Source organism: Coregonus lavaretus, assembly GCF_964263955.1.
Source record: "Coregonus lavaretus genome assembly, chromosome: 30".
NCBI lineage: Eukaryota > Metazoa > Chordata > Actinopteri > Salmoniformes > Salmonidae > Coregonus > Coregonus lavaretus.
The window spans coordinates 17,716,535-17,860,713 of record NC_140017.1 but is presented as its reverse complement, the minus strand read 5'-3'; the positions used below and the strand labels follow the sequence as shown (position 1 = coordinate 17,860,713).

The window sequence follows — 144,179 nt, the reverse complement described above, 5'->3', positions numbered from 1 at the left end:
CGTTATTGGAGGAGGAGGAATGCTGCCTATGACCCCAAGAACACCATCCCCACCGTCAAACACGGAGGTGGAAACATTATGCTTTGGGGGTGTTTTTCTGCTAAGGGGACAGGACAACTTCACCACATCAAAGGGACGATGGACGGGGCCATGTACCGTCAAATCTTGGGTGAGAACCTCCTTCCCTCAGCCAGGGCATTGAAAATGGGTCGTGGATGGGTATTCCAGCATGACAATGACCCAAAACACATGGCCAAGGCAACAAAGGAGTGGCTCAAGAAGAAGCACATTAAGGTCCTGGAGTGGCCTAGCCAGTCTCCAGACCTTAATCCTATAGAAAATCTGTGGAGGGAGCTGAAGGTTCGAGTTGCCAAACGTCAGCCTCGAAACCTTAATGACTTGGAGAAGATCTGCAAAGAGGAGTGGGACAAAATCCCTCCTGAGATTTGTTCAAACTTGGTGGCCAACTACAAGAAATGTCTGACCTCTGTGATTGCCAATAAGGGTTTTGCCACCAAGTACTAAGTCATGTTTTGCAGAGGGGTCAAATACTTATTTCCCTCATTAAAATGCAAATCAATTTATAACATTTTTGACATGCGTTTTTCTGGATTTTTTTGTTGTTATTCTGTCTCTCACTGTTCAAATAAACCTACCATAAAAATGATAGACTGGTCATTTCTTTGTCAGTGGGCAAACGTACAAAATCAGCAGAGGATCAAATACTTTTTTCCCTCACTGTATATGGGCAGAAAGCTTAACATCTTGTTAATCTAACTGCACTGTCCAATTTACAGTAGCTATTACAGTGAAAATATAACATGCTATTGTTTGAGGAGATGCACAACAACAACAAAACTTATCACGGCAACTGGTTTGATACATTCACCTCTGAAGGTAAATAATGTACTTACATTCAGTAATCTTGCTCTGATTTGTCATCCTAAGGGTCCCAGAGATAAAATGTAGCATAATTTTGTTTGATAAAATCCATTTTTATATTCAGGAACTGGGTTCTACTGTTTGAACCCCTGCTGTCTCTGGCTCCACACCCACCCCGCCTGGGAGTGTGAAAATGTACATTTTGTATTACCATATCATTTTTGTATGTTCTCTATAGTTAAGTACTTTAAAATGTATCAATTGATTTATTCGGCACATTTGGGCAGACTTGATACAAAATAGTCCCGTATTGCAATGCTTCACTGGATCAATCTGAAACTTTGCACACACAATGATGCCATCTAGTGGCCAAAATCTAAATTGCGCCTAAACTGCAATATTATATTGTTGCCTTTCTCTTGCATTTCAAAGATGCATGTTATTTTGTTTGTATTATCTTTTACCAGATCTAATGTGTTATATTCTCCTACATTAATTTCACATTTCCACAAACTTCAAAGTGTTTCCTTTCAAATGGTATCAAGAATAGGCATATCCTTGCTTCAGGTCCTGAGCTAAAGGCAGTTAGATTTGGATATGTCATTTTAGGCGAAAATGGAAAAAAAGGGTCTGATCCTTAAGAGGTTAAATAAAGGAGATGTGGGGTGAAGACAAACAGATACAGTAGTGATGTAACATGTTACCCTGTCTCAACATATAACTGGGTGGAATTTGTGTTTTGGCAGATATACATATTGAGGTATAAAATAAGATTCTGGGTAACACTTTATCGGTATTATGCTTTATTACTAGTTATAAGCATTTATTGCCCTTTATAATGTGTTACTGGATGTGTTATGTCTCTTTGCTTAGAAATGAAAGTATGCTGAATACTTAGGCTATCTTTAGTTGAAGAAAAAAAATCCTCCAGAGAAAGCAACATCTGAAGTCTGATAAGCTATGATGTAATTTAGGAAATACCAAAGGGCAAGCACTTTACATGTCATCTTGACATCATTCACAAAAAGGGGGGACACTTGCACAATTGCCATACTCTCCATAATTCATATTGTTTTGAGTTATGCACAACACAAGTTATGAGTTTTGAGTTATGCACAATACAACTATGTTGGTGACTTTCTGCCAAGTGGAGATTGACACCATCTTGCATGATAAGGATTATCAGGTTTCATAGAATTTATGAGGTACATCTGTTGAGACAGAAATGTCAGTCTGCTAATTAGTGGTGAATTATTATTATTGGATCATGGAATATCCATAACAATGATGCATCGCTCTATATCCACAATGTATTTCCATACAGCTGTTTGATTAATAAAAACACCAGGCCTCTGTTCACCTTTTATTGTTAACATTTTCCTAGATTGTATCCTTTCTATGATTACCCTATTCATATTGAATTACTTGTTACACATAGCTCATAAGGTGTTGTAAAGGTAATTCTGATGCATTATGAAGATGGTATTCATACTGTATGTGTTACCGTAAAATCAAACATAAAATGTGTTGAGGTTTGATTGTTTATTGCTAATCTGGCAGATAGAATCCAACTATCTTTTTCCATCATCTCCATCTAAATCTCTATAAGAAGGTGTTGGACATTGCGGTCTACTTAGAAAAATAAAAGTGCTGTTTTTTTTGTTTTTTTTATAATGGGGCTGATATAAGCTAGTTTTGAAAAACAAGTTCCACACTGCTTTTAGAGAACATAAACTTTAATTGCATTCATTACAAGAACAGTAAATCTTCTTGTAAATACTTTCTTAAACCCCTTGAAAATGTCTCCAATACATCAGTGAGCAGAATGCGTGTGGTTAAAGTGAACGAAAACATCCATCTTGAACATAAATTAAAACCCAGAGAGGAATTTGCCAATTGCATAAAATTCCAAACAAACTCTAGGGGCTCTTGGGACTTGCTGGGCATTCAGTCAGTTTGCTACAGCAGGAAAATAATCCTGCAGCAACAGTAAAGGTGAATTATTATGTGAATTATAATTAACATACATTTTTGTAGGGGTTGTTAGATTTTTCGTAAGGGAAAATCAAGTCTGAAATTTTTACGCGGAAATTAAACTTAAGAAGCCTTTTTAAACCTCAAATACACTACACATTTTACATTTCCTGCATTGCAGGAAAGTTATCCTGGAACAGGGTGATCAAATTAAGATCCTACATCTGTAACATGACTCAAGATAGGCTTTCACCAATTTAACAACAGTTTCATTATATTTTTTTCTGGGGATGGATTATCCCTTTAACTCAAACAAATAAATAATCATTCAAACAGTATTATGTTACAAGATGCTACTAAATTAATTGTGGTGCAACACAATAATTCATAATATTGCAACACAATATTTTGCTGAGCAGGAATTGTATAGGCCTAATAGAGACTGCAGCTATGGCAGGAAACAGTACAAGAGTGTTGCTTCCACCGTCAGTTCTGGTATTGTATCTGCATTGTGCACATACTTGGCAGAGGTACTGTACATTTCAATGGTCTGCCAAGATGAAAAGAGCACCCAATGATTCCTGTAAGTCATATGCAGCTGAAGGCGTACTGTTGCAGAGACAAATTGGCCATATATGCTTGCTGACATGAAGACTACTGGAAAGTGTCACAGGTGTCTAAGGGTTTTTTACTGTCACTGGTGTCAGGTTAAGTTTTCCATTACTTCCCAAAAATGCAATGGAAAGAGTCTGCCGTGAAATAATGGAAAATAGGTCCAGACTTCTGGAAGTTTGAAGTTCCAATAATTTCTTATGTCGGCCTGCTTTATCACATAGCTGTGATACTAATTTCACAAATCGAGTGATCCAGAATATTAAAAAAAGTCTGTGTTTTCTTTACTGGGTGAGTAACACACATTCTGAAATTGGTATTGGCAAAAAATAATGATGCTGGGTATGACTAAACCAAGCCACTGAGTGCCCAATTCTGACTTGGCCATTTACGGACACACTTAAGTGAATCTCACTACGCCAGAGTTTGACTTCTTCATTTCCTGAATTTACTTGAGCAGGTCATAATAAACCATCACTGTTGGTTTCTGATCAAAAGTATTACCAGCTCCTGCACTGTGTAAAAACTAAGGAATGGGTAAACATTTCTTGAAAGTTGCAGATTTAAAGAATGTCAGACCGCTTTACCAGAGCACAAAATGAGATCGAGAATGAGAGACTACCTTCAATATTCTTACCTCATATCTACTCCCTTGACATTGTCTAGCTGCTTCATGTCTGTGTTAACTTGACAACACTTAACCCAGCAGATACATATCCATGGTATCCATTTAAACACCATAACCACAGAAGACCACTTACACACTCCAGAAAGTATTTGTAAGTGGAGACTATGTCAAATCATTTGAGGGAGAAGTTAGTAACTGGTAATCATTTTGTAACAAAGTCATGCAGATTAATAGCAAAGACCTCTCGGTGAACCATAATGAAAATAGAATCCTCTTCACCTTTGAAGATTAGGTTCTAATATGACATGATCCCACTGGCTGACGTCAAAATCAAACTCCAGTCAAATTGTGTGGATAGTGTCCTTAGCAACGGTGATCAACAACGGAATCACAATATGAGTAAGGCTAGTACAGTCAAAGATGGAGCAAAGAACTTCATCCCAATAGTGTTACAAAAATAACACATTCTAGGAAATACTTGGGAATGGTTGAGAGGTGAGTCATGCTTTTATCGAATGTCACTTTTCAATGGAAATGTCCTCTGGACTGGCAAACAAATGCTAACTCCTTCCCTCCTCTATTACTACCACATGTACTTTATCAATATGAGGATTCATTAAAGCATGGAAACTGGCTAACTGGAAGTGGCCTATGTGCTATCACATGATTTAATTGACCATGTTTGATCAGGGTTCAATTGAATTGAACAACACAACAATAACAGGGAAAACTTTACATTTGATATTTAAACTATACATAATTATTCACTGGAATTAGCTTTTCGGTGACCAACCAGTTTAGTCAGGTAGAACCAGTGGTGGAAAAATTACCCAATTGTCATACTTGAGTAAAGGTAAAGATGCCTTAAAAGAAAATAATTCAAGTAAAAGTGAAAGTCACCCAGTAATTACTATTTGAGTAAAAGTCTAAAAGTAATTGGTTTTAAATGTACTTAAGTATCAAAAGTAAAAGTATAAATAATTTAAAATCCCTTAAATTAAGCAAACCAGACGGCAAGATTTTCTTGTTTTTTTTAATTTACGGATAGCCAGGGGCACACTTCAACACTCAGAGATCATTTACAAACGAAGCATTTGCATTTAGTGAGTCTGCCAGATCAGAGCCATTAGGGATGACCAGGGATGTTCTCTTCATAAGTGCGTGAATTAGACAATTTTCCTGTCCTGCTAAACATTCAAAATGTAACTAGTACTTTTGGGTGTCAGGGAAAATGTAAGGAGTAAAAAGTACATTATATTCTTTAGGAATGTAATGGAGTAAAAGTAAAAGTTGTCAATTTTTTTTATAGTAAAGTAAAGTACAGATACCCAAAAAAACTACTTAAGTAATACTTTAAAGTATTTTTACTAAAGTACTTTACACCACTGGTTAGAACGCATGAGTGACAACCGTGTCAGTGACTTTGAAAGTGCTCATTTGTTAAAAGTTACCATGACGCTGTGATGGCAGAGATGAAATGGGAAGATGATATTCCAGCAGTGAAAGGTTAAAAAGGCCCAATACATTCGTAAAGTATTCAGACCCCTTTACTTTTTCCACATTTTGTTACGTTACAGCCTTATTCTAAAATTGATTAAATCCTCTCGAGCTCTGTCAGGTTGGATGGGGAGTGTTGCTGCACAGCTATTTTCAGGTCTCTCCAGAGATGTTCAATCGGGTTCAAGTCCGGGCTTTGGCTGGGCCAATCAAGGACATTCAGAGACTTGTACTGAAGCCACTCCTGCGTTGTCTTGGCTGTGTGCTTAGGGTCGTTGTCCTGTTGGAAGGTGAACCTTCGCCCCAGTCTGAGGTCCTGAGCGCTCTGGAGCAGGTTTTCATCAAGTATCCCTCTGTACTTTGCTCCGTTCATCTTTCCCTCGATCCTTACTAGTCTCCCAGTCCCTGCCACTGAAAAACATCCCCACAGCATGATGCTGCTACCACCATGCTTCAACATAGGGATGGTGCCAGGTTTCCACCAGACGTGACGCTTGGCATTCAGGCCACAGAGTTCAATCTTGGTTTCATCAGACCAGAGAATCTTGTTTTAGGTGCCTTTTGGCAAACTCCATGCGGGCTGTAATGTGCCTTTTACTGAGGAGTGGCTTCTGTCTGGCCACTCTACCATAAAAGCCTGATTGGTGGAGTGCTGCAGAGATGGTTGTCCTTCTGGAAGGTTCTCCCATCTCCACAGAGGAACTCCGGAGCTCTGTCAGAGTGACCATCCGGTTCTTGGTCACCTTCCTGACCAAGGCCCTTCTCCCCCGATTGCTCAGTTTGGCCGGGCGGCCAGCTCTAGGAAGAGTCTTGGTGGTTCCAAACGTCTTCCATTTAAGAATGATGGAGGCCACCGTGTTCTTGGGGACCTTCAATGCTGCAGACATTTTTTGGACACTTCCCCAGATCTGTGCCTCGACACAATCCTGTCTCGGAGCTCTACGGACAATTCCTTCGACCCCATGGCTTGGTTTTTACTCTGGCATGCACTGTCAACTGTGGGACTTTATATAGACAGATGTGTGCCTTTCCAGATCATGTCCATCAATTGAATTTTCCACAGGTGAACTCCAATCAAGTTGTAGAAACATCTCAAGGATGATCAATGGAAAAAGGATGCACCTGAGCTCAATTTCGAGTCTCATAGCAAAGGGTCTGAATACGTATGTAAAGAAGGTATTTCTGTTTTTTTCTAAAAACCTGTTTTCGCTTTGTCATTATGGGGTATTGTGTGTAGATTGATGAGGGAAAAATATAATTTAATCAATTTTAGAATAAGGCTGTAACGTAACAAAATGTGGGAAGAATCAAGGGTCTGAATACTTGCATTACTAAATGCACTGTATCATGATATAACTCTCCATGTACACTACCAGTCAAAAGTTCAAACCTACTCATTAAAGGTTTTTTCTTTATTTTTACTATTTTTTACATTGTAGAATAATAGTGAAGACATCAATCAAATTTTATATTTGAGATTCTTCAAATAGCCACCCTTTCCCTTGATGACAGCTTTGCACACTCTTGGCATTATCTCAACCAGCTTCATGAGGTAGTCACCTGGAATGCATTTCAATTAACAGGTGTGCCTTCATAAAAGTTCATTTTTGGAATTTCTTTCCTTCTTAATGCATTTGAGCCAATCAGTTGTGTTGTGACAATGTAGGGGGGGTATACAGAAGATAGCCCTATTTGGTAAAAGACCAAGTCCATATTATGGCAAGAACAGCTCAAATAAGCAAAGAGAAAGGACAGTCCATCATTGCTTTAAGACATGAAGGTCAGAACATTTCAAGAACTTTGAAAGATTCTTCAAGTGCAGTCGCAAAAACCATCAAGCGGTATAATAAACGGGCTCTCATGAGGACCACCATAGGAATGGAAGACCTAGAGTTACCTCTGCTGCAGAGGATAAGTTCAATAGAGTTACCAGCCTCAGAAATTGCAGCCCAAATAAATGCTTTGCAGTTCAAGTAACAGACACATCTCAACATCAACTGTTCAGAGGGGACTGTGTGAATCAGGCCTTCATGGTCGAATTGCTGCAAAGAAACCACTACTAAAGGACACCAATAAGAAGAAGAGACCTGCTTGGGCCAATAAACACGAGCAATGGACATTAGACCGGTGGAAATTTGTCCTTTGGTCTGGAGCAGGTGGCGTCTCTGGCCTGTATGTTTGTTTTGTGGGCATTCGTATTCCTTGAGGGGCAGGAACTTTCCTGATGCGACTGGCGTGCCAGCGTGATCCATTGCTCATCATGAAGGTGGCGGCCCCCAGTTGTCGACTGACCTGCAAGGGGTCCGACCAGAATGAGGCCATTTTGTTGCACCGCTGAGGCCGTCGGGCTTGGACCCAGTCTGACACTTGGATGATTGACTACTTCACCCTGTGTGCCTTGTCGAAACGCTGATTCATTGCTCTTTAGTACCTGGTCACTGCCTGCTTTTCTTGGGTGCGCCTAGTCGCTGGTTCTGCTACTCTCTGTGTTCTGAGTCTGTCCAGTGGCAGTTCCATCTCACGACCTAACATGAGAGATGCCGGGGGGAGACCTGTGTTGTTGTGTGTTTGCTTGCTCTGTAGTGCATTAGAGTTTGATTCAAAGCAGTTTGGAACCCCTGGACCAGGTGCGCTCTGATGCCGTTCTTCAGCGTTTGGTTGAAGCATTCCACCCCTCCGTTAGCTTGTGGGTTGTAGTAGGCCGTGCGGATGTGTTTGATTCCCTTGTTGCTGAGATATGAGGAGAACTCGGCAGAGGTTAGCTGGGGCCCATTGTCCGTGGTGAGGGTGAGGGGTAGGCCCCACCTTGTGAACAGGCTGTCTAGGATGTCCACGATAGCCTGTGCTGTGACAGTTCCGACAGGAACCACTTCTGGCCACTTAGAGTGGAGGTCATACCAGGAAGCGCTGATGGTGAGGGACTGCATGTCCATGGATTTCGCCACAGATGTCCAGCTGGATGTGCTCCCAGGGGCGGGACGGCCATGAGATAGGCTGCAGGGGGGTGGGGCGGACTGTCCTGTTTTCCCACTGAGGAGGCATGCAGCACAATCCCTGACCAGGGCTTCAATGTCGTGCTCGATACCTGGCCACCACACAAGGTCTCGACATCGCTGTTTGACCTTCACTATGCCCAAGTGACCTTTGTGCGCCATGGATAGAACACGCACATGCAGGCCACTCGGGACCACAGTGCAAAACCCTCGAGAGACACAGACTTCTTTCCAGCAAGAAAGTTTGTGCTTCACCCTGGCGAAAGTCGCCAGCTCTTCCGGCACCTGTGCTGGCAATCCAGTGCGTATGTAGGTGCGTAGGGTAGACAGTGTGGGATCCTGTTCCGATGCTTGCTTCATCTCCTCCAGTGAGACGACTGACTGAAGGGGAGCGTAGATTTGTACGAGCTCTGTTTCGTTGTCGTCTGGCAAGACGGTCAGAGTAGGAGCGTCAAAGGAGTGTGAGAGGAGGTCTGCCACCACGTTATCCCTCCCCGGAGTGAACTTCAGCTGATAGTCATACTGTCTGAGGCGGTCGGCCCATCTGTGCAGCCGAAGTGGCTTGTGGCCGAAGTGGCTTGTGGCCGAAGTGGCTTGTGGCCTTGTGATGCCGACAGTAGCGTTGTGATGGACTGGTGGTCGGTTCGGAGCGTGAACAGCCGGCCATATAGGTAGAGGTGCCACCTTTCGCACACCCAGACACAGGCCAGTGCTTCTCGTTCGCCCACATAGTACCGTTGTTCAGTGGGGCTCAGGGCCCTTGAGGAGAAAGCGACGGGCCTCTCAACGCCATTCTGCAGCTGTGAGAGGACAGCTCCTAGTGCTCCAGCTGAGGCGTCACATGTGACAATGGTGGGGCAGACGGGGTCAAAGTGACCCAAGACTGGGGCTGTGGTGAGCTGGCTGTTCAGTGAGGGGACCGCATCGGAGCAGGCTGCCGTCCAGGCCCATGGCTTGTTCTTCTTGAGGAGCTGGCGAAGGGGCGCTGTGGTCTGAGAGTAGTGGGGCAGAAACCGGAGGTAGTAGGCTGTCATGCCCAAGAATGAGGCCACCTGAGAGGCTGAGGTCAGTTACGGGATCCGGTGGACGGCTTCAATGTTTGACATGAGTGGGGCAATGCCTTTGGTCGACAGGCGGAACCCCACAAACTCGGTGGCTGGAGCTGCAAAGGTGACTTCCCACCGTTCAGGGTCAGGTTGTTCCGCAGTAGTGCACTGAATACTCTGTGGAGTCGATAATCATGGATGTGGAGGTCAGGGCCGTGGACCACGATGTCGTCCAGATAGACCGCCACACCAGGTATTCCAGCGAGGATGGTGCTCATCACCTTCTGGAAGCAGCTGGGGGCAGAGCTAAGTCCAAAAGGCATGCATGTATATCTGAACACGCCAGCATGTGTGACAAAGGCCGTGAGGTCTCTGCTAGCTGCATGGAGGGGTACCTGAAGATAACGCTGACGCAGGTCAAGCTTCGTGAAGATCGTGGAGCCATGAAATTGTGCGGTCAGCTCCTCAGCTGTAGGCAAGGGGTACTTATCCGGGACAACGGCCTCGTTCACAGCACTGAGATCCACACAGGTCCGGATTCCACCTGACTTTTTGGTTGCAATGTCCAAGTTTGAAATCCAGGGGGCAGCGTTGACTGGCTCAATGATGCCTGCCTCCAACTGTGACTGGAGATCTTTTGTGATGTCATCACACAGTGCAAAGGGAATGCGCCGCAGGGGCTGCATGACTGGGGTCACGTCCGGGTTCACTAGGGGCCTGTGAGTAAAGGCTGTGAGGCAGCCCAGACCATCAAACAGAGTTGGCCAGTTCTGTTGCCATGTGCAAGTAACTTGGTGGATAGCTGACCCACTGTCATCGCTCAGTGTGAATCCCAAGCCTGTGAAGAGGTCGACACCCAGGAGGTTGGCACCCCGCTTTGCAACGTGAAATGTGAATGATGGCAGATGCTTGGTGCCGTAGTACAATGTCTATCTTGGATCACAGGGCAATGGAGGGCTGTTGGAGTGGTAGGTGACTGAAAAACTTGTAGTAAGTGGCAAGGTTGAGCAACGACACCACAGCGCCTGTATCCAGTAGCAAAGGCAAAATCACCTCGCCCAGCTGCACAGTGCATGTCTTGAATAACACATGGTTGGTGGAGACGGTTCGGATTTCAGTGTGTTCATGTTGAGAGTGAGATGAAAATAAGGGCCTGTTCTGGGTGGAGCTAGTAGCTGGGGCAGAACGACACACTTTCGCAAAGTGATTATATTTTGAACAGTTCTTGCATATTTTCCCACGGACTGGGCAGTTTGAAGCCCTTGAATTGTGAGAGCTAGCCCCACAGTTGCCACAGCTACTTCTGTTTGTTTGTCTGTGCCTGCTGCACGGGCATGCAGGTGTCTGTGTCCATGCAGCTATCGACGTGGGATGGCGTGCGCAGCGCGTGATCGTTGTAGAGCGCCTGCTCGGGCTGAAGCTGCTGTGTGAGAATGGCTGGGGGCCGAGTGTATGCTGCAGAGCTGTCTGTTAGCATAGTAGAGCATTCCAAAGCCGCTTCAACCTGGAGTGCTATTTTAAATGCTCCATCAAGTTGTAAATTATCAGATTCCAAAAGCAGTTTCTCTCTTGTCTTTTCACATAACGTCCCCTCTATCAACTGATCCCTGATGATCTCGTCCTGAAGTGTCCCGTAGTTACAAGAGCTGGCCAAATCCCTCAGATTGGCCACGTAGCTTTGAATGGACTCACCTGGCCGTTGGTGTCTTTTCCGTAGCCGGTAGCGTCGGAGGAGCACTCGCTCTTTCCCGGCAAAGTGGTTCCGTAGGAGGCTGACTGCAGCGGTGAATTAGGAGCCGATCCAAGCGCTCTGAAAATCCACTGTCCCTCTGTACTGAGGCAGTGACGGAGCAGTGCTGTCCTCCGCTTGTCGGAGATTGTAGAAAGGTCCATAGCTTTGAGATAAGTGTTAAAACTTTCAAGCCAGTTATTCCACGGGACTGGAGGTTCACCAGGCACGGCGAGGAATGGTGCTGGTGGTGGTAAGCTGAATTCAGCCATCTTCGTCACCAATGTTATATCTAGCCTAGCTGTAGAAGAACGCACATCTGCACAGTTTCACGTTGTACATCACTCGTGTGCCACTCATTCATGTGCCACTCATTCTGACAACCCATTCATCCGTAAAGCAGCACAATGTCGTAAACCATAACAACGTACAGCACGTCGTACCATACATAACAGTATGTACAGTATAATGGTTACTTTTCCATCATAACTTGTATTCTGCTTCATCTAAACAGTACTGCAATAAAATGGCTGTCAATGGCATTCAAATGATATCCATATGTCAAATGTCTCACTTGGCCAAGCGAGACAGCAGCAGGTTTTGGAACTCTCTGGGAGTCCTTGAGGTATGAGGAATCACTTCCATAAAGTGGATGAGTATTCTAGAAGTTGACACTACAGATTCATAACGGCTACGGTAAGAGCACTGCCTTTTATGATCTTCCTTATAAACTAGATGTTGTTTACAAAGATAATGACAACACCCACTGGAGGGGAGCGTGACTTGTTTCAGGCAGCACACTCCATTTTGAGAAAGAGATAGAATACAAACTGCTCTGTAGAATAACTACTGCTTAACTGAATAACCTGCTTAAAATGCTAGATTCACTGGCAGATTTCTATGAAGCTTGCCACACAAGTGATATTAGATCATACTGTAAACTGGTCTCAACTTCTGTCACAGGTATTATATCATCAGTCTCCCCATGACAGTATAACTCAATAAGATGACAGGTGGTGAAACATGGTCAGACCCTATTTTTGAGTTATTGCCGAATTCAATCAAAATGCTTCAAACATTTTCTGTGATCTACAAAATCTTGTGTATGTTTTCATTTTAAGTTAGCGTTAATATGCAGTTAAGTTTCTTTTTTTAACTAATTGGCATTCTTAGAGCCCAAAGGGAGTTACAATATGTTGTCTTTACATAAACCGTCAAATCTGATTAGCGGTTTGATTGAATAGGGCCCTTGGTATTTTCTGTGTAGGTTTCTCGGTCCGTCTCTGACAGGTTGTTAATCTTAGAAACCAGGACCTGCTTCTCAGAAAGAGTTTAGCTGGACAGGAAACAGACAATTGGCTGTGTTGAGGTTCACAGTGCCACGATTGAGAGTGCTAAGCCTATATTTCAGACACTGCTCCTATTTACACTAGTCCTACATGTGCCTTATAAACCCATTCATTTCCCATAAAGCACATGCACTACAATTTCTACTCAATCATTAACATGATGTCCATATAAACATCCAGGAAACTCTGTTCAGGAACCTGTGTTGAGACACTGACTCAATTAAAGTCTAAAAAAGCTATAATGTTCTACAGCATTTTCTTGAATTTATATTAAATTTGGCACACTCTTATCCAGAGCGACTTAAGTTTGTATTGTATTTACAAAATCACAGCTTTTATGAGCCACAATATTTGTATTTGTTTGAAGAAAACTCCCTTGAGTCGTAGAGACTGTCTGGTTTGGATGAAAAGCATTTGTTTGATCACTATGATGCAGAAACACATGAAACACAACATCCTGATGTATCTCCTGCAGCCTTACATACCCTGACTCCCATCAGAAGCCGAGGGGATTGCACATTGGTCTGATACAATGCATTAGCACTAATGGGATAGCTGGGCTAGGGAGTGTGGCTTTAAAACAGCTGTTTATAAATGTCAGCTTTGTTCTTTAATGTGAAGTATCATTCAGGGGTTGGGGGGCTCCCATTACTGCCACTGAATAACAGGACTCCTGCTGGTTTAATGGGGCTAGCCTTTCATTAGAGTAGCATTCAAGATACTGTTCACATGGAATCCGAGCAAACAGGCATCTATTTGATGACCTCAATAGAAATACACTGACACTTTACTAACCGGTTTCATGACTAGTGTTTTTGGTATATAATCCATAATGAGTCCATCTTTACAACCAATCAGAGAGCTGAAGTTGTTTTGTTGTTTTTACACACGGTATATTCAGAGGACCTATATTCAGACTCATAGGTGGCAAATAGGGCTCAGTGGTAGACCACATTTTGTTACATTACAGCCATATTCTAAAATTGATTACATTTTATTTTCCTCATCAATCTACAAACAATACCCCATAATGACAAAGCAAAAAAAGAACTTAAATATCACATTTACATAAGTATTCCTTTACTCAATACTTTGTTGAAGCACCTTTGGCAGCGATTACAGCCTCGAGTCTTCTTGGGTATTATGCTACAAGCTTGGCACACCTGTATTTGGGGAGTTTCTCCCATTATTTTCTGCATATCCTCTCAATCTCTGTCAGGTTGGATGGGGAGCATCGCTGCCCATCCAGAGATGTTAGATCGGGTTCAAGTCCGGCCTCTGGCTGGGCCACTCAAGGACATTCAGAGACTTGTCCCGAAGCCACTCCTGCGTTGTCTTGGCTGTGTGCTTAGAGTCGTTGTCCTGTTGGAAGGTGAACCTTCGCCCCAGTCTGAGGTCCTGAGCGCTCTGCAGCAGGTGTTCATCAAGCATTTCTCTTTACTTTGCTCTGTTCATCTTTCCCTCAATCCTGACTAGTCTCCCAGTGCCTGCCGTGAAAAAGATCCCCACAGCATCATGCTGCCACCACCAAACTTCTCCGTAGGGATTGTGCCAGGTTTCCTCCAGACGTGACGCTCGGCATTCAGGCCAAAGACTTCAATCTTGGTTTCATCAGACCAGAGAATCTTGTTTCTCATGGTCTGAGAATCCTTTAGATGCCTTTTGGCAAACTCCAAGCGGGCTGTCATGTGCCTTTTACTGAGGAGTGGCTTCCGTCTGGTCACACTACCATAAAGGCCTGATTGGTGGAGTGCTGCATAGGTGGTTGTCGTTCTGGAAAGTTCTCCCATCTCCACAGAGGAACTCTGGAGCTCTGTCAGAGTGATCATTTGGTTCTTGGTCTCTTCCCTGACCAAGGCCCTTCCCCCCGATTGCTCAGTTTGGCCGGGCGGCCAGCTCTAGGAAGAGTCTTGGTGGTTCCAAACATTTAAGAATGATGGAGGCCACTGTGTTCTTGGGGACCTTCAATGCTGCAGACATTTTTTGGTACACTTCCCCAGATCCGTGCCTCGACACAACCATGTCTTGGAGCTCTATGAAGACAATTCCTTCGACTTCATGGCTTGGTTTTGCTCTGACATGCACTGTCAACTGTGGGAACTTATATAGACAGGTGTGTGCCTTTCCAAATCATGTCCAATCAATTGAATTTACCACTTGGGGACTCCAATTAAGTTGTAGAAACATCTCAAGGATGATCAATGGAAACAAGATGCACCTGAGCTCAATTTCGAGTCTCATAGCAAAGGGTCTGAATACTTATGTAAATAAGGTATTTCTGTTTTTTTATTTTTAATATATTTGCAAAAATATCTAAAAACCTGTTTCCGCTTTGTCATTATGGGGTATTTTGTGTAGATTGATGATAATTATTTATTTTTTAATCCATTTTAGAATAAGGCTGTAATTTAACAAAATGTGGAAAAAGGGAAGGGGTCTGAATACTTTCCGGAATGCGCTGTGCTTTATTATCATCCTTTACCATTCTTTCCGATGTACTGTACAAGACCCCTGGTAGAAAATACTACACAGTTGGTGTTGATATTTCAATTTCAATGTATTATCTAGAGGCTGAGATGACATTGTCATCAAGTCTATTACTGTTGGGTTTGTTATTCATGATATCAGTATTATATTCAAACTTTTACAATTAAATCAGAGTATTCTATTAATTTTTCAAGCTTTTTGAATGCTAATGTTGGTATATTGCACTGATAAAAGGCTTACCTCCCTTTCGCTTTTCTGCTTGCCTTTTGAGTACTTACTTTCCACTTTTTGTCTGGTAAACCAGTCCACTGTATATTTTTAGGAGCTATCTTCCATATCAATGAGATTTCAAGATGGGCACATCTAGCTGGTTCAAATTAAATACTTATCCATCCAGGCTATTGCCACTTTTTTCACGCTTTCATTCTGCAGATTTTATATGTACTTTTCAACCAGACCATCCTAGACAGCTTCTCAGACTTGATGCTATTTCCACATTGTAAGCTTTGCTAATAAATTACGTTTTATGAGTTTCAAGATCAGGATCAAGTTTATAGGCATCAATATGAAGTTTGGTATCCTCTGAAGCGTGAGTCATCACTCCTGAGAACGCGTTTCCACTGCTCCAGAGTCCAATGGCGGCGAGCTTTACACCACTCTAGCTGATGCTTGGCATTGCACATGGTGATCTTAGGCTTGTATGCGTCTGCTCCGCCACAGAAACCCACTTCATGAAGCTCCAGACGAACAGTTATTGTGCTGACATTGCTTCCAGAGGCAGTTTGGAACTCGGTAGTGAGTGTTGCAATCGAGGACAGGCTATTTTTACGTGTTTCAGCACTCAGCGGTCCCGTTCTGTGAGCTTGTGTGGCCTACCACTTCACGGCTGAGCTGTTGTTTCTCCTAGACGTTTCCACTTCACAATAACAGCACTTACGGTTGACCGGGGCAGCTTTAACAGGGCAGAAATTTGACGAACTGACTTGTTGGAAAGGTGCCCTATGACGGTGCCACATTGAAAGTCACTGAGCGCTTCAGTAAGGCGCTACTGCCATTGTTTGTCTATGGAGATTGCATGGCTGTGTGCTCGTAACGGGTGTGGCTGAAATAGCCGAATCCACTAATTTGAAGGGTTGTCCACATTCTATATAAACAAAAGTGTATTTCAAATACTTTTGCCTTTCTGATACACACGTTTTGTTAACTGTAAATAGCATAGAATATGTCTGTGTTTCCTATACAGTGGCTTGCAAAAGTATTCACCCCCCTTGGCATTTTTCCTATTTTGTTGCCTTACAACCTGGAATTAAAATTGATTTTTGGGGGTTTACTATCATTTGATTTACACAACATGCCTACCACTTTGAAGATGCAAAATATGTTTTATTATGAAACAAACAAGAAATAAGATAAAAAAACAGAAAACTTGAGCGTGCATAACTATTCACCCCCCCAAACTCAATACTTTGTAGAGCCACCTTTTGCAGCAATTTCAGCTGCAAGTCTCTTGGGGTATGTCTCTATAAGCTTGGCACATCTACCCACTGGGATTTTTGCCCATTCTTCAAGGCAAAACTGCTCCGGCTCCTTCAAGTTGGATGGTTTCCGCTGGTGTACAACAATTGGATTGAGGTCTGGCCTTTGACTAGGCCATTCCAAGACATTTAAATGTTTCCCCTTAAACCACTCAAGTGTTGCTTTAGCAGTATGCTTAGGATCATTGTCCTGCTGGAAGGTGAACCTCCATCCCAGTCTCAAATCTCTGGAAGACTGAAACAGGTTTCCCTCAAGAATTTCCCTGTATTTAGCGCCATCCATCATTCCTTCAATTCTGACCAGTTTCCCAGTCCCTGCCAATGAAAAACATCCCCACAGCATGATGCTGCCATCCCCATGCTTCACTGTTCTCAGGGTGATGAGAGGTGTTGGGTTTGTGCCAGACATTGCGTTTTCCTTGATGGCCAAAAAGCTCAATTTTAGTCTCATCTGACCAGAGTACCTTCTTCCATATGTATGAGTCTCCCACATGGCTTTTGGCGAACACCAAACGTGTTTGCTTAGTTTTTTATTTAAGCAATGGCTTTTTTCTGGCCACTCTTCCGTAAAGCCCAGCTCTGTGGAGTGTACGGCTTAAAGTGGTCCTATGGACAGATACTCCAATCTCCGATGTGGAGCTTTGCCGATCCTTCAGGGTTATCTTTGGTCTCTTTGTTGCCTCTGATTAATGCCCGCCTTGCCTGGTCCGTGAGTTTTGGTGGGCGGCCCTCTCTTGGCAGGTTTGTTGTGGTGCCATATTCTTTCCATTTTTCAATAATGGATTTAACGGTGCTCCGTGGGATGTTCAAAGTTTCGGATATTTTTTATAACCCAACCCTGATCTGTACTTCTCCACAACTTTGTCCCTGACCTGTTTGGAGAGCTCCTTGGTCTTCATGGTGCTGCTTGCTTGGTGGTGCCCCTTGCTTAGTGGTGTTGCAGACTCTGGGGCCTTTCAGAACAGGTGTTATATACTGAGATAATGTGACAGATCATGTGACACTTAGATTGCACACAGGTGGACTTTATTTAACTAATTATGTGACTTCTGAAGGTAATTGGTTGCACCATATCTTATTTAGGGGCTTCATAGCAAAGGGGGTGAATACATATGCACGCACCACTTTTATGTTATATATTTTTTTGAATTCTTTGAAACAAGTTATTTTTTTCATTTCACTTCACCAATTTGGACTATTTTGTGTATGTCCATTATATGGAATCCAAATAAAAATCAATTTAAATTACAGGTTGTAATGCAACAAAATAGGAATAACGCCAAGGGGGATGAATACTTTTGCAAGGCACTGTATGTGCTCATTTCCAACACCTCCAGCATGGCAGTCTCCCATTCCTAGTGATTGTTTTTTTGTGCAATGCAATCTGAGACTGTGATGTGCAAGACATGTCATGTGCAAGCTTTGCCTTCTGTTGTGAACCATGAGACTGTTTTCCTTCCCAAAACCACGTCTGAAACATAATTATTTTACCACAGTCAGCATAACCCTAACCATACAATAACCTTAGTGAATGGATCTTATTTTACTAGCTGTTGCATATCACTCCCAGTTCAGTCATAAGCACTGGATCTGTTTCTGTGATTCTACAGTAGAACACAGTCTGTTGAAGTAAAAAATAGTTTGGTTAATCAAAGCCAACAAACACAAGCCAGACATGGACACTTGACCTAGGTCCAGTTATATAACAATACAAGTCTAACATTTTGTACAGACAGAGTCACTCTCCCTATAGTCACAATAACAATATATAGTCCCATAACTAATGTACATTACAAGGCTCAATTGCAAAGCCCTTTTGGACTCATAATCCCAGCCTTAAATGAACAAGTGGTTCATCAGACAATGTGACTATAAAAACCCTGGAGTGCAGCGATAGGAAACCATATAAGGCAGTGATCTGGAAGAATCCATATGGAGACTCCTGCCAGCTGGGGAGAGAGAAGAGGCTACTTGGAGAGAGCAAAGCTCTTTTACAGTCATACTCATATCAACAGTTTTGCCCATATGTTCTGTTGACATATACAGTACCTAGAAAGTAGCAATAGACTACACTCTTAGAAAAAAAGGTTCCAAAAGGGTTCTCTTATTGGGACAGCCGAAGAACCCTTTTGGAACCATTTTTTCTAAGAGTGTAGTAATACCTTATTATTCTCATTCAAAGATTGTTGCATTGAAATGTACTGTATGTATCTGACCCCGTGTTGAACTTGGGGTTGTCTGTGTAACTCCAGACTGTGCTAGCCCGACAATAACATGTTGATTTGTAGGGTCGATATTAGTCTTCAAACCCTTTGAAAAACTAAACGATCCATACCCCATCAGGAACGTAAATCTTCAGGGTTATAAAGGTGTGTTTAAGAATTGTATTGGCCAGCCTCATAAAACATGTCAAATGAAGGAACATCACTCCATTCCCAATATGTCTGAAAGGTAGAATATGGGTGCACATCAACCCAAACATATGGCTTAGCAGCTGGAGAACAAAAAAGGGAGAGCACCCAGGTTTACAAAATGATTATTGAAGTCCAAAACGATCAAATGGCTGCCAATTCCTGTCATGCATTACCCATATTCCCCAGGTAGGTGCCACACAGGTGTAGTGAATTAATTCCCAACATAAAGGTATGCTATGTAAGTTTAGTTGTGTATTCAATGCACATTGAATATAAAGATCATGTTTTCTAAACACAGGTTAATCATACAATATGAGCAGGGAAATCCTCTGAAGAATGATACCCCACCAATACATGCTACACAACTGAAAATAATCATTTATAGTAAGGTACCTCAGCTAAGGTACCTCAGCTTCGGCGTGAGTGATGTTGGCCATTACGACAAAGCATAACAGTTTACAAATGATTGTTCAAAGACAATAAATCTCTATCACAATGTAAAATAAAAATGGTCTGGCATGCCTGGCAGGGAGCCAATGACTTACACACCAGGCATGATGGTGAGTTCAGACAGACGCTTCAGTTCCACCACGGTGTTGACTGCTTTGAAGGTCCAGCGGTGAGCCACTGTAAAATAACTAATCGCTCTTCTCATTGAATACACATGTAACCCCTGGAGCCAAGTTATGGCTTGATGAAAGGTATAACATTAAAGAGACCTATTGCCCTGATTGGGTAGGTCACGGCAGGTGTTGATGACATTATATGGTTTGCACAATAAGTAGATTTATCAGTAATATTTAAAAAAGGCTGAACACTGAGCTTACTGAGGTAACATCTCATTTTGAATCTGTCTATGGAAACGATGTACCAAGCTGGAAGATGTCGTCAATTGTTAATTATTATCCAACTAATAGACATTCCACTCACATGTTTACCCCCGCTTCCTCTTCCTATCTCTGGGGATCACATGTTTACCCCTGCTTCCTCCTCCTATCTCTGGGGGTCACATGTTTACCCCTGCTTCCTCCTCCTATCTCTGGGGGTCAAATGTTTACCCCTGCTTCCTCCTCCTATCTCTGAGGGTGACATGTGTGCTCTATTTTCCATGTCTGGCTGAAGGGAAGGTTTTCCAAAAGGGGAGAGGATTAAATTCGGAGCCATAATGGAAAGAATTAAATAGCAAATTAAATTATGAGGGCGTCCAAAAATTGCTGGAAACAGGCTTAAGTGCATGTATCCACTTAATACCCAATGTTAAGTACTGTCAGATTAAATGACTCAGGCCATGCTTTTGACATGAAACACATTGTTTTGAAATGATCTCGTTTGTTATTTCAGTTGCAGTCTAACTTCCAGTTATTATCAAGGTATTTACATTTTTGGTTGGACAAACTGCTAGACAGACTAGACTAGATAGACTAGAAAATAAGGTTATAGGCATATTAACTATGATATATGAGGTCAGAGTTGAGACTTAGAACCAGAGATAGTTGCATTGCTGAGTAGCTTAAATGGTATTAACCATATGTTTCATTAAACAAGAGAAAGGCCCACAAAATAGTTGTATTTTATTGTAAGAAAACCCCAATGAGACAAGGGTTGATTTAGTTATTTAAATTGAGAGAAGGTTGAAGTCGAGCCAAATAATTTTCTCACAACACATCATTCTGGGGTCACCCAGATAGAGGTCAGCAGGATTATCAAAAGGACTGAGGGAACGTTTTGTTGAGGGAAGCTTACAGAGATGATTAGCAGCAACATGCCACCAACAGGGTGGGTGACTAAGGCAGACCACATCAGGAATCACGCCTTGGTCCCACTATATACGATCCAAGCACATTTGATAAAGCTGGCATTGTGGTCACCAAATCATTGAACCAGAGGGTGACAATGCAACCGTGAAATGAGTCTTTTGTATTTCAAATGACAACTTTCATGAATAAGCCATTACAAATACTTATAAATGTTTGTTCATGAAGGTTATTATAAAGTGTTAACAATATCTGAACATCCTTATATGCAGCATTGAAATCCCTTTAGAGATTCTGAGGCTCTTTAAGTTCGCATCAGATACAATTATCCAAGTTATAGTCAAATTGATGGATTAGACATTGGGGATTTGATTGGAGATGCATGCCAGCTATGTTCAACACTGTATGTTGTTTTCGTGGCAATGCAGTTTGGCGCTATCCCATCGAAGCCCCTCAGGGATTGCATGTCTACAGATAAATCACGCATGTAAACAAGTCATAAATGCATCTGCAAACACATTCCTGGCTCTCTAGTAAAACTTTACAAGTAACAAAGTGACAGCCCAGTCTTATGTAACATTTTAATGAGGCCCACAGCAGGGGAAAATACTATGGGTTTCACGAAGTAATTCACCTTTGCCCACACTTCTGTGGGCTTTTTATTCACAACATGGTATGTGGATTAACCCAAAGGCCATCTTTTTCAGAACGTTTTAATCCAGATCAAAATGATCTGTTTATTCTGAGTTCATTACGTTTACATCTTATCCAGAGCAACTTACAGTTAGTGCATTCATCTTAAGATAGCTAGGTGGGACAACCACATATCACAGGCATAGTAAGTGCATTTTTCTTCAATAAAGTATCTATCAGCAAAGTCAGAGCTAGTAAAGGGGGAAAATAGTCAAGTGCGAGTGTTAGTTCACGAAAGGCAGTAAAAAATAAAATAAAAATACACTTCAGACACTTCCATGTATAGCCACCTTGCAAGACAACCCGATAGAAAGGGTATCAATTACAAGTACCTTGGTTTCTTAATAAATGATTGTCTCACCTTTAAACCCCACATTGAAGGTCTTGTGAAAAAGCCTAGGCTCAAATTGGGGTTTTATTTTCGAAAAATAAGTAATATTTTTCACGAAAGGCTTATTTTTAGTTTAATTTTTTTTACAGGAGAAATGTGTTTCTAATAAGAACATTATTTGTGATAAATGTTATATTGGATCTCCGATCCAGAGTTATCCTTTCCTTTAGTTTAAAAGGCCTAATCCGAGTTTGTAAGGTAATCCATCCACGGTAATGACTTTGATAACTAAAAGCTTCACTGATGCTGGCCTAATTCCGCTATAAAATAAGACCAATTCGGAATCACAAACAAAGAGACACTGAATTATACGCAGGTGGTTGGGATCATCTCACATATATCATAAATCCCCTTTAATAGTCCAGACCTCACTCTATGGGCTTTCACTATTTAAAGTAAACACACTTTCACAGAAGGATATCTTTTGTATCTTTGTTTTCCACATTTTAATCAAAACTGTCTGTAATCTGGGACATGCATCAGTAAGTAATTACAGAGATTTGGACAGAACTGTGGGGAGAAGTCTGGATCTGAGGGGTGTGTAGTTATTTTACAACACATGCAAGACCCTATTAAAGTAATGCATGTTTTTTTCACTTTCATTTACCAACCACATAATGCATCTTAGAGTTGTCTTAGACTGTTTTTTTTCTTTATTTAACTAGGCAAGTCAGTTAAAAACAAATTCTTATTTACAATGACGGCCTACACCGGCCAACGCTTGGCCAATTGTGCACCGCCCTATGTGACTCAGCCTGGAATCGAACCAGGGGGTCTGTTATGATGCCTCAAGCACTGAGATGCAGTGCCTTAGACCACTGCGCCACTCGGGAGCCCATATAATAGATCAATGCCATGAAAAATTAAATATTTACATGCCAATTAATAATGAAATCAGAATAATCAAGTACAATAATATTTGATGAACTTAATCTGTTGCCTACAGTGATTTTCATAGCAATAGGCAGTAGTCAACAGGATTATGAGTAGGAAAAACAAATATCATTAGGCAAGTGTGAAAGCATAATGATTCGGAACTATGTTTTTGAGCTTGGTGGGTTTTACTGTTTTGGCATATAGCTAAGAAAAATAATTTATAGACATGTGCTCCAGCCAGAAGATTGTGTAGGTGATATATACCAGATACGTTGTCCTTTCATGTTAACAAAAATAAATAACTTGGCCAAGGGAGTCGATGCAAGTTTTTATTGATATTTTAGTTGTTTTTTGTACTGTACAAAACACCCCACTTCACAATATAATTGCAAACTAGGAAAAAACACAGATCAGAATTGGGAACATCCATTAACTGTATAGCAGTACAAAGTGGTTTCAACAGTTTAGAACAGTTCATCTTGGAAATGATCTGGAAAAGTTAAACATTCAACACTGTCTAAGTAAATACTTGGTTATGAAACCACAAACATTTTTGCTCTTGCACCATGTGCGAATTGCATTATGGGGATGTTTAAAACCATTAAATGAAACTACAGATTAAATATCAGTCACAAAATACATATTTTTCAATCATCCAAACTAAGTTGGAAATTAATCTACAGTATAAAGAATATACAATATATTTATGTTTGTGTGTTTGCAGACAATCACAAAGTGAACACTAAAAGGCCCACACTCCTTAACCATTTTGTTGTATTCACATTTAACAAGAATATCCAAAAGATGGCATACTCATAAAACAGCAATCGTAATACAAAAAGTCACAAAAATATATAATGTATAACTAAGAGCTACCGTTTTTTCATATTTTCAGCAATCAATATGAACCAGGAAATGTATATATCATGTATACATTGAAATGGCATATATAATCAATAAATGTTTTAAACGTTGCACATAAAAGAAGCTACATGCTAATATCTGTAAAAAACTTTAGTTGGAGAAAAATGAAGAACAAAAAGCTGATATGTGCTGAGGTCTAACACCCCTCACCTCAACAAGGCCTTATTGAACAGGAAACAGAAGAAAGCACATGCTCTCAGATTCACAGGACTTTCAAATTAACGTTCATTTCACAATCCTAGGAGAAATTTAAAAATAATAACAAAATAAAATAAAATATCAAAATGTAAGCTTTGTTCATGATTTCACAGATTGAGTGGATTCTCACTTATTTTTCTTTAGTTAATTTGTCACATTTTAAGTACACAACAATACGAAAACAGTACATTCTTTTCTTTCATTATTCAGACATAAAATATAAACTTAGAACCCAACAGCTTGTCCATTTATTGCACACAATAGGTTCACCAAAAATATTTGGGCACTTTAAGTTTCAACAAACAGCAGCATTTCTTTATGAAAAAGGTATATGAATACACACAGAAACAAACACACACAAAACACAAGCTTAATTAAGCGTTAAAATGTTCAAACGTGAGAAAAAAGAAAATGTCTAAAGATTTTAAATTGTGCAGGTTGAATCTATGCAAGGTCCTATATAAGGCTATAGTTTCTCCAACGCACAGTATGATGGTGTCTATTGGAGCCAAAATGACATTTCCTGTGCACAATATTTCAATAGCATGGGGAAACCAAGTGTGATTACCGCATTACTTTATAATGTCAACAGCAAGGATAGATTAAAATGGTAGATACGCCAACCCCAACGGGATTGGGAACACTTGGTCCATTAGGAGAGCTTGATTGTTACCCAGACATAGGGTAGTTAGGCTAAATGCCACATCTTTAAGGAACGGTTGATTGGATGGCACGAGACATAATCATAAGACATCTCTGAGCACCCATTCTATGATTGTAAAACACACTATGATGTTACTTCTCTGAACCCAACATAACAGATTCATCATGTCATCAAATTCTTATTTTCCTGGTCATATTTTTAGGATCTACTAGTCCAATCTCAAATTCCAGAAATTCCTGGTTGTGATGTCAAGAATTCAATACCAACAAATGTTACCATCGGAGTTATTATTTTGCATTTCATTGGCACGCAAAAGTCCTTTAGTTTTTTTTGCTGGACTACCATGATTAAGTGAATTGTTAAGGACTACACTTAATGGCATGGAACACTTCATGAAAAAATAAATATCAGTAGCATTTAAATCAATTGAGTATCACCACCTTATTATAAAGGCATGGTGATGTGCAACTGACTAGTGATGGCTCAATGTAACAGGCTACGCCTGAGACCATAACAATGTAACAGGTGTCCAAGCTAGGGCAAGATTTCTGTTGAAAAGCAGTGAAAGAAAATGAACCTGTACCTGAAACAGGAAACTCTCAAGGTGAACCTAAAACACCATGAAGATGAAAATATCTATCGATCACACTTAATGATACAAAGAAATGTCACGTTGGCCATGTTATTGAAGACCGCTCCTGGCTCCATATACATTGAATTACAAAACTCAACTCACAGTAAAAGCAAGGCACCCAGCTACAAATTCTAATGTGCTGACCACTTGATTAGTACAAGGTTTGTCCGAATAACGTCACCCACAGTCAAGACACTAGCTTCTGAAATGTCATGTCCAAAGTAAACAGTCTGTGTAAATTTAGGTAGGAATATTCATACCACCGAATGCAACATGGTTTCATTATAATATGTCAAAATAGTGACATTGAAGCATAGTAGTTATATGTCACCAAAGCTGACATTTTAGTTATATGTCACTTACGGTGACATATTACTTCTACGTCACGGTGGTGACCCAAAAAATTTGACATTTAACAATTGTAGTTATAGTGACACTCGTTTTTTGTCACACAGCTGACATATTACAAATATGTCAGTATAGAGACTTCCATCACACAAGAACTGTTAGGGACAAGTATTCCTAATTAAGGTCTGACAAATTAACTACACTTCAACTTCACATTTGAACTTAGCCTAGCTGTTCCAGATATCGGAAAGCGCAGCCGTTGCATTGCGTCTCTCGATGATTTAACGACCGACTTCACGTATGAAATAAAATGCTATGCTGCCATGCCTTTGAGAGTCTAAGCCACCAGTAGATACCTAAATTAACACCCAATACAAGTCAAGTAGCTAAAGTGAGATGCAATTCCAAGTTCTCAAACTTTTTTTTGAAAATATTTAAAAAAGGTTTAAATGTACTATGTTCCTATTCACAAAGGAATACATACACACCTCTGACATGAATCACGGCAAAATCCAACGTAGCATTTGATTATCAAATAATATTTAGCAACTAACAGTTTGCCCAAAGCGACGGCACTCAAGAAGACAGACAGCGTCTATCATATGAACTACCATTACACAAAAACAATAACCCAATAAGTAAATAAACTATTTGACACTGTTAGCAAAGTTAAGACCTCTAATTCTAGTGGTGCTTGTTAAAGAAGAGCAATCTCAGGCACTTTCCAAAGTCAGGGCTTTGGATTGGAAGGGGGGGGATGAGGGGGACAATTAGGTGATGGTCACTCAATCGTAATGGAAGCCAGCTCTTTGATGTGGGCGTTCTCCTCCTCCGAGCCGTCCGGGGAGCTGCTACTGCCGTTTGTCTTTGGCTCCTCCGACACGTTTTCGTCCTTCAGGGATAAGGGGTCCAGGGGGAAGGTGCTGCTCTCGCAATTCTGGGTGGAGGAGACCTGGGAGATGACTGCCATCTGGACAGACAAGTTGTTGCCTTCGAAGCCATGCTCCACCAGCTCGTACTGCCCCAGAGTCTCCTCCTCCTGCACTTGTCTCAGGTAGTCGGGCATGAGGAAATCACTGGGACCATGTGGAGACATAACAGACGAGAGAAGGCTGTTGATAAAAGTGTCTCCTAAACCTCCTATATGAAGTAGACTACACAGTAAATAGGGTGGAAGTTAAAGGCAATATGAAAAACGGATGGAAAAATCGGCCCATTTTCTTGAAAAATAATACAGTGACATATCTTTTATGTGAGGGCTGTGTGAGGCCTGATCAGTTTTTTGCGAATCAAACTGGAGCGCCAAAGAATTTTCCATACAGTGTTATGGTCTCAGGCGTAGACATTATACTACAACATTTTAAAAAGTCAATGGCCCATTTGAGCCCAACCAACCTGTGAGGGCTTGAGTTGATTAAGAAGTGGAAAAGTCTAGAATATATGAGCCCATGTCTGCTTTATGTAGAAGTACATTAAGTACTATGAGCTATACATTTGAATGAAAGCCATTGAACCGAGTGAAATTCCTATATGGAAAAACAAAATGCATTCTGACAGAAATAGGTTATGTAATTTATCAAAATTGTTGCAAGACGCAAGGATTAAAAGCCCCTAGTACGTATAATTTGATACTGTATGTTTCCCAAAGGCTAGCAACCCAAAGACAACAGCATGGAATGGTTCAATTAAGAAATTGGACAACAAAATACACAATAGTGACTAATGTAATAGTCAACGCTACATTACCCTTGAGCTTCGGAAAGTATTCAGACCCCTTGACTTTTTCCACATTTTGTTACGTAACAGCCTTATTCTAAAATTGATTAAATAGTTTTTTTCCTCAATCTACACACAATACCCCATAATGACAAAGCAAAAATGGGTTTTTAGAAATGTTAGCTAATTTATGACAAAAAAATAACTGAAATATCACATTTACATAAGAATTCAGACCCTTTACTCAGTACTTTGTTGAAGCACCTTCGGCAGCGACTACAGCCTCGAGTCTTCTTGGGTATGACGTTACAAGCTTGGCACACCTCTATTTGGGGAGTTTCTCCCATTCTTCTCTGCAGAGCTTCTCAAGCTCTGTCAGGTTGGATGGGGAGCGTCGCTGCACAGCTATTTTCAGGTCTCTCCAGAGATGTTAGTTTGGATTCAAGTCCGGGCTCTGGCTGGGCCACTCAAGGACATTCAGAGACTTGTCCCGAAGCCACTCTTGCGTTGTCTTGGTTGTGTGCTTAGGGTCGTTGTCCCGTTGGAAGGTGAACCTCCTGCCCAGTCTGAGGTTCTGAGCGCTCTGGAGCAGGTTTTTATCAAGGTTGTCTCTGTACTTTGCTCCGTTCATCTTTCCCTCGATCCTGACTAGTCTCCCAGTCCCTGCCACTGAATAAAATCCCCACAGCTTGATGCTGCCACCACCATATTTCACCGTAGGGATGGTGCCAGGTTTCCTCAAGACGTGACGCTTGGCATTCAGGCCAAAGACTTCAATCTTGGTTTCATCAGACCAGAGAATCTTGTTTCTCATGGTCAGAGTCCTTTAGGTGCCTTTTGGCAACTCCAAGTGGGCTGTCATGTGCCTTTTACTGAAGAGTGGCTTCCGCCTGGCCACTTTACCATAAAGGCCTGATTGGTGGAATACTGCAGAGATGGTTGTCCTTCTGGAAGGTTCTCCCATCTCCACACAGGAACCCTAGAGCTCTGTCACAGTGACCATCGGGTTCTTGGTCACCTCCCTGACCAAGGCCCTTCTCCCCCGATTGCTCAGTTTGGCCGGGCGGCCAGCTCTAGGAAGAGTCTTGGTGGTTCCAAACTTCTTCCATTTAAGAATGATGGAGGTCACTGTGTTCTTGGGGACCTTCAATGCTGCAGAAATGTTTTGGGACACTTTCCCAGATCTGTGCCTCGACACAATCCTGTCTCAGACCTCTAAGGACAGTTCCTTCAACCTCATGGCTTGGTTTTTGCTCTGACATGCACTGTCAACTGTGGGAACTTTTATAGACAGTTGTGTACCTTTCCAAATCATGTCCAATCAATTGAATTTACTACAGGTGGCCATCAATCAAGTTGTAGAAACATCTCAAGGATGATCAATGGAAACAGGATGCACCTGAGCTCAATTCCAAGTCTCATAGCGAAGGGTCTGAATACTTATGTAAATAAAACAAATCTAAAAACCAGTTTTCACTTTGTCATTATGGGGTATTGTGTGTAGATTGATGAGGATTCTTTTTTATTTAATCAATTTTAGAATAAGGCTGTAACGTAACAAAATGTGGAAAAAGTCAAGGGGTCTGAATACTTTCTGAAGGCACATATATATATATTGCCGACTATGTAGGGATTATGAGGAAAGTGGCAAAAAGACTACTTTGAACCACATATTCAGCATGACTGAGATGTGTTGTACTGTAAGTTTTACGGTATGCTTAGTGTGCAACAGTTAGTTGGGCCTGTGTAATGAACCAATTCTGAAAAGCTTGAAATAGTATTTCTCTCTGAACAAGGCCACTATGGGAGATTTATTTGTATTTTTTGCTTATTTCCCGTGTTACGTTAAGCTGAGTAAATGAAGGGACAACTTCCCGGGACTCCTCACCTGCTCTGGAAGTAGTTTGCTAGTTCAGATGCCTCATGGTTCAGACTCCGCAGGTGTACAATTAAATTGCCAGAGTTGGTAAACATGGCGCCGCACGTTTTGCACTCGTAAATCCGGGGCTTGCGGATTATGTGGCGGGAGACCCTCATGTGGTGCTTATATTCGCCGAAGGACGTGAATGTGGCACTACAAATCTGGCACCGGAAACAGCGTTTACCTTCGTGCTTCAGCCGGTGCATCTTTAGGGAGTAGGCCCGTGTGAACTTTTTCCCACAGCGATCACACTGGAAGGGCTTAATGCCTGTTGAGAAGAGGAGGAAGAGAAAGATTACTTGTGTTGCACATTAGAATCACCACAATAGATTAACTATGAATTCTGCATTATGACATTGATCTTTAGAACTGTCAATGTTAAAACTACAACAAAACAAAAAAAGATGTCAGTGTTAAAAATGTATCACAAAAAAGGTAAAGTGTAAGTGTTAAAAATAGATGTGTAAAATGTGTCAGCGTAATAGCTACAGAAACAAGTAGAAATCATAATTGCATGACCTATGGTATAGTGTGCATGCACACCAAAGAAACTGTGACAGAGGCATCCAGTCTCCAATGTCACACATGGTTCATTGACACACATGGTCGCAACAAGCATTTGAGCCGAAAGGACCAGGGGAACAATATGAAGGGAGATAGAGTTGGCACAGGAGTAATTATTTCCGTAGAACTCAGTGGCCGTGGAATACAACAAAAAGGGCTTCCGTTGACTCAGTTATTTATGGCCCTCGTAAACGTGCCACGACTTTAAGATTAAGCCAGAACTTTTTCAATGAGAAATATCAAAATACCTCGACGGCTCTTTTTTGAGGCGTACCTTCACAACAATTTCCAATGAAGCCCATTGCGCAGAGCCAGAGTAGGTTCAGTTAAGCAGACGTGAACTGCATACAACACTATGGGTCGAGCTTAAATGACCATGAAGAAAAAGACTTGAGCCCCATGAAGTCTTTTCAACCAGATAGTCAGCCCTACTCTACGGTATACTTGACTGGCCAGTTTAGAATAATAATACCACACAGGAGCTACAGTAGTGAAAAACCTCTGGACACAGCTACAGGGCAGAGGGCACCCCCCCCCCCCCTCCTCTTGCTTTGATGGAATACTCCACTATATATTTCATAATTGGGTCTAGTAGATGTGTATATTGGCAGGGGGATAGAACCCCAATGAATACTTTGGTGGTCTTATTGATGAATGTGAGCAGTGTGTGTCTGAAGTTTAGAGTACCAGAGACCATTATCCCATTATTTGTTGGGACATAATGTGGAGTCATTGCCTGCAGCCTATAGTTAGTTACTTTCCACATGCTGTAACCGTACATGGCTGCACAAATGGGACTGCCCACATGCAAGCCTGATTACTTTTGGACAACTTCATGCTTCAAGCTTATAGGAGACAATAATGGGACATTACACTCCAAAATCAAACTTTTTGTATCAAGGGCTGGAAACGTTGAAACAACAACACTCGATCTCATTGAACTCAGCACTGCTTGTTTGTGAAGGTTAAGGGTCAAGTTGAGATCTGTGTCGATATTTGGTTGACATCATTTCCTGTTATAATGTTTCACTGTCGTCAAGCATGAGTTTGGGCATGTGTGCGCGTGTGCACTTGATGAGTGTGTTTTTCCGATGTCAGCCGAGGCGAGACACTAAGCCTCAAGTGTTTCCTAAATCAATGTTCCCTGGAATGCCCTTCATCCTTCTCCACAGTGTGCCATGAGTCAAACCATTAAAAGAGCCATTCATACCATTAATCTCCGGCTCCTATCATCAGGTGGACAGAGGACGCATGGAACTACTGTAGGGGGCAATGTAAATACAGTACAAGACACATGAGCTACTTTCCAGATGGGTACCTATGACATAAAACAGATACAACATAACAGATACCTGCTAGAGGTCGCAGCGCAGTAGTTAGTCTACACAGCCCTGTCCAACTGCATAGTGGATGTGTGGAAATACCTACCAGAGTGGATGAGCATATGCTGCTTCAAGTTCTGTATGCGGGTGAATCGGACGCCACACGTGGGGCACTGGAAAGGTCTGTCAGGCCCGTTAGTGCCAGGGCGGGTGGAAGGGCTTATGTATAAGTGGTAAGGGTACTGGAGGCTTTCTAATCTGAGAAACAAGAAAGAGGATGTGGTGCTTAAAAACATCAAGACCTCAAGGTTTCCACACCAGTTGGGAGGCAAAATGGATCATCATAAATGCAAGATTAGCTTGAACAAAAGAAAATCTCAAGGTTATCAAACCTTCCAAAAGAGTGGGGTTGAAAACCAGGGTAGGGGATCATGATATTTCCACGTACATATACTACCAGTCAGATGTTTGGACACACCTACTCATTCAAGGGTTTTTCTTTATTTTTACTATTTTCTACATTGTAGAATAATCGTGAAGACATCAAAACTATGAAATAACACATATGGAATCATGGAGTAACCAAAAAAAGTGTTCAACAAATCAAAATATATTTTATATTTGAGATTCTTCAAATAGCCACCCTTTGCCTTGATGACAGCTTTACACACTCTTGGCATTCTCTCAACCAGCTTCATGAGGTAGTCACCTGAAATGCATTTCAATTAACAAGAGTGTCTTGTTAAAAGTTAATTTGTGGAATTTATTTCCTTCTTAATGCGTTTGAGCCAATCAGTTGTGTTGTGACAAGGTAGGGGGGGTATACAGAAGATAGCCCTATTTGGTAAAAGACCAAGTCCATATTATGGCAAGACAGCTCAAATAAGCAAAGAGAAAGGACAGTCCATCATTACTTTAAGACATTAAGGTCAGTCAATGCGGAACATTTTTCTAGAACTTTGAAAGTTTCTTCAAGTGCAGTCGCAAAAACCATCAAGCGCTATGATGAAACTGGCTCTCATGAGGACCGCCACAGGAATGGAAGACCCAGAGTTACCTCTGCTGCAGAGAATAAGTTCATTAGAGTTACCAGCCTCAGAAATTGCAGCCCGAATAAATGCTTCACAGAGTTCAAGTAACAGACACATCTCAACCTCAACTGTTCAGAGGAGACTGTGTGAATCAGGCCTTCATTGGTCGAATTGCTGCAAAGAAACTACTACTATAATAATAATAATAATAATAATAACAATAATAATAATGCCATTTAGCAGAGGCTTTCATCCAAAGCGACTTACAGTCATGCGTGCATAAATTTTTGTGTATGGGTGGTCCCAGGGATCGAACACACTACCCTGGCGTTACAAGCGCCATGCTCTACCAGCTGAGCTACAGAGGACCACAATAAGGACACCAATAAGAAGAATAGACTTGCTTGGGCCAAGAAACACGAGCAATGGACATTAGACCGGTGGAAATTAGTCCTTTGGTCTGGAGTCCAAATTGGAGATTTTTCGTTCCAACCGCCATGTCTTTGTGAGACACGTGTGGGTGAACGTATGATCTCTGCATGTGTATTTCCCACCGTAAAGCATGGATGAGGTGTTATGGTGTGGGGGGGGGGGGGCTTTGCTGGTGACACTGTGTGATTTATTTAGAATTCAAGGCACACTTAACCAGCATGGCTACCACTGCATTCTGCAGCGATACGCCATCCCATCTGGTTTGGGCTTAGTGGGACTATCATTTGTTTTTCAACAGGACAATGACCCAAAACACCTCCAGGCTGTGTAAGGGCTATTTTACCAAGAAGGAGAGTGATGGAGTGCTGCATCAGATCACCTGGCCCCCACAATCCCCCGACCTCAACCCAATTGAGATGGTTTGGGATGAGTCGGACCGCAGAGTGAAGGAAAAGCAGCCAACAAGTGCTCAGCAAATGTGGGAACTCCTTCAAGACGGTTGGAAAAGCATTCCAGGTGAAGCTGGTTGAGAGAATGCCAAGAGTGTGCAAAGCTGTCATCAAGGCAAAGGGTGGCTATTTGAAGAATCTCAAATATAAAATATATTTTGATTTGTTTAACACTTTTTTGGTTACTACATGATTCCATATGTGTTATTTCATAGTTTTGATGTCTTCACGATTATTCTACAATGTAGAAAATAGTAAAAATAAAGAAAAACCCTGGAATGAGTAGGTGTGTCCAAACTTTTGACTGGTACTAATATATATATACTGCTCATAAAAATAAAGGGAACACTTAAACAACACAATGTTACTCCAAGTCAATCACACTTCTGTGAAATCAAACTGTCCACTTAGGAAGCAACACTGATTGACAATAAATTTCACATGCTGTTGTGCAAATGGAATAGACAACAGGTGGAAATTATAGGCAATTAGCAAGACACCCCCAATAAAGAAGTGGTTCTGCAGGTGGTGACCACAGACCACTTCTCAGTTCCTATGCTTCCTGGCTGATGTTTTGGTCACTTTTGAATGCTGACGGTGCTTTCACTCTAGTGGTAGCATGAGACGGAGTCTACAACCCACACAAGTGGCTCAGGTAGTGCAGCTCATCCAGGATGGCACATCAATGCGAGCTGTGGCAAGAAGGTTTGCTGTGTCTGTCAGCGTAGTGTCCAGAGCATGGAGGCGCTACCAGGAGACAGGCCAGTACATCAGGAGACGTGGAGGAGGCCGTAGGAGGGCAACAACCCAGCAGCAGAACTGCTACCTCCGCCTTTGTGCAAGGAGGAGCAGGAGGAGCACTGCCAGAGCCCTGCAAAATGACCTCTAGCAGGCCACAAATGTGCATGTGTCTGCTCAAACGGTCAGAAACAGACTCCATGAGGGTGGTATGAGGGCCCGACGTCCACAGGTGGGGGTTGTGCTTACAACCCAACACCATGCAGGACGTTTGGCATTCGCCAGAGAACACCAAGATTGGCAAATTCGCCACTGGCGCCCTGTGCTCTTCACAGATGAAAGCAGGTTCACACTGAGCACATGTGACAGAGTTTGGAGACGCCGTGGAGAATGTTCTGCTGCCTGCAACATCCTCCAGCATGACCGGTTTGGCGGTGGGTCAGTCATGGTGTGGGAAGGCATTTCTTTGGGGGGCCGCACAGCCCTCCATGTGCTCGCCAGAGGTTGCCTGACTGCCATTAGGTACCGAGATGAGATCCTCAGACCCCTTGTGAGACCATATGCTGGTGCGGTTGGCCCTGGGTTCCTCCTAATGCAAGACAATGCTAGACCTCATGTGGCTGGAGTGTGTCAGCAGTTTCTGCAAGAGGAAGGCATTGATGCTATGGACTGGCCCGCCCGTTCCCCAGACCTGAATCCAATTGAGCACATCTGGGACATCATGTCTCGCTCCATTCACCAATGCCACGTTGCACCACAGACTGTCCAGGAGTTGGCGGATGCTTTAGTCCAGGTCTAGGAGGAGATCCCTCAGGAGACCATCCGCCACCTCATCAGGAGCATGCCCAGGCGTTGTAGGGAGGTCATACAGGCACGTGGAGGCCACACACACTACTGAGCCTCATTTTGACTTGTTTTAACGACATTACATCAAAGTTGGATCAGCCTGTAGTGTGGTTTTCCACTTTAATTTTGAGGGTGACTCCAAATCCAGACCTCCATGGGTTGATACATTTGATTTCCATTGATAATTTTTGTGTGATTTTGTTGTCAGCACATTCAACTATGTAAAGAAAAAAGTATTTAATAAGATTATTTCATTCATTCAGATCTAGGATGTGTTGTTTAAGTGTTCCCTTTATTTTTTTGAGCAGTGTGTGTGTGTGTGTGTGTATATATATACACATATATAGAGACTGGCCGCCCGTGTAGCTCAGTTGGTAGAGCATGGCGCTTGCAACGCCAGGGTTGTGGGTTCGATTCCCACGGGGGACCAGTATGAAAAAAATGTATGCACTCACTAACTGTAAGTCGCTCTGGATAAGAGAGTCTGCTAAATGACTAAAATGTAAAATGTATATCTCCACTTTTCCATACCATCCATTCTACTAAGTCTTTAACCAATCATATTGTTACCTTTCATCATCCTCAGTATGACCTCCAGCATTGGATGTACTTTGCTTTGAGGGCAACCCTTCTGTGACTCCCTCATCTATCGAACCTATGCCAAAACAAAGAACAAATATAATTTCCACCAGTTACTAGCTCTTTCTCAGTCTGATTTCCATAAGACATGGTTCGGGATCGAACCCATACACAGATCCAATGCAAAGACTGAATAGCTTTAAAGTGGCAATCCGCAGTAGAAACAATAAAGTGTCTCCCCGCCACTGTTTGGGAAAACAGCTGAGGAATAGGGCTGGAGAAAAATAGCCACTCAAATTCATAGACAGAGCTATTCGATGCAAGGATTGACCATCCATGATATCAAAATTATAGTTTTAAACATGTTGAGGCTATACAGTGTTTGTATATATTTAGGCCTACTTTGTTACTTTGAGTAAAACAATATTATATTTTGGGTTCTGATGGGGTACGACAGTTGAACAAAGTTCATGAGGCATTTATAAGTTATATTCTTCAAGAATCAATGGGTAGGTCCTAAATATCATTAATTTATAAGCCAAAAAAAGTATGTAGCAACTGCAGATTAGCCCTTTAAATTGAGGGAAATTACACTCCCAAAAAGTGTAAAGAGAAAAGAAAGTTGGTTGTCTTGTATTGAGATAAGTCCACATCCTAGGTCATCCATTATGTAGGCCCAGCTACATGCCGCAATCCAAAATGAATGGAAAAGATATGCACACCAGATTATGTTTAGGCCTAGCTCTTCCATTCATTTGGGGTTGATGCATATAGCTATATACACACAACCATTGGCGTGGGATAAGGTCTCACATTGACATAACACTACTGTTGAGGTCTGAAAACATCTGGAGTGTATTGTCTGTTTATGAGAGACCCATACCTATGGAGGAGGACTGCGGGCTGATGAGGAGGTCCTCCTGGACCTGTTCACTGCAGGGCACTGTCTGCTGGTCGCTCAGGGAACTCTGGGAAGCGCTGACGAGCTGCGACGATGTCTCCTGGACCTCCTCGTCACTCAGCCTCTCCACCTTCACACGCACGTCCTCCTCGGTGCCCGCCAGTGACAACGGCGCCTTGATGGTGCTTTCACAGGTGAGAAAGTCGTTCAGCCGGCGGCTCACATCCGAGGGCCCTGCCTGTTCCAGACGGTGAGGGCTCTCAGGAAGCTTGGGCTGCTTATCCGGGTGGAACCTCCGGTCGATACCGAAGGGGAAGGTCCACGGGAAGGCCAGGGAAGAGTCCACAGGCTGGGTGGCGGTCTCAGAGAAGGAGGAGGGCGATGGGTTGGGCATCTGCGGCGAGGTGATCTGTGAGGTGCATTTGAGTGGGCTCTCTGGGGACATCATTATAAAGCTCTTACGTTTGCGGCGCGACTCGCGACACACAGGGATGTTCCTCTCCATCATGCTGCAGTCAGACGATATAGGCGACAGGCTGCTGTCCAATGGGGTCAAGGCGCAGTGGGAGGAAGCGCTCTCGCCGAGAGCCGACTCCTGCGGTTTCTCCTGCCCCATGATCCCGGCGCTCCAGAGGATGCTGGACTTCATGAATTGCGAGCATGTGCTCGCCACGGCGAACATCTGCATGTAACTGGCAGCGGCTAAAACGTCGATGATGTTCTCTGTGCTGATGGAGAGGGTGGAGGTGTAAGCGTACTCCAGCAGAGGGGTGAAGCCGCTCACCGTAACGTGGTGCAAGTCCAACACAAACTTGTCCTCCTCCTCAGGCCTGCCCACTAGTTTGGAGCGGAAAAACTCGCTGCAGCAGGCCAGCACCACCTTGTGCGCCAGAAACAACTTGTCCTGGACCCGTATGGTGACGTCGCAGAGGTGGCCCTCGTTGCGCAGAGCGTTTAGCTTTTCCAGCATCTCTTGACTGTGCGTGGGGGAACTGTGGGTAAAGGTTTTGACTCCCATCTTTGTCTTAGTGTACTTACTCTGGAGGGCGTTCACCTACAGGAAGAGTGGAAAATTAGCCTACAATGTTGGCCTACATTGGGCCTTTGCTATAAAGTCAATGTAATGTTTAACATCCATAAGGATAATGAAATACAATGGCTATACTAAACCAACAAAGGACAACCTGAATATAAACCCAGTCATGGTATTGAAAAAAACTACCACATACTGTAGTACACCTATGCTGTCAGATGATAAGATTAGAGGAGCTCAGTTTAACCTAAGAAACCGTCTATTGTCTTGTGTGACTTTAATTTGGTCTCACGACATGGACTTAACAGAGTGGAGGAAGAAATACACAAACAAAAACGGCAATGAAGGAGTGCAGAACCAAGAGAAACGTCCCTCTTGACATTTAGAAACCCACTGAAACTCTGATTTCGGGTCTGTCAACATCAAGTTGCGTCCCAAAAAAATCAAATGTACAAATGTGCTACTAGCAGAAAACAGTGTGGATATTCAAAGCCAGAGACAATGTATTTACAGCTCTTGCAATGGTTTAGAAAGAAGATAAACAAATCTCAAAACAAACTTAACCTAACACCAAACAATCTGCATTTTATTTCTGCTACAAGTTTTTCCTTGTTGATGGTTGAGGACAACTGAAGTGCTGCTTACATTATCCTACATTCCAATGAAAACCCACAGCCAAATTGTTCAAACAAATGATGTCATTGTATAAAATCATATCAATTTAACCTCAAAAGGTCGAGTTTGGTTTCTTCCAAGAAGTTACTATGAAAGAGAGCGGCAGTGAGAGGGTGGAGGGAGGAAGAGAGAGGTAGACAGCGTGTTGGATAAAATGGCAAGTTATGTAACAACAATCAAAGCATCATGGTGAAAGCCAAATTCATGTGGAGTCCACTACAAGTGCAGCTGCCTCTCTCTCAGACATGTGGCTGATCTGAGGCATGAGATTTTCCATCAAACAAAACTCTCTCCTGAAGGGGCTCTCTTTGGGAGAGCTTGCCACTCTCACTAAGAAAAAAAAGAAAGGAAAATACTCTCAGGCTGTTGGCCCAAAAAAGGCAACGCAAATTAGACGTACACCACTGATTTTAGCTGCAGTGGAGGAGAGGAGTGTGGGCTAAACTAATCCAAACCCCGACTCGAGCATTCAGGATTTAGTTTTCAAGAACTAGCCTAACGTTTTTCCAGGTGAAGTGTCCATTAATAGGCCTAGATAATGCACTGTAGAAACAGAACAAAATCGAGCTAAAACACAATTGACGAGTAGCTAGGCCTAGTAGCATGCATTATGAAATAAAACATTATTTATACAATGTTATTCCCCTACTTGAACTGAATCCACTAACGTTCTTGGGATTTCATCATCATACTGACGAAAATACCTAACTACGTTGTTAGCTGCTGTAATGAACTTGTTAGTTCTTACAAACCAAATCACGTGCAACACAAATCGCTAATAGAGCTCATCCAAATTTGGACAGGCAAAGGGGGCGGAGGCTCAATTGAACCTAATTAATGTTTTACAAGTGAAAATGCTAAGTGTTTTGCATTCTGCAAGTAAGGACAAGTTGCGAGCTAGTTGGCTAGCTAACTACACGGCGAACAAGCTAGTTAGCTAACAAAGAAAGATATGTAAAAAGTTTAAACAAATAGTTAGTTAGCTGGCTATGAACAATTACAAAGGTTTGGACAAGCCACCAGCTAGCTAGTTACGTAAACTAGCTAGCTAATGTAACATAACGTTAATTGAAAAAACGTCTCACTTGACTGGCTAGTAAACTACAAATACACACCAATTTTCAACACCTAGTTAGCTACGAGTGTTCAGAGATCTAGTTAATATGCAACAAAATATACCTTCAGTCGATAGAACAGTGTGTGTGATTCGGTCTGTTGTTCGACTTGATCGGCCTCGGGTTGTGGAGTCAAATGAGGCCGATGTAAACACACCACAGCTGGGCGTGCAGCAGCCTAGTTTGCAAGCTGTCTGGTTGTTGTCCTTGCCGATTTAGCCCGTTCTTTGGAATTCCTTGTGTTTGGGAACCATTCGTTGGCCAAACACAGATAAATTTGAGATTTTCATTAATAATTGGAGCGGTCGATAGCACAAGTTGTTTTAAAAACGTTTTTTTTTTTTTACCGTTTCGTTGAGGTTCTTTAGCTAACCTCCCTGTGCAAATCCTTTTTGCACTTTATTCGTGTCCCATAATGCAACGCGCAACTCCAATTACAGAAGGCAACATTTGATTTGGTAAAATTCATGTCTGACGGATCTCTAACGCAATTAATGTAGCTAAATATGGTTGTTGTAATCACGGGGTGGAAAAGTGGCAGGTTCTTTTCGAGCTGGGTTGAGCAGGCAGTGCAAAGTACAGACAATTTTCCAACATTTAATAAGTATAAGGCATGGTTACATTTAGTTCAGAATGTACTTTTCCTAATTTCAGTTACAGTGGCCATTCTCTGGCTCAGGAACACGTTTGAAACCAATACAAGTTAAACATTGACCAACAGACAAAAAGGAGATACAGAAGGTGATGTAGCTTAGGAGGCAGGTGTCCATTTTCTTTAAACAGTTCAACTAACAAGCCTCAGTAGCCATATGCACTCTAGACTGCATCATGTCCTGTGTGCTGCCTCCTGAAATACACACACACAAAAAATAAAGGGGTTTAAATACACATAATTTCTATCACATGATTAGTTAATTGTCCAACGGGAGCTCTCATTGGTTTGTTTTAACCACCTTTACCCAATGCCTGGGCTTTTGTGGCGCTGGCTCAGGATTAGTGCTCTCACTTCTGCACCACATGGATCGTCCCCATATTAGGCCTACACCACTATCTGACTTGTTACACTGGTGGCTGCGGTGGGATGGCCTTGTAGGAGCTTGCCTATCTGCGTTTGGTGCGAATGCGAGAATGCTCAGTGAGGGCAATCGAGTATGTGAGACTACTACAGCTGCCTTCGCCCGACCCTCTTGAAAAAGTACTACTGAATTACTACTCATCACTACTACACAATATCTCATGGTTTTACTACATGATTGCTATTGAGATGTGTAGTAAACCAGTAGTAATTTAAGTAGTAATGAGTGATAAATTGGGACGTTTCACTACATAATTCTTCCTTAATGACTACTGTGTAACCACTGAGCTTTTGGGGATCTACTACTTAAAACCCAGACATTCCTACACATTCTCTATTGAATTACTACACAATGACTACACATTACTGCTGTAAACCTACTCAATCCCGATTGAATTACTACTGCTATCTCTGTGTGTAGTGTTGTGTCACTGCTGATCACTACTGAATTGCTTCTGATCCTTTTTCATTTCCTACATACAGTGCATACAGAAAGTATTCAGACCCCTGGACGTTTTCCACATTTTGTTACGTTACAGCCTTATTCTAAAATTGATTTTAAAAAAAATCCCCCTCATCAATCTACACACAATACCCCATAATGACAAAGCAAAAACTGTTTTTTAGAAAATTTAGCAAATGTATAAAAAAAAAACTGGAAATATCACATTTACATAAGTATTCAGACCCTTTACTCAGTACTGTGTTGAAGCACCTTTGGCAGCGATTACAGCCTCAAGTCTTCTTGGGTATGACGCTACAAGCTTGGCACACCTGTATTTGGGGAGTTTCTCCCATTCTCTGCAAATCCTGTCAAGCTCTGTCAGGTTGGATGGGGAGCGTCGCTGCACAGCTATTTTCAGGTCTCTCCAGAGATGTTCGATCGGGTTCAAGTCTGGGCTCTGGCTGGGCCACTCAAGGACATTCAGAGACTTGTCCGGAAGCCACTCTTGCGTTGTCTTGGCTGTGTGCTTAGGGTCGTTGTCCTGTTGGAAGGTGAACCTTCACCCCAGTCTGAGGTCCTGAGCGCTCTGGTGCAGGTTTTCAGCAAGGATCTCTCTGTACTTTGCTCCGTTCATCTTTCCCTCCATCCTGACTAGTCTACCAGTCCCTGGCGCTGAAAAACATCCCCACAGTATGATAATGCCACCACCATGCTTCACCGTAGGGATGGTGCCTGGTTTCCTCCAGACATGACGCTTGGCATTCAGGCCAAAGAGTTCAACCTTGGTTTCATCAGACCAGAGAATCTGGTTTCTCATGGTCTGAGAGACCTGAAGGGGCCATTTGGCAAACGCCAAGCGGGCTGTCATGTGCCATTTACTGAGGAGTGGGTTCCGCCTGGCCACGCTACCATAAAGGCCTGATTGGTGGAGTGCTGCAGAGATGATTGTCTTTCTAGAAGGTTCTCCCATCTCCACAGAGGAACTCTGGAGCTCTGTCAGAGTGAACATCATGTTCTTGGTCACCTCCCTCACCAAGGCCCTTCTCCCCCGATTGCTCAGTTTTGCTGGGTGGCCAGCTCTAGGAAGAGTCTTGGTGGTTCCAAACTTCTTCCATTTAAGAATGATGGAGGTCACTGTGTTCAGAGGCTACATAGCTCAATTTCAATGGGGCTAACAAACAGCTAGGCTAAACACAATACATGTACATTTCTATGACAACGGCTAACGGCTAAGACCATTTTGGCTAGCAATCTTTTTGATGTAGTAAATAGTTATATAAACGGCAAAACAACGACATAAAAGTGTTCATAAAACATAAAGGAAAGTTAAACTTACAGATGGTGCCAGCATAATGGCTATGAAAGATGATTACATACAGGATTGTCAAACATTATCTAGGTAACAACAACCAACTACTTCTGGTTTTGTCTTCTTCTGTGGTCTTGAGCACAGGAATCCACGAGCTGCAAAACTCTACTGATCACTACTGAAATGTCAGTGTAGTCTGGCTGTAGTGTTGTGACTACTTATTCACTATACAAACAAGTAGTAAAAACGTACTATTGAAAGGCCTGTGCAGTAAAGCTGTAGTGTTTTGACTACTGGTGGGTAATTTTTCTCTCATACCCTATAATTCTCTATTTCTTTGTGACTAATTTGTATGCAGGTAGATCAGAAAAGCCACATCCCTGATTGGCAGGTGAGTGGCAACCCTGATTAGAGGCACCTGCTGCTCATCTGTTGTTCTTTACAAATGCTGTTTTGAATTAAAATAAAATTGTACCTACACACTGAAGAAGGCTATCCCTGGTGCAGTGAAAATAATTAAAAGCTTTGAATAACAAAGTAAGCTTTATGAGACATCTTTTTGAGTGTGAACCCATTACACCTCTTTGTTTGGGTAATTATTATCTGCCACACACATTTTAACTTTGCCGCTCGCCGCCCGTGTTGCCACCAGAGTTTTCAAGATTTTTTATAAACTGTAGGTGGCTTCGCCAGTGTTTGCAGCTCCCTGCATGTAAGGCCCTTAACCCGTAGGCTAACTGGGATTTGAACACGGGTCTCTGTCAGTCCAACACCTTAACTGTAACACCAAGAGGTCCAAACCCGTTGACGAGGTTGCTTTGTAGCTTACTAGGCCACCAGTAACACTACTTTTCTTACCCTATCATATTATGTAGCTAACCCACTGGGCACAAACGTAAATTCAATGTCTATTTTGCATTGGTCCAACATTGATTCAACCAGTGTGTGCCCAGTGGGACACCTACTAGCATCGCATTGAATTGCACTAAGAATGCATGAGCAGAATCCATGAGCTGTGCCCCAAACATTTTTGTTTGGAAATGATAATGGGAAAAAAAATGAATTTGATTTCTCATGTTTCCAAAGCAATTAGCTATAATTTCTGCAGGCACAGCTGCAGGTTCATCTCTGAATGTGTTATTGTTATACTGTGGTCAAGAGTCTGCAGACACAGTTCTGGACCATTCTATTGGATGATACTGGAGATAGTCCATTTGCCTCTGAATTCTTCTGTTTGGATGAGGATCATGCTGTCAAAAAGTTCCTTTCATATAGGCTACGGTACCTCTGAAAGCTAACTGATCAACTGTTTGCATGTAATACAATAAGCCCATAAATGCTAGCAAGAAGAACAGAAATGATGGACCAAGAATAATTTTAAACGCACTTTCATTGTCTGATGTGTATGTCCATCTAATGGGAAGATTGTTCAATGTGTGTAGTGTGCACATATTTGTATTTTTATTCTCTGTTTATTTTTATTTTTATTTCACCTTTATTTAACCAGGTAAGCCAGTTGAGAACAAATTCTCATTTACAACAACGACCTGGCCAAGATAAAACAAAGCAGTGCGATAACAACAACACAGAGTTACATGTGGAATAAACAAAAACGTACAGTCAATAACACAATAGAAAATAGAAAATCTATATACAGTGTGTGCAAATGTAGTAAGTTATGGAGGTAAGGCAATAAATAGGCCATAGTGCAAAATAATTACAATTGAGTATTAACACTGGAGTGATAGATGTGCAGAAGATGAAATAGAGATACTGGGGTGCAAATGAGCAAAATAAATAACAATGTAAATAACAATATGGGGAGGAGGTAGTTGGGTGGGCTAATTACAGATGGGCTGTGTACAGGTACAGTGATCGGTAAGCTGCTCTGACAACTGATGCTTAAAGTTAATGAGGGAGATAAGTGTCTCCAGCTTCAGAGATTTTTGTAGTTTGTTCCAGTCATTTGCAGCAGAGAACTGGAAGGAATGGCGGCCAAAGGAGGTGTTGGCTTTGGGGATGACCAGTGATACAGTGAGGGAAAAAAGTATTTGATCCCCTGCTGATTTTGTACGTTTGCCCACTGACAAAGAAATGATCAGTCTATAATTTTAATGGTAGGTTTATTTGAGACAGAATAACAACAAAATAATCCAGAAAAACGCACGTCAAAAATGTTATAAATTGATTTGCATTTTAATGAGGGAAATAAGTATTTGACCCCCTCTCAATCAGAAAGATTTCTGGCTCCCAGGTGTCTTTTATACAGTTAACGAGCTGAGATTAGGAGCACACTCTTAAAGGGAGTGCTCCTAATCTCAGCTTGTTACCTGTATAAAAGACACCTGTCCACAGAAGCAATCAATCAATCAGATTCCAAACTCTCCACCATGGCCAAGACCAAAGAGCTCTCCAACGATGTCAGGGACAAGATTGTAGACCTACACAAGGCTGGAATGGGCTACAAGACCATCGCCAAGCAGCTTGGTGAGAAGGTGACAACAGTTGGTGCGATTATTCGCAAATGGAAGAAACACAAAAGAACTGTCAATCTCTCTCGGCCTGGGGCTCCATGCAAGATCTCACCTCGTGGAGTTGCAATGATCATGAGAACGGTGAGGAATCAGCCCAGAACTACACGGGAGGATCTTGTCAATGATCTCAAGGCAGCTGGGACCATAGTCACCAAGAAAACAATTGGTAACACACTACGCCGTGAAGGACTGAAATCCTGCAGCGCCCGCAAGGTCCCCCTGCTCAAGAAAGCACATATACAGGGCCATCTGAAGTTTGCCAATGAACATCTGAATGATTCAGAGGAGAACTGGGTGAAAGTGTTGTGGTCAGATGAGACCAAAATCGAGCTCTTTGGCATCAACTCAACTCGCCGTGTTTGGAGGAGGAGGAATGCTGCCTATGACCCCAAGAACACCATCAACACCGTCAAACGTGGAGGTGGAAACATTATGCTTTGGGGGTGTTTTTCTGCTAAGGGGACAGGACAACTTCACCACATCAAAGGGACGATGGACGGGGCCATGTACCGTCAAACCTTCCCTCAGCCAGGGCATTGAAAATGGGTCGTGGATGGGTATTCCAGCATGACAATGACCCAAAACACACGGCCAAGGCAACAAAGGAGTGGCTCAAGAAGAAGCACATTAAGGTCCTGGAGTGGCCTAGCCTTAATCTATAAGACATTCATCCCATAGAAAATATGTGGAGGGAGCTGAAGGTTCGAGTTGCCAAACGTCAGCCTCGAAACCTTAATGACTTGGAGAAGATCTGCAAAGAGGAGTGGAACAAAATCCCTCCTGAGATGTGTGCAAACCTGGTGGCCAACTACAAGAAATGTCTGACCTCTGTGATTGCCAACAAGGGTTTTGCCACCAAGTACTAAGTCATGTTTTGCAGAGGGGTCAAATACTTATTTCCCTCATTAAAATGCAAATCAATTCATAACATTTTTGACATGCGTTTTTCTGGATTTTTTTTATTGTTATTCTGTCTCTCACTGTTCAAATAAACCTACCATTAAAATTATAGACTGATCATGTCTTTGTCAGTGGGCAAACGTACAAAATCAGCAGGGGATCAAATACTTTTTTCCCTCACTGTACCTGCTGGAGAGCATACTACGGGTGGGTGTTGCTATGGTGACCAATGAGCTAAGATAAGGCAGGGATTTGCCTAGAAGAGATTTATAGATGACCTGGAGCCAGTGGGTTTGGCGCCGATCTCTGGGGATCTCAGACGATACGAAAGAGAGATTGAACAGGCTAGTAATGGGGTTGCGACAATTTCGGCAGCTAATTTTAGAAAGAAAGGGTCCAGATTGTCTAGCCCAGCAGATTTGTAGGGGTCCAGATTTTGCAGCTCTTTCAGGACATCAGCTATCTGAATTTGGGTGAAGGAGAAGTGGGGGGGGCATGGGCAAGTTGCAGCGGAGGGTGCAGAGCTGGTGGCCGGGGTAGGGGTAGCCAGGTGGAAAGCATGGCCAGCAGTAGCAAAATGCTTATTGAAATTCTCGATTATCATAGATTTATCGGTGGTGATAGTGTTTCCTAGCCTCAGTGCAGTGGTAGCTGGGAGGAGGTGCTTTTATTCTCCATGGACTATACAGTGTCCCAAAACTTTTTGGAGTTAGTGCTACAGGACGCAAATTTCTGTTTGAAAAAGCTAGCCTTTGCTTTCCTAACTGATTGTGTATATTGGTTCATGACTTCCCTGAAAAGTTGCATATCGCGGGGGCTGTTCGATGCTAATGCCACAGGATGTTTTTTTGCGGGTCAAGGGCTGTCAAGTCTGGGGTGAACCAGGGTTCATTCTTTGAATGGGGAATGCTTATTTAATGAAATAGAGCACTTTTGAAGAACATCCAGGCATCCTCTACTGACGGAATGAGGTCAATATCCATCCAGGATACCCGGGCCAGGTCAATTAGAAAGGCCTGCTCGCTGAAGTGTTTTAGGGAGCGTTTGACAGTGATGGGGGTGGTCGTTTGACCGCGGACCCATTACGGACGCAGGCAATGAGGCAGTGATCGCTGAGATCCTGGTTGAAGACAGCGGAGGTGTATTTAGAGGGTAAATTAGTCAGGATGATATCTATGAGGGTGCCCATGTTTACGGATTTAGGGTTGTACCTGGTAGGTTCCTTGATAATTTGTTTGAGATTGAGGGCATCTAGTTTAGATTGTAGGATGGCAGGGGTGTTAAACATATCCCAGTTTAGGTCACCAAGCAGTACGAACTCTGAGGATAGATGGGGGGCAAGCAATTCACATATGGTGTCCAGGGCACAACTGGGGGCTGAGGGTCGTCTGTAGCAAGTGGCAACAGTGAGAGACTTATTTCTGGAAAGGTGGATTTTTAGAAGTAGAAGCTCAAACTGTTTGGGCACAGACCTGGATAGTATGATAGAGCTCTGCAGGCTATGTCTACAGTACATTGCAACTCCGCCCCCTTTGGCAGTTCTATCTAGACGGAAAATGTTGTAGCTCGGGATGGACATTTCTGAATGTTTGGTGGCCTTCCTAAGCCAGGATTCAGACACTGCTAGAACATCAGGGTTGGCAGAGTGTGCTAACGCAGTGAATAACTCAAACTTGGGGAGGCTTCTGATGTTAACATGCAAGAAAGCAAGGCTTTTACGGTTACAGAAGTCAACAAATGATAGCACCTGGGGAGTAGGAGTGATACTGGGGGCTACAGGGCCTGGGTTAACCTCTACATCACCAGAGGAGGAATATAATAAGTATACGGCTAAAGGCTTTAAGAACTGGTCTTCTAGTGCGTTGGGTACAGAGAATAAACAGGGCAGATTTCTGGGCGTTGTAGAATAGATTCAGGGCATTATGTACAGACAAGGATATGGAAGGATATGAGTACAGTGGAGGTACACCTAAGCATTGGGTAACGATGAAAGAGATAGCATCACTGGAGGCACCGATTGAGCCGGTCTCCGTGTGTATGGGGGGGTGGGACAAAGAAGCTATCTGAGGCAGGTTGAGCGGGACTGGGGGATTTACAGTGAAATAGTACAATAACAACTAACCCACACAGCAATAGGCTAGGCATATTGACATGGGAGAGTGGCATAACGCAATCACAGGTGTTATTCGAGAGGGCTAAGACAACAACTGGTAATGGCGACGAAAGTTTGGGCTGAGGCTAAACAGATAAACAGGATGGGGTACCGTGTAAAGGAACAGTCCAGCGGGCATCAGATGTGTAGCTGAGTGATCATAAGGTCCAGTGAACAGCAATAGGTAAGTCCGGGAGCAGTTCGTAGGCTGCTACAGCACAGGCGAGCAGGAGGCACGGCTGTTGATTGCGCGTGCTAGCGGGCCGGTGCTAGCAGATGGATCTTCGTGGTCGTCGCAACGGGAAGCCTGTTAAAACCACATCAGACGATTACGTCGGCAGACCAGTCGTGATGGATCGGCGGGGCTCCGTGTCGACACTAGGAGGTCCCGTCCGGTTGACAGAGAGGTGGATAGCCGGGAGATGGGCCTGGCTCGAGGCTAGCTCAAGGCTAACTGGTGCTAGCTTCGGGACAAGTGGTGATTAGTGGTGATTAGCCAACAACAAACATTGCACTATGGCTTATTTATTACCTTACCTCCATAACTTACTACATTCGCACACACTGTATATATATTTTCTGTTGTATTTTTGACTTTATGTTTTGTTTACCCCATATGTAACTCTGTGTTGTTGTTTTTATCGCACTGCTTTGCTTTATCTTGGCCAGGTCGCAGTTGTAAATGAGAACTTGTTCTCAACTGGCTTACCTGGTTAAATAAAGGTGAAATAAAAAATAAAAAAATAAAAATAGAATTCTGTTGCAGCTAGCTAGTTGTGATGATCCGGTGTTAAGGTCCAGTGATTCAGTGATTTCGGCAGAAAATCCTAAATGCTCTGGGTCAATAGCACGCTGTGCAGACGGGCCGATAATTGTCCAGGCTAGAGCTGGCTGGTAGGTAGTGCAGGCCATGGACAGTGGTGAAGACCGCTAACGGTGGCTAATAGCAATAGCTAATAGCAAGTAGCTAGTTAGCTGGCTAGTTTCAGCCGTGGGTTCTTGATAAAAGGTATGAAGAAATAATAGAATCCGTTCCACATTGGGTGAGGCGGGTTGCAGAAAAGTATATTTAGTTAAGGATGGAAAGTGAGATAGAGAAATATATACGAAAAAAGACACACAAAAAGAAAGGCTATTTACACGAGGACACAACATAAAACACGACCGCACTGCTATGCCATTTGTGTTTAACCAGCAGACTGCAGTGGAAGGAGAAGCAGGCCTGTTGTAAGCCAAACATAGCTAAAGTGGGTCTTTAACTTTCCAAAACGGGTAACAAAATAGACAACTAAATTTTTACAGCATATAGTAAAATGTGATGTATTTTACCATTTTATTGTAGACATAAATCTCAAAGACAGCAGCTTCTGAAAATGTTATAATTTCATGTCCAAGGTAAAAACTTTACAAAAATAAATAGCTTTGAAAGGAAGCTACAATAATAATAATAATATAGTATGGTCCTTCATTGAAGGTATATCATATTTTGCTTTTTTTGTTTTATGACATACAAAACTGTAATGAGAAATCAAACATATACATACAGACATCTGACAAACAATAGAGCATTCTTCGCATTATTAATAATATTTTTTTTTTATCAACTATGAAATTATTACAAACAAAGGTGTTGTTCTTTATGCAAATAGATACCATTTCACACATCATGTGTTTATATTGAATTTGGTTGTACTTCCAATTCTCTGTAGCCATAGAATTCCTTTAAAACACTACATAAAGATACAGAACAGAGGAAAAGTCCCTGTTACACTGATTTACCTCAGATCAGATTCCTGACCATTGTCTATGCTAAACTAAATTTGACACAAAGAAAGTGTACACTCAAACTCTAATGTAAAACATTTTTTAGGAACACTAAAATGTCTGGTTCATTCTTACTACTAAATATGCTGGTTGCTTTTTTGTTACAAAGTATATTCTTCGATTTAGTGTCTGTCAATGGCTAATCTCGGAAACCCAGAACAAAAATCTTGCGTAATTGCATCAGATTAAGTTACATAGTTTGTCCACGAGAGATTAGTCAATGGCAGACCTAGTCATTTGAATGATTATGGGTGAACTTACATTTTAATCTTTAAGCATATCAGTACCACAAATCATTAACCAATAACAAGATAGCAGATATATTTGATAGATTTTCTGACACGTTTTTACAGGCAGTAAACACAATTTCACATTTAGAAAATACCATTTTATCCAAGGAAATGACACAAAAGAGCAAACCACAAGCAAGGTATCCACAAGCAAGGTATTTTACAAAGTTTTCCATCTTGTGTACCTAAACAAATGTTTTACACAAACCCCTTTTACTCAAAATAATAAGCACTGTAAGTTGTTGTCTTGCAATGATAATGTCACATGTTATGGTAGGAATAGTATGCCTTTAGACTAACTTTATTAGCCCAGTTCATTTATTGACTCTGTACTGTATAGTTATGGGTTATATGCTGGAAATTGAGGTATATTTAACCGCAATGGTGTTTGTCAGTAGGTTTTATGCAAAGTAATAGCTTTTAGGAGAGAATAATAATTCGCACACAGTACCTTTTTTTATTTTAACAAAACATGTACATCCTGAGGTAGCTAGATCTCTATTGGTTCAAACTTCTCTAGTGGTTGTAAAACATCAAGTCACAGGCAAGTGTCCTGTGACTTGTCCGGGTTAGTTAGTGCACTCTTCATTTCCAAACTAGGGTTCCCCTGCTTTTCTCTAAAGCACGGTCAGGTCAAGGTGGTTAAGAGTCCACTACACTACCCCTCCCAAAGTTTTCTCTGTCTTCATGTCTCCTCGCTAGCACTCTTGGTAAACACACTCTCCCGACACTGGCGCAGGTTGCTTGTTAGCGTCACACTTCTCCGACTCTACAGTCTTGCCGGTGTAGTCTATACAGACAACACTGCGTCTGCGTTCCCCCTGGCCACAAGTTCGTGAACAGGATGACCAAGGCCCCATTTGCCAGATGGGGCACGGCAGATCAGCACAGGGTCTGATATCTGTGGGTTTCAGGTCCTTATCGCAGGTATTGGAATGGAAACCAGCGTTGTCTCTGCATTCAACGTTCCTTCGGGACCACCCGGAGCTGCAGCTCTTGGAGCACTCTGACCATTCGCCCAAATGCCACTGGGGCACACCGAAAGCCTGGATCATATGCAATGAAGCCTTTCTCTCTTTGGATTTAGTGAAATACACATCTTTGGGGATAAAGAATGTGTATTTGACCTTGGGTGGAAATGCCTCCCCAGCAGTGGCCAGCAACTGGATGGTGACGGCCTCCCTCAGTTGTCTGAAGCTCTGGATTCTCTCCAAGGTGGTGGATGAGCCACTGTACTTCAGCACAGCCCCGAGAACAGGGATATCCTGTTCCACAGTGGACACAGAGAAGTTACCATTCAGTATGTAGCCACCGCTCTCTCGCTTGATCGCCAGGTAGTTTCCATCATGTTTGATGTTTCTATGGCTTCGCTGTTTGATGTCAATATTGGTAGCCCCAACAGGTATGGTCACAATGTCGCTATATCCGTAACTGAAAGAAAAAAGCAAATGTCTCATTACAGCTGTAATCACATCAGCAGCACAAAAGACAATCAACCAATAATGCTTTCTAAATTTGACTGTTATTTAGTCTGGATCATTATAAGACAATAATAGCTGTGACATTATATTAGGGTCATACATGCCTGTTACCATAATTGGAATTGGAATATTTAGGTATACTCACGTGACTTTGTTGTATGAACCAGTGATCTTCCTGCAACTGAGGCCATTCCCACCACACAAGCCACACTTGTCAAGCCTCTTGTTTGAACCGATCTCTTGGTCACAGCCCGCCTTGACACATTGGCCTTGTACACAGACAGACGTAGTGTCGGGACCACATGTGGTGCCGTCGACAACCTATGGAGCACAAATGCAAACTTGAGGTCTCAATTTACTTAACACTGTGATTCACCAAACAGTGATGGCAAGCTATTTATTTACAGTGGCCAACATTCTACAGATGATTTTTAGTGAATGTACCTTGGCTTCAAAGACTTTGAATTCACTGCTGCCTTTGGCCCTGCAGAAGAGTTTACACCTGTCCCGGGGCGACACACCAGCGTACTTTGGAATCCATTGCTTCATGTTCCCAAGAATGTCAAGATAGTTGAAGCTGTTGTACTTCTCACACTGCTCCTCTCTAAAACTCTTCCCTAAGGTTGGAGAAAATGACAAAGGGAAACAAATTATCCATCAAACTAATATCAAAGGAGACACATTTATTGAAAATCTAGGTTAAAAACACCACTATAGCTCACCACTATATAAATAAAGAGAAATTCTGTAGTGCAAGTGCCTAGACAAAATATTCCTTACCATCATTATTCTTACACGCCTGGGTGTTGCAGGACTGGTACTGGACTCTCTGGCCCTCGCAGTACTTTCCGCCATTCTGGGGCACGGGATCTGTGCACTCCCTGTAGGAGAACTCCACACCCCCTCCACATGTCCTGGAGCAGAGTTGCGATGGTCCCCACGCGCCCCAGCCGCCATCCACAACCACCTGTGGTAAAGCCAAAACGAAACAGAGTGAGTATTGAGTGCCATGATAACATGAGCCGTCCAACTCACCCACAGTCTAGGCTGGGGCCTCGGCGTCTCTTGGCATGCCATGATTTGGGTAAATCTGTCCGTCAGTGTGGCACGCTTCTGCTGTCTCCCACATTCCTGCCCTATGTATCACCACTTGCGGAACCCATGGCGCACTTGGCAAGACTAAAGTAAACTGTGTGCATGTAGGTGTGTTTTCACAAGCTTTTACTAGTGGGTGAGCAAAAAGTATATTAACTGCCAGCATGTCAATTTATAAATCGAGTTTATTGACACATGCTAAAGAGCTTGTACTTTCAAAAGTACATTCTTCCTTACAATGCAGGAAGGAAATACTCTATCACAGAAACATGAATAAACATATAGTAACTAACAGGGCATTCTGAGACAGAGTTTGTGTCAAAATCCTCCCCTTTTCTGAGAAAAACTAGGGCTTACCTTTGGCTGCATGACCTCGTGGGCTGCCATGCATGCACCGTGCAGACAGCTCCTGTTGGTGGCGCACATGGTGCCATCCGCCCAGTGAAGGCTGCCGTTATTGGTGGTGCAGTGGGGCTTGCCCTCCTCCCTGCACCACAGCTGGCTGCAGATGTCACTGTCAGAAGTGTTGGGGCAGTGCACAAACTCCTCCCCAAACATCTGCTGGCACTGGCGGTCGAGACTGTATGTGGTGCCTGGGAGTTCACCGGGTAACGGTAAGATGCTCTCCGGTGGATCCAAAAGGCAGTCGCCTGTGATTCAACACACAAGAGTTCTGTTTTAAAAAATCTAAAGGTTATATAATGTGGAGACTTGAAGCTGACTTTGTTGGAGTCTTCACACAATCACATTCTGGACAGTTGGTAAAGCTTCTCAAACCCATGATCTCTTATTTGGAGAAATATTCAATGAGCTTTTGTCACGAACGTTGAGAGACGGGTCAGACCAAGCTGCAGCGTGGTATGCGAACATGTTTATTATTCAATAAACAACGTAACGTGAAGCCCAAGGCTATACACAATACAAGCCTAACACAGGAACAAGATCCCACAACAAAGGTAGGCAAACAGGCTACTTAAGTATAATCCCCAATCAGAGACAACGAGCGACAGCTGTCTCTGATTGGGAATCACACCCAGCCAAACATAGAAACAAAATACCTAGATCCTAAACATAGACTACATCACATAGATTTCCACACCCTGACTCAACATACAAGAGTTCCATACGTCAGGGCGTTACAGCTTTAGTGTGATGTTGTTCTTGACCAAGTGATCAGACAACATTCTTAGCTACATACACTCTCTTTGGAATCACTGACTAACTGATAAAGACCATATTTGCTTGTAACAGCTGTTACTTTTGGCTTGTGAGAACCGAAACCTTCTCTGTATGTATGACTCAGAGGAAAGGAAGGTCTTGATTAAATGTTACAAAATAATATTAATCTCTTCAAATAACAAACACATTGTCCTTCACGCCCAATTTCAGCTATAAGTAGTAACCACAAACAATCTGGCAGCCAATCTCTAATTTCCTTAGGATGTTTAAAAATATATATATATATTTCACCTTTATTTAACCAGGTAAGCCAGTTGAGAACAAGTTCCCATTTACAACTGCGACCTGGCCAAGATAAAGCAAAGCAGTGCGATAAAAACAACAACACAGAGTTACATATGGGGTAAAACAAAACATAAAGTAAAAAATACAACAGAAAATATATATACAGGGTGTGCAAATGTAGCAAGTTATGGAGGTAAGGCAATAAATAGGCCATAGTGCAAAATAATTACAATTAGTATTAACACTGGAATGATAGATGTGCAAGAGATGATGTGCAAATAGAGATACTGGGGTGCAAATTAGCAAAATAAATAACAATATGGGGATGAGGTAGTTGGGTGGGCTAATTTCAGATGGGCTGTGTACAGGTGCAGTGATCGGTAAGGTGCTCTGACAACTGATGCTTAAAGTTAGTGAGGGAGATAAGAGTCTCCAGCTTCAGAGATTTTTGCAGTTCGTTCCAGTCATTGGCAACAGAGAACTGGAAGGAATGGCGGCCAAAGGAGGTGTTGGCTTTGGGGATGACCAGTGAGATATACCTGCTGGAGCGCATACTACGGGTGGGTGTTGCTATGATGACCAATGAGCTAAGATAAGGCGGGGATTTGCCTAGCAGTGATTTATAGATGGCCTGGAGCCAGTGGGTTTGGCGATGAATATGTAGTGAGGACCAGCCAACAAGAGCGTACAGGTCACAGTGGTGGGTAGTATATGGGGCTTTGGTGGCAAAACGGATGGCACTGTGATAGACTACATCCAATTTGCTGAGTAGAGTGTTGGAGGCTATTTTGTAAATGACATCGCCGAAGTCAAGAATCGGTAGGATAGTCAGTTTTACGAGGGCATGTTTGGCAGCATGAGTGAAGGAGGCTTTGTTGCAAAATAGGAAGCCGATTCTAGATTTAACTTTGGATTGGAGATGCTTAATGTGAGTCTGGAAGGAGAGTTTACAGTCTAACCAGACACCTAGGTATTTGTAGTTGTCCACATACTCTAGGTCAGACCCGTCGAGAGTAGTGATTCTAGTCGGGTGGGCGGGTGCCAGCAGCGTTTGATTGAAGAGCATGCATTTAGTTTTACTTGTGTTTAAGAGCAGTTGGAGGCTACGGAAGGAGTGTTGTATGGCATTGAAGCTCGTTTGGAGGTTTGTTAACACAGTGTCCAATGAAGGGCCAGATGTATACAAAATGGTGTCGACTGCGTAGAGGTGGATCTGAGAATCACCAGCAGCAAGAGCGACATCATTGATCTACACAGAGAAAAGAGTCGGCCCAAGAATTGAACCCTGTGGCACCCCCATAGAGACTGCCATAGGTCCAGACAACAGGCCCTCCGATTTGACACATTGAACTCTATCTGAGAAGTAGTTGGTGAACCAGGCAAGGCAGTCATTTGAGAAACCAAGGCTATTTAGTCTGCCAATAAGAATGCGGTGGTTGACAGAGTCGAAAGCCTTGGCCAGGTCGATGAAGACGGCTGCACAGTACTGTCTATTATCGATCGCGGTTATAATATCGTTTAGGACCTTGAGCGTGGCTGAGGTGCACCCATGACCAGCTCGGAAACCGGATTGCATAGCGGAGAAGGTACGGTGTTATTCGAAATGGTCGGTGATCTGTTTGTTAACTTGGCTTTCAAAAACTTTCGAAAGGCAGGGCAGGATGGATATAGGTCTGTAACAGTTTGGATCTAGAGTGTCACCCCCTTTGAAGAGGGGGATGACCGCGACAGCTTTCCAATCTCTGGGGATCTCAGACGATACGAAAGAGAGGTTGAACAGGCTAGTAATAGGGGTTGCGACAATTTCGGCTGCTAATTTTAGAAAGAAAGGGTCCAGATTGTCTAGCCCAGATGATTTGTAGGGGTCCAGATTTTGCAGCTCTTTCAGGACATCAGCTGTCTGAATTTGTGTGAAGGAGAAGCGGGGGGGGGGGGGGGGGGGCATGGGCAAGTTGCAGCGGAGGGTGCAGAGCTGGTGGCTGGGGTAGTGGTAACCCAGGTGGAAAGCATGGCCACCCATAGCAAAATGCTTGTTGAAATTTTCGATTATTGTAGATTTATCGGTGGTGATAGTGTTTCCTAGCCTCAGTGCAGTGGGCAGCTGGGAGGAGGTGCTCTTATTCTCCATGGACTTTACAGTGTCCCAAAACATTTTGGAGTAAGTGCTACAGGATGCAAATTTCTGTTTGAAAAAGCTAGCCTTTTGCTTTCCTAACTGCTTGTGTATATTGGTTCCTAACTTCCCTGAAAAGTTGCATATCGCGGGGGCTATTCGATGCTAATGCAGTACGCCACAGGATGTTTCTGTGCTGGTCAAGGGCAGTCAAGTCTGAGGAGAACCAGGGGCTATATCTGTTTTTGTTCTGAATTTTTTGAATGGGGCATGCTTATTTAAAATTGAAAGGAAAGCACTTTTAAAGAACAACCAGGCATCCTCTACTGACGGAATGAGATCGATACCCATCCAGGATACCTGGGCCAGGTCAGTTAGGAAGGCCTGCTCGCTAAAGTGTTTTAGGGAGCGTTTGACAGTGATGAGGGATGGTCGTTTGACCGCGGACACGTTACGGACTGAGATCCTGGTTGAAGACAGCGGAGGTGTATTTAGAGGGTAAGTTAGTCAGGATGATATCTATAAGGGTGCCCATGTTTATGGATTTAGGGTTGTACCTGGTAGGTTCCTTGATAATTTGTGTGAGATTGAGGGCATCTAGTTTGGATTGTAGGATGGCTGGGGTGTTAAGCATATCCCAGTTTAGGTCACCAAGCAGTACGAACTCTGAGAATAGATGGGGGGCAATCAATTCACATATGGTGTCCAGGGCACAACTGGGGGCTGAGGGGGGTCTGTAGCAAGCGGCACAGTGAGAGACTTATTTCTGGAAAGGTGGATTTTTAGAAGTAGGAGCTCAAACTGTTTTGGCACAGACCTGGATAGTATGATAGAGCTCTGCAGGCTATCTCTACAGTAGATTGCAACTCCACCCCCTTTGGCAGTTCTATCTAGACGGAAAGTTTTGTAGTTGGGGATGGACATTTCTGAATTGTTGGTGGCCTTCCTAAGCCAGGATTCAGACACTGCTAGAACATCAGGGTTGGCAGAGTGTGCTAACGCAGTGAATAACTCAAACTTAGGGAGGAGGCTTCTGATGTTATCATGCAAATAACCAATGCTTTTTCGGTTACAGAAGTCAACACATTTTTTATTTATTTTATTTATTTCACCTTTATTTAACCAGGTAAGCCAGTTGAGAACAAGTTCTCATTTACAACTGCGACCTGGCCAAGATAAAGCAAAGCAGTGCGATAAAAACAACAACACAGAGTTACATATGGGGTAAAACAAAACAAAGTCAAAAATACAACAGAAATAAGTATATATACAGTGTGTGCAAATGTAGCAAGTTATGGAGGTAAGGCAATAAATAGGCTATAGTGCAAAATAATTACAATTAGTATTAACACTGGAATGATAGATGTGCAAGAGATGATGTGCAAATAGAGATACTGGGGTACAAATGAGCAAAATAAATAACAATATAGGGATGAGGTAGTTGGGCGGGCTAATTTCAGATGGGCTGTGTACAGGTGCAGTGATCGGTAAGGTGCTCTGACAACTGATGCTTAAAGTTAGTGAGGGAGATAAGTGTCTCCAGCTTCAGAGATTTTTGCAATTTGTTCCAGTCATTGGCAGCAGAGAACTGGAAGGAATGGCGGCCAAAGGAGGTGTTGGCTTTGGGGATGACCAGTGAGATATACCTGCTGGAGCGCATACTACGGGTGGGTGTTGCTATGGTGACCAATGAGCTAAGATAAGGCGGGGATTTGCCTAGCAGTGATTTATAGATGGCCTGGAGCCAGTGGGTTTGGCGACTAATATGTAGTGAGGACCAGCCAACAAGAGCGTACAGGTCACAGTGGTGGGTAGTATATGGGGCTTTGGAGACAAAACGGATGGCACTGTGATAGACTACATCCAATTTGCTGAGTAGAGTGTTGGAGGCTATTTTGTAAATGACATCGCCGAAGTCAAGGATCGGTAGGATAGTCAGTTTTACGAGGGCATGTTTGGCAGCATGATAGCTCCTGGGGAGTAGGAGTGATACTGGGGGCTGCAGGGTTAACCTCTACATCACCAGAGGAACAGAGGAGGACTAGAATAAGGATACGGCTAAAGGCTTTAAGAACTGGTCTTCTAGTGCGTTGGGTACAGAGAATAAAGGGGGCAGATTTCCTGGCGTTGTAGAATAGATTCAGGGCATTATGTACAGACAAGGATATGGAAGGATAGGAGTACAGTGGAGGTAAACCTAAGCGTTGGGTAACAATGAAAGAGATAGCATCACTGGAGGCACCGATTGAGCCGGTCTCCGCGTGTATGGGGGGTGGAACAAAGGAGCTATTTGAGGCAGTTTGAGAGGGACTTGGGGCTCTACAGTGAAAGTGTATAATAAGAACTAACTGGAACAGCAATAGGCAAGGCATATTGATATGGGAGAGAGGCATAAAGCAATCACAGGTGTTATTCGAGAGAGCTAAGACAACAACTGGTAATGGTGATGAACGTTTGGGCTGAGGCTAAACAGATAAACAGGACAGGGTACCATGTAAAGGAACAGTCCAGCAGGCATCAGCTGTGCAGCTGAGTGATCATAAGGTCCAGTGAACAGCAATATGTGAGTCCGAGAGCAGTTCGAATTGGTGCTACAGCACAGGCTAGCAGGAAGCACGGCTGTTGTTTGCTTGTGCTAGCGGGCCGGGGCTAGCAGATGGATCTTCATGGTCGTCGCAATGGGAAGCCTGTTGAAACCACAGACGATTACGTCGGCAGACCAGTCGTGATGGATCGGCGGGGCTCCATGTCGACTCTAGGAGGTCCCGTCCGGTTGACAGAGAGGTAGATAGCCGGGAGATGGGCCTGACTCGAGGCTAGCTCAAGGCTGATTAGCCAACAACAACATCCATTTGGTTGCAGCTAGCTAGTTGCGATGATCCGGTGTTAAAGGTCCAGTGATTCAGTGATTCCGGCAGAAAAATCGATATGTTCTGGGTCGATAACGCGCTGTGCAGACAGTGCAGACTGGCCGATAATAGTCCAGGCTAGGTAGTGCAGGCCACGGACAATGGTGAAAAACCGCTAACGGTGGCTAATAGCAAGTAGCTAGTTAGCTGGCTACTCCCGTCCGGTAGACAGAGAGGTAGATAGCCGGGATATGGGCCTGGCTCGAGGCTAGCTCAAGGCTAACTGGTGCTTGCTTCGGGGGCAGTGGTGATTAGCCAAGAGCAACATCCATTCGGTTGCGGCTAGCTAGTTGCGATCCGGTGTTAATGTCCAGTGATTCAGTTATTCCGGCAGAAAATCCGATGTTCTAGGTGAAAACCGCTAACGGTGGTTAATAGCAAGTAGCTAGTTAGCTGGCTAGCTAGTTTCAACTGGAGATTCTAGATAAAAGGTAAGTCAATAATAGAATCCGTTCCACATTGAGTGAGGCGGGTTGCAGGAAAGTATATTTAGTAGAAGGATGAAAAGTGTGATAGGGAAATATGTACGAAAAATACAAAAATATACAAAGAACAGGCTATTTACACGGACACACACAGAGTACACGACCGCACTGCTACGCCATCTTGGATTCTGCATCTCTGCATTCTGCATGTCTCCAATGCATCTCCATTTTGAGATTTTGTAGTGCAACTGCAGATAATCTTTGCACATAAGCAAAGCAGAGGTGAGAAACTACAGGTGGAGTTAACATTGTGAACACTTGTGAACCCTTTCCTGTTCACCGGACGTACTACCTTGTCCCAGACCTGCTGTTTTTAACTGTCTCTCTCTACCGCACCTGCTATTTCAACCTCTAAATGCCCGGCTATGAAAAGCCAAGTGACATTTACTCCTGATGTACTGACCTGTTGCAACCTCTACAACCACTGTGATTATTATTTGACCCTGCTGGTCATCTATGAACGTTTGAACATCTTGGGGAAAAATCTGGCCTTAATGGCCATGTACTGTTATAATCCCCACCCGGCACAGCCAGAAGGGGACTGGCCACCCCTCAGAGCCTGGTTCTTCTCTAGGTTTCTTCCTAGGTTTCTGCCTTTCTAGGGAGTTTTTCCTAGCCACCGTGCTTCTACATCTGCATTGCTTGCTGTTTGGGGTTTTAGGCTGGGTTTCTGTATAGCACTTTGTGACATCTGCTGATGTAAAAAGGGCTTTATAAATAACATTTGATTGATTGATTGATTGATTGAAGCCTGCAGGTATAATGCTTTATATCTTGTTATAAGCATTATGAGCCTTCATAATGGCTTACAATAAGTAACTTCTCCTGTAAGAGTATTTATTGTCGTTGTCAGAGGCCATAATTTGTTTAAGTGGGTAGATATTGTAAAATAAAATACAGAAGTGAAAACTGGGCCCTCATAACAGAGTGGTTTAAACTAGAAGGCTCTAGTAAAAACAGACCTAGAAGGCTCTAGTAAAAATGGCGCTACCAGCAACTGCTGAGTTTTTTAAATTTAATTATCTGATTTCATTCACGTCCAGCCTTCTGACCTCAACACACAGTATTCAGATGCTGTGATATACATGCAGTAGAATAAAACAAGTACAATAGATGTAAAAATGTTTTCTTGTAATATCAAGTCAATTAAAAACGTTCAATAAAAATAAACACTTTCTAACACTTTCCTCATAGAAAGTCTTACCAAATAAGTTTTCTACATCAGAGTTGTCAGTGTTGTTTATCAGCATGACATACCGTGTCCGTTGTCAAAGAACTCTGTGATGTAGAGAGCGCTGCAAGGTGACCAGGGGAAAGTCTTGTTGAGGTGAACGAACAGAGGGGCCATCAGGTGATGGCCGCCCAGATTCCCAAACATCCTCTCGCAATTCTTGGAGTCGTCGTGTGGCATACTCAGCACATGGCCTAAAGGAGAACAATACTGTATCAGTATTCAGTACCGATCATGGGATGAAAGAGGGACCCTGAACACCCATTCAAATTAAATTAATACTATTTAAGGTACGCTATGGAAGTAAAGTTGCTAATAGTTTATATCTACATTAGGCTTGGGGGTGGACTGTATGGTTCATATCAAGTTCTTATCTCATTAAACCACACAATTATTAGTTGTAGGCTAACAACCTTTTCCATAAGCTTTTGGCTCATGTGTGTGCCTCATTCTGTCCAAATGAAGTTATTTGTGGACAATATTTCTGTGCATTTAGCGGACCCTTTTTGACAAGAGGAAAAATGTATGTAGACCTATAGTATCTTTATATATGGTCAATATAGAAGTTTGAGAAAGTTTAAATTTTTTAATGCACAAGTCATACCAAGTTCATGGGCAGCAGTGAAAGCTGCTTGAAGTCCATTATCCTCAATGACAGAGCAACTCCTTTTTGGATCGCACATGGTTCCCACATCAGCAACCCCTAGGGTGTCACAACTCTGATGTCCACAGATATCCTGGAAGACAGACAGCAGTGGTTTCAAACAATGAATCTTTAGACAGCGTTTCTATTTGTCCCTGGTTGTTTTTTTCTCTTTTCACTTGAGAGCACATGCCAAAAAAACTTGTTTGTCAATGTTTCCATCATTAAATGAAGCAAATAAATATTCCTGGCAGACAGAAGCAGATCTATGATGTGGGGAAATTAATGGTGTGGTATCAGAGATATATTTCAACGACATGCCTCAACATTTTCCCTTCACATGTCAGGCTGGCTCTCTGTGACTGAGATAAATGTTTCCTGGGGCCTATGACCCAAAACACAAGACATAACCGTACATGATTCAAAGGACATCTGGACATAGAGCGACATGCTGAATTCAACTCAGCACGTCTACACCTTGTTTTGCAGAAGCATCACTCATGGGAGACAGCATGTGCAAACTACTTCCAATTTAAGTCTCAAGTTTTTGGTTTCTCTTATGGCGAGGCATGTGGCACACATTCTTTGGCAGGTCAAATTCAGGGCAGCAACATTACACACATACCTTGGCCATTTTAAGGGATGTCTTGTCACTCAAGGCTGATTTGTAACCATTCTAAAAATAGCTCATAGGAGAGCCTTCAGCCCTATAGGTTTCAAAGCTCATCTGATCTGATTCATGGACATAAGACAGCCAATTGTATTTCATTAGAGGATACATAATCAAATATATCACTGTTTGCTTACATTATTTCATTAACTCTCCAAACCATTTGGTAATATGGTTATAGAATAAGGGGTTAGGGATATCCTGTGACATTGATGTAATGTGTAACAGTATACATATGGGGCAGGCAGTGCTCACCTCTCGGGTGAAAAGTAGAGCAGTGTCGTAGTGCTCAGGATGCCTCTGGCTGGCCGGGTTGAACTGTTGTTGCCAGGCACAGAAATTCCGCAGAGCGACTCCCCCGTTATTGGAGAGTGACGGTCCAACCTCCTCGTCTTCCACCACCACCATCTTCACCACCACCATGTGGACAGAGTTCTTGATACTGGGATGTTTGTAAAGCTGGGCAGCCACAGAGACCAAGGTAAGGATATAGTGCTGGAGAAAGGGAGGACACAGGCAGTTAGATATTAGGGAGGCTTACAAGGCAACACTGGTGATGATGATTTAGGCTAAAACTGGAGGGAAAAAACTAAGTGAGTGAAATAACTGCCAGACTGGAATTACAATTATTTTATATTTTTTTAAATAGGAAGTATCTTTAAAAACGTATAATGCTCACATGCTCTTTATCACTTGCATGACCCCAACATTGTTTAATGGTGATGATTTAGTAGCTAAGTCATAAGGAATGCGGAACGAAATTACTGCCAAAGCATAATTCTCCTGCCTGACCTTATCAGAGGTTTCCCAATCCCATCATTACTCTCTATGCACTCTTACTTTTTAAATGACCTCATTACTCCAACTTAGTTTACTCCATGCATATCAGCTAAACAGCAAGTGTGGAGAGCCTAGTTTTGCATGACAGAGCAGAGCAAAACCATTGTTTCTGCACCCAAAATATAGGCTATAATTATTTTCAATTTAAACACAAATTAGTTTTTTTTTTAAACATTTTGACTGTGGGTGTTTCCACATTGGGAGTTGGATTAAATTTCAATCTTGAACTAGCCTGTTAAGAAAACTTCCCACTGGGCACAATGTCAGTTCAACATCTAGTTTTGATTTACATTTGGTTGAGTTGTAACTAACAGTGAATTCAACGTGAAATCAACCACAAATGTCACCATGTCATTGGTTTTATGTTAAAGGTTGGGTGAATAAAAATAGGAAATGCCCTTACATTGATAACTTTTTGCAAATCCAATCAGTTTTACACGTTGATTCAACTTCATCACATTGATTGTTTTTGGTTGAAATTATGTGGAAACAACTTCCAATTGTGTCTTTCCAATTCTGTGGAAAGTGTGTCTTTCCAATTCTAGTGTTGTAAATTATCAATGCAGAATTTGGTGAAAGTATGGCACTTTCATTTTTGTTAAATGCAATCAAATAATTGAATCAGCATGGGCTATAGTAATCGAATAATCGAATATATCCTACCTTTATCTCGTCTCCATAGAAATGTGTCATGGACGCGTCTGCAACCACCAGCGTCTCAATAAATCGTGGTGCTGATACAAAGCGTTTCCCTCGTAATTGTCTCTCAGGATCTTTTTCCTCATGCTTAAAACTTTCCTTGTCAGCTTTTTCACGACTCTCCTCACTCAGTTGATCAAAGACAGTTTGAGTGTCATGTGGTGCTTCTGTGGGTGTTCTTCTTTTGATCAAATGTAACTGTTCAGTGGACCTCTCCCTTCTCCCTGAGCCGAGCACTTTGGGCTCAATTAAATACTCAACCCCGTCTGTAACAAACGATCCAAGGATGCCATAACAGAGACTGACCGCAACAACAGAATCTTGGTTGGAGTCCACAGTCCCAGAGTAAAAACAGCTTCTCAAATCTCTTTCCATCTCCTGTGTCTTGTTTATCAAGTTGTGAAAGTCCGTTTCAGTTTCAGCATCAGATGAAGTGTGTCTGCCATGGGCACCTGAGGCGCTGCGTAAAGTGTAGAGATCTTTTGCTTTGATGCGTTGAATTGTCAGTGTAGTAGATAAGAAACTGTTATCTGGGCTTAAATTCAAAGTGAAATCTCGGCCAAAGGCACTGAGTCTAAACCTCGGCTGTTCTTCACTTCGTTTCCAAAAACGACTGCTGCTTCTTTCATTTATCCTGACAGGTACAATTTCCTCGGATGCAAACAATTTAGAAAGTGATTTGTCGATTACGCACAGGACTAGTAAAACGAAAAATCGCTTTGAAAACATCTTCAGCAAAGGAAATTGCACTCAAAAAATCATTAAAACAAAGACAACCTTTCAACCAAAATTCCGGACCAAGCCCATACGCAGCTCAACTCGTCAATTGATAGTGTCTGTAGTCGGTAGAAAATCTTGAGTCACTTAGCTATTTTTAGTCTTAGCAACCTCACAACTAAAATATTTTTTCATCAGTATAATGTAACAAAAATCCACAGTCAGTCTGTGTCGAGAATGTTTGCTATTTTTAGTTTAATAGTGTAATCTTCATTGCTATTATAGCGGAGCTAAAATACTGTTCTACCGCTCGGCAGCACCACTTAATACTAGGAGCAGCGGAGGTATTTATACTTCTTGTCTTCCCTGGACAGAAGCGGATTTTTTTTATACCACTTGTTGCCTCAAATTCTCCTCCCACTCGTACCTCATGAGAAACCCTTGGATAAAACGGATCCAATGAGAAGAGACCGAGACTCCCCCCTTCTGAAGTAGCTGTAGTTTGACAACCCTGAAACTAATATTAACTCCGCATAGGCCTACAGCACAGGACGCTGCAACCTGGACACCCATACTATAATTGAAGGGCTCGGTCAGTTACTTTGAGTGACTGACAGTGCAGTGACCCCCAAGCGACTCCCATAAGTAGGCTATAGCATACCCACCACGACCATGGTCCTCATCAGTCGAATAAATCAACGATAAAGGAATGTCATGGAATACATTAGAGAGTTCTGTTTAAGAGATAAGACTCTTATCTTGCGCATCTCTGGTCATTCTCGCGCGCAAAGGGCATCTCATTATTTTGTAATCCAATACTACCACCTTGTGGTTGAAATGCTTCCACAGAACCTTATCTAAAATAACCTACTTTTTATATAGCGCTAACATGTCCCTTTGCCCTTTATCATAAGAGAGTCAAAAATGTCAGATAATGTAACCAATGAACGCCGATATTACGTAGGGCTCTTATAATCTTCGAAGTGGCATTGGCAAAGGGACACGTTAGCGCTATATAAAAAGTAGGTTATTTTAGGTAAGGATTTCAACCACAAGGTGGTAGTATTGGATTACCAAATAATTAGATGCCCTTTACGCGCGGGAATGACCAGAGATGCGCACTCTACTGCAGGCGCAACAGGTGTCGCTCTTTTTTAAGCTATAGCCTATTTCCAACTGGAACAGATTAGAGCAACAGAAGTGATTTTTGTTGGACATTTGTTGGAAATATTATTAGGCTATTTCTCAATATTTCTTGGGTGTATTTGCATTACGCATTGAGTTTGAACTGTTAGGTAATTAAGCCTAGTTACCTTGTACGATAATTCGTTTGAATAAGATTAGATCTTAATCAATCGATTAGTAATGCCGGATTAAGTCATATTAGTTTCAGCTGAATCTATAACTCACACCGTACAATTGGCCTGAATTTTTTTTAACCAAAAGTGTACTTTAGTAGGCTACTTTGTGGTTGGTGATGAGTGTTCAACCCATTGCGTCAGAGACGCACTTTTGGTTCCGATAGTGGGAGGAGACAGTTTAGCTCGTGCCACATGTGATAATAATATTTAGAGCGCTACAAGTGGCTGCGGTTCAAAGCATAAACCAAGGGGGTAGACTATGTCCAATGAGCTTTTCCCAGACCTTTCCGTTGACAGTTCCCGATGTTTATAAACATGACTCTAGAGAGTCAAACTCACCAAGTCCAAAGAGCAGGCTGGCCTCAATAGTCTGGTTCAAGATGGGAATGGATCAAATATTTTGGTCTTTCATCCTTTGAGGACGCTCAACTGCGGCTCTGTGACAGAGCATTGGATCACATGCAGACGTGGTACCACGAAGGACAGTGGCGTATTTATCGATAAATAATAGTTTTTGTATTGCAAAGATGTCTATGTTTATTGGCTCTCTGTTTATTTTTATGGATGTTCTATTTTATGCTAAATTGAACTATTGCATGGAAATAGATTTTTGCGTACCTGTTCGATTTGATCATAAACATTTAGAAATACATACTATTCGACAGACGGAGGAGAGAAGGAATGACCAACTAGTTGTTTTTAAAATAACGGCTTTCAGTCAAGAATTTTATCTCAACCTTTTACCGGATTCTACATTTATTTCGCCCAACATCCCTCCTCACAGCGGCTCCTTAGCATCAAATTCCTCTGCAAACACAGACCTGAGCCACTGCTTCTACTCTGGTGATGTCAACGCAGAACAGGAATCGTATGCTGCGCTGAGCCTCTGCAAAGGCTTACAAGGCTCCTTTTCTTACCAGGGCATGGAATATTTCATCAATCAGCTTGGGAACGAGAGGGCAGGAGGAGTATATACAGTGAATACTGAGAGAAGAACCCATGTCATACGCCGCCGGGGACCGGACAGAGACTCCAGCGGTAATTCCACCACGAATAGGTGTGGAGTAGGACCTGGTTTGACCCAAAACATTTCAGAGTCTTTTGAGAAATATAAACACATGAAAGGACTGGAGCTGGACAGCCTGACTGAAACTGTATTGAAGAGCCTGGGTAGATCCAAAAGGTTTGCCTCCATCCCTAGGTTTGTGGAGGTTCTCGTCGTGGCTGATGAGTCTATGGCCAAATTCCACGGGGATGACTTGAAACATTACCTGTTGACACTGATGTCTGTTGCTGCGAGGCTGTACAAGCACCCCAGCATCATGAACTCCATAAACATAGTGGTAGTGGGCTTCTTGGTGATTAACGAAGCAGAGAAAGGACCCAAGATTTCCACCAATGCTGCCCTCACTCTGCGCAGTTTCTGTTCTTGGCAGAAACATTTAAACAAATACAATGACAAGCACCCTGAATACTGGGACACTGCAATTCTATTCACCAAACAGGTAAGGAGTGGTGAGATGCAGCCAGGTGTCAACTATTTTTGATGTTTGCTTGCAGATTAGCTTCCATGCAATCCTCAATTATTTCCATTTGGAATAATTATCTCATTATGTCACCCAATACATTATCTGCAAATACAATACTAAGTGCTCTTTTATAGACACATCTCTGTGTGTTACATGTAGCCTGATAATGCTAAGACAAGGTAGGGTTTGGGTGTCAATTCCTTTTCAATAAAGGAAGTAAACTAAAATTCCACTTCCAATTCTAATTTGTACTCTATGCATCTCTACGAGAAAAAAATGAAAACATTGTTTGCAACTGCACAGCTGACAAGCATCACATCTGTCTTCACATCTTAAAAGTCGACCCTCCTTTTTCCTATCATGAATCATGTTGCAGAAGATTTAGCATAAAAGTCCACACTATTAGGATCACTGAGCCAAAAAACATGCTCATGGAACAAGAATTAACTATATGAACAAAGACTGTTTCACATCTTTCAGGAAAGTGGCTATAGCCGGTCACCTATTTTTCCATCCCAACCATAGAGATAGATAGAGGACTCATCTTTATGTCTGTGCCATTATAGCATCTGTGACAGCATGGGCACCGCCATTGAGGCTACAACCCATAGGAATCTCCACCCATTTGACTACTTTGACTACTTTAAATTGGCGGAAACATGGTGGAAGCCCTCAATGGCGCTGCCCATGCTAAAACTGCCTTTTGGCCACTAGAGGCCTCTATCATTCTCTATGATCCCAACCCATGTTAGCACCATGTCACTAAGTTGAGAAATGCCACAGGTAGAACAGGCCAGGCAGGATTTGCACTAGCTCTGGTCCAGGGCTTCAGTGCAGCTTGCTAACGGAAGGCTCATCGTTAGCATTAACGCCCTGAACCAGAGCTAGGATTTTACACACTCATATGGTGGAATGGGAAGTATCCATTTCTCTGTGATGATCCACTCACTTCTAGCTGTGAGCCTTTAGACCTGCCTCTCAGCCTGGACTCAGCCAGTCTGTCTGTTTTCCATTAAGCCTAGCTTGGCTGGGAGCAATCTGATGCATTGGTTCTCTTGGAGTGCATAGCAACATGCATAACATTTAATTCTGAGACTGATTCTGTCCAACTGTGATCAAAGTGGTGTAAAATGATCCTGTAAGGGTTGGGGTGAGGTGTGACCCAGGTGCGGTGCAGGATATACAGTAGGCAGTAGGCAGAGATGGTGAAACAAGGATCTTTACTGGTGGTCCCGAAGCCAGTATCCAAAATAACGGACTTATCACGATAAAAGAAAGGCGGAGCAAATAAGTCTCCAAAAACCGACTGACAGCCAAAATACGAAATACTACCTAAGATGGAAACAAATAACGAAACAGGGAGAACACTTCTCAAGTACCTGTACAAAGATCTCAGATCAGACACTGAGTAGTACTGCTAGACATAGAGAAACTAACAGAGAAAACTGAGCAAGGGAACACAGTTAAGTGAGGGCATGAATATACAGGTGAACAGGTAGACACAGGTAACACCAATAGGATACTGATTAGTCCAGACTGTGAGTGAGGAGGTGCCTAAGGTTGTCTGAGGATGACACCTAGTGGGTCGATCCGGAACTGCGACCCCCTCCTGTAACATGATCACACTTATATGGCGAAGATGCCTTGACCTATACAATAACCCTATTGGGATAAAGAGAGTTTATTGACTTTATTGGGGAAGGGGGTTATTGAATTGAATATTGTAGGCTAGAAGCATGTTGTTAATGTGCTTGTATGAATGAACAATGCAGTTATATCGGATTAGAATTCTCAAACAAAATAAACTTGTATTTGAAAGCGTTGTACAATGGTCAAGTACAATACCTTTTAATCAGTTCCGTTGTCAGACAGACACGTGGCAGTGCAATTGTACTTCTCTGACAGCTGTAACATTCCCTAAGCATCTTGTGGATTAAAGGGTTAGTTCACTGGGCCAGATTGTTTGCACATCAAAGAGAGAGAGGGAGAGAGAGAGATATAAAGAAATGGGCCCAACCAGAACAATGGACCTGATTGTTAGTGTTTTCTGCTTTAATATCTACCAAAAGATGGTGGATATGCAATGCAATAACAACACACTTATACACGTAAGACAAATTACATTACACACCAACACACCTCCCCATCTCATCACATTGTCCAGATGATCACATTTCATTTGTCTCCTTCAACAGGACTTGTGTGGAGCCACTACCTGTGACACCTTAGGCATGGCAGACGTGGGCACTATGTGTGATCCGAAGAGAAGCTGCTCTGTCATCGAGGATGATGGTCTCCCTTCATCCTTCACCACTGCTCATGAACTGGGTGAGTGAAGAGCACTCTTACTTGTCTATTATCGGTATCATTCAGATCAGATTTACTAGAACACGCTTAGAAAAAAGGATTCCAAAAGGGTTCTTCGGCTGTCCCCATAGGAGAGCCCTTTTTGGTTCCAGGTAGAACCCTTTTTGGTTCCATGTAGAACCCTCTGTGGAAAGGGTTCTACATGGATCCCAAAAGTGTTCTACCTGGAACCAAAAGGGTTTTACCTGGAACCAAAAATGGTTCTTCAAAGGGTTCTCCTATAGACATAATCAGAATGTTTATAAACAAAGCTGTTCTGTTAGTTCCTGGTTGTGAGCGTCGGAAAGCTAGACTGATGAACGCATAGGAAACAATATGCAGACCATTGCCGGACTAGCTAAATTATTGAATGAATAATGAATATATTCAATTTTCTAAAATGTTTTAAAAATCATTAACACTACTCCCTTGTTATTAACCCATTCATTTCCAAATTTAACATTTAATTTGGTACACTTTTTCTCTAAGCTTACAGATGGACAAATCTAAAATCTGCCAAAGCGTTTGTCTACAATGTCAGTTTTTATTGTACTATACACTGAGTGTATAAAACATTAGGAATACCTGCTCTTTCCATGACATAGACTGACCAGGTGAATCCAGGAGAAAGCTAAGATCCGTTAATGATGTCACCTGTTCAATCCACTTCAATCAGTGTAGATAAACGGGAGGAAACAGGTTAAAGAAGGATTTTTAAGCCTTGAGACAATTCAGACATGGATTGTGTACAGTTGAAGTCGGAAGTTTACATACACCTTAGCCAAATACATTTAAACTCAGTTTTTCACAATTCCTGACATTTAATCCTAGTAAAAATTCCCTGTCTTAGGTCAGTTAGGATCACCACTTTATTTTAAGAATGTGAAATGTCAGAATAATAGTAGAGAGAATTATTTATTTCAGCTTTTATTTCTTTCATCACATTCCCAGTGGGTCAGAAGTTTACATACCCTCAAATAGTATTTGGTAGCATTGCCTTTAAATTGTTTAACTTGGGTCAAACGTTTTGGGTTGGCTTTCACAAGCTTCCTACAATAAATTGAATGAATTTTGGCCCATTCCTCCTGACAGAGCTGGTGTAACTGAGTCAGGCTTGTAGGCCTCCTTGCTCGCACACGCTTTTTCAGTTCTGCCCACAAATTTTCTATAGGATTGAGGTCAGGGCTTTGTGATGGCCACTCCAATACCTTGACTTTGTTGTACTTAAGCCATTTTGCCACAACTTTGGAAGTATGATTGGGGTCATTGTCCATTTGGAAGACCCATTTGCGACCAAGCTTTAACTTCCTGACTGATGTCTTGAGATGTTGCTTCAATATCTCCACATAATTTTCTTTCCTCATGATGCCATCCATTTTGTGAAGTGCACCAGTCCCTCCTGCAGCAAAGCACCCCCACAGCATGATGCTGCCACCCCCGTGCTTCACGGTTGGGATGGTGTTCTTCGGCTTGCAAGCACCCCTTTTTTCCTCCAAACATAACAATGGTCATTATTTACATTTGACATTTTAGTCATTTAGCAGACGCTCTTATCCAGAGCGACTTACAGTTAAGTGAGTGCATACATTTTTCATACTGGCCCCCCGTGGGAATCGAACCCACAACCCTGGCATTGCAAGCGCCATGCTCTACCAACTGAGCTACAGGAGGCCTAACAGTTCTATCTTTGTTTCATCAGACCAGAGGACATTTCTCCAAAAAGTACGATCTTTGTCCTCATGTGCAGTTGCAAACCGTAGTCTGTCATTTTTATGGCGGTTTTGGAGCAGTGGCTTCTTCCTTGCTGAGCAGCCTTTCAGGTTATGTCGATATAGGACTCGTTTGGATATAGATACTTTTGTACCTGTTTCCTCCAGCATCTTCACAAGGTCCTTTGCTGTTGTTCTGGGATTGATTTGCACTTTTCGCACTAAAGTACGTTCATCTCTAGGAGACAGAACGCGTCTCCTTCCTGAGCGGTATGACGGCTGCGTGGTCCCATGGTGTTTATACTTGCGTACTATTGTTTGTACAGATGAACGTGGTACCTTCAGGCGTTTGGAAATTGTTCCCAAGGATGAACCAGACTTGTGGAGGTCTACCATTTTTTTCTGAGGTCTTGGCTGATTTCTTTTGATTTTCCCATGATGTCAAGCAAAGAGGCACTGAGTTTGAAAGTAGGCCTTGAGATACATCCACAGGCACACGTCCAATTGACTCAAATGATGTCAATTAGCCTATCAGAAGCTTCTAAAGCCATGACATCATTTTCTGGAATTTTCCAAGCTGTTTAAAGGCACCGTCAACTTAGTGTATATACACTTCTGACCCACTGGAATTGTGATACAGTGAATTATAAGTGAAATAATCTGTCTGTAAACAATTGTTGGATAAATTACTTGTGTCATGCACAAAGTAGATGTCCTAAATGACTTGCCAAAACTATAGTTTGTTAACAAGACATTTGTGGAGTGGTTGAAAAACAAGTTTTAGTGACTCCAACCTAAGTGTATGTAAACTTCCGACTTCAACTGTATGTGTGCCATTCAGAGGGTGAATGGGTAAGACAAAATATTTAAGTGCCTTTGAACGGGGTATGGTAGTAGATGCCAGACACACCGGTTTGAGTCAAGAAATGCAACACTGCTCGATTTCTCATGCTCAACAGTTTTCTGTGTGTATCAAGAATGGTCCACCACCCAAAGAACATCCAGCCAATTTGACACAACTCTGGGAAGCATTGGAGTCAACATGGGCCAGCATCCCTGTGGAACGTTTTCAACATCTTATAAAGTCCATGCCCCAATTAATTGATGCTGTTCTGAGGGCAAAAGGGGGTGCAACTCAATATTAGGTAGGTATATATATATATATATATATATATATATATATATATATATATATATATATATACAGTACCAGTCAAAAGTTTGGACACAACAATTCATTCCAGGGTTTTTCTTAATTTTTACTATTTTCTACATTGTAGAATAATAGTGACGACATCAAAACTATGAATTAACACATATGGAATCATGTAGTAACCAAAAAAGTGTTAAACAAATCATAATATATTTTATATTTGAGATTATTCAAAGTAGCCACCCTTTGCCTTGATGACAGCTTTGCACACTCTTGGCATTCTCTCAACCAGCTTCATGAGGTAGTCACCTGGAATGCATTTCAATTAACAGGTGTGCCTTCTTAAAAGTTAATTTGTGGAATTTATTTCCTTCTTAATGCGTTTGAGCCAATCAGTTGGGTTGTGACAAGGTAGGGTTGGTATACAGAAGATAGCCATATTTGGTAAAAGACCAAGTCCATATTATGGCAAGAACAGCTCAAATAAGCAAAGGGAAATGACAGACCATCATTACTTTAAGACATAAAGGTCAGTCAATACGGAACATTTCAAGAACTTTGAATGTTTCTTTAAACCATCAAGCACGATGATGAAACTGGCTCTCATGAGGACCGCCACAGGAAAGGAAGACCCAGAGTTACCTCTGCTGTAGAGGATAAGTTCATTAGAGTTACCAACCTCAGAAATTGCAGCCCAAATAAATGCTTCACAGAGTTCAAGTAACAGACACATCTCAACATCAACTGTTCAGAGGAGACTGTGTGAATCAGGCCTTCATGGTCGAATTGCTGCAAAGAAACCACTACTAAAGGACACCAATAATAAGAAGAGACTTGCTTGGTTCAAGAAACATGAGGAATGGACATTAGACCGGTGGAAATCTGTCCTTTGGTCTGATGAGTCCAAATTTTAGATTTTTGGTTCCAACCGACATGTCTTTGTGAGACACAGAGTAGGTGAACGCATGATCTCCGCATGTGTGGTACCCACCGTGAAGCATTGAGGAGGAGGTGTGATGGTGTGGGGGTGCTTTGCTGGTGACACTGTCTGTGATTTATTTAGAATTCAAGGCACACTTAACCAGCATGGCTACCACAGCATTCTGCAGCGATACGCCATCCCATTTGGTTTGCGCTTAGTGGGACTATCATTTGTTTTTCAACAGGACAATGACCCAACACGAGGCTGCGTATGGGCTATTTGAATAAGAAGGAGAGTGATGGAGTGCTGGATCAAATGACCTAACCTCCGCATTCACTCAACCTCAACCCAATTGAGATGGTTTGGGATGAGTTGGACCGCAGAGCGAAGGAAAATTGCTCAGCATATGTGGGAACTCCTTCAAGACTGTTGGAAAAGAATTCCAGGTGAAGCTGGTTGAGAGAATGCCAAGAGTGTGCAAAGCTGTCATCAAGGCAAAGGGTGGCTACTTTGAAGAATCTCAAATATAAAATATATTATGATTTGTTTAAAACTTTTTTGGTTACTACATGATTCCATATGTGTAAATTCATAGTTTTGATGTCTTCACTATTGTTCTACAATGTAGAAAATAGTAAAAATAAAGAAAACCCTTGAATGAGTAGGTGTGTCCAAACTTCTGACTGGTACTTTTTTTTTAGAATCTTTTTCAAATGTATTAAAAATAAATAATAGGGAACACCTTAACTCCGAGACAGGATTGTGTCGAGGCACAGATCTGTGGAAGGGTACCAAAAAATGTCTGCAGCATTGAAGGTCCCCAAGAACACAGTGGCCTCCATCATTCTTAAATGGAAGAAGTTTGGAACCACCAAGACTCTTCCTAGTGCTGCCCGCCCGGCCAAACTGAGCAATCGTGGGAGAAGGGCCTTGGTCAGGGAGGTGACCAAGAACCCGATGGTCACTCTGACAGAGCTCCAGAGTTCCTCTGTGGAGATGGGGGAACTTTCAGAAGGACAACCATCTCTGCAGCACTCCACCAATCAGACCTTTATGGTAGAGTGGCTAGACGAAAGCCACTTCTCAGTAAAAGGCACATGACAGCCCGCATGGAGTTTGCCAAAAGGCACCTAAAGACTCTCAGACCAAGAGAAACAAGATTATCTGGTCTGATGAAACCAAGATTGAACCCTTTGGCCTGAATGCCAAGCGTCACGTCTGGAGGAAACCTGGCACCATCCCTATGGTGAAGCATGGTGGTGGCATTATTATGCAGTGGGAATGTTTTTCAGCATCAGGGACTGGGAGACTAGTCAGGAGAGAGGGAAAGATGAACGGAGCAAAGTACAGAGAGATCCTTGATGAAAACCTGCTCCGGAGCGCTCAGGACCTCGGACTGGGGTGAAGGTTAATCTTCCAACAGGACAATGACCCTGGCACACAGCCAAGACAGCGCAGGAGTGGCTTCAGGACAAGTCTCTGAATGTCCTTGAGTGGCCCAGCCAGAGCCCGGACTTGAACCCGATCTAACATCTCTGGAGAGACCTGGAAATAGCTGTGCAGCGACGCTGCCCATCCAACTTGACAGATCTTGAGAGGATCTGCAGAGAAGAATTGGAGAAACTCCCCAAATACAGGTGTGCATAGCTTGTAGCTTCATACCCAAGAAGACTCGAAGCTGTAATCGCTGCCCAAGGTGCTTCATCAAAGTACTGAGTAAAGGGTCTGAGTACTTATGTAAATGTGATATTTCTGTTTAATACATTTGCAAAAATGTCTAAAAACCTGTTTTTGCTTCGTCATTATGGGGTATTGTGTGTAGATTGATGAAAAAAAAAAACATTTTACAATAAGGCTGTAACGTAACAAAATGTGGAAAAAGTTAAGGGGTATGAATACTTTCCAAATACACTGTATCGTCCTATTATTTTTGACCTTTTGCTGTGGAATAAGTGTGGGTCGTTCATATTATGAATTTAATCACTTTTTGACTGCACCCTTTGTGATTTGAATGACACCTTCCATACATGTTTGCCCATGGTAGAAGTGGTCAGAAAGTGCACAAAGGTGACCGATTTTGCATACCCCAGCCTACCATGAAACATCCATGCACACCTGTGTGTGTGTATGTATGTCTGTGGTATGTGTGTATACACGTGTGTTTGTGAGAGAGAAAGAGAAAGAGGGAGAATGCTGCAGCAGGCCTCACTCTCCATTGACTTGCATTGGATTTGCTTATACTGTATAATATACTCCAGGAGTGTGTGTGTTAGAGAGTGTGGATTTATTTTATATTGTTTTTATTTAAGGTCCAGACCATCTACAGTGGGGAAAAAAAGTATTTAGTCAGCCACCAATTGTGCAAGTTCTCCCACTTAAAAAGATGAGAGAGGCCTGTAATTTTCATCATAGGTACACGTCAACTATGACAGACAAATTGAGAAAAAAAAATCCAGAAAATCCCATTGTAGGATTTTTAATGAATTTATTTGCAAATTATGGTGGAAAATAAGTATTTGGTCACCTACAAACAAGCAAGATTTCTGGCTCTCACAGACCTGTAACTTCTTCTTTAAGAGGCTCCTCTGTCCTCCACTCGTTACCTGTATTAATGGCACCTGTTTGAACTTGTTATCAGTATAAAAGACACCTGTCCACAACCTCAAACAGTCACACTCCAAACTTCACAATGGCCAAGACCAAAGAGCTGTCAAAGGACACCAAAAACAAAATTGTAGACCTGCACCAGGCTGGGAAGACTGAATCTGCAATAGGTAAGCAGCTTGGTTTGAAGAAATCAACTGTGGGAGCAATTATTAGGAAATGGAAGACATACAAGACCACTGATAATCTCCCTCGATCTGGGGCTCCACGCAAGATCTCACCCCGTGGGGTCAAAATGATCACAAGAACGGTGAGCAAAAATCCCAGAGCCACACGGGGGGACCTAGTGAATGACCTGCAGAGAGCTGGGACCAAAGTAACAAAGCCTACCATCAGTAACACACTACGCCGCCAGGGACTCAAATCCTGCAGTGCGAGACGTGTCCCCCTGCTTAAGCCAGTACATGTCCAGGCCCGTCTGAAGTGCATTTGGATGATCCAGAAGAGGATTGGGAGAATGTCATATGGTCAGATGAAACCAAAATATAACTTTTTGGTAAAAACTCAACTCGTCATGTTTGGAGGACAAAGAATGCTGAGTGCATCCAAAGAACACCATACCTACTGTGAAGCATGGGGGTGGAAACATCATGCTTTGGGGCTGTTTTTCTGCAAAGGGACCAGGACGACTGATCCGTGTAAAGGAAAGAATGAATGGGGCCATGTATCGTGAGATTTTGAGTGAAACCCTCCTTCCATCAGCAAGGGCATTGAAGATGAAACGTGGCTGGGTCTTTCAGCATGACAATGATCCCAAACACACCGCCCGGGCAACGAAGGAGTGGCTTCGTAAGAAGCATTTCAAGGTCCTGGAGTGGCCTAGCCAGTCTCCAGATCTCAACCCCATAGAAAATCTTTGGAGGGAGTTGAAAGTCTGTGTTGCCCAGCGACAGCCCCAAAACATCACTGCTCTAGAGGAGATCTGCATGGAGGAATGGGCCAAAATACCAGCAACAGTGTGTGAAAACCTTGTGAAGACTTACAGAAAACGTTTGACCTGTGTCATTGCCAACAAAGGGTATATAACAAAGTATTGAGAAACGTTTGTTATTGACCAAATACTTATTTTCCACCATCATATGCCAATAAATTCATTAAAAATCCTACAATGTGATTTTCTGGATTTTTTTTTCTCATTTTGTCTGTCATAGTTGACGTGTACCTATGATGAAAATTACAGGCCTCTCTCATCTTTTTAAGTGGGAGAACTTGCACAATTGGTGGCTGACTAAATACTTTTTTTCCCCACTGTATATACCAACAATTATTAAGATCAGAACATGTTTAAAATCTGAGAAAGAAGGAAAACGACTCACTCTACATTGACTTTGCTTATAATACTGCAGATACTCAAATAGTGGTGCTTATATATGTCCTGTTTCACTGCATGTACAAGAGGGTAACTTGTACAAGTGTGTTTTTCGTACATTCCAACTCCCCCTGAGAGTGGGGTCACGGATCAGCCATTTTTGACGGTGGTTAAGTGCCTTGCTCAAGGGCAGATCGACAGGTTTTTCACCTTGTCTGCTTCGGGATTCAAACTAGCAACCTTTTGGTTACTGGCCCAACACTCTAGGCAATAGGCTACCTGCCCCCCTGTTTTCATATACATACATTGGTCCAGGCAATTGAATACCAAAAAATAGTAAGCGCTGATCATTTGAACCTGTTCCATTTGTTAAAATAGCGACAATTTTGCTGGCCCCCTACCATACTGTCAACTACATTATACAATGCTGATTGTAAATACAGAGCAGAGCCATGCAGAGAACCAACCATACACAGAACTCGGCATTTACAAACCAGAATAAAATGTGCTTGCTATTGTGACATTGTGGTGATTTGATCTTTGGGGACAGTCGAAGAACCCTTATAGGTTCTAGATAGCGTGTGAAGACTAAATAATAATAATAATAAAATATTTATTTTATATAGTGCTTTTCATTACAAGTAGAATCAATGTCTCTTTAAAAACAAAACAAACAAAAACATTTACAAAACAAATGTAGGGATCTGGCAGTTCTTGGGTGATGGTCTTTCGCAGCTTTAGATGACAGGCAGTTCAGAAAGGTAGTATCTTGAGAGGAGGGAGTATAGATGGAACAGCCAGGCAGGGAGGTAGAAACATCTGACAAACAGGCCACGGAGCTCTTCATTGGGCATCTCGTCGTCTTCGATGTTCACAGCTAATAAATAATATGTCAATGCCCAAGTAGACTTTGATGTTATTATGTTAATGCCAGAGGGAACTTGTAAGCATTATGCATGTCTTGCAGAAAAGATGATAGGTGTTGATGATGTCATGTGGTGTTAACTCATTCAATTGTAGTCTGTTGTTGTGGATGTACTGCACAGTTCATCAATCTCCATGGAAATGAGATGTTGTAAATTGGACCAAAGAGCATACATAATCTGCCCATGTGTGAACTGCCCTGGGGGGTCCTTGACTCCCCATGTGCACGTGCATAATTCGATTACCAATTTTAATCTGTCAGACATGGGTGGGGAAAAAAGGACTAGGGCCCGTGGAAAACTCTTGAACTTTTCTCGCCTTCTTCCTTTGATCCAGTGAAATGGTTGTCATTCTGTCCAACAGTCTCATTACCACTAAAGCCATTTTTATCAAGGCTGGTATTATTAATGAGACAAAAAGTGACAGTTGCGATCAAGTGTTTTCAATCATCCATGTGGGGCTGTGAAAAGGGAGTAAAGCCTGAAAACAGATGGGGAAGTACTAGCAGATGTGAGGCCCCATTGAGAGGCACTGGTTTAAGGTGCACATTTCCATCAACTAATTATACAATTTCCTTTAAAAAAGGACTCTGTCATATTTTACATCCATTTGTGAAGTCGTCATTTACGTGTGGCATGAGATGACTTGACTTGTTGTTGGAAACAAAGTCCTCAGTACCATCTTACTGTTTTCTTTTTTTCCATCAAAGAAAATTGTTATTTTCCTTCTACTGCCTGTGAATATTATACTTCATAACCTATGACAACATTGTGAAAAGTGGTTGGTTTGATATTTGGAGTGGAATGGATGGAGTTCAAGTGAATAAATTACATTTCACAACATAGTGTATAACAGACATAATAGCCCTACAACATATAGTATAGTTGTAGGCTATATGATTTTGAAGAGAATCGTGATCAAACTTTAGTCACGAGTTCACCTGCCGGGAACAGTTGCAGTGAAGAAGACTAGTAAACCTCCTTGACTCTCCTTGTCCTCGTTCCAAAGAATCTGTGATTATGTTCCACTGTCAGTGGTCTTCATTACAAACATAAGCAGCTGGTACCAGGCCAGGCTAGCGCCGTGAGCTACTGCAGGCTGAGAAAAACAAATGGATATTGCAAACTTAATAAAAGAGGGAAATATCTGCAACCAAACCACCGCTCGACAGTAGCAAGGTCTCAATCGTTTGTTGAGCAGAGATGGGATTTTTCCTATTTTTTAAATCATCCTCTAATTAGTACATGGGTGTCAAAACCCGCAGACACTCGGCCCTCCTTGGAATGAATTAGAACATTATTGGAATTTGTTGATGATGATTGACATGGATGAAAATGACGTTGATGATGATGAGATGATGATGAAATGAACCAAGCACTCCCAAACCAATATTCCATTTTTTCAGATTTTCTAGTTGCCCTGGTCATATTTCCTCCTTGTGCTATTTTTTCTGTCCTTCAGGCCATGTCTTCAACATGCCCCATGACAATGTGAACGCCTGCAAGGAGGTGTTTGGGAAGCTCAAGGACAACCACATGATGTCCCCCACGCTAATCCAGATCGACCATGCCAACCCCTGGTCTGTGTGCAGTGCAGCCATCATTACAGACTTCCTGGACAGAGGCCACGGTCAGTCAGCCACTCAGCTCGGTCTCTGTCAATTGCAGCTGTCATACAATGTGCGTGTGCGTGTGAGTTCTGCCTGTGTAAATTATAGCTGTCATATAAATGTATATATGCCCCCCACCCCCCCTTGAAAAAGATCAGACTTTGTTCTCACCCTTGTAGCAACTCTAAACAGTTTGTACTATTGGAGTTCTTGAACGGGGCCATGCAAATTAGCAGTAATAGCACTGGAGTTCATGGGCCTCTCATGCCAAATACTGTCCCTGTTCAACATCTGCATTAGCTGACTGAGACATATATAGAGCTCCAACGCTTGTTTAATGTTTAAAAAAAATACAAACATTTCTTGCACAGGTATTTACACTTATTTGGGCTGGAAAACATGATTACGTAATGGTTTACAAATCTTGAAAAAACGGATTAAGAGGAGTGAAGACTGCTTTGTTCAACTGCAAAGGAATGTTGAATAACAGCGCAGAGATATTGCTTCATATGACAACACCTGTCACTCTTGAGCAGATATAAACCATAAAAATCTATTTAGCCTGGCTGATATCTTGACTCTGTGGTTGTTTTTCTTCAAAAGGGGACTGTCTTCTGGATCAGCCCCAAAAGCTGCTGGCTCTGCCTGAGAGCCTCCCAGGCACCAACTACAGCCTCCACCGCCAGTGTGAGCTGGCCTTCGGTACGGGCTCCAAGCCCTGTCCCTACATGCAGCACTGCTCCAAGCTGTGGTGCACGGGCAAGGCCAGAGGCCAGCTGGTCTGCCAGACACGTCATTTCCCCTGGGCCGATGGCACCAGCTGTGGCAACAGTAAGCTCTGCTTCCGAGGGGTGTGCACCGACAAGAACAACACCACTAAGACCAAGGTGAACACACTCACTGCCAGTGTTCTGATCTGCTTAGTTATTATTGATATAGATGTTGATAGAGACTGATCTCACAATGAATACAATGATGTCACAATCTAACAACAATAAAACATTGATATCTTAATAATATGTACTGGAAACTATATTTCTAAATGTATACTACAATGTAACTATAGGTTCTCCTGGTAATTTAGAGTTCAGCTTCTAAATGTGTGTAGTTCTCCTACAGGTGGATGGTGGATGGGGGGCATGGGGTGTGTATGGGTCGTGTTCCAGAACCTGTGGAGGAGGAGTTCATCTGGCCAATAGAGACTGTAACAACCCTGTTCCAGAATATGGGGGAAAATACTGCCAAGGACTCCGTGTGAAGCATCGCTCCTGCAATTTGGACGCCTGCCCAGAATCAGGTAGAATTCATTGTGAAGTTTTAAATAATCCTTAATTACATTATTTCGAAAACTGGAAGCATTTTGCTTCCTTACCACAATAAATTAGATTTGCTGACATGCTAATATGTAAAAATACGCTAAATGAAACCTGAGTGTGAAACAAAGGTCCCACTTTAAAATTACAATTTGAAGTGTTAAAGAAAGCCGTAAGTCCTTGATAAAGCTTATATAGAAGCTTCAGAAATAATTAATAAGCAAATGTCATGTTATATGAACAGTGGCAAAAGATAATGTCACAATTGGCAAAGCACCAGATGTAATCAACACGTTTCACTGCACCTATCTGACAATATTTATTTTACTTTTTGTTTACTTTTTTGGTCAAGCGTGTATGTAGTGCTCATGAAGACTTTATGAATGTCCTATAAAGCCTTTATAAGTTGCTTCATTAAAGGATGACCAACATTTTTTTTTACAGATGTGTACTCGTATGGATCCACGTTACTAATAAGCATACAATCCATAGGCAAAAGCTTCCGTGAGGAGCAGTGCGAGGCGTTCAACGGATTCAGCCTCAACACCAACAGGCTCTCAGCGTCTGTGGTGTGGGTCCCCAAATACTCTGGAGTGTCACCCAAGGACAAGTGCAAGCTCATCTGCAGGGCCAACGGAACAGGCTACTTCTATGTCCTTGCTCCAAAGGTGAGTACCTGCAGACTGCAGTAGCAACCTGCTGAAGAATGTTGAGAAAGGCTGTTGAGAAATACACTTCTCCTGACCTGCAACAACAGATTCCACCAACAAACAACAAACGGTAACACTTTACTTGACACCCAGTGTCATAATATGTCATAATATGTCATAACAGCTGACATAACTTGTCATAACCTGTCATAATATGGTCATAACACTGTCATGACACATATTTACACCTGTTGTGAAATATATTGTGTTATTTTATGGCTGGTTATGACACCTACATAAGAGTGTCAAAACTCAAATGTATTCTAATGTGGGGGTTTTTCCCTGCCAAGAAGTTTGCTTTCATTTGAAAGTTTGCTTCTTAAATCCTTTGTTGGAATGAATTATTTACAGTCATGTTTTTACATCATATTTTAAATAACTTGTAGAAAATACACTTTATGACACTGTCAAGAAGCATTATGACCATCATAATCATATAAGTCAGATAGGCCTATCACATACATGCCCTTATATCAGTCATCAGTCACAAAGAGGGTGTCTTGTCCTGCTCCTGAAATCTACTCCTGCGTTCATCCCAGAGCATTGGGCTCGGTGCATGTCTGACATCAATGTGTATGGAATTACAATGATATTTTAACATTGTCTATTTAAAAAATAAATAAACATAAACATACTGTTGACATGTAGGCTATGGTGTAATGGAATGGTAGGTTTTGTGGGTTTTGACACTCTTATGTAGGTGTCATAAATAGCCATAAAATAACGCAATATATGTCACAACAGGTCTAAATATATGTGTTATGAAAGTGTTATGGCCATATTATAACAGGTTATGACAAGTTATGTCAGCTGTTATGACATATTATGACATTGTTATGATCGTGTCATAACATGTTATGACGCTGGGTGTCAAGTAAAGTGTTAGACAACAAACACTGTCTGTCTCACATTTGGTGATCTAATGACAGGTGGCACTGTCAATGAAGAGTTAAACGCAATGTTGTAGGCTACAACCATTGTAACCAAACTAAGGCATAAGTCATGTTTTCTATGAAGTGTGTGAAGCGGAATGGCAGTCAGCTTGATTACAGTATCTATCTCTCTGATATAGGGAAGTGTAGAGTGAGAGAGTGCAGAGGTACCAGTCACGGCAAAGAGAGAGAACGACAGAGAGAGAGAGAGAGAGAGAGAGAGAGAGAGAGAGAATGTGAGAGAGAATGTGAGAGAGAGAGAGAGAGAGAGAGAGAGAGAGAGAGAGAGAGAAAGAGAGAGGATGTGTGTGAGAGAGAGAATGTGAGAGAGACAGAAAGAAAGAGAGAGAGAGAGAATGTGAGAGAGAGAGAGAGAGAGAGAGAATGTGAGAGAGAGAGAGAGTGAGAGAGAGAGAGAGAGAGAGAGAGAGAGAGAGAGAGAGAGAGAGAGAGAGAGAGAGAGAGAGAGAGAGAGAGAGAGAGAGAGAGAGAGAGAGAGTAAACTTGGCAGTAGAAAGCCAAAACATTATATTGGACCTTTCAGCTTCCCTATCAAATCTAAAAACATATCAAGCAGACAACCTAAGAACATTTAAAACAATGACAAATGGTTTGATGAAGAATGCAAAAACCTAAGAAAGAAATTGAGAAACCTATCCAACCAAAACCATAGAGACCCAGAAAACCTGAGTCTACGCCTTCACTATGGTGAATCACTAAAACAATACAGAAATATACTACGGAAAAATAAGGAACAGCACGTCAGAAATCAGCACAATGTAATTGAAGAATCCATAGAATCCAACCACTTCTGGGAAATACAAATAGTCCGGGTAGCCATTTGATCCTTGGTGCCCTCTTCACGACTGTCTTGGTGTGTTTGGACCATGATAGTTTGTTGGTGATGTGGACACCAAGGAACTTGAAGCTCTCAACCTGCTCCACTACAGCCTCGTCGATGAGAATGGGGTAATGCTCGGTCCTCCTTTTCCTGTAGTCCACAATCATCTCCTTTGTCTTCATCATGCTGAGGTAGAGGTTGTTATCCTGGCACCACACAGCCAAGTCTCTGACCTCCTCCCTATAGGCTGTCTCATCGTTGTCGGTGATCAGGCCTACCACTGTTGTGTCGTCGGCAAACTTAATGATGGTGTTGGAGTCATGCCTGGCCATGCAGTCATGGGTGAACAGGGAGTACAGGAGGGGACTGAGCACGCACCCCTGAGGGGCCCCCGTGTTGAGGATCAGCGTGGCAGATGTGTTGTTACCTACCTTTACCACCTGGGGGCAGCCTGTCAGGAAGTCCAGGATCCAGTTGCAGAGGGAGGTGTTTAGTCCCAGGGTCCTTAGCTTAGTGATGAGCTTTGAGGGCACTATGGTGTTGAACGCTGAGCTGTAGTCAATGGCATTCTCACGTAGGTGTTCCTTTTGTCCAGGTGGGAAAGGGCAGTGTGGAGTGCAATAGAGATTGCATCATCTGTGGATCTGTTTGGGCGGTATGCAAATTGGAGTGGGTCTAGGTTTTCTGGGATGATGGTGTTGATGTGAGCCATGACCAGCCTTTCAAAGCACTTCATGGCTACAGACGTGAGTGCTACGGGTCAGTAGTCATTTAGGCAGGTTACCTGGGTGTTCTTGGGCACAGGGACTATGGTGGTCTGCTTGAAACATGTTGGTATTACAGACTCAGACAGGGAGAGGTTGAAAATGTCAGTGAAGACGCTTGCCAGTTGGTCAGCGCATGCTCGGAGTACACGTCCTGGTAATCTGTCTGGCCCTGCGGCCTTGTGAATGTTGACCTGTTTAAAGGTCTTACTCACATTGGCTATGGAGAGCGTGATCACACAGTCGTCCGGAACAGCTGATGCTCTCATGCATGCTTCAGTGTTGCTTGCCTTGAAGCGAGCATAGAAGTAATTTAGCTCGTCTGGTAGGCTCATGTCACTGGGTAGCTCGCGGCTGTGCTTCCCTTTGTAGCCCTGCCACATCTGACGAGCGTCGGAGCCGGTATGGTATGGTTAAATCTTAGTCCTGTGTTGACGCTTTGCATGTTTGATGGTTCGTCGGAGGGCATAGCAGGATTTCTTATAAGCTTCTGGGTTAGAGTCTCGCTCCTTGAAAGCGTTAGCTCTACCCTTTAGCTCAGTGCGGATGTTGCCTGTAATCCATGGCTTCTGGTTGGGGTATGTACGTACGGTCACTTTGGGGTCAACGTCATCGATGCACTTATTGATGAAGCCAGTGACTGATGTGGTGTACTCCTCAATGCCATCGGAAGAATCCCGGAACATATTCCAGTCTGTGCTAGCAAAACAGTCCTGTAGCTTAGCATCTGCGTCATCTGACCACTTCTGTATTGAGCGAGTCACTGGTACTTCCTGCTTTAGTTTTTGCTTGTAAGCAGGAATCAGGAGGATAGAATTCTGGTCAGATTTGCCAAATGGAGGGCGAGGGAGAGCTTTGTACGCGTCTCTGTGTGTGGAGTAAAGGTGGTCTAGAGTTTTTTTCCTCTGGTTGCACATTTAACATGCTGGTAGAAATTTGGTAAAACGGATTTAAGTTTCCCTGCATTAAAGTCCCCGAACACTAGGAGCGCCGCCTCTAGATGAGCATTTTCTTGTTTGCTTATGGCCTTATACAGCTCGTAGAGTGCGGTCTTAGTGCCAGCATCGGTTTGTGGCGGTAAATGGACAGCTACGAAAAATATAGATGAAAACTCTCTTGGTAAATAGTGTGGTCTACAGCTTATCATGAGATACTGTACCTCAGGCGAGCAAAACCTTGAGACTTCCTTAATATTAGATTTCGTGCACCAGCTGTTATTAACAAATATACACAGACTGCCACCCCTTGTCTTACCGGAGGCAGCTGTTCTATCTTTTTTTGTTTTTTATGTTGTTTTTTTAGGGGGTAGATCAGCTTTAATATTTCAGATAGATTGTAACTTCCATCAATGTAATTGTCTGCATCACTTCCAATCCCCCATATGTTTTTTTCTCTCGCAAATATATATATACATACATACATACATCCATACACACACACATATCCTTTTTAAAATTATATTTCCCTTCATTACTTTCCAACCCCACCACCCCTTCCCCAATTGGAGTAAACTAGTGAACAACAATGCTTAGGCCTCTACTTCCAGCACATACATACTATATATATTTTATGGACACAGTCAAATTCTACAATAATTATATTTTGTTTGTTTTTACTCCTGAACTTCCTCCGATCATTTTCATGATGTCCATCTGGTTTGCTTATAAAATGCCATTTAGCAGACGCTTTTATCCAAAGCAACTTACAGTCATGCGTGCATACATTTTTTTGTGTATGGATGGTCCCGGGGATCGAACCCACTACCTTGGCGTTACAAGCGCCGTGCTCTACCAGCTGAGCTACAGAGGACCACGGAAGAATCCCGGAACATATTCTTCTATATGCCACATATGCCATATTTTTCTAACTGTGCTCTTTCACAAAAGCTCTCAACCTATAACCTGTATACTTATTATGGACACAGTATGCTTTACATTAGTTATCTTGTTGTTATTAGTCCCATCCTTCAGCTCCATTCAACACCTCCCATCTATTTCTTAACACCATCCATATTGGATATCTATTTGCCAATTCACTAACTAGATAGCCAATTCACCACATATCGTGTATCCTGGCTAGTTATGTCGATAGTTAACTATTTAGCTATTAGCATGTATTAATGTCTTTGTCAAATCCGATGTCCCTAAAAACTTTCCACTGGCACACTGCAAATGGCCGACATGCAGTTGATGAATGGGTGCCTTAAAGGGGCACTGTTGTATTTTGAGACAGTATTGAATCTGCAAAGAAGCCAATAGGCAGACGGTAGCCTACATTTTTGTCAGATTTTCTGTATGCTAATAGGCATAATAATGATAATAATACATTTTATTTTGTAAAGTGGTTCCTTGCATCATACAACACTATTTCCAGTTACCTTTTTGTCCCATTGTGTTACAGACCAAGTGACTTGAGCTTTCGGACAAGTAAAAAATCAGTCCTACTTTTCCGAAGGACAAGTTAGTGTCCTGCACACACACACACTCTCACTCACTCACGCACACGCTCGCTCGCTCGCACGCATACACACACACACACACACACACACACACACACACACACACACACACACACACACACACACACAAGCACTCTTTCTCTCGCTTCCTCTCTCTCTGTCTCTCTCTCTCACTAATATATTTCCCTACTCACACCTACAGGTTGTTGATGGAACACCCTGTTCTCCCGACACCTCTGCAGTGTGTGTCCAAGGGAAATGTATCAAGGCGGGCTGCGACGGCAAGCTCAGCTCCAATAAGAAGTATGACAAGTGTGGTGTGTGTGGAGGGGACAACCAAAGCTGCAAGAAAGTGTCCGGATTGTTCACCAAACCCATGTAAGTGACCAGCACACAGTATGCTGTTCTCAGTGCATGCAAGAATCTGGTACTTTATGTCACCATAATTTATGTCACCATATTTTTTTCAGACATGGCTACAACTTTGTGGTGATGTTGCCTGTGGGAGCGTCCAACATCGACATCCGACAGCGTGGCTACAGGGGCTTGGTTAACGACAACAACTACCTAGCGGTGAAGAACCAACACGGCAAATACCTTCTGAACGGGAACTACGTGGTGTCAGCGGTGGAGCGGGACATCATTGTGAAGGGCAGCCTGCTGCGCTACAGCGGCACCACTAGTGCTGTGGAGATCCTCCAGGCCACCAGGCCTCTCCAGGAAGCCCTGACCGTGGAGGTCCTCTCGGTGGGGAAGATGACCCCGCCCCGGGTCCGCTACTCCTTCTACCTGGCCCGGGAGCACCACAAGGAGGTGAAGATCCTGAAGAAAGTGGAGAGGAGCCACTCGCAGAACAGCGTCCTGATGGACAGCAACAAGGTGGAGCTGAAGGGGCCATCGCACAAGTCCATGCCCCCAAACATGTGGTCGACGGGGGCCTGGGAAGAGTGCACCGTGACCTGTGGGAACGGGCTCCAGAGTAGACTGGTTCAGTGTACGGACCCAGAGGGCAAAACAGCCACGGACTGTGACGGCTTACAGAGGCCGGGTGCCACCAGGGTATGTGGGGACCCCTGTCCCATGTGGGACATAGGCCAGTGGTCTTTGTGCTCCAAGACATGTGGGAGGGGCTTCAAACGGCGGCCGCTGCGTTGCACCACTCAGACTGGCATGCACCTACCCAGAGAGCACTGCTCTGGCATGAAGAAGCCACAGGAACTAGATTTCTGCACAGTGCAGTCATGTTAGAGAAGTTCTAGGTCTGCTGATTCTTTGTGTTGTTCCAGTGATGCTCTTGAAAAGAAAACCCATTCGCTGTCCTATTGGGTTCTGACGGACTCCCGTAGTGCATGGCATTGTTGTGATGACGAAATGGTATTTGAAACAGCTAAGGGAAAGCAAGTGGTAGAGGTACAAACTGTGGGACAATTTCAGTTGAGTTGGAGTTACTGGCAGTGCCCGAATACTCGTACTTGTGTCCTAAATAGTAGGGTTTTTGAGTATGCGAAAATAGAACGTTTTATTGTATGTGACATTTCAAATATTGAGTGTTTTTAATGCCAGGATGCCATACTTCTTTCAGCTTTTAATATAATATGAATACGCTGCACACTATTGAGGAAGATTATTGTGTTTATTAGATCCACATGTGTTTGACAACAGCTGATAATCAGAAAAGGGGAAGGGCTGTACCAAAATGAACGAAAGGCAGGGAACAACCTGCCTATGCATTAGATGACACCCTCTCGGTATGGTTTGCCTAGTATGTTGATATCTGTTGCTTACTGCAGACATTTGTAACAAACAGTATGTTCTAAATAGTATATAGTAAGGTTAGTACATCGTTTATTATTTTAGTAGGCAGTGGGCAAGAACGATTTTGGGCACAGCCACAGCCATTCTACCTCTAGTGAGACAAAGAGTAAAAAACACACAGCGCTGGTCTAGGTACAGTCTATATAGGTCTATAGACTATTTACTATATTTGACACAAGAGACTCAATCAACTTCAAATCAGTCACTGGATTATCATTGGAGCAGGATTTCATCTGTGATTCACCATCCCCATCTTTTCAGTAATACTCTTAATGAAATGTGAAGTGCAGTACTGTATCTGCAAAATAGAACACCTGTTTGGTTCATGCACTAGTTTCAAATTATATTTTTGTATTTACAATGGAATTGTATTAATATTGTTAATTGTTAATGTATTAGGTACATTGACATAAGTTCAACATAAAACAAATAACATTACAATTGTAATCTAAACAATTTGCTAAGGTCTTGTTAAAAACTCTACAATATACCTTTATCTGTTTCCATGATTAAACAGTTGATAGTAATATTTGTCACATGATCATTATTAAATATCCTACACACTTGAAAAGATTATCAGCAATTGGCAATTATCAAACCAATTATGAATTGGATTTTAATCAATCCAGTGATACAATAAAGCAGTTTAAATTTGGCCAAACAATTAAATATTTTGAGAGAAAGAAAACATATATATAAGTCAGTTTGATTCTCTATGTCTATATATATATATATATATATATATATATATATATATATATATATATATATATATATAGAGACATAGAGAATCAAACGTACTGTATGTACTGTATAACTAACGATTCGTTTCAAGAAACAATGTACTTGTATTGTGCAATGCATAATTTTCCTCGGATTTTATTCATGTTTTCGCCAAAGAGATGAGGATAATGAATTTGAGGAAAGCCTTAGTACTGCAAGAGACAAATCTCAGATTCACTACATGAACTTGACATAGCATAGCTTTCTTACCTCTAGCAGAAGAGTGGATACTGCTATTCTTCCTTGTCCCCTTATGTATGATGGTCATTTGAGAATTTGAGTTTCAAGTAAATACTATTAGTTACAGTGTGTTCAGTTCAGCTATTTCAATGCAATGCTGGTAAATTATCATAGGAACTCTACAAGACCATGTCACATCATCAGCAATGCAGTTTCTGATACTTTGTCCTCTCTACTGACTTTTCTAATAAAGCCTGTGTTATGACATTATTATGTAATAATAATTGTTTTATTACAATACATAAGAAAGTGACAAAAGGCATTTTGTTTTGCTCTACATTCCATTGAGACCCACTGTAAATGAAAAGGGACCTACCTAGCATTGAGAATCCACTCCCATGATACAATTCTGTTGTCTATTTTGACAGTCTTGGTTCGGAGGGACCACATCTTCCATCTAAAAGATGGTTCCTGTATTCTTTGGAATTGTAGCTATTGCATTTTATTTTGCATTATGTATAGCAAAATACTTGTTCTTTCATCAGCTGCATTTGTATACTATGTATACATTCATCTGTGCACAAATAAATAACACATGAATATTGTGTTCTTTGTGTTTTCATCACGTGTGTTTAATGTCAGTGATGTGGAGACAAGTAGTCAGATGATCCCCCCTCTCCCTTTCTGGGAATTACATACAGTAGGGAGCAGTAGCAAACAATGAGCAATTTTCATGCAGCGCAACACAAAAGTTATCCAATGGTTGTTACAAAGTAGCAATGGCACGTTGAGGCCCGCAACTTTGAGTCAACATTGAAACAATGTTGTATGGTAGTGGTGTGTTTGCTGGCTAGCTACTGTATATAGGCCTGCAACCTATCTTAGATTTGCCAAAAAGTTGACAGATGTGTGGAAGTTGTTGGCTAGGCTCTTTAACTGTAATAACACATACTCATATGACCACTACAGTGCCTTGCAAAAGTATTATAATAATAATATAATATGCCATTTAGCAGACGCTTTTATCCAAAGCGACTTACAGTCATGCGTGCATACATTTTTTTTGTGTATGGGTGGTCCCGGGGATCGAACCCACTACCTTGGCGTTATAAGCGCCGTGCTCTACCAGCTGAGCTACAGAGGACCACATTCACCCCCCTTGGCGTTTTTCCTATTTTGTTGCATTAAAACCTGTAATTTAAATGGATTTTTATTTGGATTTCATGTAATGGACATACACAAAATAGTCCAAATTGGTGAAGTGAAATGAAAAAAATAACTTGTTTCAAAATATTCGAAAAAATAAATAACGGAAAAGTGGTGCGTGCATATGTATTAACCCCCTTTGCTATGAAGACCCTAAATAAGATCTGGTGCAACCAATTAACTTCAGAAGTCACATAATTAGTTAAATAAAGTACACCTGTGTGCAATCTAAGTGTCACATGATCTCAGTATATACAGTGGGGAGAACAAGTTTTTGAAACACTGCCGATTTTGCAGGTTTTCCTACTTACAAAGCATGTAGAGGTCTGTAATATTTTTCATAGGTACACTTCAACTGTGAGAGACGGAATCTAAAAAAAAAAATCAGAAAATCACATTGTATGATTTTTAAGTAATTAATTTGCATTTTATTGCATGACATAAGTATTTGATACATCAGAAAAGCAGAACTTAATATTTGGTACAGAAACCTTTGTTTGCAATTACAGAGATCACACGTTTCCTGTAGGTCTTGACCAGGTTTGCACACACTGCATTTTATTGCATGACATAAGTATTTGATCACCTACCAACCAGTAAGAATTCCGGCTCTCACAGACCTGTTAGTTTTTCTTTAAGAAGCCCTCCTGTTCTCCACTCATTACCTGTATTAACTGCACCTGTTTGAACTCGTTACCTGTATAAAAGACACCTGTCCACACACTCAATCAAACAGACTCCAACCTCTCCACAATGGCCAAGACCAGAGAGCTGTGTAAGGACATCAGGGATAAAATTGTAGACCTGCACAATAGGCAAGCAGCTTGGTGAGAAGGCAACAACTGTTGGCGCGATTATTAGAAAATGTTCAAGATGACGGTCAATTACCCTCAGTCTGGGGCTCCATGCAAGATCTCACCTCGTGGGGCATCAATGATCATGAGGAAGGTGAGTGATCAGCCCAGAACTACACGGCAGGACCTGGTCAATAACCTGAAGAGAGCTGGGACCACAGTCTCAAAGAAAACCATTAGTAACACACTACGCCGTCATGGATTAAAATCCTGCAGCGCACGCAAGGTCCCCCTGCTCAAGCCAGCGCATGTCCAGGCCCATCTGAAGTTTGCCAATGACCATCTGGATGATCCAGAGGAGGAATTGGAGAAGGTCATGTGGTCTGATGAGACAAAAATAGAGCTTTTTGGTCTAAACACCACTCGCCGTGTTTGGAGGAAGAAGAAGGATGAGTACAACCCCAAGAACACCATCCCAACCGTGAAGCATGGAGGTGGAAACATCATTCTTTGGGGATGCTTTTCTGCAAAGGGGACAGGACGACTGCACCGTATTGAGGGGAGGATGGATGGGGCCATGTATCGCGAGATCTTGGCCAACAACCTCCTTCCCTCAGTAAGAGCATTGAAGATTGGTCGTGGCTGGGTCTTCCAGCATGACAACGACCCGAAACACACAGCCAGGGCAACTAAGGAGTGGCTCTGTAAGAAGCATCTCAAGGTCCTGGAGTGGCCTAGCCAGTCTCCAGACCTGAACCGAATAGAAAATCTTTGGAGGGAGCTGAAAGTCTGTATTGCCCAGTGACAGCCCCGAAACCTGATGGATCTGGAGAAGGTCTGTTTGGAGGAGTGGACCAAAATCCCTGCTGCAGTGTGTGCAAACCTGGTCAAGACCAACAGGAAATGTATGATCTCTGTAATTGCAAACAAAGGTTTCTGTACCAAATATTAAGTTATGCTTTTCTGATGTATCAAATACTTATGTCATGCAATAAAATGCAAATTAATTACTTAAAAATCATACAATGTGATTTTCTGGATTTTTGTTTTAGATTCCGTCGCTCACAGTTGAAGTGTACCTATGATAAAAAATTACAGACCTCTACATGCTTTGTAAGTAGGAAAACTTGCAAAATCGGCAGTGTATCAAATACTTGTTCTCCCCACTGTATACACCTGTTCTGAAAGGCCCCAGAGTCTGTAACACCACTAAGCAAGGGGCACCACCAAGCAAGCGGCACCATGAAGACCAAGGACCTCTCCAAACAGGTCAGGGACAAAGTTGTGGAGAAGTACAGATCAGCATTGGGTTATAAAAAAAAATCAGAAACTTTGAACATCCCACGGAGCACCATTAAATCCATGCAAAAAAAAAATTACGAATATGGCACCACAACAAACCTGCCAAGAGAGGGCCGCCCACCAAAACTCACGGACCAGGCATGGAGGGCATTAATCAGAGAGGCAACAAAGAGACCAAAGATAACCCTGAAGGAGCTGCAAAGCTCCACAGCAGAGATTGGAGTATCTGTCCATAGGACCACTTTAAGCCGTACACTCCACAGAGCTGGGCTTTATGGAAGAGTGGCCAGAAAAAAGCCATTGCTTAAAGAAAAAATAAGCAAACACGTTTGGTGTTTGACAAAAGGCATGTGAGAGACTCCCCAAACATATGGAAGAAGGTACTCGGGTCAGATGAGACTAAAATTGATATTGTTGGCCATCAAGGAAAACGCTATGTCTGGCGCAAACCCAACACCTGTCATCACCCCGAGAACACCATCCCCACAGTGTAGCATGGTGGTAGCAGCATCATGCTGTGGGGATGTTTTTCATTGGCAGGGACTGGAAAACTGGTCAGAATTGAAGGAATGATGGATGGCGCTAAATACAGGGAAATTCTTGAGGGAAACCTGTTTCAGTCTTCCAGAGATTTGAGACTGGGACGGAGGTTCACCTTCCAGCAGGACAATGACCCTAAGCATACTGCTAAAGCAACACTCGAGTGGTTTAAGGAGAAACATTGAAATGTCTTGGAATGGCCTAGTCAAAGCCCAGACCTCAATCCAATTGAGAATCTGTGGTATGACTTAAAGATTGCTGTACACCAGCGGAACCCATCCAACTTGAAGGAGCTGGAGCAGTTTTGCCTTGAAGAATGCCAGTTTTGCCTTGCATCTACAAAGTGGTAGGCATGTTGTGTAAATCAAATATACAAATTCATTTTAATTCCAGGTTTAAGGCAACAAAATAGGAAAAATGCCAAGGTGGGGTGAATAATTTCGCAAGCCACTGTATCTTAAAGGGATAGTTCAGTAATTTTAAAGGGATAGTTCAGTAATCTTAAAGGGGTAGTTCAGTAATTTTACACATTTAGATATTTGTTTCCCTACCTTGAAAGCAGTCTATGGACAAGGAAACACATATCTAAATATGTAAAATCACTGAACTATCCCTTTAACTGAACTGTTTAGAATGCCAAAGATAAACATGACGAGGTGCAAACTGCTGTGCTTTTCAGTCTAGATCCCCAAGTGATGATGCAGCCAAAGAGGCTCATGACCACAGCCTATCTCCAACACATCTATCTCATTCAGTCACTTTGGAATTTGCTGATTCAAGTGTTCTGGCTTCCCTGGAATAACAGTCACAGACCCACTACATCATGCCGCGTAATCCACGTCTATTGTTGGAGAGTGCTAGGCAGTCTCCCACAGTAATATTATCTCACTGAGCATCGAGGCAACTGGGGATTTTGAGAACACTTCCGACGACGGGTCCTGACCACTTTCGTTACCCAAAAACACTGACAGAGTAACTTTCACAATTACATGTTTTCATATGCATTTGGTTGTCATTATACAACGGATAGTTCTGGTCCTGGCTAATATATCAACCCTTACAACTCCCCCTAGCTTTGACAATACAGAAACCCTAACCACGGCTTCTCGGACATTACTTGATTGTAATTTTTTTGAATAGATTTTATTTGGCAGTTAAAAAAAGACATACACACAGTACATACATTTTAAAAACATGACAAGGATATCACAAAAAAAGTTAGAGACTTATTTATTGTGCAAAAAAAAAGATTGTGATAGGAAAGTATTTGATGGAGATGGAGATTGAAAAGCCTCTCTAGTAGTTGGTTCCGGATGATGGAAAGGGATTTGAGGCAGTGGGCTGGAATGTAGCTTGAGTGGAGGGGGCATTGATGGTACAGCCAGGGAGAAACAAAGAGTCTGACAAACAGGCCCGGAGCGCTTCTTCAGTGCACCACACCTGTTTCTCCGATGTTCAAATGTTATTACATTTATAAAAAATGTAATGTTATACTTACTCTACCTTACTTTTAAAGTCATAGTTAAGCCATTTTACATATTTAGATATTTGTTTCTTTACATTGAATGCAGTCTATGGACAAGGAGTGACTGCAATCCATATTTGAATATGTAAAATTGCTGTACTATCCCTTTAATTACCACTACCACATCACAGTTTGTTTCTGAAAAACTGATAAAAAGGCCAGTTGTAGAATTGCAAAAGGTCTTCTCTCCCGTACATGTGAAAAATAAACAAATCTATGGTATAGTTTGCATATATTTCCATCTCAGTTGGTAAGAGGGAAATTCCTATTAAGCATTTCCCTCTCGTTTCCATCACCCAAACTGGCCAGCTCTGTGATGTTATCAAAGTTTAAATTGGTGGAATATTAAAACAGGCCCTATAGAGGAAAATGAGCCTGTAAGAAGAATATGTATACACATACTGTATATAACGGCATATACAAAATAAACTGGTTTCAGATCTCTCCATTTTCCTCCTTCATGTGTGTTTAAATGTCAAGGTTGAGCCACGGTGGTCGGCTAATTGTTTCCATTTCAATAAAAGTTTAACTAATAAAATCTTCCCTACCCAGAATGACATGGTGAGTAGCAGCCCACAGTCACCGAGCTATGTATAAACTGTTTCTTTGCTTTTATATATTCATAGTAAATCAAAACAAGACAAGTGGATCTCAATGAAATAACCTTTTCCATCCTCCACAGAAACCTGTTGAAGTAAGTTTGATGTACTGGGATGTTTTTGGTGCTTGTTGCACAGGTTGAGAAAAAGGAAAGACTTATCTAGACATGCCACCAGTTAAGTTTTTTATTTATTATTTCTTTCAGTTCACAGAAATCCGTCTTTGAGTTCAGTTGAAAGAGTATTACCCCCAGTACTACCGCACAATGTGTGAGGGTAATTTCTGTCCGGAAATCCCATTATGCGCTTGATATAATGGATGACACATGGACACAACAAGTACCAGAAAATACTTTCCCCACTAATTTCCCCCTTTTCTCTACGTGGATGGCTGTGTGCCCCTTCACTATCTTCTCATGGGGCAAACAACCTCAAAGGGTTAATATTTTCCGGTCCTTTGGAACCATTGAGCCCTTATTAAGTTGGCCTTTGCGATGGCTGGGCCACTTAGATAACCTTGAAAATCAATATGACCAGCGTTGCAGAATTAAATGCATCTAGAAGGCCATGCACATCAGACAGATTAGCAAATCTAAGAATGTATCACGTTTCAAGAGAGGTCATTTCAGCTCATAGATGTAGGAAAAACGGTTTTGATGTAGTTTAGGTAACACTTTACATTGTTGCTCCTATTACTATGTAACTACACAGTAATAACTATAGTAACAACAGTAGTTACATAGGTGTCACTATGTAATTACATTGTAACAAGGTTGTAGCGCTATCAGTTATTACACATTTGGAACAAGGAATGTGTAATTACACATCCAACTGCTGAAGGTTATTACTGATGTTATTACACGTGTTCTTGTTCCACTATGTAAGTAATGTTTTGTAATTACACGTTTGAAAGTCACCTGTGAATTACCACGTTAATAACTCTAACCAAAATCAACCTTGTTACATGTAACTACAAGGTGCCACTACCATCGAATCCACATGCAATACCAGGGTTGATAAATAGGCTAGGACCTGGTAAGAACAATTGTAACAAGGCACACCCTGTCATTTTCAATTTGTTTATTTTTATGTTATGAACTGGCTCAAATGCTATACCGAATCAAGTGTAATGTAAGAACAATGTAGTTACATAGGATATACATGTAATTATCAAGTACCTACCCAGGAGCAAGCAACTTAATGTAAAGTGAAACAGAGTAGGGTATAACCTTTATAATTACTATGTAGTTACAATGTAACAACCTTTGCAGACAATAGACTAACCAGGAGAAATTAGGAGACAGGAGAACATTGGTATAACCCTTTTAGTTACATTTTACTTACAATTTAACAATCTTTAACAATGAACTCTGTAATTACAATGTTGTTACAAGGGATTTACATGTATTTACAATGTACATTCCCAGGAGCAAGCAACTTACTGTAAAGTGAAGTGACATTTTTTTATTACTTTGTAGTCACAACGTAACAACCTTTGCAGACAATAGGCTAACCAGGAGAAATAAGTAGACAGGATAACATTTTTCAGTTTGACTTCCCTTTAATGGATTTGACAAAGATTCATATTAACTGATAGCGCTACAACCTTATTACCATGTAATTACATGGTAATACCTATGTAACTACTATGTTGCTACTACAGTTATTAATGTATAGTTACAGAGTGAACTTAACCTTAATTTAAAGTGTTACTGCATTTACTAAACTTGTCCTTGCTCTAGGCCTCACTACTGAAAACCTGTTCTTCAGCATGAATCAAGTCAAACTATAGCCACCGACACTGGCCTCTGACCTAAACCTTCAGGGCAGCACACCAGTCCACCAGAAACCAATGGAATTCCAATAGTCAGCTTTTGACTAATTGTTACCCAAAAGTGCTTTATAGGAAGGGACCACTGTGCCGTTCAAAGGCAGAGCATGAAAAACAGCCCATAGGTCTTAGAAAGGGTGTCTGTGTGAAAAATGGCTGTGTGCAGTCTGTTTGGAAGACGCCTCAACACGTTGGATTCAAACTTGTAATTTTGTTTGGGTAAGGAGACTAGCGAGGGCAATAAGCTAAAAACATAGCGGTAGAAATCCCAGGCTAAAAGAAACAAAAAACTCTGGTCTGAAGGATTACCTCATAACAGTGTGACATGTTTTCCATACTGTCGGCCCCCGTTGTTGGAGGCTCTAGCTTTGAAAAGGTCAGGGGCTCCAGACAAGTTGTTGCTCATGACAAATGCATGTTGGGATGGACCACAGGCCACAGTCATGATAAAATACTCCATGGACTCCATTGGAGAGAAACATTTAGAGTGAGAGGTGGAAACTGAGCTGCACTTCCTAACCTCCTGCCAAATGTATGACAATATTAGACACATATTTCCCTTAGATTACACAGACCCACAAAGAATTAGAAAACAAATCCAATTTTGATAAACTCCCATAACTATTGGGTGAAATACCACAGTGTGCCATCACAGCAGCAAGCAACTATTTGCACATCGTTACAACATAATATCACATTTGAAATCGTTTGGAACTTTTGTGAGTGTAATGTTTACTGTTATTTTTTTATTGTTTATTTCACTTTTGTTTATAATCTACTTCACTTGCTTTAGCAATGTAAACATATGTTTCCCATGCCAATAAAGCCCTTTGAATTGAATTGAAAGAGAGAGACAGAGACAGAGAGAGGCTGATTTATTTATTTGTTTACTTTAATATAATAAGCCCCTGGGCCAGATACAGAATGTGCCGTGTTCAAAGGGGCCATAAACAACTGCAGTTTATCTCACTGGCGCCTGTGTCATCAGCTCCACATCTTGACTTGAGTCAACGTGGAGCCAAAATGGAGGACCACTTTGGATGAATCAAAGACTTTGTGGTTAAAACATTCAGAGAATCAATAACTCTTTGGATGACACACTTGAGTGCGTAGAACTGAGTGTGCGTACTTGAGACGTCTTTCGGCAGTTTATTTGTGCTGCCTCACCCCGGCAGTGATCTTGCTTTGAAGTTCATTAACTAACAGATGGTGTACCACTAGAAACAATGACATTCTGTCATTCCAAACATTATTCGCAACATTATATTCAATTTTCCCCAGATGTGCTGCTTCTCCGTGTAGCCCGCTTATGCGCACACGGACAAGTATTCTGGGCTACACAAAGACATATCGCTAGAGTCAAACAAAATGGAATATAGTGTTGCGAATAAAGTTCAGAATGACACAATTTCATGTAGACAACATCTAAAGACCTGCATCACTATACTGAGAGCATTGTCATTTCCAAAATGACATATTTGGGTGTTTTTGGAGCCTTTGTTCGTGTTATCTCTGCCCCTATAACTGCAGAACGAGCATGAGGAAGTCTATCATTGGTGGGGTAAGTTTCTCAAAAACAAGTGAGATCACAAAAAAAGTGTCTGGACACTTCTATAACATGCTACTTACATCAAAAATAGAGATTTGGTTCAAATAAAGTGAACTTCTCCTTTAATATGCTTGGACTTAATGTTACTTAATAATGTAGGCTACCCATGCAAACCAAAGCCTGACATTTGATTTGAAAAGCTCATGACAGAAGCGGAAATACAACTGGCAGGCATATTGCTGTGTTCATCAAATGTCCTGACAGGGCCCGTAAACTACACCCAGCTGGGCTAAATTAGGTCCCCTGAAATCTTGGGACTCTCCCAAAACCTATGTAAATTGTGCAGCACAGCTATAGCAGCTTTGCTCTCTAATTGTGGCACTACAGTCAAAATGACAGCCCTCATTTATCATTGTCTCTGGCTAAATACACATCACGTCACCGAAAAGCCTGTAATGACTTTAGCTGATCTGAACATTTCGGCATTGTACGTTGAGCCAGCATCAGAGGGTGTGCATCAAAAAGAAAAGCTGCCAGACCTTTGAAGTTAAGATATTAGCTGTTATTCTGAAAATGTACTGTATAAAATAAATTCCACAACCTTTCTGCTTAAAACAGCATTGTTCGCTTGGTGCATCCATTTTAAAAAAACGTTTAAATGAATGATATACTGTATAGCCATTCATTTTTACATTTTAGTCATTTAGCAGACGCGTCATCAGCTGTTAATCAAAACAAGTGGTGGGGCAGCCGGTTTGTTGTTTTTCGAATCGCAGGAATGTCTAGTCTAGCTCTTTCTCACACTCACCCCCTCCACACACACACTTACACCCCCACTCTAAAAAGCACCTGTTCAACTCCACTATTTATAATATATATAATATGCCATTTAGCAGACGCTTTTCTCCAAAGCGACTTACAGTCATGCGTGCATACATTTTTTTGTGTATGGGTGGTCCCGGGGATCGAACCCACTACCTTGGCGTTACAAGCGCCGTGCTCTACCAGCTGAGCTACAGAGGACCACATATTTAGATATGCACACTCACAAGTACAATACTCCTTTACCACTGTGAGTTCCCCTTGAGAAGTTTCAAGACCACAGAGGAGACCTACAGCTCAGCATTAGGGAGAAGGAACAGTGTCACATTGTCTTCTTATTCCTCTGGTGAAAAATAACTGTTAATGAGGACATAATTGGGGATTTTCCAGGGTTAAAGTAGATTTAGGTTGCTATGGTGAAAATGTATGGTGCACATCAAAATAAGGGCTAAACTGCAGCGTTGGGAACTCTAGAAGGCAAAGCAACACCAGGGCGTAATGAAAAGCAGTGGGCTACAAGTGGTGAGGTCACTGGCTCTCTCACATCTCCATGGTGACCTTTTCATCTGAATAATCTGTATTACCCTGAGGTAACATAAAAAGATGACATAACGTAAAACCAATGTCCATTTTTGGTTGATATTGAATTGAGTTGAAACGTTGGTTGAACATATTTTTGCCCGGTGACTATCTATCCGAAGGAGCTCTTATACTCCTACTCTGATTGGTTGAAAGGTGACAGCTACTTTCACAAAGTCTACCAGCATGTATATAATACCTTAGAAGTCTAAACCAATAGTCATTGAGTAGTGAATCAAATCAAATGTTATTTGTCACATGCTTCGTAAACAACAGGTGTAGACTAACAGTGAAATGCTTACTTACAGGCCTTTCCCAACAACGCAGAGAGAAAGATAAAATAATAACATAAAAAATTATAACACAAGGAATAAATACATAATGAGTAACGATAACTTGGCTATATATATACTATTGTTAAAAAAGTAATGTTTGAGATTGCATAAAAGCTGAATATCTACCAAGGACCATATGTTAATGGTAGTGCTTTGGCAAAGATTTCAACATACAACACTCACATGACCCTACAAGTGACATGATTCATAGATTTTCGGTAGGCATTCTTTCCAAATGGGTAACAATAAAGAAGATGGATCATTTCTGATTAGTCAAGATGAATTGTAACAGAGCCATTGTGTGTGAAAGTAACTTATTTCCCCAGTTTCCACTGCCCTCCTCCAAACCAATTAGAATGAAGAAGAAAAAACAAGACATCGATATTTCCACCTGGGTTTCCAGTGAGTGCCAGAGTCTGTGGTTGTTGTGCAATATTTCCTCTTAATTGTTCCAACCAATCTGTCAGTAAAAGGTGTACTTGCTGATGATTCCCATAACATGTATCTCTCCATTCAAATCTACAACGTCAAAGTAACAACAAAACAAAAGAAAACTGTTGCAACTGATATGTTTTAAACCAGACGGAACATTATGATTTTATGAAGAGAGATCAGACAGCCTATGTACACAATTACATCACTGAGCATGCATAGGCATATCCAAACATTTAAAAAAGCTAATTCCAATTTTCATTCAACAGACTTTACTGTATTCTTATGCAAGTTTGAACTGGTCACCACTGCTATGGACCTTTCCACTCCTTAGATCAGAGAAGATGTACGAAGACACACACCATTAACATATTATGTCATCTCACATGTCTCTGATGCTTCCTTGGCTACAAAAGTTCAGGGTGACCACAATCACGTGAGTATTGCCATTTGATGTGGCCATGCTGAAGACGTGAACAATGAGAGTTTCACTTGCCTGCGAGACTTTTTTCAACGCTTGCTTGCCCTCACATAACAAAGACTGCCTTTTGTTATCTTAAGGGGATGGAACCAATGGATGGCAGGAATCCACCAGCCATGCCAAAGTACTTTGATCATTTCAAATGCTTGGCTGTAGCACGTCCTCGTTTAAAAACAAAATGCACTCCACTCACAGACACACACACATCCTATTTTCAATCATTTTCAATAACACAAGGTATCTCAAACATGCTCCGGTTGCTGGCTTTCTAAAACGTAGAGAGAGAGAGAGAGGGGGAGGGAGATGTTTCAGCCCTATAAAGGCCTGTTGATCTGCTTGGTTAGTATCGGTGAATCACAGCAGAGGGAGACAGCATGGGTTTAATCTTAATTTGTTGTGTTTGCTTAACGACTTTACAGTAGAGTGATTTCCCTCCCCTCTTCTGCATTCACTGGGCCACTCAGAGGGAAGCTCTGTTCGGGGAGGATAGTTTTACAGACAGTCAGCCAGGCAGAATGGAAGCAATTAGGAAGGACATCTACTCTGTTGTGCTAGGATGAAAGTAATGAAATCTTCAATGCTGTTTTCACCCTCAGAGTGATTTTAACAATGTATGTGCCTGTGGGGGCTTAATGAAGTAGGTTGAGGGATGTGCAGTGAACTGTCTCTGCCCACTGGTTCACCCCGTTCTCTCGGTCTCTCTGTCCACTGAATCACACTGAACGCATATGGTGTTCTGCAGACCTGGGTCCAAATAGTATTTGAAATATTTAATATACTTTAGTTCTGCTTGATTCAGCTTGTCTGGTGCGATGGTCCCAAAAGTGCAAACACCACCCATCTTGCGCTCCAGGTAGGCTCAGTAAAACACTCAAAGTATCTGAATAAATATACTATTTAAAAACGAGTTCTGTGGTGTAATGGTGAAGTGATAATGCTGCATTTGATCACTGTATGCCAAAACAAAATATAACTTCTGATTTCTGTGTTAAGGAATAACAGGGATTTTTACATAATTTAATCTTTTTTTATGGACAAAGTTATGGTCATGCACTATGCACATAACAGTACTGCGCTGCACTGTGAACGTCCTCTTAAATATTTCAACATTGTGGTTTTCGGTGGAGAAAAATATGTGGTCAATCATACTCCCAAGGGGCAGTATAACGGTTTTATAATGGGTGTTCTCATGCTAGTCATATTTTTTCAAAGTGACAACATTGAATAAAAGACTTTGAGTTCAAAATATATGAAACACTATAAAGTCATACCGGCGACCTGATCTTAGGTTTGACAAGGTATTGGATTTCACATGTTGAGAGAACGTGATGTAATATAACAGCGGACTTCGAATACAGCCAACACACACCATCCATCATTGCCAGTCTTCAAGGTATCCACGTGCCACACACTGTATTCTTTTTATGGGATATATTTGAATTCATGCATTAATTAGCTATCATTACCAAGTCATAGATAGGTTTTGAGGATGGATATGGGGTCGATTATGTCTATGCTGTTTAATGACATACGTAGTCCTTTTGATCTCAATTTGCCATTAATTGCTTGTAGCTTTCAAATCACAATATTGCTGACGTTGGTATTGCACTACTGTTCACTGGCAAATATTGACTTTTTGGTTTGAAATACTAACATTTCTATGTCGACTTTGTCAAAGCATTTTGTCAAAATGTACCTACTCTTTAGGAACATCAAACATGTAAAACCTTGATAAATGCCTGGTTCAATGGAAACAATCAAAAGGAGTTATTTTCATATAGCCTTTCCTTTGTTTGAGGGTCCTTCACTCTTGGTAACCTTCAGATTTAGATTAACTGCATGTTCTCTCTCTCTGGACAGTAGATCCAGATAGGGAGAGAACATCTGGTCCCTCCTACACACTTTGGCACAAATTGCTGATCAAAGACAAAGAATCAAAACTGTGTGTTAGGTCTGAGCGTGTTAGGTCTGAGCATATCCTTTTTCTGCTCAAGCCTGTAGGTTTAAACAGAATGGCCATTTTTCATTTCGTTTTTTCTACACATAATGTGAAATGAAGGTTTGCTGTCACCTGTTTTATTAGAAGGTAGAGAAAGCAAGTGATAGATTAGCTAAAACTTTGGCCCGTGGCTAAATATCTTGGAGTGAGTCGTGTGCAGTATATCCCTGTCTTTCAACAGGTACTTAATACAAAATACCACAAGCGGTGCCAAGTTCCTCTCCAGAAGATATACTGTCCACTCTGAGGTGTACAGAACCCCTCAACAGTCAGTCAATAGTAAATGAGCTCAAGCTTCCTTAGCACAAGCTTCCTTAGCTTCCTGGTGCTAACATAATGCTGCGACTGACATGGTTGTCAATATACTCTACAAACGTTTATGTGGCGGGCTGGACCACAGTGGGCCCGGTAATTCTAGATTCTTCAATCCCTGAAGTATTAAAACAGCAGAGAGGTTTACACGCTATATAAACATGGAGGCAGACAGTTTGAATTAGATGTGTATGTGGTGTCATGGCGGTGGCTCGTATTACCCGCTCCCTCATCATTCCAAATGGATTCTGTAATATATCACTGTCAGTTCAATCCAGCCTTTCATCAAATGTATTTAAATCAGAGACAAACCACTTCATACAAGTAGCATTTTGCTTGAGCCTGCCTGGAGTGCAGATAGGGGCTGGATCTGCACTTTTGGGACTATTCCATTGGTTCCATTGTGCCAGAAAAGCTCAATCAAGCACAGCAAACACATTTCTGTGATTTGAAATACTATTTGAACTCAGGTCTGGCAGTCAGTTCCTTTTCACTGTCGCTATGAGGATGTACACAGGGAGGACATAAGTTGTGCTACTCAGGATTCAGTTGCCTTAGTGTGTTGTCAGCAATACCGTCCAGAGGCAGGTAGTCTTGATTCCACTCAAGCCTTTTAGACTTCTAAATGCCAACATGATGGATCCCCATCTTCCATTATTTTCTCTGCCTGGAAGAATCCGACAGTCTCATGTGGACACTGGAAAGTGACTCCCGGAAACCAACACCTCATTCCGAACACATTTCAGCTGTCAGGGACCATTATTCCATTATGATGATGATAGACAAATATCATCCAGAGAATACTACAACGTGAATGCAGACACATAACATGCTATGGCAGGCTTACAGAGTTTGCACACTACACCATACAGAACATGTCTGAAAACCATGCATGACAGCAGGGGTTAGTCTGACAAGGATACGTGTGGCTCACCTTATCCATTCTTCTCTACAGGCATATGCTACAGTCGACTTCATCATCATCATCATACTTTTTCATCATCAAAATTCTACAGTTAAAAACTACAAACAAAGCCTATAGGATAACACATCAACATAATAATAATCCTCATTTTCAGTCTCATCCTCATCATGCAAATAAGAGTCTGTTCTTAATGGATTTACCCGTAAAATATAAATCATCAGGAGTGATTATGCTATCAAACTACATGGCGTTATATAATGAGTTTGAGATTGAAAACAATCCAAATATCCTAAACCTGGCAATGCAAAAGCAACAGGCCCCTAGCTCTGCCTGCAGTCCTTCACCTTGCATCGCTTCAATGAGGTCAGATGCTTCCTGGAACGTCAGCAGATTAAAGCAGCCGGAGAGACATACTGTCAGACCTCATCAGTGAGGAGCCCCACAAACCACAGAGTTCCTTTGTGTGAATACAGGAAGAGACCTTCCTCTAGCACAAGAGGGCCAGCCAGGGGGTTGCAGTTAGACAAGGGAGAGGCTCAGACCTCAATGAAAGCTCTCTCCCTGGGGAGGTAAGAGATGTGTCTGAGAAAGTTAGCAGACATTTTTTGTATTGGCATTGCCAACATCAGTCCCGTGTAGCTCAGTTTGTAGAGCATGGTGCTTGCAACGCCAGGGTTGTGGGTTCGATTCCCATGGGGGACCAGCATGAAGTCATGCTAAGTCAAATAATCAGTAGTGATAAGTTGAACATCAGTCCACCTTTGAGTTGAATAATATGTTGAAAGGTTCAACGCATACATGAGCTTGCCAAAGCCTGCAGTAATATAGTGTAAGAGGATAGCTTAATACATATGGGCTACCCCTAGCCTGACATAAATCACAATATCTTAGTTTATATTAAAACTCATCAAACCAGATAAAACAAGACAAAGACATCCCTGCAAACAGCCAACAGCTTTATTGGAGGACTAGGAATACGTTACTTCTACAGTGGGGAACAAAAAGTATTTAGTCAGCCACCAATTGTGCAAGTTCTCCCACTTAAAAAGATGAGAGAGGCCTGTAATTTTCATCATATGTACACGTCAACTATGACAGACAAAATGAGAAAGAAAATCCAGAAAATCACATTGTACAATTTTTTATGAATTTATTTGCAAATTATGGTGGAAAATAAGTATTTGGTCAATAACAAAAGTTTCTCAATACTTTGTTATATACCCTTTGTTGGCAATGACACAGGTCAAACGTTTTCTGTAAGTCTTCACAAGGTTTTCACACACTGTTGCTGGTATTTTGGCCTATTCCTCCATGCAGATCTCCTCTAGAGCAGTGATGTTTTGGGGCTGTCGCTGGGCAACACAGACTTTCAACTCCCTCCAAAGATTTTCTATGGGGTTGAGATCTGGAGACTGGCTAGGCCACTCCAGGACCTTGAAATGCTTCTCACGAAGCCACTCCTTCGTTGCCCAGGCGGTGTGTTTGGGATCATTGTCATGCTGAAAGACCCAGCCACGTTTCATCTTCAATGCCCTTGCTGATGGAAGGAGGTTTTCACTCATAATCTCACGATACATGGCCCCATTCATTCTTTCCTTTACACGGATCAGTCGTCCTGGTCCCTTTGCAGAAAAACAGCCCCAAAGCATGATGTTTCCACCCCCATGCTTCACAGTACGTATGGTATTCTTTGGATGCAACTCAGCATTCTTTGTCCTCCAAACACGACGAGTTGAGTTTTTACCAAAAAGTTATATTTTGGTTTCATCTGACCATATGACATTCTCCCAATCCTCTTCTGGATCATCCACATTTTTACGATTGTTAGACGGAGTAGACCAAGGCGCAGCGTGATGAGCGAACATACTTCTTTATTTGATGAATACACGAACAAACAAAACAACAAACGATGACGTGACGTCCTAGGTTAACAACCAACACGGAACAAACCAAACGGAACAAGATCCCACAACTATTGTGGGAAAACAGCCTCTATAAATATGGCTCCCAATCAGAGACAACCAGCAACAGCTGACACTCGTTGCCTCTGATTGGGAACCACTCTGGCCAACACAGAAATACCATACATAGAATATACACACCCTGGCTCAACATATAGAGTCCCCAGAGCCAGGGTGTGACAGTACCCCCCCCTAAAGGCGCGGACTGCGACCGCGCCTAAACATCAATAAACCAGGGGAGGGCTGGGTGGGCATTCCTCCTCGGAAGCGGTTCCGGCTCCGGGCTTGACCACCACCCTCCAATAATCCCCCCGTAGCGCCCCTGGTCCGGTCTGGCCCCGCTGGCTGGAGCTGGACTGGACATCGTAGGAGCGGATTGCTTAAGCTCCGGTGTGGAGCAGCTGACCGGTACCTGACCAGGCACCGGTGACCCAGGCACGGGTTGTGCCAGACTGACGACGCGCACCCCTGGCTTGGTGCGTGGAGCAGGAACGGGCCGGACCGGGCTGACGATGCGCACCCCTGGCTTGGTGCGTGGAGCAGCAACGGGCCGGACCGGGCTGACGATGCGCACCCCTGGCTTGGTGCGTGGAGCAGGAACGGACCGGACCGGGCTGACGATGCGCACCCCTGGCTTGGTGCGTGGAGCAGGAACGGGCCGGACCGGGCTGACGACTCGCACCCCTGGCTTGGTGCGTGGAGCAGGAACGGGCCGGACCGGGCTGACGACTCGCACCCCTGGCTTGGTGCGTGGAGCAGAAACGGGCCGGGCCGGGCTGGCGACGCGCACCGTAGGCTTGGTGCGAGTGGCAGGAACAGGCCGGGCCGGGCTGGCGACGTGCACCGTATGCTTGGTGCGAGTGGCAGGAACAGGCCGGGCCGGGCTGGCGACGCGCACCGTAGGCTTGGGGTTGCCTCTCGTCCGTCCGAAGACGACACTGTTGACGCCGTTGCTCCTCTCTTGCCAGGGCCTTAATCTTAGCCCATGGCCCCTTGCCCCCGAGCATGTCCTCCCAGGACCACGATTTGCCCACCTGGGCCATCGCCAACCTTTCCAGCTCCTTTCCCGGCGCTTCCTCCCATGTCCAGGCCGCCTGCTCCTGGACACACTGCTTGGTCCTGGTATGGTGGGATCTTCTGTCACGATCGTTAGACGGAGTAGACCAAGGCGCAGCGTGATGAGCGAACATACTTCTTTATTTGATGAATACACAAACAAACAAAACAACAAACAATGACGTGACGTCCTAGGTTAACAACCAACACGGAACAAACCAAACGGAACAAGATCCCACAACTATTGTGGGAAAACAGCCTCTATAAATATGGCTCCCAATCAGAGACAACCAGCAACAGCTGACACTCGTTGCCTCTGATTGGGAACCACTCTGGCCAACACAGAAATACCATACATAGAATATACACATCCTGGCTAAACATATAGAGTCCCCAGAGCCAGGGTGTGACACAAATGCACTCTAGCAAACTTCAGACGGGCCTGGACATGTACTGGCTTAAGCAGGGGGACACGTCTGGCACTGCATGATTTGAGTTCCTGGCGGCGTAGTGTGTTACTGATGGTAGGCTTTGTTACTTTGGTCCCAGCTCTCTGCAGGTCATTCACTAGGTCCCCCCGTGTGGTTCTGGGATTTTTGCTCACCGTTCTTGTGATCATTTTGACCCCACGGGGTGAGATCTTGCGTGGAGCCCCAGATCGAGGGAGATTATCAGTGGTCTTGTATGTCTTCCATTTACTAATAATTGCTCCCACAGTTGATTTCTTCAAACCAAGCTGCTTACCTATTGCAGATTCAGTCTTCCCAGCCTGGTGCAGGTCTACAATTTTGTTTCTGGTGTCCTTTGACAGCTCTTTGGTCTTGGCCATAGTGGAGTTTGGAGTGTGACTGTTTGAGGTTGTGGACAGGTGTCTTTTATACTGATAACAAGTTCAAACATGTGCCATTAATACAGGTAATGAGTGGAGTACAGAGGAGCCCCTTAAAGAAGAAGTTACAGGTCTGTGAGAGCCAGAAATCGTGCTTGTTTGTAGGTGACCAAATACTTATTTTCCACCATAATTTGCAAATAAATTCATAAAAAATCCTACAATGTGATTTTCTGGATTTTTTTTCTCAATTTGTCTGTCATAGTTGACTTGTACTTATGATGAAAATTACAGGCCTCTCTCATCTTTTTAAGTGGGAGAACTTGCACAATTGGTGGCTGACTAAATACTTTTTTCCCCCACTGTATGTATTAGAGTATAACAATCCCCCCCCCAAAAAAATAAATAATGAAATCTTATGTTAGCGTGTGTGTGTCCCTGTTCCCAAGAGCTCCAAGGTAACCTGCCTAAATGACTACAGCCCTGTAACACTCACATCTGTAATTATGAATTGCTTTGAAAGGCTGGTCATGATACACATCAACACCATCATCCCAAACACCCTAGACCCACTCCATTTTGCATACCACCCCAATAGATCCACAGATGACGCAATCTCAATTGCATTTCACACTGCCCTCTCTCACCTGGACAAGAGGGAAAATAACTATATGAGAATGCTGATCATAGACTACAGCTCAGCGTTCAACACCATAGTCCCCTCCAAGCTCATCACCAAGCTAGGGACCATGGGACTGAACCCCTCCCTCTGCAACTGGATCCTAGACTCCCTGACGGGCCGGCCCCAGGTGGTGAGTGTAGGCAACATCTCCGCCACACTTATCCTCAACAAGGGGGGCCCTCAGGGGTGTGAGCTTAGTTCCCTTCTGTACTCCCTGTTCACCCACAGTCGTGGCCACGCACGACTCCAACACCATCATCAAGTTTGCTGACGACACGACTATGGTAGGCCTGATCTCCGACGGCGATGAGTCAGCCTACAGGGAGGAGGTCAGAGACTTAGCAGAGTGGTGCCAGGCATACAACCTCTCCCTCAATGTCAGTAAGACCAAAGAGCTGATAATGGGCTATAGGAGAGCACGCCCCAATCCACATCGACAGGGCTGTTGTGGAGCAGGTCGAGAGCGAGAGAGTTTCTTGGCGTTCACATCACTAAGGACTTAACATGGTCAACACACACATGCACAGTCATGAAGTAGGGGTAACGTCGCCTCTTCCCCCTCAGGAGGCTGGAAATATTTGGCATGGGCCCCTCGGATCCTCAAAAGGTTCTACAGCTGCACCATCGAGAACTTCTTGACTGGATGCATCACCTCTTTGTTTGGCAAATGCACCGCCCTTGACCGCAAAGCGCTACAGAGGGTGGTGCGGACAGCCCAGTACATCACTGGGGCCAAGCTCCCTGCCATCCAGGACCTCTAAATCAGGCGGTGTCAGAGGAAGGCCCGAAGAATTGCCAAACAATCCAGCCACCCAAGCCATAGACTGTTCACTCTGCTACCGTCTGTCAAACTGTACCGGCAGGCCCCGAGACAGCTTCTACCCCCAAGCCATAAGATTAAATAGGCAGACTCTTAAATAGTCCATTTATGATACCCGAACTATCTGCACTGACTCTATCTTGTACTGAACCTACACACGCTCACTAGACTCTAACCCGGACGCTTATAAGAAATCCCGCTATGCCCTCTGACGAACCATCAAACAGGCAAAGAGTCAATACAGGACTAAGATTGAATCGTACTACACTGGCTCTGACACTCGTCGGATGTGGCAGGGGTTGAAAATGATTACAGACTACAAAAGGAAGCACAGCCGTGAGCTGCCCAGTGACACAAGCCTACCAGACGAGCTAAATCACTTCTATGCTCGCTTCGAGGCAAGCAACACTGAAGCATGCATGAGAGCACCAGCTGTTCCGGATGACTATGTGATCACGCTCTCCGTAGCCGATGTGAGTAAGACTTTTAAGCAAGTCAACATTCACAAGGCCGCAGGGCCAGACGGATTACCAGGACGTGTACTCCGAGCATGTGCTGACCAACTGGCAAGTGTCTTCACTGACATTTTCAACATGTCCCTGACTGAGTCTGTAATACCAACATGTTTCAAGCAGACCACCATAGTCCCTGTGCCCAAGGACACTAAGATAACCTGCCTAAATGACTACCGACCCGTAGCACTCACGTCTGTAGCCATGAAGTGCTTTGAAAGCTGGTCATGGTTTACATCAACACCATTATCCCAGAAACCCTAGACCCACTCCAATTTGCATACCGCCCAAACAGATCCACAGATGATGCAATCTGTATTGCACTCCCACTGCCCTTTCCCACCTGGACAAGAGGAACACCTACGTGAGAATGCTGATCATAGACTACAGCTCAGCATTCAACATCATAGTCCCCTCCAAGCTCATCACCAAGCTAGGGACCCTGGGACTAAACACCTCACTCTGCAACTGGATCCTAGACTCCCTGACGGGCCGCCCCCAGGTGGTAAGGGTAGGTAACAACACATCTGCCACGCTGATCCTCAACACGGGGGCCCCTCAGGGGTGTGTGCTCAGTACCCTCCTGTACTCCCTATTCACCCATGACTGCATGGCCAGGCATGACTCCAACACCATAATTACGTTTGCTGAGGACACAACAGTGGTAGGCCTGATCACCGACAACGATGAGACAGCCTATAGGGAGGAGGTCCGAGACCTGGCCGTGTGGTGCCAGGATAACAACCTCTCCCTCAACGTGATCAAGACAAAGGAGATGATTGTGGACTACAGGGAAAAAAAGAGGACTGAGCACGCCCCCATTCTCATCGATGGGGCTGTAGTGGAACAGGTTGAGAGCTTCAAGTTCCTTGGTGTCCACATCACCAACGAACTCTTATGGTCCAAACACACCAAGACAGTCGTGAAGAGGGCACGACAAAGCCTATTCCCCCTAAGAAGACTGAAAAGATTTGGCATGGGTACTCAGATCCTCAAAAAGTTCTACAGCTGCACCATCGAGAGCATCCTGACTGGTTGCATCACCGCCAGGTATGGCAACTGCTCGGCCTCCGACCGCAAGGCACTACAGAGGGTAGTGCATATGGCCCAGTACATCACTGGGGCCAAGCTTCCTGCCATCCAGGACCTCTATACTAGGCGGTGTCAGAGGAAGGCCCTCAAAATTGTCAAAGACTCCAGCCACCCTAGTCATAGACTGTTCTCTCTGCTACCGCACGGCAAGCGGTGCCGTAGCACCAAGTCTAGGTCCAAAAGGCTTCTCAACAGCTTCTACCCCCAAGCCATAAGACTCCTGAACTGCTAATCATTGCTACCCGGACTATTTGCACTGCCCCCCCACCCCTACACCCCTCTTTTACGCTGCTGCTACTCTGTCTATTATTTATGCATAGTCACTTTAACTCTACCCACATGTACATATTACTTCAATTACCTCGACTAGCCGGTGCCCCCGCACATTGACTCTGCAATGGTATCCCCCTGTATATAGCCTCCCTACTGTTTTTTTTTTTTTTTTTGCTGCTGCTCTTTAGTTATTTGCTTTAATTTTTTTTACTTAACACTTTTTTTTTTTTTCTTTAAAAAAATGCATTGTTGGTTAAGGGCTTGTAAGTAAGCATTTCACTGTAATGTCTACACCTGTTGTATTCGGTGCATGTGGCAAATAACATTTGATTTGATTTGATTTTATATACACACTATATGCACACTCACTCACACCATATTGACACTCTCACACAAAACCCACACACATTAACATACACTACGCACACAAACACATGCATACCGACACAACACAAACACACATACATACACACACAAACACTTTTACACTCATCATTTGCTGCTGCTACTCTGTTCTTAATTTTACTCTTATTGTTATTATCTACAGTGCTTGACTTGGCTGGAGATGTCTGGAACGCCGTACCGGCACTTCTAATTTTTTGGGAATTGTGCACCGGCTCCTGTATAAAACAAAGTAGCCTATCGCTGGCCCGGATTCACACACAAAAAAGGTTCATCAAAGCGGAATATAGGCGGCATCTGCATTGAATAGCAATGGAGAGTGGCCATTCATTTCCTGATTCTTCTTTCTTCAAGTTTATTTGCCGCTAGTCTGAGAATATGTGCGTGATAGTAGGCTGTTCGAGATCGTGCAGATTGAAAATGCGCCAACCTGAATGCACATGATGCGCTGTTCCAAGTTGTCAATCTAGGGTTTGTAAGGTCATGGAAATTTGTTTCATAATTTTTGTTGATGTAATTCATGAAGGCACACTTTTAAATATTATCAATCACTTAAAAATCTACATATCAGAATGACACTTATCGGAATGACCCTTCAGTGCATGTCTGTGGTGCTGCATGTGTGCCAGTGCGAGTGGGCCATTGCACGAGGAGAGAGAGCGCCACATTTCAGCAGCAGGTATAAAATAAAGACAGACAACAGACTAATTAGATAGCCAATTCAAAACTCAACTTATAACAGTTACGTAGCTAGTTAACTATAGCTAACTAAGTATAAATGTTGTGTTCGCCTTTCTACCGGCACAGTCTAAATAAATCTGCACCGTTGGAAAGCTGGGATTCCCCTCTATTAAACAGTAGCCATGTAATTGCAACAATGTAAAAAATATTCTAAGAATGGCCTAATTGACAAATGACTTGCTGTGCATGGATCTCCCCTGAAACATGAATATTTGATCCTTATATATAAACATGTTTAGTTAGATACCTTGCTTTGAAGTAGCCTATCTTATCCATTTGATCCCTGATTCATTGAATGGGGGAATACTTTTATAATGACAAAAGTATTTGGTTGTAATGTTGAAATATTTTATATCAAGGGTGGCATCCATACTCCAGGATAGCTACTGGGTGTGCAGGCTTTTGTTCTAGCCTTGGTCTAACCACATTGTAGCCTCAATATCAGCTGCGCAACAGGATATGAATAGGCAGACTTGGGTGTTTCAAAGCCTGCACACCCAGGAGCGCTCCAGATGGAGGGTTGACCACATGTTGACATGTGACTAACAATGCAGTTCTACTTTGTGGGGGGTTAAGTGCCTTGATCAAGGGCACAATGGCAATGGTGGGTCTACATGGGATCAGACACAGCAGCCTTCCATTGTCAATAATGCTTACTTTTTCATGTAGGCTATAATAATAGTCATGACAATTTGGTTAAAAGCATGGAGAAGTCATGGAAAATGTGTATGAATCCTTAACAGTGAATAATCAGAGGTCTCTATAGCAGAATGTCATTTGTGAATTTCGGTGAACATAATCTAATGGACCATCTTGGAAAAATACATCACCTGCACTTCTTTTATCCCAAGTCAAGCACTGATTATCTATCCTGATGCCCTTTTACCCTGCCCTTTTACCCTGCCTTCATGTACTTATCTACCACAAATACCTTGTACCTCTGCACATTGATCTGGTACTGGTACTCCCTGTGTATTTTACTCCTCTTGTGTTTTTAATTTAATTTCAATTTTGTATTATTATTTTTTAACTCTGCATCGTTGGAAAGGGCTTGTGAGCATGCATTTCACGGTAAAGTCTACACCAGTTGTATTTTGCGCATGTGACAAATACAATTTGATTCAATTTGATTTACGTGCGTGCATTCTCTCTGGTTGCCTCAGTGGGGTCTTTGCTCCACAGTGTGAGAGCTGCTGCACAGACAGAGCTAAGAGTGGCAGGGGACAGTTGGCTTCCAAGCCGTGTCTCCTGAGATGTGGGTGTGATGGACACTACAGCAGAATTGCAAAGGGCTCTGGTTACTCCCTATTCCCTCATCTGCTTCACAGTTATGACAAGCTTGCTCTCTCTTTAGACCGCAAGGCCCTAACTTTCTTCTCTCCGCTGGCCCACAGGAGAAACATAGGCTCTGAGATCCTATTACACCCACAGAGAAGCCTTCTCAAATGAGATAGAAATCCTCTATCATACAAAACTGTCAATACTTTTGTCACATGTGAGCAAAGTAACAGAAAGACCATGCCAGATACTAGCAAGCCAATAAAACCACAAAAACACATTACGAAACACAATTCATACTATTCCACTTTTACATATAACAATAACTCAGCTTTTCCAAATATGTAATGTTGAGCCAGGCAATTCAATTTGAGTTAAAGAACTTGGGGCCCCTCCACCAACCCACTAGAGTGAGATAAGTATTTATCAATCTGCCCTCATTGGCAGTCTCTGCCCAACAATACATTAGGTTAATTGGTCGAAATGGGTAAATAGTTCCATTAGACCCACAAGGGAGGCATTTCTCAGGCTGCCTAATCCAGGAGTGACAGGGCAAATGACTCACGTCCTATAAGGGGGTCCCAGTGGTGCCGTTAACATCATCATTACAGTTGCCAATGCTTAGTGTTTCAGCCCTTTGGTTCTGTAAGCATGTCCAACATCTGCTCTGTTTACATGGGACATGAGGAGTTACCTTGTTGTTCACGGAGAGACATTCCTAATAGTACTGTAGGGTATAGGCCAGTCATATCGGTATGAGCAAACTGATATACTGTATAGGCCTATTTGCTTGACGTTTGTAAATATATAAATCAATACTAAAAACAAGAAAATCAATACATGTCAAAAGCACAAGCATGTGAGTAACCTGCACAGATACAAGACAAAAGCCAGATGAGAGAGGGGAGTTCAAATCCTGTGAGAAGTAGAGATTAGAGGGAGAGAGGGCGTGAGAGGAGGGGAGTCTCCTACTGTCTCACTGTTTCCAACGGGCTTCATTCATCATCCTGAGATTCCACATGCACAACACGTTAGTCGTGGAAATGCAGCCATGTCCGGACAGATCTTGATGGATTACCTGCATACTTCAGATCTGCTCCAAACTGAGAAAGTGCAGTGAACTCCGGCAGACCCGGGTTCAAATACTATTTAACATCTTTCAAATACATTCTTTGGGGGGGTTATATTGCGCCCGGCAAGCTCAATTATTGCAAACAGTATATAAACTCGGACTGCACACCAGCAGTTGTGTTTCACTCAAAGTGTGAAAAACTCTCTGGACACACCCTGAATACACTGTTTCAGTAGGAATGTAGATGTGCCATTAGTGAATACAGTTCTGGGATTCTATTATGGTAGCATTCTGTATTCTACTAAGTAACTAACCCATCATTGTGCCTCATCGTAGGCTACCGCATACAACCATCCCTACAATCACAATGTCTTTTAGTCAACATGTTCAATCAACCAAATCTTGACCAACAAAGTGATGTTTATGCAAGAGTTTGACAGAAGTGCTTGTGTTATCCAACAAGCTTTTTACACGCCTGCAAGCACCACTTAAGTTATCTATAATAACAGTCAAGAGCTGTCATTACAATGGGCACCCAAGATCATGTGCTGTGAAAATCACAAGGGTGTGAGGTAACATACAAATCAAATCAAATGTTATTTGTCACATGCGCCAAACACAACATGTGTAGACCTTACTGTGAAATGCTTACTTACAAGCCCTTAACCAACAATGCAGTTTTAAGAAAAATAAGAGTTGAAAATATTTACTAAATAAACTAAAGTAAAAAAATTAAAAACTAACAATAAAATAACAATAACAAGGCTATACTGTACACAGGGGGTACCGGTCCGAGTTAATGTGCGGGGGTACAGTTTAGTCGAGGTAATTGTGGTAATACATTTACGTCATTTAGCAGACGCTCTTATCCAGAGCGACTTACAAATTGGTGCATTCACCCTATAGCCAGTGGGATAACCACTTTACATTATATATATATATATATATATATATTTTTTTTTGGGGGGGGGGGGGGTAGAAGGATTACTTTATCCTATCCCAGGTATTCCTTAAAGAGGTGGGGTTTCAAATGTCTCCGGAAGGTGGTGAGTGACTCCGCTGTCCTGGCGTCGTGAGGTAGCTTGTTCCACCATTGGGGTGCCAGAGCAGCGAACAGTTTTGACTGGGCTGAGCGGGAACTATGCTTCCGCAGAGGAAGGGGAGCCAGCAGGCCAGAGGTGGATGAACGCAATGCCCTCGTTTGGGTGTAGGGACTGATCAGAGCCTGAAGGTACGGAGGTGCCGTTCCCCTCACTGCTCCATAGGCAAGCACCATGGTCTTGTAACGGATGCGAGCTTCAACTGGAAGCCAGTGGAGTGTGCGGAGGAGGGGGGTGACGTGAGAGAACTTGGGAAGGTTGAACACCAGACGGGCTGCGGCATTCTGGATGAGTTGTAGGGGTTTAATGGCACAGGCAGGGAGCCCAGCCAACAGCGAGTTGCAGTAATCCAGACGGGAGATGACAACTGCCTGGATTAGGACCTGTGCCGCTTCCTGTGTAAGGCAGGGTCGTACTCTCCGAATGTTGTAGAGCATGAACCTGCAGGATCGGGTCACCGCCTTGATGTTAGCGGAGAACGACAGGGTGTTGTCCAGGGTCACGCCAAGGCTCTTCGCACTCTGGGAGGAGGACACAACGGAGTTGTCAACCGTGATGGCGAGATCATGGAACGGGCAGTCCTTCCCCGGGAGGAAGAGCAGCTCCGTCTTGCCAAGGTTCAGCTTGAGGTGGTGATCCGTCATCCATACTGATATGTCTGCCAGACATGCAGAGATGCGATTCGCCACCTGGTTATCAGAAGGGGGAAAGGAGAAGATTAGTTGTGTATCATAGCAATGATAGGAGAGGCCATGTGAGGATATGACAGAGCCAAGTGACTTGGTGTATAGGGAGAAAAGGAGAGGGCCTAGGACTGAGCCCTGGGGGACACCAGTGGTGAGAGCACGTGGTGCGGAGACAGCTTCTCGCCACGCCACTTGGTAGGAGCGACCGGTCAGGTAGGACGCAATTCAGGAGTGAGCCGCGCCGGAGATGCCCAGCTCGGAGAGGGTGGAGAGGAGGATCTGATGGTTCACAGTATCAAAGGCAGCAGACAGGTCTAGAAGGACAAGAGCAGAGGAGAGAGAGTTAGCTTTAGCAGTGCGGAGAGCCTCCGTGACACAGAGAAGAGCAGTCTCAGTTGAATGACCAGTCCTGAAACCTGACTGGTTTGGTTCAAGAAGGTCATTCTGAGAGAGATAGCAAGAGAGTTGGCTAAAGACGGCACGCTCAATAGTTTTGGAAAGAAAAGAAAGAAGGGATACTGGTCTGTAGTTGTTGACATCAGTGGGATCGAGTGTTGGTTTTTTGAGAAGGGGTGCAACTCTCGCTCTCTTGAAGACGGAAGGGACATAGCCAGCGGTCAAGGATGAGTTGATCAGCGAGGTGAGGTAGGGGAGAAGGTCACCGGAGATGGTCTGGAGAAGAGAGGAGGGGATGGGGTCAAGCGGGCAGGTTGTTGGGCGGCCTGCAGTCACTAGTCGCAAGATTTTATCTGGAGAGAGAGGGGAGAAAGAAGTCAAAGCATAGGGTAGGGCAGTGTGAGCAGGACCAGCAGTGTCATTAGACTTAACAAACGAGGATCGGATGTCGTCAACCTTCTTTTCAAAGTGGTTGACGAAGTCATCCACAGAGAGGGAGGAGGGGGGTGGGGGTGGGGGGGAGGATTCAGCAGTGAGAAGAATGTGGCTGTGACACTCTGGCTCTGGGACTTTTGTATTTGAGCCAGGGTGTATTTTGTTTTGTTGGGTTTTGGTTTTGTATTTCTATGTTTGCAGTTCTGTGGGGTTCTTTTCTAGGTTTGGTCTATGACTCCCAATCGGAGGTAACGAGTGTCAGCTGTCGGCTCGTTATCTCTGATTGGGAGCCATATTTAATCTGTATGTTTTCCTGTGGGTATTGTGGGTTTTTGTTCTTAGTTCTGTCAGTGTTGCAGAGGACTTCACGTATCGGTCGTGTTTTGTTGTTTTGTTCCAGACTTGTGAAATAATAAAGTCATGTTTCTTGGACACGCTGCGCCTTGGTCATATTTAGACGACATCGACCCTCGTGACAGAAAAACCCACCATCATAGGACCAAGCAGCGTGTCAAGCGGCAACGGGACCCTGCGCCTAAGGATTCATGGACGCCTATAAAGGATTCATGGACATGGGAGGAGATACTGGCTGGAAAGGGTCCTTGGGCACAACCGGGAGAGTATCGCCGCCCTCGTGAAGAGCTGGAGGCAGCTAAAGCCGAGAGGAGGCGGTATGAGGAGGCAGCACGGAGTCAAGGCTGGAAGCCCGTGGGTACTACCCAACAATTTATTGGGGGGGGGCTTAAAGGGAGTGTGGCGAAGTCAGGTAGGAGACCTGCGCCTACTCCCTGGACTTACCGTGGAGAGCGAGAGTACGGGCAGACACCGTGTTACGCAGTAGAGCGCATGGTGTCTCCTGTACGCAGGCATAGCCCGGTTCGGTACATCCCAGCTCCACGTATCGGCCGGGTTAGAGTGAGCGTTGAGCCAGATGTCATGAAGCCGGCCCAACGCATCCAGCTACCAGTGCGTCTTCTCGGGCCGGCGTACATGGCACCAGCCTTACGCATGGTGTTCCCGGTTCGCCCACAGAGGCCGGTGCGGGTTATTCCACCTCCCCGTACTGGTCGGGCGACGGGGAGCATCAACCCGGGTAAGGTTGGGCAGGCTCAGTGCTCAAGGGGGCCAGTAAGCCTGCACGGTCCGGTATTTCCGGCGCCACCTCCCCGCTCCAGCTCAGTACCACCAGTGCCTACACCACGCACCAAGCCTCCTGTGTGTTCCCCGAGTCCTGTGCGTCCTGTTGCTGCTCTCCGCACTAGGCCTTATGTGCGTCCCCAGGGTCCAGCATGCCCTGTTCCTTCTCCCCGCACTAGGCTTTATGTGCGTTCCCAGGGTCCAGCATACCCTGTTGCTTCTCCCCGCACTAGCCCTGAGATGCGTGTCCTCAGCCCGGTACCTCCAGGTCCGGCACCACGCACCAGGCCTACGGTGCGCCTCAGACGGCCAGAGTCTGCCGTCTGCCCAACGGGGCCTGAACTGCCCGTCTGCCCTAAGGCGCTTGAACTGGCCGTCTGTACTGAGCCTGCTAAGCCGCCCGTCTGCCATGAGCCGTCAGAGCCGTCCGCCAGACAGGAGCCGCTAGAGCCTTCCGCCAGACAGGATCAGCCAGAGCCTTCCGCCAGACAGGATCAGCCAGAGCCTTCCGCCAGACAGGATCAGCCAGAGCCTTCCGCCAGACAGGATCAGCCAGAGCCTTCCGCCAGACAGGATCAGCCAGAGCCGTCCGCCAGACAGGAGCAGCCAGATCCGTCGTCCAGCCATGAGCAGCCCGATCCGTCAGCCAGCCATGAGCAGCCAGATCCGTCGGCCAGCCATGAGCAGCCAGATCCGTCGGCCAGCCATGAGCAGCCAGACCCGTCAGCCAGCCATGAGCAGCCAGATCCGTCAGCCAGCCATGAGCAGCCAGATCCTTCAGCCAGCCATGAGCAGCCAGATCCGTCGGCCAGCCATGAGCAGCCAGATCCGTCGGCCAGCCATGAGCAGCCAGATCCGTCAGCCAGCCATGAGCAGCCAGATCCGTCAGCCAGCCATGAGCAGCCAGATCCTTCAGCCAGCCATGAGCCGTCCAGCCAGGATCCGCCAGAGCCGTCCAGCCAGGATCCGCCAGAGCCAGCCAGCCAGGATCCGCCATTGAGTCCGGTGCTGTCCCTTAGCCCGGTGCTGCCCCTTATCCTGGTGCTGCCCCTTAGTCCGGTACTGCCCCTTAGTCCGGTGCTGCCCCTTAGTCCGGTGCTGCCCTTTAGTCCGGTGCCGCCCCTTAATCCAGTGGGGTTTAGTTGGGGGGTGGTCATGTGGAGGAGGCTACGGAAGCGGATAGTGACTAAGGTGGGGTGGGGACCACGACCAGGGCCAGAACCGCCACCGTGGACAGACGCCCACCCAGACCCTCCCCTAGACTGTATGCTGGTGCGCCCGGAGTGCGCACCTTTAGGGGGGGGTACTGTGACACTCTGGCTCTGGGACTTTTGTATTTGAGCCAGGGTGTATTTTGTTTTGTTGGGTTTTGGTTTTGTATTTCTATGTTTGCAGTTCTGTGGGGTTCTTTTCTAGGTTTGGTCTATGACTCCCAATCGGAGGTAACGAGTGTCAGCTGTCGGCTCGTTATCTCTGATTGGGAGCCATATTTAATCTGTATGTTTTCCTGTGGGTATTGTGGGTTTTTGTTCTTAGTTCTGTCAGTGTTGCAGAGGACTTCACGTATCGGTCGTGTTTTGTTGTTTTGTTCCAGACTTGTGAAATAATAAAGTCATGTTTCTTGGACACGCTGCGCCTTGGTCATATTTAGACGACATCGACCCTCGTGACAGTGGCAAAGAGCTTCCTAGGGTTAGAGGCAGATGCTTGGAATTTAGAGTGGTAGAAAGTGGCCTTAGCAGCAGAAACAGATGAAGAAAATGTAGAGAGGAGGGAGTGAAAAGATGCCAGGTCGGCAGGGAGTTTAGTTTTCTTCCATTTCCGCTCAGCTGCCCGGAGCTCTGTTCTGTGAGCTCGCAATGAGTCATCAAGCCACGGAGCTGGAGGGGAGGACCGAGCCGGCCGGGAGGATAGGGGACACAGGGAGTCAAAGGATGCAGAAAGGGAGGAGAGGAGGGTTGAGGAGGCAGAATCAGGAGATTGGAGGGAGAAGGATTGAGCAGAGGGAAGAGATGATAGGATGGAAGAGGAGAGAGTAGTGGGAGAGAGAGAGCGAAGGTTGCGGCGGCGCGTTACCATCTGTGTAGGGGCAGAGTGAGTAGTGTTGGAGGAGAGCGAGAGAGAAAAGGATACAAAGTAGTGGTCGGAGACATGGAGGGGAGTTGCAGTGAGATTAGTAGAAGAGCAACACTAGTAAAGATGAAGTCAAGCGTATTGCCTGCCTTGTGAGTAGGGGGGGACGGTGAGAGGGTGAGGTCAAAAGAGGAGAGGAGTGGAAAGAAGGAGGCAGAGAGAAATGAGTCAAATGTAGACGTAGGGAGGTTGAAATCCCCCAAAACTGTGAAGGGTGAGCCATCCTCAGGAAAGGAACTTATCAAGGCGTCAAGCTCATTGATGAACTCTCCAAGGGAACCTGGAGGGCGATAGATGACAAGGATATTAAGCTTAAATGGGCTAGTGACTGTGACAGCGTGGAATTCAAATGAGGAGATAGACAGATGGGTTAGGGGAAAAATTGAGAATGACCACTTGGGAGAGATGAGGATTCCTGTGCCACCACCCCTCTGACCAGATGCTCTCGGGGTATGCGAGAACACATGGTCAGACGAGGAGAGAGCAGTAGGAGTAGCAGTGTTTTCAGTGGTAATCCATGTTTCCATCAGCGCCAGGAAGTCGAGGGACTGGAGGGTAGCATAGGCTGGGATGAAGTCAGCCTTGTTGGCAGCAGAACGGCAGTTCCAGAGGCTGCCTGAGACCTGGAACTCCAGGTGTGTGGTGCGTGCAGGGACCACCAGGTTAGAGAGGCAGCAGCCACGCGGTGTGAGGCGTTTGTGTAGCCTGTGCGAAGAGGAGAGAACAGGGATAGGCAGAGGCATAGTTGACAGGCTGTAGCAGATGGCTACAATAATGCAGAGGAGATCGGAATGAAATGAACTAAACATCTGGGAAAGGAGAGAGCAAGGCCTCCCTCACCAAAAAAAATATAACTCTCCCAACTTCCACCTCAGAAACTATAATTGTTTCACTGAACCACCCGAATAAAACTCTCCCAACTTCCACTTTAGAAATTAGAATTGTTGTAAACTACAGCGGTTCAATGTTTCAAGGACTAGACTCAACTTAATTTATTCAGCTAGCTAACTATGACGCCATAGCTAACTAGCATGCTAGCATCCAATAACACACAGTTTAGCACCAATACTTGGTTACAACAAACTACCAATAGTGTGTTAACACACTAAACAGATAATTCGTGTCCGTGTCTAGTTCTTTCATAACGCAGCAATGATTAAACGTTGGCTAGCTAGCACAAAGATATTGTATTTAGCTACTACAGTACAGCTAGCTGGTAGTGTTGGCTAGCTAGCAATGGCTGCTGTGTTGACTTTGTTTGAAAAACGGCGTCGCAGCGAACGAATGTAGCTGGCTAAAAGGATATTGTATTTAGTTGCTACCGTTGCTAATAGCTACTAGCCAGCTAGTCCAGGAGGTGAGTTAGCTAGCTAGCTTCGTGCTACACCCGGCACCGCCGAATACAAAAGTAACCTACAATAACTACATACAACAACTACCCACAACAGCCCACAATGCCTACCTATAATACCTAATAATATACAGCCCACGATGCCTACCTATAATACCTAACTACAATCTAAATACATAGTTTAAGCCTTACTCGATAAAGCCCAAGCTATGTATAAAGCCAAACTTACCCAACGCCAGCTATCTGGGTGGCAGACTGCAATCAGTAGCTGTAATTAAGTACAGCAGCTACCAACCACCTAACGTTAATGCCTCGGATAATGAGGTTAGAAAAACAGCTGAATGGTAGGCAGCTAGCTGGCTCAATTACAGGTACTCTTAAGCGTGAAATAACATTGGAAACAACTAACCACAGTTGCTAAAAGTTACCAGTAGCTACCCGCTAGCTAGCTAGCTTTGTTGGTCCAAGTAGTGGGTTAGCTAGCACTCGTGCTTCGCCGGGGTCCGCCGAATACAATACTTACCTACAATAATTACCTACAATAACCTACAATAACCTACAATAACCTACAATAACTACCTAAGTAAACTACCTATAATACCTGACTACAATACCTACCTACAATCTAAATACATGGTTTAAGCTTTACTCAACATCATATAAGAAGCCAAGCTTACCTCCTGCTAGAGAAAACACAACCTCTCCCGACCACCGGGACAACACACCACCCCCCCCCCCCCCCCCACCCCCAATATGTACAAGACTTTTGGTTGAGATGGAGACGTGAAACCAACATATAAATTATTAATTTGTAGACAAACTGGAATTAAAGGCAAATTAAGTCAGCAGCACAGATGGAACTATCCAAACAGAAGACACATCTCCTTCAAATGTTGATATTTGCTTGTGTTGACAACCAAACACAATTCAATATCCAGTTTGTCTACAAATGAAAAATTGATATGTTGGATTCACGTCTCCATCTACACCAAATATCAAAGTTAAAGAATAGGACTAAATCTAATCAAACTTGAAATGCACTTTAATTAAAGTTTGATTAGATTTAGTCCTTTTATTTACCTTACATTTTTGGTTGAGATGGAGATGTGAATATTAATGATTAACTTAAAATCAACCAAACCTTGAAACCCTAGGGCCTAGGCCTATACAGTGCCTTCGGAAAGTATTCAGACCCTTTGACTTTCCCAATTCTGTTAGGTTACAGCCTTATTCTAAAATTGATGAAATTGTTTTTATTCCCCTCATCAATCTACACACAATACCCCATAATGACAAAGCAAAAACAGGTTGTTAGAAATTTTTGCTAATTTATAAAAAAAACGAAACAATAGAAATATCACATTTACATAAGTATTCAGACCCTTTACTCAGTACTTTGTTGAAGCACCTTTGGCAGCAATTACAGCTTCGAGTCTTCTTGGGTATGACGCTACAAGCTTGGCACACCTGTATTTGGGGAGTTTCTCCCATTCTTCTCTGCAGATCCTCTCAAGCTCTGTCAGGTTGGATGGGGAGTATTGCTGCACAGCTATTTTCAGGTCTCTCCAGAGATGTTTGATCGGGTTCAAGTCCGGGCTCTGGCTGGGCCTCTCAAGGACATTCAGAGACTTGTCCCGAAGCCACTCCTGTGTTGTCTTGGCTGTGTGCTTAGGGTCATTGTTCTGTTGGAAGGTGAACCTTCGCCCCAGTCTGAGGTCCTGAGCGCTCTGGAGCAGGTTTTCATCAAGGATCTCTCTGTATTTTGCTCCGTTCATCTTTGCCTCGATCCTGACTAGTCTCCCAGTGGATGGAATGTTAAAGTTTTTCATAATTGATCAACGTTATTTTAAAAAACCCGCTGGAAATCCGCTGTTGCTATGTCAAGCAGTTTTGTCATATTTCAGTCTTCTGTGATGTATATAAAGAGTAATATTGGGATGCAAACTCAAAATTGAATACATATCAGTCATGGTAAAGGTGTCTTCCTTTTGTTAAGCCCATAACCATGTGTGTGAGGTGTATACTTTTGTTTCAAAGTAAATTTGTTTAAGACTACCAATAAACACTCTGTGACCCTGATTTAGCCCACTGCAGTAAAAGGTTAAGAGATCTCTCAATAATCATTATCACGATAGCACATTGGTAGCAGTAAGTGAGAAGTAACAAAACTAAGCAGGGCTTGGTTTAAACCTTAGATGGGAGACCAAATGAATAGCTGTAGATAGCTCAACTCTCCAGTAGGAGTGGATATAACGTTGAAGATCTGATGTTGTTTTAAATGTACAAATTCAACACATTTTATACAAGGTATGTCGTTGTTGAAAGTGGTTACAATGACAGCATTATCCCGTGGTTGAAATTTCACCCTCAAAACAACAGTTTAGTTTGATTACTTTTTTCAAATCCAGTGTATTTTCCACATAGATTCCACATCACAATACGCTGACAAATTACGTTGAAACAATGTTCATTCAACCAGTTTGAGCCCAGTGGGAATACTCTCAGGCCATTTTAACCATGGTACCAACACACCAACACACTCACTGCTGAAGTCATAGTACACTGAAACCTTGATTCTTCTCTTATGAGATGAATATCAGTGTGCTCTGTATTCATCTCAATGTTATGTTTTGGTTTACAGGGATTGAGTCACCCCAAAAGACTTTGGCCTAAAGAACTGTGGGATTTTCTCAGCTCTTCGGTTGCTTAGAACAAAAACAAACATCCATGATGAAAACAAAACATTGACACATACAGTATTTCATCATCAAAACATGTTTTTTTCCCCCCCTGAGACTGTCTATGATAAGACTGGCAGTCTACGAATAGGGCTGTCAAGTGCAAAGCATGTAGACACTACATTCTTCTGCAAGCTCTGTAAGGTTATATTCACAACACAACATTTGTTTCTGGAAGATGTCAAAGCATAGAACCTTCTTTAGTACTGATTGTTGAAAATGTATGTTTTGAGTGACAGAAACCAATAAACCAATGATTGTCAGTCTTGAGTTTCCAGTGCACACACATTAGGAATGTCTGAATTGTCTAGGGAATTTCAACATTATTGACTAATGGCAATCAACAGAGGAAAGGATATCCCTCGCAACCATATAAGAGGGGGCAGAACACCAATCATGACAAGGCATGGAAGGGGGTTAAAAAGCCATGATTCAGTTTGAATGTGATTAAATTAGCTGTATCAGCTCCTCATTAGCAGAGGTGTCATGCCCATTGAAACTGACGCGGAATGGGGGAGGGTGGCCGTGGGCATGTGCCCCCTAAAAACATACATTTTAGGATAACAATATACAGTCAAATATATATACAGACATTAATGTAAATCTACTGAATTGGCCTCAGTGCACTAACAAAAAATGTTGGTGCATGATGCCATTGCTCATTAGAATGACTTCAGGGTGAGCTATGTCAACAGGGCTGCACACAAATGATGCCCAGATAAAGTGGATTTGGAACAAGCCTTGAGCTTCATCCCATGTACAACATTCTCAGCCAGAAAGGCTGCGCCACAGGCAGCTATGGACAGGAAATGAAAGAGCAACTAATGAGTCATAGGGACTATACAGCCATATGATTATCTTTCATAGCATGTTCAGCCAATTAATTGGACCTTGAGGCGCATCTGAAGGCTTGGAATTGTTTGTTGAATGCTATTTTTAGTTTTCAGTTGAACAGATTGTCAATGACTGAGAATGGGCTTTGATGTATGACCCTTTGTGATCTGCATAAATACTTTAATGATCAAGTCATTATGAATACACTGTAATATTGTCACATGCAGTATTTTGCACATTTTGCATGTAAACATCTTATTTTTCCATTAAATCAGATAAGGGTCAAAGATAGTTATTAAACTGTAGGAGTTCTATTTGTGCCGCACATGTGCTCCAAATAAGCTCGACACCAATGACATCATACCAGTATGCCTGTGTGGCCTTCTGTTGTATTCCATACATTTCCAACAAGGTTCTGCCCAAGAGCAAAGGGGTGTCACTTCATCTGATGGAGAAAGAAATATATAAATATATTTTCTGTGAAATATATTTCCTGTGTTAAATTGTGTTCGTTCACTGTTTCTATCGCGTCCAGGTCAATGTCTTGTAAATCTTCCACAATTAACGTTTAATGTGAGTGTAACTTCCTTGAACTTGTGCAGATGAGAATGTGGCCTTTGTGTCTGGACATTATCCAAACATGCATGCGTGACCCCACCTGGTATCGCTTACAAGCCTTAAACCCAAACATTGATTCATAATTGGGTAGGCACTAACACCTGGCATTACCAGTTCAGCTTATAAACAGCAGGAGAGAGCTAAGCGATCAGGTTTTTATTGCTAACACCTGCCCCTTATGTGCCAGAGGTGCAATAAAGCACGACACAATTAACCTGTGAAATGTGAGCCCTGTTGTGGCAACTATGTTACGACTCTGATAGCTCAGCTCCTCATGTGTGAGTAGAGTTATTGTAAAGTACGGTAGGTTCGTTTCTTTTCTCAATAAAAATATAACAAGTTAACCTACTGTATCTATATGGTGCATTACTGTTTACTTACTCTAATCAACTGGTAAACACTATCTCATACATGATAGTACATTGACGTACTTTGGCAATTGCAATATAATTACATAGTAATTGAGTTGAGTGGTTTTTGTTATTATATACTGTATATACAGTATCAATGGAATGGGGTCTGTCCTCATACAAATGGGGACTGCCCTCAAATGAAGTACTGTGCTATGTAACTAGCCTGATGACTCACACTAAATTATTCTACTGCTCTGTCGCTCGCTACATAATTTAGTCTGAGACTGCCATCATTGAAGTCGTTTGTGGTGACGAGGGGCGTTGTACAAAACAAAGTCATCAGCGATTGGATAGTCTAACCAATCAGAGCATCAAAGCCAATGCCGAATTTTGAAACCATCGCTTTACCCACGTATGTTCTGGCTCTGGCCCAACCAATCATTTTCTGGACCAGTCAGACGGCCCTGAATGTGTCCGCAATTCAGTGCAGGGTCGGGGAGGTCCTCAGATCCAGACTCATCGCAGAGAAGAAACTAATGTCCGTGGGTGTGGTGTAGCGTTTGGCCAGAGCAAGGAGTCTGGGTAGCCAGGCAACTATCAAACAACATGTTAATACAAAACTGTTACAGTGCTAAAGTGATACCCAATTACCATACCGTGCACATTCAGTCAGTCTTGGAGGGGGTTCTAAAGATAACCTCTTCTAACAAAGCTTCCTAAGGTTACAGGGAGAAACTACTTCTACACTCTGAGAAAATTTTTTGCTATCTAGAACCTAAAAGGGTTATTCGGCTGTCCCCATAGCAGAACCATTTGAAGAACCCTTTTGGATCCAGGTAGAACCCTATTGGGTTTCATGTAAAACCCCAGGTTCTACGGAACCCAAAAGAGTTCTACCTGGAACCAAAAAGGGTTCTTCAAAGGGTTCTCCTATGGGGCCAGCCAAATAACCCTTTTGGAACCCTTTTTTCTAAGAGTGTACTGCCAGAAGTGGGTGGCTAAAGGAAGGTAAAATAAATCATAGCTCGAGGCGAGGCAATTCTTAAAATTCACAGAACAGACAATGAGGGAGTGTGTGTGAGATTGATCCCAATTGCAAGCCTCAGCATACCTTTGGTGTTCAGTCAACAGTCAGAGCTCAGAATCCCACTGAGGCTGGGAGGAGGAGAGAGAAAAAAGGCTTTGGTTTCAAACAGTTTGTTAAAGGACGGCTAGAGAATACAAAACCTCACTGATTAACCAAGACAAGAGTTGTATTAGTGTGTATAGTCCCACTATCACGCTTCAAAGCTTTAGTATCTAGGTTTGAAGTCCTGAAATCATCCAAGCACAACATCAAAACCAGAACCATGTTTACAGAAGCAAATTGTAAAACAAATTCCAGGATAAATGTTTTGGTACAGGATGGTTACTAGAATATCATACATTGTAAAGAGGGATAACATTGTAAATAGGCCTATATGAATATACAAATACAATTATTTTTCAGTACAAATATCCAGTATTCAACACACTCATTAGTGGAATATTATGAAGAAGGATAAGAAAAACGTTTAAATTCAGACTGTAAACAATATGTATCTTGGATGTTGAGGAGTACACTCTAAGAAAAAAAAGTGCTATCTAATACCTAAAAGGGTTGTTCAGCTGTCCCCATAGGAGAACCCTTTGAAGAACCATTTTTGGTTCCATGTAGAACCCTTTCCATTGAGGGTTCTACATGGAACCCAAAAGGGTTATACCTGGAACCAAAAAGGGTTATACCTGGAACCAAAAAGGGTTATACCTGGAACCAAAAAGGGTTATCCTATGGGGACAGCTGAAGAGCCCTTTTGGAACCTTTTTTTCTAAGAGTGTAGGCCAGTAGCAGGTTTTAGTGACACAGCGATGCCTACAGTTGACACAGTTTCCACTCTGGGCTGTTAAATGTGAAGAGAACATGATAAATGGGTGGCATTTTGCAACACTTACATCAATGACAAGACTTCTGTTTCTGTATTTGAGTGTTACCTGAGTGGGATGTTCCATCCCATTACTTTGAAAAGCTTCAACTTACATTTCTCAAAATGACAGTGCTGACAGTGAGAAATGGTGTCCTGGAGCAGATCCAGAGGGAGTGTTGTTTCAGGCCGGTGAAATCTTACTGTATTGTGAAATGACGTACAGGGGTACACATGCCTGATAGGAGGTCACTGGTGGCCAGACTGTTAAAAACATTCACGTAAATGGAACTAGCTCACAGGAGGCTCAATCAACATATTGGAGCCGAGACAATACTGAGAAATGTTCGATGTTCCAGGATGCCCAAGTGATTTATCAAAACTGCCGAGCTGTTCATTTTAAAAATGTGTTTTGAAAGAGATATGAGCCCTTTGAAGATGATTTCATTACCAATGGAATTTGTTCAAAGTCAGCAAAGATTCAAGGAGTCATCAGGCCCTCACTTGCTGTACTCCACTGATAAACTCACAGATTCACATGTGACACACATACTTTGTTAACTTGAAACTCCCAGCTTGTACTGTATCTCTGTTTTGCTTACCAATAATTTTTCACTTCCTCTCTCTGCGAACGTGGACGAGATCCGCTGTCCGAGCCAAACAATGTTCCATACAGAAATGAGATATTAGTTTGGCATCCAAAGACTGCTATACAGTGTACTGTAGCATACATCCCATGCCTATCAAAAGTATTGCCTACAATGCATTCGGAAAGTATTCAGACCCCTTCACTTTTTCCAAATTTTCTTACATTATAGCCGTATTCTAAAATGGATTAAATAGTTTTTTCCCCCCTCATCAATCTACACACAAGACCCCTTTATGACAAAGCAAAAACAGGTTTTTATATTTTTTTGCAAATGTAATACAAATAAAATATCACATTTACATAAGTATTCAGACCATTTACTCAGTACTTTGTTGAAGCACCATTGGCAGCGATTACAGCCTCAAGTATTTTTGGGTATGACGCTACAAGCTTGGCACACCTGTATTTGGGTAGTTTCTCCCATTCTTCTCTGCAGATCCTCCGAAGCTTTGTCAGGTTGGATGGGGAGCGTCGCTGCACAGCTATTTTCAGGTCTCTCCAGAGATGGTCGATCGGGTTCAAGTCCGGGCTCTGTCTGGGCCACTCAAGGACATTCAGAGACTTGTCCCGAAGCCACTCCTGTGGTGTCAGGACTCCTGAGTGGCGCAGTGGTCTAAGGCACTGCATCGCAGTGCTAACTGTGCCACTAGAGATCCTGGTTCGAATCCAGGCTGTCGCAGCCGGCCGCGACCGGGAGACTCATGGGCGGCGCACAATTGGCCCAGCGTCGTCCAGGGTAGGGGAGGGAATGGCCGGAAGGGATGTAGCTCAGTTGATAGAGCATGGCGTTTGCAACGCCAGGGTTGTGGGTTCAATTCCCACGGGGGGCCAGTATAAAAAAAATATGTATTCACTAACTGTAAGTCGCTCTGGATAAGAGCGTCTGCTAAATGACTAAAATGTAAATGTAAATGTTTATGTGTCTTGGCTGTGTGCTTAGGGTCGTTGTCCAGTTGGAAGGTGAATCTTTGCCCCAGTCTGAGGTCCTGAGTGCTCTGGAGCAGGTTTTCATCAAGGATCTCCCTGTACTTTGCTCCGTTAATATTTCCCTCAATCCTGACTAGTCTCCCAGTCCCTGCCACTGAAAAAAAAACCCACAGCATGATGCTGCCACCACCATGCTTCACCGTAGGGATGGTATTGGCCAGGTCATGAGCAGTGCCTGGTTTCCTCCAGACATGACGCTTGGCATTCAGGCCAACGAGTTCAATCTTGGTTTCATCAGACCAGAGAATCTTGTTTCTCATGGCCTGAGAGTCCTTTAGATGCCTTTTGGCAAACTCCAAGCGGGCTGTCATGTGTCTTTTACTGAGGAGTCGCTTCACAGTGGTCAGGCGTTTCTTGTAGTTGGCCACCAGGTTTGCACACATCTCAGGAGGAATCTCACTCCTCTTTGCAGATCTTCTCCATGTCATTAAGGTTTCGAGGCTGACGTTTGGCAACTCGAACCTTCAGCTCCCTCCACAGATTTTCTATGGGATTAAGGTCTGGAGACTGGCTAGGCCACTCCAGGACCTTAATGTGCTTCTTCTTGAGCCACTCCTTTGTTGCCTTGGCTGTGTGTTTTGGGTCATTGTCATGCTGGAATACCCATCCACAACCCATTTACAATGCCCTGGCTGAGGGAAGAAGGTTCTCACCCAAGATTTGACGGTATATGGCCCCGTCCATCGTCCCTTTGATGCGGTGAAGTTGTCCTGTCCCCTTAGCAGAAAAACACCCCCAAAGCATAATGTTTCCACCTCCATGTTTGACAGTGGGGATGGTGTTCTTAGGGTCATAGGCAGCATTCCTCCTCCTCCAAACACGGCGAGTTGAGTTGATGCCAAAGAGCTCGATTTTGGTCTCATCTGTCCACAACACTTTCACCCAGTTCTCCTCTGAATCATTCAGATGTTCATTGGCAAACTTCAGACGGGCATGTATATGTGCTTTCTTGAGCAGGGGGGCCTTGCAGGCGCTGCAGGATTTCAGTCCTTCACAGCGTAGTGTGTTACCAATAGTTTTCTTGGTGACTATGGTCCCAGCTGCCTTGAGATCATTGACAAGATCCTCCCGTGTAGTTCTGGGCTGATTCCTCACCGTTCTCATGATCATTGCAACTCCACGAGGTGAGATGTTGCATGGAGCCCCAGGCTGAGGGAGATTGACAGTTCTAACTGTTGTTACCTTCTCACCAAGCTGCTTGGCGATGGTCTTGTAGCCCATTCCAGCCTTGTGTAGGTCTACAATCTTGTCCCTGACATCCTTGGAGAGCTCTTTGGTCTTGGCCATGGTGGAGAGTTTGGAATCTGATTGATTGATTGCTTCTGTAGACATGTGTCTTTTATACAGGTAACAATCTGAGATTAGGTGCACTCCCTTTAAGAGTGTGCTCCTAATCTCAGCTCGTTACCTGTATAAAAGACACCTGGGAGCCAGAAATCCTTCTGATTGAGAGGGGGTCAAATACTTATTTCCCTCATTAAAATGCAAATCAATTTATAAAATTTTTGACATGTGTTTTTCTGGATTTTGTTGTTGTTATTCTGTCTCTCACTGTTCAAATAAACCTACCATTAAAATTATAGACTGATCATGTTTTTGTCAGTGGGCAAACGTACAAAATCAGCAGGGGATCAAATACTTTTTTCCCTCACCGTATGTGCCTTTCCAAATCGTGTCCAATCAATAGAATTTACCACAGGTAGAGTCCAATCAAGTTGTAGAAACATCTCAAGGATGATCAATGGAAACAGGTTGAACATGAGCTCAATTTCGAGTCTCATAGCAAAGGGTCTGAATACTTATGTAAATAAGGTATTTCTGTTTTTTTCTAAAAACCTATTTTCGCTTTGTCATTATGGGGTATTGCCTGTAGATTGATGAGGAAAATGTTTTATTTAATCCATTTTATAATAAGGCTGTAATGTAACAAAATGTGGAAAAAGTGAAGGGGTCTGAATACTTTCCGAATGCACTGTATGTACACCCATAATATGATGTGGTGGAGGTCCTGAATTCAACTCTACAAAACAGTTAATGAGTCCACTAAATAAACTTAAGTAACACTTTATTTTAGGTAAACATGTTTAACCTTCATAATTAGGTTTACAGGCACAAGGAAAATATGAGTTATTCCGACATAATACACTCACTGCCAACAAAATGCCTTTCCCATTTTGCAGTTGTGGATGAAGTCATGAGTAAATGTAGTGGGGCATTAACTAACTTAATATTAACACTTTCTATTAACCATCTGTGTAAAATAAAAATGTGTTTAATTGCATTGCAACACAGTATTAATATAATACATGTAATTTTCCATGAGTTTCAATTTCAACCGTGGAAAGTATTTGCTATCCAGTGTCAAAGGGGTTACCTGAGTGCACTAGGAATGCTACACTAAGATATGCAAGAAATGGATGTGTATGGAGGAATGGTTTCTCTGTCCACTATGGGATACAGAAGGTCTCAATAAATTAACTACATTAATTAACCCCAAATCCCCTTGCGTAAATATTGTCATCCCCTCTGTCAAAATGTACCATGGATAAGTATGTCTGAAGACAATTTAGATGCTCACATAATTCTGTGTCATAGAGTGCATTCAGAAAGTATTCAGACCCCTTCCTTTTTTCCACATTTTGTTACGTTACAGCCTTATTCTAATATTTATTAAATGCATTTTTATCCTCAATCTACACACAATACACCATAATGACAAAGCGAAAACAGGTTTTTAGACATTTTTGCAAATGTATTATACAGTGAGGGAAAAAAGTATATGATCCCCTGCTGATTTGTACGTTCGTCCACTGACAAAGACATGATCAGTCTATCATTTTAATGGTAGGTTTATTTGAACAGTGAGAGACAGAATAACAACAAAGAAATCCGGAAAAACGCATGGATTTTTTTGTTGTTATTCTGTCTCTCACTGTTCAAATAGACCTACCATTAAAATTATAGACTGATCATTTCTTTGTCAGTGGGCAAATGTACAAAATCAGCAGGGGATCAAATACTTTTTCCCTCACTGTAAATAAAAAACAGAAATACCTTATTTACATAAGTATTCAGTCCCCTGTAGCTCAGTTGGTAGAGTATGGCGCTTGCAACGCCAGGGTTATGGGTTCGTTTCCCACGGGGGGGCCAGTATGAAAAATGTATGCACTCACTAACTGTAAGTCGCTCTGGATAAGAGCGTCTGCTAAATGACTAAAATGTAAATGTATTCAGACCCTTTGATTTGAGACTCGAAATTGAGCTCAGGTGCATCCGGTTTCCATTGATCATCCTTGAGATGTTGATTGTTGTCCACCTGTGGTAAATTCTATTGGTTGGACATGATTTGGAAAGGCACACACCTGTCTATATAAGGTCCCACAGTTGACAGTGCATGTCAGAGCAAAAACCAAGCCATGAGGTCGAAGGAATTGTCCGTAGAGCTCAGAGACAGGATTGTGTCGAGGCACAGATCTGGGGAAGGTTACCAAAACATTTATGCAGCATTGTGGCCTCCATCATTCTTAAATGGAAGAAGTTTGGAACCATCAAGACTCTTCTTAGAGCTGGCCGGCCAGCCAAACTGAGCAATCAGGGGAAAAGGGCTTTGGTCAGGGAGGTGACCAAGAACACGATGGTCACCAAGACAACACAGGAGTGGCTTCGGGACAAGTTTCTGAATGTCCTTGAGTGGCCCAGCCAGAGCCCGAATTTGAACCCAATCTAACATCTCTGGAGAGACCTGAAAATAGCTTGTGTAGCGACGCTCCCCATCCAACCTGACAGAGCTTCGGAGGATCGGCAGAGAAGAATGGGAAAAACTCCCCAAATACAGGTGTGCCAAGCTTGTAGCGTCATACCCAAGAATACTCGAGGCTGTAATCGCTGCCAGAGTTGCTTCAACAAAGTACTGAGTAAAGGGTCTGAATACTAATGTAAATGTGATATTTCCGTTTTTTATTTTTTGATAAATTTACAAACATTTCTAAAAACCTTTTTTTGCTTTGTCATTATGGGGTATTGTGTGTAAATTGATGAGGACAAAAATTATTTAATCAATTTCAGAATAAGACTGTAACGTAACAAAATGTAGAAAAAGTCAAGGGGTCTTAATACTATCCAAGTGTGCTGTTGAACAACAATCAGCAAGCAACGAATGTTAGATTTTCCTCCAACATACAATGTGTGATAATGTAAAACACATAAAAGTTAATCTTTTTATAAAACAGACACCAGCGAATCCAACCTGACTACCAAAATGTGAAGATAATGCACTCGCTCTCCACTCAGATTGAAATACACAGTCACATTCATATTCATTTAAAATCTCTCTCTCTTTTTTTAAACATTGTAACAGTACGAGTGAAAATGTATTGTACAGTGGGGGGAAAAAGTATTTAGTCAGCCACCAATTGTGCAAGTTCTCCCACTTAAAAAGATGAGAGAGGCCTGTAATTTTCATCATAGGTACACGTCAACTATGACAGACAAATTGAGAAAAAAAAATCCAGAAGATCACATTGTAGGATTTGTTATGAATTTATTTGCAAATTATGGTGGAAAATAAGTATTTGGTCACCTACAAACAAGCAAGATTTCTGGCTCTCACAGACCTGTAACTTCTTCTTTAAGAGGCTCCTCTGTCCTCCACTCGTTACCTGTATTAATGGCACCTGTTTGAACTTGTTATCAGTATAAAAGACACCTGTCCACAACCTCAAACAGTCACACTCCAAACTCCACTATGGCCAAGACCAAAGAGCTGTCAAAGGACACCAGAAACAAAATTGTAGACCTGCACCAGGCTGGGAAGACTGAATCTGCAATAGGTAAGCAGCTTGGTTTGAAGAAATCAACTGTGGGAGCAATTATTAGGAAATGGAAGACATACAAGACCACTGATAATCTCCCTCGATCTGGGGCTCCACGCAAGATCTCACCCCGTGGGGTCAAAATGATCACAAGAACGGTGAGCAAAAATCCCAGAACCACACGGGGGGACCTAGTGAATGACCTGCAGAGAGCTGGGACCAAAGTAACAAAGCCTACCATCAGTAACACACTACGCCGCCAGGGACTCAAATCTTGCAGTGCCAGATGTGTCCCCCTGCTTAAGCCAGTACATGTCCAGGCCCGTCTGAAGTTTGCTAGAGTGCATTTGGATGATCCAGAAGAGGATTGGGAGAATGTCATATGGTCAGATGAAACCAAAATATAACTTTTTGGTAAAAACTCAACTCAAGGACAAAGAATGCTGAGTTGCATCCAAAGAACACCATACCTACTGTGAAGCATGGGGGTGGAAACATCATGCTTTGGGGCTGTTTTTCTGCAAAGGGACCAGGACGACTGATCCGTGTAAAGGAAAGAATGAATGGGGCCATGTATCGTGAGATTTTGAGTGAAAACCTCCTTCCATCAGCAAGGGCATTGAAGATGAAACGTGGCTGGGTCTTTCAGCATGACAATGATCCCAAACACACCGCCCGGGCAACGAAGGAGAGGCTTCGTTAAAGAAGCATTTCAAGGTCCTGGAGTGGCCTAGCCAGTCTCCAGATCTCAACCCCATAGAAAATCTTTGGAGGGAGTTGAAAGTCCGTGTTGCCCAGCGACAGCCCCAAAACATCACTGCTCTAGAGGAGATCTGCATGGAGGAATGGGCCAAAATACCAGCAACAGTGTGTGAAAACCTTGTGAAGACTTACAGAAAATGTTTGACCTGTGTCATTGCCAACAAAGGGTATATAACAAAGGGTATAATTTGGTTATTGACCAAATACTTATTTTCCACCATAATTTGCAAATAAATTCATTAAAAATCCTACAATGTGATTTTCTGGATTTTTTTTTCTAATTTTGTCTGTCATAGTTGACGTGTACCTATGATGAAAATTACAGGCCTCTCTCATATTTTTAAGTGGGAGAACTTGCACAATTGGTGGCTGACTAAATACTTTTTTCCCCCACTGTATATTATTCAAAATATCATAGATCCAACTGAGCCTACAAACTTGTATCAGGAAACAGATGCTTATGCTTACTAGCTGAAGTTATTTTCCACCAAACCCAGAAAAACACGACCATTCCAACTCTTCTGCTCTGCTCAGTGAAATAGAATGAATTGCAGGCCCATTGCAGGCCAGTCTATTTAGCTGTTCTGAGAAATCATTCTGTGGTGTAGTCAGCTGTTAGCCTGTTAGGGGTGCGTGACTGATGGGTAGCAGAGAATTGGACGAGACGTACAAAGCTGCACTGTACGGTGCTTAACACTGCCAAGCCAATGCAGCCAAGTTAGAATTCCGGCAGCTACAAGAGAGAAGAGAAAGGAGATGACCCTTCCTCTACAGACCACCATGGGCCATCTACAACAGGTCGTCTAGTAATTTGGGGAGGGCAGGAACATAATTCCATTTGGATAAAAAAAATACGAAGAGCCTTCATTTAGGGATTAGAGTTGTATACAATGAATCAATTGTGGAAACATAGCAAGGAACAGCTTACATTAGCTTTCTCAATGTATGCCTTGGAATCAAATATGAGTGTACTAAAAATTAGGAACTCGTTCAATGACATAGACTGACCAGGTGAAAGCTATGATCCCTTATTGATGTCACTTGTTAAATCCACTTCAATCAGTGTAGATCAGTGGTCACCAAACTTCTCTGAGTCAAGATCACATTCTGAGTCAAAATGCAAGCTGAGATCTACCGCTCAAAACTTAAGCCTATGCAACATTAACCTATTAAAAACAGTACTGTAGCAATGAGGTTTCTGCAGTAGGCTATAGGCCCAATACATTATCACCGCATATTGGCTTTGCTTGAATTGCCCTGCAAATGCATTGTTGTTTGACCCATTTTTTTAATTATATTGAAACATTTGAGGTAGCCTATATGATCACAACGGTAATAGATCAGTTGTATTACTTGAGGCACAGAGTGAGCATACATTTAAATTGTATTTTACTGGGCTGATGGAGCCTGCATATGATGGTCAGTCTCAGGAGTGGGAGAGGGCAGCAGACTGAGGGTCCGCCTCTCAACGTACCGCCACTGTTACTGATCAAAAAGGTACAGTCTTCCAGCTGGTGGCGAAACTCGAGTTGCACAGCATTATTTCTGCCACATGCACAAATTCATGTTGTTACTCCTATTAACAGAGAAAGTGAAACATTCCTCGATATTAAAAAAGACCCATGCCGCTAATAATAACAACGCAAGCCTATCGATATTGTCACGCCCTGGCTCTGGGGACTCTTATATATTGAGCCAGGGTGTGGATTTTTCAATGTTATAGTTTTCTATGTTGTGTTCTAGATCGTTTAGTTTCTATGTTGGCCAGGGTGGTTCCCAATCAGAGACAGCTGTAGCTCGTTGTCTCTGATTGGGGACCATACTTAGGCAGCCTGGTGGCACCAGTTTATTGTGGGATCTTGTTCCGTATGGTTTGTTGTATTACATAGGACTTCACGTATCGTTTTGTTGTTTTTGTTCGTGTTGTGTACACTTAATAAAAGTATGTACGCCTATCACGATGCGCCTTGGTCCGCTTCTCATAACGACCGTGACAGAAGATCCCACCAAGAGAGGACCAAGCAGCGTGCCAAACAGGAGAAGTTGGCGATGTCCCAGGTGGGCGAATGGTGGTCTTGGGAGGACATATTCGCGGCAGAGGGCCATGGGCAAAAATAAATGCCCAGGCAGGAGAGGAGAAACGGCGCCAACCGTGCCGACGACGGACACGCGAGAGGCAACCCCAAGTAATTTTTTTGGGGGGGCACACGGCGTGGACGACGGGGCTGCTGGAGGCAGCTACAGGGCGCATCGGCGATCTAGGAGAGGAGGCCACCAGGTTTGGGGGGCTGGAAGGGTGGTTGGCGGAGCCTGGAGGTAGAGCAGAGCCAACTCCCTGTACTCAGGCTAGGCAGCGTGAGACTGGGCAGGCTCCGGGTTATGCTGAGCCACATACTGTGCCGCGAGTGTTCCGGCACAGTCCTGTACGTCCTGTGCTAGCACCACGCACGTGTTGTGCTAAGGTGGGCATGCAGCCAGGACGGAGTGTGCCGGCTCAACGCTCGTGGCCTCCAGTACCCCTCCTCGGTCCCAGATATCCTGCGCCAGTGCCACGTGCTGTAGCGCCAGTACGGGTGCACAGCCCTGTACGTCCTGTGCTGATGCCTCACGCATATCGTGTGGAGATAGGCATTCAGCCAGGACGGGTTGTGTCAGCTCTCCACTCCAGACCTCCAGTCCGCCTCCACAGTCCAGCCCGGCCTGTTCCTGTCCCTCGCACCAAGCCTGTGGTGCGCGTCGCCAGCCCGGTCCGGCCCGTTCCTGCTCCCCGCACCAAGCCAGTGGTGCGCGTCGTCAGCCCGGTCCGGCCCGTTCCTGCTCCCCGCACCAAGCCAGTGGTGTGCGTCGTCAGCCCGGTCCGGCCCGTTCCTGCTCCACGCACCAAGCCAGTGGTGCGCGTCGTCAGCCCGGTCCGGCCAGTTCCTGCTCCCCGCACCAAGCCAGTGGTGCGCGTCGTCAGCCCGGTCCGGCCCGTTCCTGCTCCCCGCACCAAGCCAGTGGTGCGCGTCGTCAGCCCGGTCCGGCCCGTTCCTGCTCCCCGCACCAAGCCAGTGGTGCGCGTCGCCAGCCCGGTCCGGCCTGTTCCTGTCCCTCGCACCAAACCAGTGGTGTGCGTCGCCAGCCCGTTCCGGCCTGTTCCTGTCCCTCGCACCAAGCCAGTGGTGCGCGTCGCCAGCCCGGTCCGGCCTGTTCCTGCTCCCCGCACCAAGCCAGTGGTGCGCGTCGTCAGCCCTCCGAGGCGGAATGCCCACCCGGCCCCTACCCTGTAGTGTTGGTGTGGCGCGGTCGCAGTCCGCGCCTTTGGGGGGGGGGGGGTACTGTCACGCCCTGGCTCTGGGGACTCTTATATGTTGAGCCAGGGTGTGGATTTTTCTATGTTATAGTTTTCTATGTTGTGTTCTAGAGTGTTTAGTTTCTATGTTGGCCAGGGTGGTTCCCAATCAGAGACAGCTGTAGCTCGTTGTCTCTGATTGGGGACCATACTTAGGCAGCCTGGTGGCACCATTTTATTGTGGGATCTTGTTCCGTATGGTTTGTTGTATTACCTAGGACTTCACGTATCGTTTTGTTGTTTTTGTTCATGTTGTGTACACTTAATAAAAGTATGTACGCCTATCACGCTGCGCCTTGGTCTGCTTCTCATAACGACCGTGACAGATATACTTTCCTACTCATTCATTGCAGCTGCAGTGCTGGTTGTAGCACGAGTGGAAGTAGGAAGAACACTCATTTTATGGCTTATAAAAGTGATGAATACAAAGTGTTGACAGTGCTGCATAAGAACTTAAACAGCAGCTCTTTGCTATATTTGTTGACAGTCTCTCTCTAGTCATGGTTTTAAAAGTTTTGAAATCTCATAGTATCAACTACATTACTGCAGACATGGTAATCTGAGCCATCCGATTGGCCAACGGTAGGCCTATAGTGCACTTGATTTGCTCTCTGGACCTGCCGGGAAGGCAGAGTTTGTACCTTCAGACATGAAATTGTTCGAAATGGGAACACTTCGCCTACCCAGCGCACAGGGAGGCTCAATCGATTGCACCTACCGCCAACAGAGCGAGACAAATAAAAAAAATAGGAACGCAAGGCTTTATCGTTGGTTTTGTTACAGACATGTTTGGCGATCAACTAGGAATGCCTTGGAGATCGACCATTCGCTCGTGATCGACCGGTTGGTGACCACTGGTGTAGATGAAGGGGAGGAGAGAGGTTAAATAAGGATTTTTAAGCCTTGAGACAATTGAGACTTGGATTGTGTATGTGTGCCATTCAGAGGGTGAATGGGCAAGACAAAATATTTAAGTGCTTTTGACCGGGGTGTGGTAGTAGGTGCTAGGCGCACCGGTTTGAGTGTGTCAAGAACTGCAACGCTGCTGGGTTTTTCACACTCAACAGTTTCCCATGTGTATCAAGAATGGTCCATCACCCAAAGGACATCCAGCCAAGTTGACACAACTGTGGAGAGCATTGGAGTCAACATGGGCCAGCATCCCTGTGAAACGCTTCAACACCTTGTAGAGTCCACCCCCCTTACGAATTGAGGCTGTTCTGAGGGCAAAAGGGGGTGCAACTCAATATTAGGAAGGTGTTCCTAATGTTTTGTACACTCAGTGTATGTGGGCATTCTTTACGAGATAGCACTGCATGGTTACCATTCCAAAAGTCCCCAATATAATCTCCTGCCAGCACTATGAATCAATGGAACACCCATTGCATAACGGGATTGTGAAAGTGAATCCCATATGATGACATGTGTAAATCTAATTATGATTTTAATGTCATCATCGCTAAGAGTATGTAAAAACGTGCTCACCTCTAACCCTGACAAGCACATGGACTAAATTATGAGAGAGTAGGATACATTGAAGCTATTGTGACAGAGGTGTTAAAAGGTAACTTAAATATGTTCAATGTAAACGAAGGGTGTCCTTTTTAATAGCATTAAGACAATGTCTTTCAGTTTTACTCCAAGGGTTAATTGTGGTGATAGGGTGCACAAATCAAAGTATTTATGATTTGTAAATATTTAACTAAATGTATTGTATCATTCAAAACAAGTTTGTAAGGTTTCATGTGTTGAAGTCGTAGAAATGTCTTTGTAAATCTAAGTTGTTGCATCAACTATTACAATACGAATAATATACAGCAGTTCTTTGCTCATGGAGTACATGCAGAGCATTCAGATGGTCCACTTATTTTTCCATGATAGATGTTTGTTCCACACTCCACTCAGGTTCCAACCTCCTACAGCATGTCTCCTGGGTGGACTTGGAGGGGCCTGAGTGGCTGTCTGCCAGACACACTGAAGAGGAGTTTTTCTAGAACGGCTTAAACTAATCAAGGAGGTGGGCGGGTTCTGGCAAAATGAGTGTTTCCCACCAGATAGATATCAGGATCTGTGATGCAGCCTAATAGGGATGCTGTTTACACATAGGCCCTCCATCCATCATTTTGTAATTGAGCACTTAGTGGGTGATATTGTGGGAAAAACCACAACTGTTTCCTCTCGTAAGTAGGAGCTCATTTTTCATTTATTGCCTTATATTCTTTAGCTGGAGGTCAATGTATCACATACTTTGTGTTTTCTGAGGATTTATTTATTTATTATTGAAACACTTGAACATATTGCATCCACCAGATTTGTAAGTTTTCTGCTGAAATTAGGAATTTAAAGAAGAAAACACCCAGACCTTCAAACTTCACAAGATAATATAAAAACGTTTTGGTCCTTTCAAGGATTGAAAGAGAGCCACAGTAGATCAGCTACTTACTTACAGTGGGGGAAAAAAGTATTTAGTCAGCCACCAATTGTGCAAGTTCTCCCACTTAAAAAGATGAGAGAGGCCTGTAATTTTCATCATAGGTACACATCAACTATGACAGACAAATTGAGATTTTTTTTCTCCAGAAAATCACATTGTAGGATTTTTAATGAATTTATTTGAAAATTATGGTGGAAAATAAGTATTTGGTCACCTACAAACAAGCAAGATTTCTGGCTCTCACAGACCTGTAACTTCTTCTTTAAGAGGCTCCTCTGTCCTCCACTCGTTACCTGTATTAATGGCACCTGTTTGAACTTGTTATCAGTATAAAAGACACCTGTCCACAACCACAGACAAATCACATTGTAGGATTTTTAATGAATTTATTTGCAAATTATGGTGGAAAATAAGTATTTGGTCAATAACAAAAGTTTCTCAATACTTTGTTATATACCCTTTGTTGGCAATGACACAGGTCAAACGTTTTCTGTAAGTCTTCAAAAGGTTTTCACACACTGTTGCTGGTATTTTGGCCCATTCCTCCATGCAGATCTCCTCTAGAGCAGTGATGTTTTGGGGCTGTCACTGGGCAACACAGACTTTCAACTCCCTCCAAAGGTTTTCTATGGGGTTGAGATCTGGAGACTGGCTAGGCCACTCCAGGACCTTGAAATGCTTCTTACGAAGCCACTCCTTCGTTGCCCGGGCGGTGTGTTTGGGATCATTGTCATGCTGAAAGACCCAGCCACGTTTCATCTTCAATGCCCTTGCTGATGGAAGGAGGTTTTCACTCAAGATCTCACGATACATGGCCCCATTCATTCTTTCCTTTACACGGATCAGTCGTCCTGGTCCCTTTGCAGAAAAACAGCCCCAAAGCATGATGTTTCCACCCCCATGCTTCACAGTAGGTATGGTGTTCTTTGGATGCAACTCAGCATTCTTTGTCCTCCAAACATGACGAGTTGAGTTTTTACCAAAAAGTTCTATTTTGGTTTCATCTGACATTCTCCCAATCCTCTTCTGGATCATCCAAATGCACTCTAGCAAACTTCAGACGGGCCTGGACATGTACTGGCTTAAGCAGGGGGACACATCTGGCACTGCAGGATTTGAGTCCCTGGCGGCGTAGTGTGTTACTGATGGTAGGCTTTGTTACATTGGTCCCAGCTCTCTGCAGGTCATTCACTAGGTCCCCCCGTGTGGTTCTGGGATTTTTGCTCACCGTTCTTGTGATCATTTTGACCCCACGGGGTGAGATCTTGCGTGGAGCCCCAGATCGAGGGAGATTATCAGTGGTCTTGTATGTCTTCCATTTACTAATAATTGCTCCCACAGTTGATTTCTTCAAACGAAGCTGCTTACCTATTGCAGATTCAGTCTTCCCAGCCTGGTGCAGGTCTACAATTTTGTTTCTGGTGTCCTTTGACAGCTCTTTGGTCTTGGCCATAGTGGAGTTTGGAGTGTGACTGTTTGAGGTTGTGGACAGGTGTCTTTTATACTGATAACAAGTTCAAACAGGTGCAATTAATACAGGTAACGAGTGGAGGACAGAGGAGCCTCTTAAAGAAGAAGTTACAGGTCTGTGAGAGCCAGAAATCTTGCTTGTTTGTAGGTGACCAAATACTTATTTTCCACCATAATTTGCAAATAAATTCATTAAAAATCCTACAATGTGATTTTCTGGAGAAAAAAAATCTAAATTTGTCTGTCATAGTTGACGTGTACCTATGATGAAAATTACAGGCCTCTCTCATCTTTTTAAGTGGGAGAACTTGCACAATTGGTGGCTGACTAAATACATTTTTTCCCCACTGTAGATTGCCCCCAAAAAAATCCAGAGACACCATTATCAGGCCTCAGAAATTGCAGCACTAGAAGTTGTGGGAATCTATTTTGATCAGATGTTGCCTCTGGTTCTATGTTGATAGCTTACTGTTTTGTTCAAGTGTTCAGGCACCAACTCAAAGTCATATCCCGCTTGTGTGAAGACACACCAGCAAATCCCAAAGCTGAAACAGACGTCCATCATAGCTGAAGTGTCCACTTTAATATATATGATATTCTCATGTCTGATATTAATGGACAACAGAACCATACCAGGAATGTGTCCCAGTGGCCCCTGATTCCTTTATGGTAAATGATGTCACGTCATGTGATAAACCTAGCAGATGCTGCTGCCTTTTCAAACCATTAAAACCCTCCGCTTTGCAGCTGTTCAAAGTATCAAGTACCAAATCACAGAAAATATTGGCATTGTCTCACCATTTCTCAACCACATTGAAGACAAGTATAATTAAATAATGTGTATATATACACTTTAGACTAAGCAAATAATTGAGTGCATTTAAAAATAACAAGTTGTTAAACTTTGGGATGTACAG

General features: G+C 43.1%; 3 protein-coding genes across 5 annotated transcripts; 1 reads left to right on the top strand and 2 right to left on the bottom strand.

The window, feature by feature from the left end:
- Window positions 1-23,176: 23,176 nt before the first annotated feature.
- Window positions 23,177-39,374, bottom strand: LOC311105824 (zinc finger and BTB domain-containing protein 44-like). Of its 3 annotated transcripts, none has more exons than XM_084148030.1 (6): window positions 39,015-39,374; window positions 36,110-37,181; window positions 35,218-35,302; window positions 31,258-31,409; window positions 29,233-29,533; window positions 23,177-26,704 (listed from the first exon to the last, which is right to left on the bottom strand). In XM_084148030.1, the coding sequence occupies exons 2-6, from the start codon at window positions 37,143-37,145 to the stop codon at window positions 26,410-26,412; spliced, it is 1,869 nt and encodes a 622-aa protein (XP_084004156.1). In that variant the 5' UTR covers window positions 37,146-37,181; window positions 39,015-39,374; the 3' UTR covers window positions 23,177-26,409. The 3 variants fall into 3 exon arrangements, with proteins under 3 accessions (XP_084004156.1, XP_084004157.1, XP_084004158.1); XM_084148031.1 differs by lacking the exon at window positions 39,015-39,374 and adding an exon at window positions 37,887-38,095; XM_084148032.1 differs by having other exon boundaries at window positions 26,585-26,704; window positions 29,450-29,533; window positions 39,015-39,334.
- Window positions 39,375-48,669: 9,295 nt separating this feature from the next.
- On the bottom strand, window positions 48,670-63,843 carry LOC311105803 (A disintegrin and metalloproteinase with thrombospondin motifs 8-like). Its single transcript, XM_084148003.1, has 9 exons — window positions 63,074-63,843; window positions 61,826-62,065; window positions 60,862-60,994; window positions 60,284-60,451; window positions 52,413-52,705; window positions 51,741-51,927; window positions 51,405-51,577; window positions 51,106-51,281; window positions 48,670-50,910 (listed from the first exon to the last, which is right to left on the bottom strand). Exons 1-9 carry the CDS (start codon window positions 63,836-63,838, stop codon window positions 50,178-50,180), a joined length of 2,868 nt encoding a protein of 955 aa, XP_084004129.1. The 5' UTR covers window positions 63,839-63,843; the 3' UTR covers window positions 48,670-50,177.
- Window positions 63,844-65,714: 1,871 nt separating this feature from the next.
- On the top strand, window positions 65,715-87,618 carry adamts15b (ADAM metallopeptidase with thrombospondin type 1 motif, 15b; the record flags this gene model as incomplete). The annotated part of the gene is made up of 8 exons (XM_084147905.1): window positions 65,715-66,692; window positions 68,912-69,044; window positions 79,205-79,372; window positions 79,956-80,239; window positions 80,472-80,649; window positions 81,110-81,333; window positions 86,573-86,748; window positions 86,841-87,618. The coding sequence occupies 8 exons, from the start codon at window positions 65,715-65,717 to the stop codon at window positions 87,616-87,618; spliced, it is 2,919 nt and encodes a 972-aa protein (XP_084004031.1).
- Window positions 87,619-144,179: the final 56,561 nt, after the last annotated feature.

Coding starts and splice junctions, on each gene's coding strand:
- LOC311105803 (XM_084148003.1), bottom strand. CDS start 63,838: ATGTTTTCAAAGCGATTTTTCGTTTTACTAGTCCTGTGCGTAATCGAC. Junction 52,706..60,283: donor GTTCTTTGACAACGGACACG/GTATGTCATGCT, acceptor GTTGAATCACAG/GCGACTGCCTTTTGGATCCA. Junction 51,928..52,412: donor ACGAGGTCATGCAGCCAAAG/GTAAGCCCTAGT, acceptor GCTTTACCACAG/GTGGTTGTGGATGGCGGCTG.
- LOC311105824 (XM_084148030.1), bottom strand. CDS start 37,145: ATGGGAGTCAAAACCTTTACCCACAGTTCCCCCACGCACAGTCAAGAG. Junction 29,534..31,257: donor GCATATGCTCATCCACTCTG/GTAGGTATTTCC, acceptor TCTTCTCAACAG/GCATTAAGCCCTTCCAGTGT. Junction 26,705..29,232: donor GCAAACTACTTCCAGAGCAG/GTGAGGAGTCCC, acceptor ACATGGTCCCAG/TGATTTCCTCATGCCCGACT.